Below are 144,179 nucleotides of genomic sequence, written 5' to 3' on the forward strand. Positions count from 1 at the left end.
GATTCAGCAGCATTACAGCGGCTTTCTGTCAAGGCAAATGACCAGAGAATATCGTGTCACAGAAACTTACACTATGCTAAGGGATGGTCACAGTAAAACAGTTTTGTTAGGGGACTGCTTTGCTCATGTGGATGATAAAGGTAATGACACACAGATTAATTGGAAGAGGGACTACATAATAATAAAACAAGCTTACAGAAGCTTACAAAATCATTATTTAGGACAGGTATTGTTAACACCTGGTTGACCAGAGTTACTTTTCGAGTTGTTTCCTGAACAGAAAGTGGAACAACCTGCAGTTCTACACTCAGCTTTTCAAAAGGTTGTCAGAGCCTGCTCCCTGGCAAGGCTGTCGGAGGCCTTAGTAGCATCTTTCCCTAGGTCCTATTTGCACATATCTGGAACTAGATCATTCCTTTGTTATCTTGAGGGCTGTCAAGGCTAGCTATCATATTAGTGCTTTTCAAAAATATGGTTAAAAACACCCACATAGAAGATAGTGACAGTCAATATATAACCTTTATTAAAAGGTATGAAAAATAAACACATAAGAACCAAAACTAACTCTGTGCTCACATTTCTATCAGGAACAAAGATCATTCAAATGTTTTATGCAGTTATAACATTAATCTATTAAGACAGGAGCTGAAGAAAGTGTCATGGAAGGGTTTACTAGGAGCAGACCTGCAGTTTCGTAATTCTCATCTTAGTGATACAACTTAAGGCTCCAGTATGCTTCTACGTATATGTTTCTCGGAGAGGGCTCCACAGAGGACGAAGAGTCTTTTTGATTTTTACATCTCCGACCACTGTACGTCGAAAAAAATTCACCGCCAAACCCATAGGTGGCGCAACGGAAGACGAGCTCAGAGAAGCCTACCCCATTTGGGAAGAAGAAGTCCACGTGTGTCTGTTTACCTCTGTTAGCTTGCCTCCCACACACTGAACCATGGCAACTAACAGAACTAAATAAAGTGACACCCAGCGGGTCAAAATGCTGATGTTATCATTTCTTAGCGCAGCGGTTCCCTGGTCTTGTTTCCGAACTGTGTTGCTGATTCCACAGCTTGAAGCTCCGTGTAGCTTGAAGCTAGCTCCCCTCCCAGCTAGCTTCCACACACAGTCAGCAGGGACTCCCGACACTAACTACTACTATCCAGTGTTTGCTTCTAACCTGGCGGTACTATAGAAACAGTGTCATGATAGAAGTGGAATTAAAGTCGTGACGGCGGGTTTTGGTCTGTCCGTGGGCTCTCCGACATAAACACGGACAGTTAGAAAAATCAGAGGTGTACGAAAACCTCTCCGAGGCGCTCGGAGAGGGCGTTCCACGACGGATAGGGCGGTCTTATCTGTCCGTAATAGAAAAGACGTAGAAGCATAAATTGGCCTTTAGTTCAGCTGAGTTGGCGACAAGTCATATTTTCTCTTGACCTCAAAGCTTGTCCTGCAACCGTTGGAGCCCTGAGGTGGAGTAAAGGTGGTAGAGCCTGTGGACAAGTGGATTTGGAAACATTATATTTTTTAAATGATCAGATAGAAATATTGCATACATGGTGTAAACAGTCCAGGGGGTCCTGTGTCTTCATAGTGGCCAACCGCTATTTTGAAAGCACACTCACTCACTCATGTGCATACTCTCATACAAATCTGTATATAGTAAGTACACCTTTAGTAGTTTGTGTTTTATACTTTATGATCTTCATAATAAGTGTTTTTCTTTAACAAATTTTCTTCATTAATGTTGCATAAGTATGAATTTTGCCAACTTCTACACTGTCAAGAACTTTATATCCATCAACTTTGCTAACTACCTATATGTTAATTTTGGTAATAGTTTTAATTGAATTGTTAATTAGAGTTCCAAAATTGTAGTTAGCACTTTCATGAGACTCAATCAACGAATTGGCTATGAAGGGTGGTACCCCGAGGTAACTTTACAGTTTTTCACAATTGTTAACACACGTTTTTCAAAACAATAACGGCTTTCTCAAAAATGCACATGGAAAACTGAAAACCTCACACACAAAATGCTAAACCTTGTGAACAGTTAACAGTTTGCAAGATGACTCTTTGCCATCAAATCTCTTATAGTTTTTCTCAGTTGTTAACACACAAAAAGCGAAAATTCGGCACAATTTGCACAACTTTCACTTCATGTACCAATAGCTTGACCCAATTTGGCACTACTTCACACTCCCTTATCTCATTAGACTCTCACTTTCCTTCTTTACACTCTGATGTAAATTACACATCACCTTGTTGTCAAAACACTACACACAATGTTCAGTTGTTGCACACACTTCTCAAGTAAAATCTCAAAGCATCAACCTACAACACACAAATACTCAAATCTCTAAACATTCAGGTCTGTTGAGCAATTTGCAATCAGGACTGCAGCATAAAAGTGCCTTGAGCCTCTGTTTTGTTTGATGAACAATGGAATACAATAGAATACAGTGTGCTCACAGTATTTATATTTTGCAGGACTGAAAGAGAACCAAACCGTGGAGGAAGAACACGCAATTTCACAGCCGAACAGGAGACTGAAATTGTAGATATGGTTTGTGAGAACAACTCTATCACACTCCGACAAATACAGTAAAAACAAGGATCCTGGCTGACCATGTCAGCCTCTCTACATTGGACTGTATTCTTCATAGGAATGCCATGCGGATGAAACCAGTGAACAGGGTCCCATTCCAACGGAACACAGACGCATCAAGGAGTTACGGCGAGAGTTTGTGCTTGTTAGTACCAAACATTCGGCATTGACACACATGCATGTATTGTACCTGTAAGCCAATATTGTTCCTTTTCTACAGTGTCTCACTGTAGCCCACTGTGTTGAACTTGCATTCTCATGCTGTCTGTGTCAGTACTGTACTGTTCTCTGTGTGTACCGAAATAAACCTTTTTTTGCTGCATATTTGTGTGCTGTTTTATGTTTGACTATGAAAAAAGTAGGTCTACACTGAGACAGTTTACAAAAGGAGAAATGGCTAACTCCAGAGTCATTGTCATTCATATGGTGTGTTCCATTTCGATGATTGTGTTTTCAATTTTGCACTTCAGTGTGCTGTAAATGCTTGGAAGTGTGCAAGCAAATGCTTAGTTGTGTGTACTCAATAAATGGTATGTGTGTGTCATTTGAAAATATGGCTGTGTGTACCAAATGAAAACACGAGTTCCATTTTGATGGCAAAGAGTCATCTTGCAAAGGGAGTGTCAGGTTTAGCATTTTGTGTGTGAGGTTTACAGTTGTCTGTGTGCAGTTTTGAGAAAGCCATTATTGTTTTGAAAAACGTGTGTTAACAATTGTGAAAAACTGTAACTGTTCACAAAATGGAACTCGTGTTTTCATTTGGTACACACAGCCATATTTTCAATTGACACACACATACCATTTATTGAGTACACACAACCAAGCATTTGCTTGCACACTTCCAAGCATTTACAGCACACTGAAGTGCACAATTGAAAACACAGTCATCGAAATGGAACACACCATAACGAATGACAATGACTCTGGAGTTAGCCATTTCTCCTTTTGTAAACTGTCTCAGTGTAGGCCTACTTTTTTCATAGTCAAACATAAAACAGCACACAAATATGCAGCAAAAAAAGGTTTATTTCGGTACACACAGAGAACAGTACAATACTGACACAGACAGCATGAGAATGCAAGTTACAGTATGGACACAAAGAGGTCAACACAGTGGGCTACAGTGAGACATGTAGAAAAGGAACAATATTGGATTACAGGTACAATACATGCATGTGTCAGTGCTGAATGTTTGGTACTTACAAGCACAAACTCTCGCCGTAACTCTTTGATGCGTCCGTGTTCCGTTCGAATGGGACCCTGTACACTTGTTTCATCCGCATTGGCATTCCTATGAAGAATACGGTCCAATGTAGAGAGGCTGACGGTCTGGACCAGGATCCTAGTTTTTATTTGTCTGAGTGTGATAGCGTAGTTCTGATGAACCATATCTACAATTTCAGTCTCCTGTTCGGCTGTAAAAATGCGTGTTCTTCCTCCACGGTGTGGTTCTCTTTCAGTCCTGCAAAATATAAATACTGTGAGCACCCTGTATTCTATTCTATTCCATTGTTCATCAAACAAAACAGAGGCTCAAGGCACTTTTATGCTGCAGTCCTGATTGCAAATTGCTCAACAGACCTGAATGTTTAGAGATTTGAGGATTTGTGTGTTGTAGGTTGATGCTTTGATATTTTACTTGAGAAGTGTGTGCAACAACTGAACATTGTGTGTAGTGTTTTGACAACAAGGTGATGTGTAATTGAAATCAGAGTGTAAAGAAGGAAAGTCAGAGTCTAATGCAGATAAGGAAGTGTGAAGTAGTGCCAAATTGGGTCAAGCGATTGGTACAGGAAGTGAATGTTGTGCAAATTGTGCCGAATTTTCGCTTTTTGTGTGTTAACAACTGAGAAAAACTGTAATTCTGTTTGAGCCAGTTACACACTGCTGATGCTAACCTAAAACACTTCTATCAATTCCTGTTGTCAGTAATTAGAGTCCTGTAAGTGAAATACACAGAGAAAGTGCAAATAGACAATAAATTCACCAAACTCTACACAACACCAATGCTGCAGACTTATGAAAATAGAATTTATTTCTCTCCGTATACCCAAATCTGTCTCCAGACATTTATCAAGGAAATGTCACCAACATTATTAATAATTAGAAACACAAAGGGAAATTAAAAGTAGAATGAAATGTTTCTAGAATATCTAAATAGTTGACAGGTAATTTTCTGTTGGTCGACTTATCAATTAATTTATTAAAAGCTCATTTTCCCCTGCTACTTAGTCTATAGGGTTTTTACATTCTGTTTTATTTACATTGTTTACATTGGTTTATTTTTGTTGTGCACTGGTTGCTGGTTGTACATCAAATTGCCCTTGAAGGATAATAAAGATTTTCTTTTATGGACAGTTTTATTACAGTTTTTCACAATTGTTAACACACGTTTTTCAAAACAATAACGGCTTTCTCAAAAATGCACACAGAAAACTCAAAACCTCACACACAAAATGTTAAACCTGACACTCCCTTTGCAAGATGGCTATTTGCCATCAAATCTCTTCACTGTTCACAAAATAGAACTCGTGTTTTCATTTGGTACACACAGCCATATTTTCAAATGACACACACATACCATTTATTGAGTACACACAACTAAGCATTTGCTTGCACACTTCCAAGCATTTACAGCACACTGAAGTGCAAAATTTAAAACACAATCATCGAAATGGAACACACCATATGAATGGCAATGACTCTGGATAATTAGCCATTTCTCCTTTTGTAAACTGTTTCGGTGTAGGCCTACTTTTTTCATAGTCAAACATAATACAGTTTAGTTTAAGAGACAGACGGACTTACTGAGGAACAGAGCCGTCTTATACTCTGTTAGCCGGTTGCTATAATTGAAGCTAGCAAAGTAGAATACAGGGACACAGATTGTGATGGATAGTAACAGTCACAATATACTTTGTAAATGGCTATTGGTGGAGGCATCGGGTATCCGGCAAATTAAATTGAAGAAAAGACCCGTTAACTCCTCTGGACCTTTCACCATTTCCTGTGCTCAACTTCTTGTTAGTTGTCGGAGGTTTAAACCCCTTAAGGACGTATGTCGCTAATTCGCATCAAACCCCTTCCGGTCTGAATGCCGCCGAGGTGATGATTGTATCCCACTTATGCCTGTTGGTGCAGATACTACACATCCCTAGGAAGGTAGCGGAAGCACTCTGCCGCTCTCTAGTGGTCGGAATGGATAATACATCCGGTGGAGGAAACCGGAAGTGAAGCTCCGGAGACTGTGTAGATTTAGCCTGCTACATGTGGGGATTTGAGCAATTTGAGTAAGTTGTGCTAAAATAAAAAATACATGCCAGCTCATTGGTTGCTTCTTATGCTAATATATATTGAAATAGACTTCATGTGATGAAAATTGATGATGTAATTAGCAGATTTCGGGGTTGAGTTTTTTTTTTAGGTGAAATATCGTATAAAATCGAATTCCTGTGCATATACTTCACATTTTTTGAAGAATATAAGTTTAAGTATCCTTATATGATTGTAAATCTGATGTTTGGTTCATCGAATATATAAAATATATATAATAATTGCATTGTCCTTATCAAACCAAAATAAATATAACTTTGCAGATATACAGACTTTCTACAACTGTTTGTGCAGAGTAAGTGTGCAACATTGAATTATGTGCAAAACAGAATACAAATATAATGCTAGGATATAAATGCAATTTCTGCCCTTTATTGTCGGCAGAACTAAATGGACGCATCAACGTTCTACGGGAAGCGAGGGTTAGGGTTATATGATGGAACAGCAATGATTGTACAGAAACATGTTGTTATTCAATTTCAAGCAAAAGCAGCATCAATTTAATAATCTACCGAATTTTATAACTATTGTATATGCTATATTGAAATTAACAATCTCCACTTAATTTAGCATCTCTATGACAGCCAAAAACACAAATAATAATTTTTTTATATAATTGGAAATTAATTCAGGCAATAAGGGGTTAAAGGTTTATACCGCCACCTAGCGTGTTGCTTAGTGTATAGTCATGACATTAGTTCATCTGAATTGATTGGTCTGGAAAAAGCACCCACAGCAGTGGACATTTACTATATTACCGTACTAAAGTACATTTTTCATCGGTCAGTTCTCTAACTAATTATATATTTTATACTACATATATCAGCCAATATCTGCAATCCCTTCTCCACTACATTTTCACAAGGCATTACTTTATACATATGTCAACATCATATTTAATTAATAATTAATGAGAGGGGACTACGCAGTGGGCAGGTAACATTAGACCCTGCCTCCTTCAATTAGCGCAAAGCTGCAGCACTCGCATTACTTGTCAAGAAACAGCTCAAATGGATTTGGAAGAGGCCACTGCGGAGACTCGGCCATTAATTAGTATGACAATGTAGGTGTATTCACTAGTAGGGATGGTTAAGCGCAAAGGCAGAACTGTTGGGTTATCAAGAGCTGCCTTACAAATCATCAGGGCTACACTCTACTGTTGATGACTAACAATCAAAGAGAAAACAAAAGAAGCAATGAATGCATTATCGTAAAATTTACAACGAGACAGAGATAAAAAATAAAATATTTTTATCCACAACAGGTTTTAAGTCAGACAAATGATATGAAAACATTTTATTAAAATCCAAAATGGATTACCAGCACATATAAACATGTAATAGACAAAACTATTTGAGTCAATATCCATGTAAATCAATGTTTAAATGAAAACCCTGAATGTATGTAATATAACATTAAATAGAAGGCGGTGTGATAATAAAGTCAGAGCTTGATTCACTGTTTCTGTATTGCCAGCACGCTTGAAATGATAATATATTTTTCAGGCACAATAGACATGCAGAGTATTTTGCAGTCATTGGGAGACAGAGGACAGTGTGTGGACAGAATGTGAAGCTGCAGAGCTGCCCTCTCTGACTCTGGTCGCAAGCTTCTGTCTCAGGTCTCTGATTTCCTTTAGCAGTTCTCTCTCACTGCTGTCCAACTGGGCCCGGCCTCTGTCCAAGGAAACTTACAGAGTAGAGAGAGAGATAAGGAAAAAACTGGAATATGATTAACTGTCAAAATAACAAGTCTTTTTTTCACATTCTGAATTAAACAAGCATTTTTTATGACATTTTTTTTATTTCACTTTCTCAAAAAGGTCAAAAGAGATATTTTTTGATGATTTCATCTATGGTGACTGATTAATATATCTTGCTACATTTCTTTTATTGTCTCTGAAACTGACCATTATCTTGCTGTGATTGCACCAGGAAAACACAATAATATGACAAAAATCACAATTATAAAATACATTACTGTAGCCTTTAAAAACAAGAACATATATATAGTTACTTACAGTTGGTAGAAGTGCTCTCTGAAGGTGAGTTGCTGTTCAGACACACCATGTCAGATCTTGCCTGTCTTGCAGTAGTGGCCGTGTTGAGTTTGAGGGCCTGACCAACTCCGTTGATTTCAACATGAACAGCAGCGGTGGTGCAGGTATTAAGTGGAAGTCCTCTGATAAAACCTTGTGACCTCGTCCTCGTATGTCTCTGGTCATCTGATACAAAGCAAACACTGTCATACTACGTCAACTCACCAGCCACAATCAACACATGTGTGTGCATATGTGTAATACCTGCGTCTGCTAAAGACCAGGCCTGTCGCTGCTCCTGTAACTGGGCTCTTGTACTCATCACTTCATCCCACTGCAAATGAACAAATACTGTCTAAATGAATTACAGTAGACAATTAACTTATGCCAGGGCTTTGGTTCTATTATCCCGCAGTTTGTCTTCAGTGACAATTCATAATTAACTATGGCAGTGCCTGTTCTAAACCTGTATGCTTAGAAAGTGCTGTTTGATTAGCCTGCTGTGATGTTGGTTGCAGCTTTCGTTCTGTAACTATGAGTGAGTGAGTGAGTTTCTGCCACTGTGCTCCTCTACCCAGTCAGTGTGCTGTGCAAGGGGGTGCAGAGTATTGTCCATAATGTTCGGCAGTCTGTTTCTGGTCTTCTTTCTGCCACTGATATGAGGGATTCCAGCTCCGTTACTACCTCAGAGCCAGCTATTCCCACCAGTCTGTCCAGCCTCGTAGTATTTCTATTCATCATCCTTCTATTCTTAAACCACAGCATAAAAGAAGGGGCTAGCAACAACTGACTGGTAAAACAAAGGATCCCAGCCTCCTCCTTGTTCCGTTACTGTGGAGGGTATCTGTGTTAACTGACGAGTCCAGTCCATCATCCAGCTGCAGTCCGACGTATTTACAAACTGGATGCAGATGTGGCCTCAGATGTGTCCACCAGACTCCCTGTCTGTCCCTGAGTCTCCTCTTGTCCAGGTGAGAGGAAGCCTTGTGTAGCAGAGAGAGGATGGCGTCTTCCTCAACCACTTTCTCCTGGTAGGCAAACTGCAGTGGGTCGAGTGTGTGGTGAGGTCTCCCCAAGTTCCAAAGTTAAAAGCGAATGCGTTTTTTCTAATTAGCATAGGTAAATGCCCTACCAATGCCCAGAAAAGGGTATGAGACCACAGTGCTGTGTGCACACACGGAAATCACAGAAACTGAAAAAAACATTTAAGAAGCCGAGGGTGATTTAATGAAAATCGAAAGACAGCGCTGCACCAGACTCAAACCGTTATCTTTTGTAACGTCAGAAGCGGAAATAAAATACCACAAACCAAAATCACACTCAGTAGAATAGACACCATTACCTCTTTGCCTTTTTAAACAAAACACTGTTCCATTTTAGAACATAGGACAAGATGGAGAATATCCCTTGTACCTTCTGCCGCACTTATTAATGCCTACTGCAAGTAGATGTTATCTGATGTGAGTGACCACCTGCGGATGGTAGGGACATGTCTTCAGTTGTGTACCATTGTGTCATCAGTTGTTTCGGCCATTAATTACAAGACCTCTTCTAAGGAAGGCCCACCACAGGTTCATCAGACCTGGGTGTATGTCCCTAGCCGAGTTAGGATCTGTCCTCCTGATCCAGAACCATTGGCTACAGTGTTCTGCAGTGTGTGATGTTTCTTTTATGGTCTGTTGCAGGACTTGTCCATATATCCCCAGATCTGTGAGCCACCTGGTGGTGGTTGATGCAATGAAACCCCTGCAGCCAATCTCCACAAGGCAAATTATTCCCCTTCAGCCATGTTGTTTTGCCTCAAATGCCATGTCTGCAAACAGCAGCCTTTTCTTCTCATTCGCTTCATCAACAGCATCCTCCCAGGGTACTGTCAATACTACAGAGTAAATGATACACAGGGTGTTGGACCAGGCCACCAGGTCTGGTCTCAGGGTGGTATTGACAATATGTGATGGGACTGTAAGCTGCTGGCCAACATCATCCAATCTTTCAGTCTCATGTCTGTAAACGTCTATACATACTTTTGTTGTTCTCACCTTCCTTCCTGCCACATCTCTCATGGTGTCAGCCAGTCTCTCCTCCTCTGCCAGGGTTTGTCTGTGAAGCTCTGTCAGCCTCTCCCTCTTCTTCTCTTTCTCAGCGTTGACCTGCTGCAGGCGGTCCACTATGTCTCTCTGCCAGTCTGACTCCAGGCCCAGCTGGCAGACCTCCGCTAGGGATTCCTCCAGGATCTCCAAGCATAGAGGAGGAGATCATGGATACTACAATATCATTGTGAGGCTTTTTGTAAAACCAGATGTGGTATTGAGATCCATATTATATATATATTTTTAAAACTGATTTCACAGGGTCCATACTGGAAAGTGTCATTCACCTGCATGTTTGACTCAGGGCCATGCAGCAGCTCTGCGAGGCTCTCCTCCTCTCTGTCGTCCTTCCTCATTCTTATCTGCACCTCCTCTTCTGCTTCCCGCCCCATGCGCACCTGCTCCTTCAGCAGGTGCTGAGGGCAAATGGTCATGGACATTTAAAAAAAAAAAAAACACGTCAACATTTTCACCTAAAAGTCACTGCAATACACTCAAAGTGCCTATTACATCAAGTTTACAGCCGCAACTTAACATCCTAAGCCTTACTGGTTGACAGGCTACTACTGTTACACTATTTAATTTCTTCTATATCTAGGAGAAAAACTTATTACATTTTATGGTATTACAATTGCAAATAAAGTTATTATTGAGGAACAAAAGTAAATACAAGCTACGAAATACAGAAGAGGTTAAAAACTAGGCATTCATCACCTGTTCAAGTCTTTTCCTCTGAGCCTCTAGCTCCATCTGTCTTATCTCCAGATCCTGGACTGCTGCAGCTGATTCTTGCTCTCGGAGACCCATCTGTGGCAGAACATGGACGCTAGTGTTTGTATCTTTAGTAGGAAACAGCTGATTATTAGCTGACATTTATTTTTTAATGTTATCACTTATTTATTGATAATTGAAGTTGAAATGAGGTAGCATCAAGTCACAGAGGGTGATCATAGACACAGGCATGGTAACAGTGTTCAACTTGGACCTCCAGTAAATAGCAGGATCCAGTGAGTAGTTTTTAGCAGAAACTTCCAAACTACAAAAACTATTTTGAGGTTAAAGAATAAACTGTTATTACAGTTATGATTCACTGGTGATTTTGGGAGATCATATAATGAAATGCTGTCAATTTTTTTAACCCTACAGTTTTGGTATGGTCACGGTGACCTTGACCTATGACCACCAAATTCCCAAAAGAAATAACCAGAGGACATATGGGCAGAAGGACAACCCAACAACACAATGCCTCTGGCTGCTGGCTAGTGTTGGCGCAGAGGCATATTAATATATAAAGTACATGTTGTTTTTTTGACCACTGAACACTGAATTCACCTTTCTTCTGATCTCCTGGTCTAGTCTTTGAATCTGTGAGGCTCTCAGGTCCTGCTGGTGGTTGAGGAAGCGTCTTCTAGATGTGTCCAGCAGCTGTAACTCCTTCACCTTCAGCTCTCTCTTCATGGCTGCCAACCTAAAGAGGACAGATCAGTTTCAACAACCAATTTCAACATCGTTTTGTTTCTCATAACTTAACTATAGAATTGTCTTGTGCTTTTACTTAGCCTTCTGCTGTGTTAGTTTTTCCTCTTCTTCTGCGAGGTTGTTTCTGCGCTGTTCCTCCGCCTTTTTTAGCAGCTCCTGTGTTTAAACCAATCACATACATTGATTCAGATTACCTCCTTTACGTGCAAAGCCTGTGTTTCATATACAAATACACTGTATGAGCAAGCCAACAACCTACACTACAGTTATATCCATTTTTTGTGAATTTTGAAAAGCTGCACAACCAATCAACCTGTTGAGTGTCATATGCCTCCTCTTCAGCCTGACGACGAACGAAATCTGCCCGAAGCGCTGACACCTCCTGCCTGTTTAAACCACACATATACACAAGCATGTGATGCATCTTTGCAAATCATTCACTTTAAATGTTATTATCCAACATGAGCTTAAGTTAAATAATAAAAATCATAAATTATCACCTCATCATCATTTATCTCACCTTTCACAGAGATACTCCATCTCCTGCAATCGTATTTTCTCCCTCTCCTGGCTCTGATATTCCACTACGAATTCTGGGTAGTGGTTGAATACAGGGTACTGGCCTTTGGTCAGTGGTGCGAAATCAGACAGCAGAGTCGTGGGATGGATGTCTGCAGGCGTGCTACTCAGCAGCCGGTAGGCTTCCCTTATCAAGGCTCCCACATTAAGATTGTTTCGATGGTGAAAAAAATACTGATAAAGTGGTAAACAGGAGAGATGAGGGAAACTTTAATGGAGGAGGAGAAACCAAATATTTTTTTGAGTGACCTTAGGAAAAGAAGACAGGAGTAGAAAAGAGAAATGGGAGAGTTGTTACCGAAAAATCCTGTTTCTGGGAGCAGAGAAGCAGTGGCTCACGGCAGCAGGTGATGTAGGCCACACAGGCCATGATCAGGAATGACGGATGGTTGGAGAAAACGTTGTCAAAGAGTCTGAGCCACTCCTCTCGAGTCAAAACCTCTGAGAACAGGGTCTCTAGCAGGGGCCAAACATAAAGCTGGAGGAGACACAAAGATGCAAAATAATGTGTTTAAAATGAACCAGTCAGAGATGTAGGAAACAAAGATGTCCATCTGACCTCTCGTCCATCTTTCTATTCCACCTGCATGTAGCTGTGTGTTTAAGATACCTGGGAGGTAATGCCACAGTCCACCAGGTGTTGTAGCAGCTCTTTGTCATGATGAGCCAGTACGTTCTCCGCCATGTTCAGGATGTTCAGAGGAGGGTTAGGAAAGTACTCAAACCAGTGCTGGCACCAGTTCACTGCAAAACATCGCTGAGTAAACAAAACTCCAACTAGCATGTTTAATAAACTGACAATAACTTGACATTGCCACATGACATTCGTTGACCTCATAAACAACAATGAAAACTGTAGTTCAGAATTTCAAAAAGCTCTAAAAATTCTGTTTAAAGCAACGGAATCTAAAATGACAAGTACCAATGACAGTTGCCAACACCTCGAAGCAGAGCATTGGGTTGTTCTGGAAGAGCTTCACAAAGGGGAATGCCACCAGGGGAAGGTACTCCACCTCTCCAAAGATGGCTGCCCAATGAGCTAAGGCAGACAAAACCCTGCGAAGTAGAGGCAAATTAGGTCTAAATAATATTGGAAAATCAAAATAGTGACCAACCTCTACAATTAAAGGTTCAACTCTCTCTACATATATAGCAGGTTAAGGTTAGAGTTATGCATGCAGGCATTTGGGAGTGATTGTTAAAATAAGTTTAATCTTTACTGTTCCTCTGTCCCTCTTTTACTGTGTGTTCCTGTACTTTGTGATGACCATTTGAAGCAAAGATCCTAGTACATTTTTGGAAAGTCAGGGCATTCTGACCATACTGTACTATGGTTTTAGGGTTAGGGTTAGGCATTTAGTTGTGATAGTTAAGGTTAGGGTAAGGGGCTGGGGAATATATTATGTCAATGAGTGTCTTCACTAAGAGGTACAAACATTTGTCTGTTTGTGAAGGAGAGAGAGACCGTACCTCTGAAGTCCTCTCTGTAACTTGTGACTTTTGATGGGGTATTTATCATGCAGGGTGAGGTAGGCTGAATGTAGGCCTTTATCAGTCAGACTGCTGTATGATGCATGGTTCTCTGGGAGACACAGCAAAGACCGCCACACAAACATCCTGCAACACACATGCACGAACACACGCCAGACACAAACAGACACACACAGATGCATCATAGAAATCTTTAAAATACATAAAGTATGCGAAAAACTCTTGAAAATGGACTGGTTTGCATTTTATGGTCATCAGACACATGTTAATCCTACATTTACCTGTATTTAGCTGGGTATTCTCCAAAGGCCTTGAGCAAAGCCACCAGTCTCCTCTTATTCAGACCAGCTGGTAGTTCATTCTGTTCAAAGAATGATACAGTCACTAATCAGAGAGGGGTTGCTTTGTTTGTTAAGTGAAGATCTTAATGTTGAAACAAAACATTGCCTTCCATAAAGAAAAATTTGAAAAGATGCAGTGAAAAAACCCACACTTCAAAATAAACAATACTTCCAAAAGAAAACCAATGTGTTGGGACACGTAAGTACATATCTGTATGATCTCCTACCTCTTTATCATCAGTTGTAGGCACAGCAAGAGGTCTAAGTATCGTCTGCCGTGTCCTACCTGAGCTCATGACTGGTCTTTGAACAACGTCTGACCTGACCGTGACCTTTGACAATTCCTGGTGAGCATCACCATCTGAAACTACTGCCACCCTGGAGGGAGGAGGCTGGGTGAGGGCCAGAGAAAAACGCACACACACACATCACACACAACATGGAAATATGAACAATTAATTATCAGCAACATATCAGAAATCTCTTATAGATCATTCCACTGTTGTCACAACTGCCTCTCACCTTGTTTAATTTCTGTGTGAGACTCTGGACATTGTAGATATTGATGCTGCCATTATCCATGATGGCCGCAACATGTCTTCCGTTGGGGCTGACTGCCACTGTGGTAATGGCATTATCACAGGAACCCATGTGGAAAAGCAGCTTGCAGGTGTGAATGTTGATGAAACGCATTACACCATCCTCGCTCAACACACCTATTGTCTACACAGATGGGGAAAAAGCAACAAACGCATGACACATATAAACAGACTACAGGTTCACCCACAGACACACAAACAGAATCTCTTGAGAACTGGAGAATAATGTCAAATATTTCTGAAACTGATAGAAATGTTTGAGACCCCATAGCAGAAGAACAGAGGAGATGAGAGAGGAAGTGAAGTTTACTGGTCGTGCTTTCTGTGTACCTGGCTGGCTCCTCTGTCAAAGCTGTCTGGAAGAAATTCCAGCTGTCTGACTGTTCGGACCTGCGTGGGCATCTGTATCACCCTGACCAGCTGTTTGCTGTCCAGACACCACAGATGCAGCAGGTTGGAGCGCCCACCTGCTACAAGTCTCTTTCCATCACTGTCAAAAAAGTCATTGTTTGGTGATCCCTACTGATCCCTATTTACACTAACTTTTAATTTGCTTATGAAGTGTAGTGTTATGTAGTCAGAAAAATACAGCAAAAAGCTCACTGGTTGTGAGGTTAGAGACCCACCGTGTGACAGCAAAAGCCTTGTAGGAGATTTGGGGGCCACAGTCAGGAACAGGGAGCTGGTATTTGCACAACAGTGTGTCACTCTCCCAAGCAAAGATGGAGTCATCACTGAAACAGCTGAGTATGGTGTTACTGTCAGGCAGAAAAAACACCTACAACACAAAGAACAGCGTCCCATTACCATAACAACAATGAAAAGAAAAATTCATTTAAACCATAAATTTACAAGGTTAATTTACTTTGACAGACTTCCTCACATGAATGACAACCTTCATCAATTGATCAAACTACTATTTTCATACGCAGAGTTTGAGGAAAGGCAAAAGGAGCATTGCACCATGTGATATTATGTTGTTATAGGCAACATTAGATGCTAGTTTACTTGTTTTTGTGCATTCAGTGATTTAGCTAGCTATCTTTCTGTTAGAAAATGAGCAATGATGGACATGTTGCAGTTACTAAAATGCAGAAATTTCAAGTAAAGGTTCAACAATTATTGAATGTGACTCAAGCTTTACTTGAAATTAACTTGAAAAAAGTTCACTTCATATCTCAGAGGCAGGTGTGTGCAGCAATGCGTGGGGATCAGTGCGTTTGTATCCACCCACCTTTTTCGACAATTTTGGGCCACAGAGAAAATGAGTGGCACACAAATGTCATAGAGTGAGACTTCTGGAGTTCAGCAGCCCATGCATGGGCATGTGAAGGAATGATTAGGTGTGACAAAAATGGAGTTGAATGCCTTACACAAAAATTGGTAACTAACTGAAAGTTCACCCTCTCCTTGTTGGAGCAGAGATTGATCTTGTTAAACGTGAGCATCTTCAAAAGACTGTTAAAATGACAGCTAACCAAATCTGTGATACAGTCAGCACTGACTGCCTGTTGGTTCTGCCACTTCTGAGAGAAGTTTATCTACAATGAGGAGAATTTGGAACTTGTTCCAACACTTGGGGTCCTTCACATTGAGGTTGACATAACAGCAAACTTATCACCTGAGATGAGAGTTCAATTCAATCCATTATAATTTTAGTTGTATAGCGTCAAATCTTGTTTACTTCTACACTAGGTAGGAAATCTTTTATTTATTGTATATATTTTACAAGCCTACTGTATCAGGCAACACTATTACTGAGCATATTTATATCTCACTTTTAACAGACTGTGATTCAGTTGTGTGCACTCCTACAGTTCAAAGTGGTCAGAACCCCCCCCCCCCCCCCCCGGCTAATGCTAATCACTGCCTCTGACTATTTGTAATATTATTGTTTTCACCTTCTGTATGCAAAAAGACTGTCTGATGTTCAGCTTCCTCTTCCTCTGGAAGGTGTCCAGGTCCCAGAGCTGTGCCGTGTCTGAGGACGTGGTGATGGCATATTGGCCTGAGCTGTGGACAGAGATGGATGAAACTGCTCCCTCGTGACCTCGCATCCAACTGACCAGCTGCTTTGTGTCTGTGCAAACATACAGAGGTAAATTGTATTGAACACGTTTATTTTCAGTTAATTGTGTTGGTGTGGAATGGATGAAGTGAATGCCTCATGAATGCTGATTCCCAATATAATTGGAAGGGGGGGTGGGGGGGGAGAGCAGCAGAGAACAAAGAATAGCAACTTTGATTTAAAATGAACCATAAAAGTTGTGACTTGAAAACCTTAAAGCAGAAAATATTCCTTATATCAAAATCAAAATAACGAAACAATGTGTTATGTTTATGTGTCCATCATACCCTTGTCAAAGCACTTGATAGTGTAGTCAGCCAGCGCCACAAGTAGCTCTGTGGTCCTGCGGAGGCTGAAAGCCAGAGCAGTGCAGGCCTGTCCTGTCTTCTGCACCAGACGAAATCTACCCCAAGAAGTAGCAATAGAAGAACAAAACAAAGGAGTGGATAAATGGGAAAGCATGCTGGGTTTTAGGGTAATGGCTGACCACTGATTGTGTCCTCTAAATCGTAAGAAAAACTATTTACACTGACATTTAATTATTTGGCTGATCCGTGAATCCACAGTTATTTACTACTGAAGGACAACACTTAAACACAGTAAGAACTAGTTTAGGATGTCAGAGGTGTTAGAAGAGTAGTTGCTGTCAGAGGAGATGAGTCCTTAAGGGGTTCTTGACAATAAACAAAAATGTCCCTGTTCTGATTGCAATAAGTACAATAGTTTGTTTCCACCATTGCTGAACCACCAACCAGAATAGTCTGGACTGTGAGTTGAGTGCAAGGATGGCAATAGCAAATAACGTTCTTTGAAGAAAGGCAGTTACTTTAATTTGGGTAGCCAGTGGAGGTCAATGACCAGCTTAGTGATGTGCAGCTGTTTTTTGGCTAATTGGAGACCAGCCACTACCCTGCATTCTGGACCATGAGGTTGCATTATGAATGAGGCAAGGCTGGTTTTTTTTGTGTGTTGTATAGTGCAAAGTTGCATTAATGGGAGAAAAATAAGAAATGTTCAGAAAAGGAAAGCTGGTCATCAAATATCGCACCAAGATTTCTCACAACCTTAGTAAGGGTGAGAGATGAATAGTTTTTTTAATGTTGAAAGGGTGCTGGAGAGAGCATGTAGAAGGGGCCTCTGCACTGAGCCTTGAGGGATCCCTGTGGCCATGACACATTGAGGGAATATCTGGTTGATATGAATCATTGTCATGTTCATATGGATGAAATGAAAGGGTGTTTTTAGCGTCATTAGCATGATTGTCAATCACCTGTTTCTGCTGATGTCAAAGACATAGATGTTTCCATGGTGATCTCCAGCCAGAAAGGAATCTCCTTTGGTGTCAAAGGTCACATGGAGGAAACGCACAGTCTTGCCCCTCTGAGTTGTGCGAGCAATTGTCACTAAAACACTGAGGAAGACAAACAGCACATGTTAAAAACAGAAAGGGAAATTCAGACATCACTGAAAATTGAACTCAGTGCTTTTCAGTTAACTCTAAACTCTAAGAAAAGTGGCAGAAACGCTTAAGCAGCTTGTCTCATGATCAAACTTACTTTGAGTGCAACTCAGCAGCATTTTGTTATTAAATATGGCCAAGACAATTCCTCCAATTGTCAAAAATTTTTACTATAAAATGTTCTCTTGCTATTGATTAACCAATAGCTGTACAACTGGAGAGTTACAGAATGGTTACAGCACAACAATAACTATCTGATTACGTACCCATGCAATTGTGAGACACAGCAAAGGGTAATTTGATATTAGACCATACAACAGATGAGATCTGATTTAATCAGGATTCTATCTAAACTCCACTATTTAGATTGGATGGCGTGGCTGAAGTCCTGCCCTTTTAATGTGTTGTAAATAAATCGGACTTGACTATATGACATTATAGCGTAGTAGTCTATCTATATTGAGTTTTAGCATGGTATATCTTTATTATAATTGTCACCATGAATGCACAAGCAGTGCCACAAGTGTGAGTGAACAAACTCTCCACACAGTGTGATCATATGATTTCCCAACACAGTCCAGACAGAGCTGTTCCGCCCTCGGCATCAGATAAAACAAGAGACCCATCTTGTGCAGTTCAGACGTTTCAAACCCACCTCTTTCCTGCTGTTGGTTTCCGATGCCACAGATTCCCCTCTTCTTTGTTTCCTATGTCCGTCACCTCCATTTTACAACGCTTTGTAGCAACCCAGTGCAAACTTTTGGAAAGCAGAACGGTTGGCACCTTGCTTTGTTTTTCCTCGACAGCCAAGAGCGGTGGGCTACCAGAGTATCAGGCGAATCTCTGTTCAGGCGGAGTAAACAGCGCTACATTTGAAAGAGCAGTATTTCGACATAAATGACGACCAGAGAAGCCGCAGTGGTTATCGATAAAAGCATATCGATTACATCATATAATATTATTCAGAGTTCTACATCAATCCACAACTTCAGGGGATATTGAACTGACAATTTTCTTCAACCACAGTTTTTTTTATGTTGATGGCGGTTATTGTGTCGCTTAAAGATGACGTAAGAGGTAAACAGAGCTGGGCATTATGGGAAACGAGGTTCTAAAAGCTCACGGAGTCTTTCATTGTAAATAGAATTCATTTCCCAACATTTAGGTATTTCTTAACGTAGCGAGATGTTTCATGTCAATCTTTGGTTTTATTATTACATTATTCTTATGATTTTATCATTAGATCTAAACATGCTTAAAATTTGCTGATGGCTATGGTTTAATAGGAAAATGCCAGCTGTCCCTAAAATATACGAGGGGATCAAGCTATGATTTTTTAAATCATAATTTAGCTTTCAGATGCCTAATAAAGTAAAAGTTGTGAGAGTATAGTATGTTAGGAGAGTATAAGTTGATTCAGATCACATATACAACAAATGCTATCATGTTGATGTTAAAAAGATAATGGAGTGTGCTGTAGATTGTTTGCTGCTCATTGAACTCCGACAGCGTGGTGACTCCTCTTCTACATGAACAGTATAGATGTTGTGATCTGCAGAGCATCATCAGGTCAGATATCAAGACAGTGGACACATACACACCTTTCATCAAATACAAGGCCACGTTTAAATGTGATGATTCCTTTATTCAGACTGCCTATGTTTATAACTAATGTTAATACATGAATTACTTATTTTATTGAAAGAATGCAAATTTGCATCAACTCATTCATCCATCACTGTTTTTGTTCAGATTACAAACAATACTAGCAATCAAATTTTGATTTGATCTGGAATTGACACCAAAACAAAAAATAAGCCTCACTTCCATCGAGAAGCAACGAGGCCATTGACCAGACAAACCTCAGAAAAAATAACTTTAAGCAGTCGCAGTCATGTGCTTTACACATTTAAAAAAGCCTGCTGTGTGTGGAGTCCACATCTTAAAGTATTGAGCCTATATTTTTGGAACCTGCGTGGTGCAAAATTAAGGAAATGTCTACCACAATGTGTCAGGGTGGAGACAACAATGCAGAAACGCTGGCTAAGATCAGTTACTTTTGACCTAACAAATATGATAAAGAAATGAGATTAGCCTCTGATATAAAAACTAATCATATACACAGTCACATCATCAAATGAGAGAAATGGAAAGTAGCTATTCATATCAGTAAACGTCTCTTTGTCTCCACTTGCAGTCAAAGTAAGTTATATTACTGTTCTTGTAAAACCTGATTGAAGATGTAGTCATTCTATACTTTCTTGCTTCATTGACACATTATATAAACTCAGTTGGTAAAGACAGAAACTGAATTGTAGCATTTTCTTTTCAACATTTCCCTCGTCTTCTCTGCTGATTTTTTGAAGCTTCATCAGATTAATACCAGTACGCATAGTTATGATTTTGTTTATGAACATTACAAATCTGAGTGCTTCAGAACACCTCGAATATTTGCCTATTTTGTATTAAATTACAAAATCTATATGAATTTCTTTCAACATTAACCATAAACATGAAATGTATCTATATCCCCTCAGATTTGGGGAGAAATACTTGATAACGTACAATATACACAATAAATTATTATCATCTCCCTTATAATGTTTTGTTTGTACTTCTATTCCGTCTATTAACTCTTTCTTTCGTATTTGATATGTTATTTCACAAAATGACAATGATACGTTTTCAGGAGAATGCCGTCTGTGTTCGTAAGTGCGTATACGTCAATAAAAAGGAAAAACCCCGTCAGGTTACGCCTCCTCCTGTCTGTGCCGCCTGTGTAGAAACATGATTAAACCAATCAGAAGGGAAACTTTTGTTTTGTTGTTTGCGCCGCTTGTTCGGGTCCCGGTGTTCCCTTCTCTTTAATTTAACAACTTTTTTTCATCCATGGTTCAGACTATATTTAGTAGCGTAATGATTTCACTTAATGATTTCATTGGCTGTTTGAACTGAGACGTTAAATACGACCCGCCTCCTTTGGGCCCTGTTTCCTCAGTGTCCCACACGAACTCACCTGCTCCAACTAGAAAGTCCAGTTTCTCCAGCGAGTCTCAGACAACAGCAGAGAGCGGGGAGGCAGCATGGACATGGACAGGTAAGACACAAACACTCAACAGTTGTTCCGTGAGAGATAAAATGCCCTAAATGCATCACAGAAACAGAGTTTACTTGATTAATATGATGGTGATGTTACAGGTACTAAGCTTTCACTTCACTCTGCATATTAAAAACGGTGCCTTTCTGGGACTGAGAGCTTGTCTCATCTGTGCCGACTAATGACTTATAAATGACTAATTTATCTTTTTTATTTTGATCATGAAACAGAAGCTTGACACTTTCAGCACTGACTCACTTTATTTTTTCTGTTATTTAAATGTGGTTAATGCAAATAGTTGTTATTCAGTGAACTTAAATAAACACACTTCACATGCAGCAGACAATTAGATGGAGGTTTGGTGAGAAACAGCCTGGGGCAGACTTGGTGGCTTGGCAGAAGAGGCTTCGGGGAATGAGTAATGACAACATGTCTTATTGTCTCTTCCCTTTGTTCTGCTGTCCTCTCAGTAAACGGCTGGTGGTGGTAGTACCAAACGAAGCGTCAACGACCTCGGGCAGGTTGTTTAGCGGTGATGATGAGGTGTGGAAGGGCTACCTGGAGAACCCTCTGTCTGCTGCCACTAAGGCCATGATGAGCATCAATGGAGACGAGGACAGCGCAGCTGCTCTGGGACTGCTCTATGACTACTACAAGGTGAGAAAAGTGTTACATTACATAAAATAATAGCAACTCAGTGCATAATGATTTGTTCATGATCCTATATTTTTGTATCTGCTATAACCTTATCAGGTTCCTAGGGAGAGGAGACTTGCAGCCAGTTGTGTAAAACCTGCAGACCCCTCTGCTCTTGGGCCCAATAACTGTGGTAACTTGGAAATACTAGATCAGCGTCTTCAGGCTCTTAGATGCATGCCTGTTAACCTCTCTCTAAACAACAGCACCAATATAGAACACCAGGGCTCCAAGTACGACTCTACTGGCCTTACAGGAGGCATCAGAGGAGGAGATGGTAAAAGTGAAGGTGGGGTATATTTTGCTCTTGTCAAGACAGAGGAACAGAGACCTATGGGAGAGTCCTCCTGTGGAGGTTCCTATCCAGCAGAGACCGGAGAGCAGAGAGAGGTGGTTTACAAACAGAGCTGTTATGATTTGTCCTTGTCTGGATACTTGAAAGATGAACAGAGAAGCACTCCAGACAGCACATATGAGGAAGCTGTGGAAGGAGAGGTGAGTGGAGGTGATATTATGTCTTGCTTTACATTATTTGTACTTTTTGCTTGATGTGTCGTCGTTTACTGTTTTCCTCTTGGAACACAGTGTATATCTTCTTCTCTTACAGATGTACCAGAGAAGTCCCTCCTCAGGACCTGATGAATTCCACTGTAGCCGATCTGGGTGAGTTAAAATTCAACATGGAGAAACTGGAAGTCCAAATATTTATCATTTTGTCTGTGGGCACACAGAATACTCTGATACGGAAGTATTAAAACTTGATAAGACGGTAATCCACTATAATCACTGTTTTTGTCAAGTCCCGTGAAAAGAAAAAAAACTGCGATAAATACGGCTTCCTCTGCCTGCCTTTATGCATAACACAGGAGCACTGGATAGGGGGGGACTCCCCCAGAACGCCACTGTGTATTTTGCACACTCATGCAAAGACCCCTGTCAGACTTGTTTACATTTGACCTGCATGTTCCAATCACAAGTAATTAGTTCAGGTCTCAAAGCGCCCAAATGCGTTTTGAGATCCGATCAATGAGTTGCCATTCGAACGTGGTCCAGGACACGTGTCCACATTCTTTTTACTGTGTGAATACAAATTGCCTTTTGGGCCACGTATATACTCTGACCCACTACAGTTTCATCTGCTGGTTGTCGGCAACTTATCATCAAACTAATGTGGAAGACCTTTAAATCTAAAAGGGATATTCACCATCTTGTCCTTTTCTTTAAAACAATGAACAAGAATAAAAAGTCCTTTGGGGACTAATAATGGACATGGATAGAACATGAACATGGACATGAATCAAACATGTTTTTACTTATCTCAGTGCCCATACATTATCAGTATCTACACTGACAGCCACATAATGATTTACATTTTTTTGAAATGGTTAATCTTTCTTCATAGTAGCTGTTACACTGGGGGTCAAAGGTCAAGGTCACGACTACGTCACGTTCCTTTGAATGTGCGATATCAGCATGGCCTGTAGGGAATTTCATTTAATTTCATCTGGCAAAATTTATTTGAACTCATGGATGATTTGATTAGAATTTGGTAGTCAAAGATCAATGTCACTGTTATCTGTGTTTTTCCTTTTGAAAGTGACATCTCAGGAATTCCTCAAATTTTTCACATGTGATCACTTCAGGCCCTTTTGGACTCACGGATTAACTGAGTAGATTTTGGTAGCCAAAGGTCATGGTGGCCTCACAAAACACGTTTTTGGCCTCTTGAATGTGATATCTCAAGACCGCCTTGAGGAAGTTTCCATATTTATCAGTTGTCACTTGAATTTAAACATTAACTAATTAGATGTCAAAGGTAAAGGTCACAGTGACCTTTATTTGAATCTGGACTTTTTTTTTAAATGTATATGGTAACTGCACTGGTTGGGGGACGTATCCAACCGCAGTGCAATATTTCTACCTATGTTAATGAGCTGTTCCAGGCTTTACCAAAAATAACAATTCTACCAGCTTGATTGTGTGGTCATTGAAAAATTATTCTGACATGATGATTTGCATATATGGTTGGTGAGTGAAATCTGATCTAGATACTCACAGCACTAATTTTTATGCCATATTGGAACAGACTAACATTACCCTGTCCACTTGTGATCAAACCTCCGATCTGTGTTTTAAGACTTATCAATTGTTTGACAATTAGAAAAATATAGAACCTTACTTGGGCTAAATCTTAAAAATATATTGGTGTTCTTTTTATTTTTTATGAAGGGCGATAACGTTTGTCCCCATTTTTATTTGCACTCATGTCAATTATTATTATTTTATTTATTATATTATCTATGGAGATGTTCCAGATGTGCATCTTAATAATGGGTTGTCAGATGGTTCCACACATGCTTGTGTTCTTACAGTGACAGTTTCCAGTACAATCTGGAGGCCAGCATGTCGCTGCGGCAGGGAGAAGGACCCATGGCTTACCTGAATCGGGGACAGTTCTATGCTCTGACGCTGTCTGAGATTGCCTTCAGTTCAACCCAACGTCAGCAGAGAGGCAAAGTGCGGGTGAGTCGACCTTCACCCTCACAGGGGCCTGATGGGAGCCCATGCAGTAGTGAGCAATGCACCATGGGAGGCTCTGAGCTACAGTGGGACAGTATTATACAGGTGAGGGAGGGGAGACAGTGTAGAGGTATATTTCTGTTAGCTTCTTGTTGGTTAGCATGAAACCTTGTCCTGCTTAGAAATGTTATATATCTTTTAGATTTTTGGCCTAATGATCCTTTATCCTGCACCACAGAGTGTTATCATGGTTGTCTTTGGGGAAGACAAGTGCAGAGACGAGCAGTTGAAGAATTGGAAATACTGGCATTCCCGTCAGCACACTGCCAAACAGAGGGTCCTGGACATTGGTAAGATGATTGCTGTTGTGCTGACAGTATAGTCTCCCATTGTCCGATCTGCAGCACTGTGTCTTTGCTGGAGAATGGTCTGGCTGCAGACATTTCATTCTGTTTAAGGAAAAAAATATATTTTTAGTTTCTTCAAACAAATCTGTCACAGTGCCACTGCAAAATTGTGTTTTTGGTGAGAGGGACTTGTTTCGGTGTAACATTTGCACTTGGAGAGGACTGTCATTAAAAAGGCAAATCGCAAAATGTAAACAGGCATAAACTTACCTTAAATATGTGCCCAGATATAGATTACTCAGACATAGATATTTTGACACCTAAACTGCACAGAACCAGGTGTGAAAAGAGACTATGCAGGTGGAAACTCCACAGGAAGGCTGCATGAGAATCCTGCCACATATACTGAAGTGCAACCATACATAATTTTAATAACTGTCAATACTCAATCCTCCCAGCTCAGTGTGAAGGGAGTCAGTAGGTCTGCATTTGCATAGATTTTAACTGGAGAAGTAGGCTGGGCCCTGGAGGAAGGCCATGTCCTCTCAGCAAGAGACAGGCCTCAACTTGTGGTTTCATACTCAGGAATGAACCACAGATTTCACATTGGTGACTTTGTCTTTGGCAAGTTCATGTCAACATGAACAGATGTTGAGAGGAAATGGCAAAGGCATTATGGGAATCTGTATCTAGCGTTAGAATGTCAATTTGTCGGCATAGTTATTCTGTGAGAAAATGGCAGATTATTATCTGAAATCAGTATTTCGAATTTATACTACTTTACACCTCCATCCCACTACATTTTGGAAGGAAATACTGCAACACAACATACATTTTAGAGCCATAGTTTCCTCACATATCATATCATACAATTCTAAAGATGGACCTTTTTGACCCTGCTATACTTAAAGAAATCATGTTTCAGATTCCTCTCTTGTAAAGTAATTTGGACTAACACAGTAGCCTGTATTAATATAGATGTATGTGTGTACTACTATATTTGTATGTAGTACTATATTTTACAAATACTTTCACAGTCATATATATTCTCAGCAGAATCAAAATGATTATTTTTGACAATTGAAGTATAGTTGCTTCAATATTTGAATACGTTTAGTTAAGTGGGATTTTGAATAAATTCCTTTAAAATTGTTTTTATCATTGCTTGTGTCCTGCTATGTCATAAGGTTTGACACCAAACTTTCCTGAACCCAAAAGTGTTTCCTCTGATTTTCACTTCTCATGCAGCTGACTACAAGGAGAGTTTCAGTACAATTGGGAATGTGGAGGAAATTGCCTACAATGCTGTCTCTTTCACATGGGACGTCAGTGACGAAGCCAAGGTAAATAACAAGCAAAATAAGAATTGTGAGATTGTACTGTGATTATAAAGCAGTTTTTTAATCTTCACTGGATAACCCATAATGACAAAGTTAAATGTATAAAACAAAAACTGAAATATATTATTTATCTATCTCTTCCTTATTTGCTGTGGCGCTCCAAATTATGGTCAGGTGCATCAGAAATTTGCGATAAAATAGTGGTAGCTATGAGGTATAAATCATTTCTAAGGCTCTGAGTGTTCTCGGAAGCACAATTATCATAATAATTGGTAAATTGAAGAAGTTTGGAAACACCAGGACTCTTCCTTGAGTTGGTCATCCAGCCTAAGTAAATGGTAAATGGTTTTATATAGCGCTGTTCTAGTCTTGATGACCACTCAAAGCGCTCTACAGTACAGTTTGACACTCACCCATTCACACACACATTCATACAGTGCATCTATTCACAGCACTTTGTTATTGTATGGGGGGCCATTCGGGGTTCAGCATCTTCCCCAAGAACACTTCGGCATGCAAATGGGTCAGACTGGGGATTGAACTGCCAACCTTCAGGTTGGAGGACGACCACTCTACCCCTCTAAGTGAGGACAATAGGGACCCAATGGTTAATTTATCGGAGCAGAGATAGAAGAACATGCTGAATGGATGAGCACCAAAGCGACACCTTTTCAGTCACACATTATATTGTATGCATTAAAGAACTCTGAGAATGTATGGAAAACATTCTCAGCTCTGATTAAACAAAATTTGAACCCCTTGGACAGAAATATGTGAACACCACGTACTGTTCATCCCCTGGCTGACATCTTTTAATTTTTATTTTAATAATGATTTGTATTTAGTTTCTGCACTACTCAACAATTTAGTACAAACCTTCAATTTCCCCTCAGGATGAATATTAGTGACTTTCCATTACATTTTCCAGTGCTACAGTATCTGCAAGATGTGTGTACCAATATCTGTAAAACATTCTCATTGTCATTAGCCTTAGCCTTTTTCTTGTTAACAAGTGACTGCATGCTCACACTCTAAGGTTAGGATGTAAACTTATGATTTGGTCTGTAACTGTACCAAATTAGAGTCTTTATCACAGTATTTACAACAGATGGTCAAGATGATCCTTATCAGGCCTCTCTTAGCCATACTGACTAACACAGGACTAGGGCTCACTCTAAACATGTCTGTTATTGTGAGGAGGTATGCAGGCTCACATGTCTCCACTATCACATCCCTTCTCGCTCTGTGCCACAGAGACATTTCGGTTTCCATTATTATTAAATCAGAATCCGATTGGTTGACATATTCATTTTTTATCCCAATCATTTGTTTTGGCATGGCTTTGCTGTTGCCAGGCAACAGTCATCACCCTCACTGTAAAATAGTGTGAGATGTATTGACAGGGGAGATGAGCCACTTCCTGCAGGACCACTCTGTTTTTTGTTTGTTTGTTTGTGCCTGGTTGAGCGGACAGCATAAAACAGCCACTTCACTCTGCCCTCATGAACTTGTACACGCACGCACGCACGCACGCACGCACGCACGCACGCACGCACGGACACACACACACACACTTGCAGCAATGCTTTTACCACTTGTTGAGATTTTTAAATGGCTTGGGTCTGTGGAGGTGTGGATTTGCGTAGGTGTGTAGGAGGCTTGTTTGTGCTACAGGCCTTTCCAGTGATCAGACCTCTCCACTGCAAGTTCCAACACGATGCTGTTGGTGCTTGCATAGTGGGAAAATCACTGTTGAGCCAAGGCGATGAATCTCTACCGTTATCTGTCTTCACCGACCTGTTGCTCAGGCTGTTGATCCTGTTTAACTGGAGGATTAATTTTGGTTTACATGATTTGGCTTAAAAAAAACATTGACATCACTCATTGGTAATCTTCTCCATTATGTATTTTAAAATGTTAGAATAACCATATGTCAAAAGGTGGTCCGAGGACCACTGCCAAGGTGCTTGTCAAAGGTTTCCAGATTCCTCCATTAAAATTATCATGATATATTGATAATTAGTGTTGACATGGTTGAAATATTTTTAATACATGTCTAACATGTTTCAAATATATTTAACCTGTGTTGTTCTTTGGGCTATGTCATTTTATTTCAAGGGTTGTTTGCCCTGGAAAACGGAAAACATCTGGTTCAATGTGTACACTTTACAGTGTGAAGTGGTTAAATATTTGTGTGTGTTTTTGAAATTCAATTGCTCAGCAGCTCCACTCTGCTTCATCAGGTCAGGAAGAATATTAAACCACTGGCATTTCAGTTGGTTCAGTAACACAGTTACACTTTCCTCTCAGTCGATATTTCTATATTTCCAAATTTCAAGCTCGTTTGTCGGCATGAAAAACATTTTTCATAAGTAATTTGTTGAGAAGTGGTGGAGTTGTCTCGGCTGAGTGTTGATTCGGGGGCGGCTGCTGTTGTGACTCAAGACTCTATGACCCTTTAACTTGTCACTGCACATTTTATGAGTCAGGACAAGGTTCACAACAACAGGTTTTAAAATCATACATCAGCTGATATGAGGTGAATAATTGGTTTTAGTTGTTAGAAAAAATAGTGATACCTTTTAAATATCAACTGTTATACACCACCTGCTAATGGGTGAAGATCCGTGCTCCCCCAATACACAATGTTTGACTACACATCTCATTCAGACAAGAATAAATGACTAACATCACTTTTTTATTTTTTACTTGTGACCGCTCAACTTGTTATGTAATTTAAGGTTTCAGATAAGATAGACAGAAGTGTAATGCAATAATATTTGGAGAAACCTGTGTAAATCAATGTATTATTAAAAAAAATTGTCAGATGTACCCAGACAGACAATCTCATGTATGTTCATGTTCCATTATGTTTAATTGTTTATTTAAACATTGATATGCCTCTCAATTTATGTCAGACACTGTCGTTTCTCATGAGTGTTTTATATATTGTTACTTTGTTGGTGTGCTCTGTTAAACGCAACATCTATTGCACTGCTGTCTATCCAGTGAGAGGGATCCCTCACTTGTGACCCCCTCAGAGGTTTCCTCTATGTTAAAAAGCTTTTTGTTTTTGGTAGTTTTCCAAACTCTAGTTGAGTGTTAAGGGCAGATGATATCCCACCTTATACAGATTGCTAAGCCCTATGAGGCAAATTGTGATTTGTGAATATGGCCTCAAAATTTTATGTGCTACATATGAACTTACTGTGCACTTTACTAGGAGCATGTGTCCACTCATGCATTCATGCAACTATCCAATAGGCCAATTGTGTGCCAACAGTGCAAAGCATAAAATCATGCAGATATGAGAGGTGCATTGATTCCCAACACTAATGCATGATCACCGTGTGATACACATCTCTTCCACTGCTTGTGTCAAAGACCTCCAGAAATGAAGCCTGCCCTCTTTCTTATGTTTGTTTCTCAGGTCTTTATCTCTGTGAACTGTCTGAGCACAGACTTCTCCTCTCAGAAGGGCGTGAAGGGGATGCCTCTGATAATCCAGATCGACACCTACAGCTACAACAGCTGCAGCAGCAGACCCCTCCAAAGGGCCTTCTCCGAGATCAAGGTTTTCTGTGACAAGGTGAGGAAGGCTGCCGGCACAGTCCACTGCCTGGTCTGGTCAATGATTAGAGAATGGTTAAATTCTTTACTTTAACTCTTTGTAAGCAGTCGGCACCTATGTCATTGTAATCCACTGTTTTTTTGCAGGGTGCTGAGAGGAAGCTTCGTGATGAGGAGAAGAAACATCTCAGAAAGAGGGTGAAAGGTAAACAATTTAGTTTTTCCTTCCTTCTTTATTTGCCAGATGATAAAATTACGATATTCCCAGCTTGATTTGAATTTTGCCGAAATGAGGTTGTAAAGCACTTTCTGGAAAATCATGAAATTTAATGGAATAGAGAGGACAGTCAGTGTAATCAAACCTGATGGTGCCTTTACTTGGACTCGTTGCCTGGCAACAGTTGCTGAATTCACACTCTCTGGGAATTAGGGAAAAATGGCAGCTCGGGGCCAACCTCTAACATTAAGAGGACTGACTGCACGCTATTCAAAGCCATGACCAACCTGGACTCCCAGCCTGTCCTCTTCATTCCTGACGTCCACTTTGGAAACCTGCAGAGAGCAGGGCAGGTGAGGTAACCCTTTCTGTGTCTCTCTCAGACAAATACACACACACCACAGAAAATGTTCTGGGGCAGTGTGATTCATAATGAGTTTTCCGCTATTTGCAGGTGTTTGCTTTTGACACAGAGGAAGTTGACAGAAATGGGTGAGTGTTATCAGTGCTGTTATTTACACTGGTTTTCTCTAAATGTTCATGTGTTGCACTTCATTGCCCCATGTGCACCTGTGTAACAATGTTTTATTTTTATGATCCTTCCCTGCAGTCTCTATTCTTTGCATGGTTTAAAAATTGTGATGGGGACAATTACTTTTCTCTATTTCACATCTGATGAACAGAGAAGGAGATCAACAGATACACATTGACCTGTAATGGGGCGAAAGGCTGTCCGCTAAACACCTGTTCTTACACCATGTAACTTGTGAGAAGTGAATCACACTTTACAACACTGTCAAATACAAGCACCTATGGGTCTTCAGACAGTTATCAGAAGAAGGTAGCTCTAAGGCAGGGGTCGGCAACCCGCGGCTCTGGAGCCCTTCTGCAGTGGCTCCTTGTACAGTGCGTGTTGCGCATAGTTTTCGCAAACGCTGAACTTAACGTGTGTGTGTGTGTGTGTGTGTGTGTGTGTGTGTGTGTGTGTGTGTGTGTGTGTGTGTGTGTGTGTGTGTGTGTGTGTGTGTGTGTGTGTGTGTGTGTGTGTGTGTGTGTGTGTGTGTGTGTGTGTGTGTGTGTGTGTGTGTGTGTGTGTTTGCGCGCAGAGAGACACAGTGAGATCAGAGCTCGTTCATGGGAAGCAGCCGGTCACTGACTTACCGGCTGCTTCTTAAATGTGGAAACAGTGAAAACAAAGAGTTTCTCTGGTCTCTGCTACTCAGAGATCAGCGCCGCAGCTTCTTGATCAGAGCAGAAGCTGCAGTTGGTTTGTACTGAGCTTCAGTTTCTGTGTCCGCCTCCAGTCTGACCTGCTCTCACGTTTTGTTTTAATATTTCGTCAACTAAAATATGCATCAAATCCTATTACATCTACGGCCCTGCGCTCTTCCCTGCAGGTCGCTAACCTAGAGTTTCCGACCACCAGCCTCGGGAAACTAACCATCCCCAAAAAGAAAAGTCTGGGAGGAAAATTCACTCACTCCCCAATGATGCTGGCTTACCTGTATGCTTGATATGTGGCTAGGAATTAGCAAACATGTAATGTTGAAAGACATTTACAGAGCAAGCACACAGCATTTGCTGAAAAGAACCAAGCTGCAGATGAGCGATAAACGCATAGTTCTGTGTTTCATTTATTTCAAGGTAGGCTTACACTGCCAATTGTCTGCGAGTTTGTTTATCCTAAATATGAGAAGATGAGCTGAACTCGGTTTTGTTCAATCAAGTATTTATTTAGAAAACAATGAAAGGTATGATTCAGCAAAACACAGGCATCCATCTCACTGCCCGAAACTTTAGCAGCCCGGACAGTCTCTAGTCGCACCAGAACGCAAGACCCATCAGAACGCATCAAACAGCCGGCGTCTGTAAGATTTTATAACAGTCCTTGGTTCCTCCTCGTGCGCAGGCGTAGTCCATCCTCTTGGCATTGAAATAAGGAAGTGAACAGGAGACACTCCCAAGGCCTTGACACAGCTGATGCCATGAGGGCCAAACTGATGTTGTTGGAGAAAAGATATTATGTTTCTGCTATATCGGCTGTATGTTCTGTTTGTACAGACATTCAAAACAACTAAACCGAAACAACAATGTGAGGCACATACATTCTAATTTCAAGATTAAACTCTAGGAAGGAAAAGGTTATTATTAAATCATTTGTGTGCAGGCCATTATCTGGCCCAAACTGTTCATGCCCCCCCCCTCCAAACTTTATTGCATAGAGTTCAGTCAGACCCACACTAGCTAAATTTTGAAATCCTGACATAATGCATTTTGTTCTCCTCTTCATAAGAGTTTTGTGTTTTCCTTTGTTGAAACAGGTAAAAATAGCAGTAAAATGTCAAGTTTTTTTTATTGTAGTTCTATAATTTAATAAATGCAACAAACTACAGTTTTTATATATATTGTATAACTATATATATAACTTTATAAGCTGTGTTATCAAATATGTTTTGCGACTCCAGACAGATTTAATTTGGGGGAAGAGGAGGCAAATTGGCTCTTTCGATAGTAAAGGTTGGCTACCCCTGCTCTAGGTCCATCAAGATAATTTGGCATCACTTTTGGGGAGTTGTCAAGTCGTCCATCTTTATCGATTGATCAATCAATCAAATTTTATTTGTACAGCCCGTTTTCACAAATCAAAAATTTGTCTCATAGGGCTTTAACAAGGTGTGTCATCCTCTGCCCTTAACCCTCAACAAGAGTAAGGAAAAACTACTAAGAAAAAACCTTTTAACTGGGTAAAAAGAACGTAGAAACCAGAGAGAGCCACGTGAGCCATGTGAGGGATCTCTCTTCCAGGACGGACAGAAGTGTAATAGATGTCAAGTGTAGAGGAGAACATCAGAAAGATAAGGGTATTTGCAGCATTGATTAGAATAAACACTTTGTCGCATCATGGAAGGTCAATGAATTGATGGCATATTGTCAGTAATGGTCGGGTATCTGAGGAGAAATCTTGTTTATCAAGCAGTCTTGTTGTAATCATAGTCCACCATCAGCTGCCACCTCGATTGTGGTCCACCACCACTATCACATGCCAACACGATACAGAATCCACCATTACTATCACAATCAGCCAGATTTATATCCATTTAATGATGCTGCTCAACAAACGTGAAATAGTTTGACTTTAAATGGTGTGTGGATGTGTATGTACACATCTCAGGAGTGTTGTGGTGAAGAGGATGTCCTGTGTTGCTGAGGAGGCCGTCTGTCCCCCTAAGAAGTCCAGAGTAGACCATGGAAGGAAAGGTTTGTCTTTTGCGTTCTCAAAGTTTTTGTTGCATTTGAGTGAAAGATAATACTGCATATAAATATTTTTTGTCTTGTTTACCCTATACCCTATTAGTCCTCCTGTATGTGAGGAAGGAGTGTGATGAAGTGTTTGATGCCTTAATGCTGCACACCCCAACACTCAATGCACTGATTGAGGCAGTGAGTATTAAGAGTTGTACTGTCATGAGATTTAACTGCAGCATAGAATGTTGTAAACATTAGATCTATTGTGTTTATTGGAAAACTAATATATTTTATTAAATAGTTCAACTTTGTTCCTTCACAGATTTCAGAGAAATATGCATTACCTGTTGACAAGATGGTCAAAGTTTACCAAAAAAGCAAGAAAGGGTGAGTCAAACTGCCCAGAAACACCACAAACAGTCTGCAGTGCTAACTTTCAGTCTGCTAACATGCTTGTTCATCCTCTTCGTTATCCTCTCAGACAATGATATAATGTTTGAACGATGAGGACTTTCACATTTCTGGTAGCAATACCATGATGATATCACAGGGCCAATGTAATTAAAGTAAACTGGCTATTCATTTTATCCATTCAAACACAAAACAAATTCAATTTCTATGCATTAATTAAAAAAAGTTAGCAAATATGATAATCAAATTGACAACATGTCAATGTAAGACACATGCATGTCTGCAAACCAATCCAAGTACAGGTAGGCACAGCTCACATAGGTTCTTATGTATGTATGTCATAATAACTTCGCAATGTTAAACCAAAACTTGCTGCATGGAATGTGATCGATGTCACAGAGACATGGTCCTTGGTTTGAACTTTCATGTGTGTAATGCCCTGGTGACTGGATATAAATGTCAATCATTGTTGAGACATTTCATTTTAAGCCACAAACTAGAGGTGGCGCAATAAAATAATCAAAGGATCACCAAAATGTCTACGGTACATCATCAAAGAACCATGAATGTGGAAATTTTTATGCCGATCCATCCAGTTGGTCTGTATTTATACAGCACTTTTCTAGTTATGGTGAACACTCAAATCACTTTACATTACAGTTTGCCATTCACACACACATTCATACAGTGCATCCATGTGCAACACTTTCTCTATCACTAACACACTGCCTGCACAGCCATCAGGGCCAGTTTGAGTCATACAATGGTTCAGTTTCTCCCGCATAATGGGGGGGTGGGGGGGGGGGGCAGGTATTGTATGACATGCTCTACCTCCTTAGCCACAGCCAATAATTTTGATTTTAATTGATAAATAGAATATCTGACAGCATCATCCCTGGTGTCCCCTTATCAATATGACTGACTCTGAGAATCAACCAAGTTATGTTAATGTGTGTGTTGTCTTCCTCAGGGTCCTAGTGAACATGGATGACAACATCATCCAACACTATTCCAACGAGGACACCTTTACCCTGGCTATCGAGAGCTCAGCAGACTCCTTGCGGGTGACTCTGTCAGAGATCTGACGGTTGCTTGTCACAGCTCTGTACTCACCAGTAGGACAGACGGTATCAGGGTTGGGTGAAGCCATGCCATGTGTAATAATTGTGAATAGTGATAAAAGTGTTAGATGAAAGCGCTCTCATCATGGTAACAAACATTTCTGTACTCTTCACCTGCTGGAGTGTGCGTCGACCAGAACTCATGGATCTGTTTTTAGGTGGGAAGAATCTTTTGATCTTTCCTTCACACGTGTTCACTATCTTCACTTCCTGACACTTCTTATCTGTCTGTGACTGAGATGAGATCACCATAAATCATCCATCCAGCCAATTTGCTGTGGTTTCACAGGAAGAGGACAGTTGTTTTTAAATTAACAGCAGGGATGCTGCTGTTTGTTTCCTCCGCTCTTCTTCCTCTCACATCTTTCAGCAGCAGGAAGCTTTTTAATGACTTGACCCAAGCAGGTTTGTTATTTGCTGAAAGTCAGTTGTTTAAGGTAACAGCTAATTGTTTTATATGTTCATAATTATTTCTCAACTTGTCTTGAAAGTGAAATATAATCTTTATTGGTTGTCAGTCTTTGTAATACATTTTTTTATATTCTTATATATATATTGATTAGTTTTCTTTCCATTTGCTGCCAGTGAAACAAGGGTTATCCCAGGTTGCGATTACATGCTGATCTCTCACAGTCCTTAAATTACATCAGGCATCATAATGGAACGAGGCTGTAGGTTTCCAGGATGATGTAAAATTGTTTAGCTCCCACTGTGTGTTATGTTCATTGCTTTTTCTCTCACTGAAGAGGCTGCAGACATGTTTATGAGATCAGTTTTGTAGATATACACAACCTTGTCCAAGGCGACTGAGAGACATCAGAGCTTCAGTCTTAACGGCTCTGTCCCTGTTTCCACCTGATCCACCCACAGCTTCTCCTTCCTCCACATGCGTCATGCACTGTCTTGTATTTTATATGAGCCAATAAATAGTTTTATGTGTAGTCAACTGTTTCTCTTTATTTTCTAACTATTATTTGCAGTTTTATTAAATAGATTCTGCATCTAAGTTCCACTTTGCAGCTAATGTTGTCTAATAAGACTCCCATCTATCAAGGTTTTTGTAAGTTGGAATGAATGGCTTTTATAAATAAACTAGAAATACTGCATCGAGGTTCTATGCCTCTACCAAGTTTGTGAGTTTCAGTCCACATACATTTTTTCCAGACTTCCACAAGGTCACTCTGACCTTTGACCACTGAACTCTAATCAGTTAATCCTGACAAGTGACACCTGGTACAAATTGGAAGACATCCACTAAAAGCAGAGATGAGATATACTCAAAAAGCCCAAACATGTTCTGTGAGGCCACCGTGACCTTTGACCATCCAAATCGAATCAGTTTTATCTGTGGATCTAAAAGAACATTTGTGCAAAATTTGAAAGGATTCATTGAGTCACCTTGATCTTTGACCTCCAATTTCTACTCAGGTCCTCAAAGCACCGATGGAGGCCCCTATGAGTGTTCATGATACACCAAAATATTAGGTCATTGACTTTGACCTTTAACCTTAGACCACCAAGATCTAACCAGGTCATCTTTGAGTCAAATTGAATATTTACACAAAATTTAAAGAAACTTCCTTAAAGTGTTTCTGAGCAGATGCATTTGTTACAGTGACCTTGACCTCCAAGATGCTTCAAGTATAAGTGCAGCAGTAATAGTGCAGTTATTTTGGTATCCAATTATATTTAAATAATTATAAATATATATATTTATAATCTATTCCCATTAGTAAAAAAAAAAGGGTTTTGTGCCCAGGCCCCATAAATGTTGGGGGTTAGTGGTTTAAATGGAACAGGTCCTGTGTGTACATCAAGCTGTGCAGAGACAAATTTAGTTCTGAAATGCTGAAAAATATAACACAATTTTGTACTTTTCCTCACAATTAGCACCATGTGTGACATTCCTCAAAGCCAGTCTTTGTCTTGTCATCTTCCAAATTATTCGAGGAGGGCACAGCAACTACAGACAATGTTGGAAATGTGTATTTGGTAAAGTGACATAGTCTGTCCCAAAACACAAACTCGTACAACATGAAAAAGTGACATGACGTGATGTGTTCAGAATACATACATCCACATTTGTGTTTGTGTGACCCATCCTGATGTTCACATTTACCTTCAGTATACTTACTGGAGCCTGCAGCTTATAGAAAGTATGTGGTAGAACAAAATGTTTCTCTCTGTGCCTTTTTGTGTTGGAGGATCACAGTTATGAAATCAGTGTGACAGAACACTTATCTATTGAAAGCAAAGTTTACATCTGAGAAAAATGGCTCTGAATCTAAGGAAGGGTTTGGATGGTTTGGGTTGATCAGGGCTGATGATGATAAGCCAAAATGCAGGGGTGTTGGCCAATCCACTACTTTGGTCCAGACATCTCAACAATTTTTGAATGGATTGTATATTTGTATGATTTTTTGTTTATGAGCCTACTAATTTGGTGATCCCCTGACATAACCACTAATGCCAGAATGAGTATGGCAGATGTATTAATTACACCTTTCATAATGTGAAAGCTTTGATTGTCCCAGAACTTCCAAACTCCAGTTCCTTTTTCATTTTCAGATGTTGACATATTTGGTCACAAGTGAAAAACTGTGGAAAAAAAACTTAATTTTTGTCTTGTGCTATTCTCAGGTTAGAATCTAATCCAGAATTTTCGATTTTGGACAAATACCTAAAAAGCTTATGATATTCTCATTAATTTGTTCTTGCAAAATGATGTGTTCATAGCAATCGAATGAATTGGTGGTATGTTTTCCACATGTTAGCAAGCTGACATGGATTATGATGGTGGATCGCGCATCAGAGATTGGGATCGTAATTGCGGATCCTGTATCGTGCTGGTTGATCATGATTCTAATTCCAGAATTTTATTTAAAGTAATAGATTCCACCCATCCATCTCCAAAATCCAACATTTCACTCCCATACTTGGAAAAAGTAACTCATGCACTAGTCTTCTCTGGACTGGACTCCTGTAACTCCTCCTCTATGGCATCAGCCAAAAGTAACTCTCCCGCCTCCAACTAGTTCAGAATGCAGCTGCCTTCTCACTGGTCTTAAAATGCAACCTCACATCACCCCGGTCCTTGCTTCTCTTCATTGGAATCTGTCCATTTTAGAATTGATTTTAAGATTTTACTGATCACTATTGAAGCATGCCAGGCTCTGGCCCCAAGCTACATCACAGAATTACTGACCCCTTATGTGCCTGCACGCAGCCTTAGATCCTCAGGTGAAGCCCTGCTCGTTGTTCCAAAGTCGAGGTTGAAAACCAAAGGTGACCGTGCTTTTGCCATCATGGCCCCTTGGCTTTGGCGCGGCCTACCTGAAGAGATAAGGCTCGAAGAGTCAGTGAATTCTTTTAAATCACTTCTTAAAACCCACTTTTATAGACTTGCTTTCATGTGCTAGTGATTTTATCATTTTCTTTTACTTGTTCACTTATTTTTACGGTCATTTTACTGCTTTTACGTGTTCAAGTTTGTTTTTACTTTTCTTGCTTTGTTGTCAAAGCACTTTGTAAACTCTGTTTATAAAAAGTCCTTTATAAATAATGTTTATTATTTGTTATATAATGTATCATACTGTATAATCTTTTGACTGTATATAATATAAAATATAATACAATTCATATACATCCATGTTATCAAATGATAGTGTTTTTCTTCTGTTGAGCTGTAATGCTCTAACACAAAAGCCTCTTCAACATTAGTAATACGAAAAAAATGTAACTACACTGAAGCTTGACCTGTGGTGGAAAGGAACTAAGAACACATATGACAGTACAAATCTTTGGTACTTCTGTACATTCATTACACACTGGAATACAGTGAAGATTTGTTCGCACCCCTGGTCAATGGATAATGCAAAGTTTAGGAAACTTAGAGATATGAGCTTTTACCAAGTAGCTTCTTAGGGCGAAGGCTATGGCTTGTTCATGTTCATCATGGTTAGAAAAGGCAACATGATTAAAAACTTGGGACTCTTAAAACCTTGTTCCAACATTCTGCAGCCATGAGCAACTGGAAGATGCCGTTTAGCACTCTGAAAATTAAATTAAATGACTCAAGAGTGTGAAGTGCATTGTTCTACACAAATATGATCTTCATGGAAGTGTCATCAGACCGAGCATTAACTGTGTTCTCCCCACATAGTTCAGCATTTGAGCTTTTCAAAGAAACGTCAAAACACACCTGATGCAGTCCTATGGACTGATGGAGTTATACTAAAGTTTTCTGGACAAAATGTGTAAATGCAACACTGTCCCTGATCAAAACTACCTTCAGCTATGGTCAAACATACACGTATAAACCAATATAATATCTGAATAATAACACTGGCCATGATTTATTCATCATGTTAGAAATGAAAACCACAATTACACAACTAAACAAACATCATTTGAATGGTGGCACACAATAATTTGTAAATTTAATTCTAGCCTTTTAAAGTTGACAAAAAACAGTATCCTTACCAAAAAACTGCAGTCACTAAAATACAGAATACCATACAAAACCTACAAAATGCGACAATTACAAACATTTTGTTCAACAGATAACATTGGTACAGTATAAATTTATACAATAGTTTTTTGTTTTTATTTGGCACAAGATGCTATTTTGTGTTTTAAAAGGAAACGTTTTACCTGACACTGCTTACAAAGGAACAAAATCATAAAAATACAGTAAAAGCAACACATTGTGACAGTGTCATTGCAGTAGATGTGATATCTGTGTGTTTGTCTGCATCTTTTTTTCTTCTTAACAAAAAAACAGCAGTTATGTAATAAAACATTCAAAGCTTTTCTAATCGGGAACCAATGTAAAAACTGGAACAGCTTTGTTCAGGTACGTTCCATGCTCCTGGCTGAAATTCCAAAAAGTATCTAAGGGGGGAGTAAGGGAGCTTCCTCCTCTTTTTATATGTTTCTAGTTGCAGCTGAGCTAAGAAGGACGGCATGAGGAAGTGAGAAAACCTAAAATCAATGATTTGTGGTAAGTGTTTTATTAAGTGGGACACCAGCACTTAAGTTACCATTAATTTTATGTAATACTATAAATTGTGTAGATGCCATTTAGTTGATAATATACTTAGTAATTATTGGTAAAATTGCCCAATTCTGAGCTCCACTGCAGCACAAAAAATATATCTTTGCTGAATAACCAGCATCTCTGCTGAACAGCATGTGTCATATTGTGTAGTCTGGTGTGCATGGCCTTTGTCCTCTTTGCTTCCCTCCATAAAGTTATGAACCTTCAGATGTGTCATCTTTAGCAGTCCGTGCACCAACAACACAGACAACTGGTCGTACTAATTATGACAATACCAACATACAGAGGTAACTACAGAGCTGGGTGGACGAATAGTCGCCGATAACCATAAACACACATTAGAAACACACGCATGCCCAAGAGCCACATGCATATGCTATTTAGTCTATGCACTGCTGTACCCAACTGTTCCAGCCACTGATTCAACATGCAGCATTTAAAGACACCTGAACGTGACTGTGAAGAAATGCGTGTCTGTTCTTCACATAGTGCATGTCTAAAATAAAGAAAGTGGTTTGCATGCTTGATATCCTGCAACAGCTTAAATACACAGACCGATTTTTAAAAATGATTATTTCACAACGTTTGTTATGAACTAATCATTCTGGACTATGTAAATTTGCTTTACAAATGTAGTTACAATTTAAAATATCTACCCTACTCATAATACTTTAATAACTAGTTTTCTATTTGCCTGAAGATAGAGCACAGTGACAGTGTAGCTCTATTATTGTCAAATTCTAACTGATATGAAAAAGCCATGGATTATGGGGATAGCTTTCATCCTTAATTACATCAGCGACACGTCACAAAATCAGACTTTTGATTAGGGTGTACTGTTTATGCATAGTAGCATAATATAACATGTTCTTGTTGTCCCAGAACAAAATATGAAACAAAATCTATCAAGTTTGCAAAAATACTCAAACATGCGTACACATTCTCACGGTAAAAAAGAGGAAACTAAAAGCAGTACTCATTCTGAGTAAAGGACAAACCGTCCACTGTGTGGATTCAATTATCTCACCTACGTTAGGTGCTGTTGTTCAACACCATCATCTCTCGTCTGTTGTCATATGCACAAAATCCATCTATGATATATGTTTGAGTGATGGAGGCTCTGTGTACTCTGGCTGGAAGCTCAAGGGGCACAGAGAGCCAAGCAAAGACACTGATACAGATACTCCAGTTTATACTGTATATATACAACCTACTTTAGACCGTCTTCACACTCTGACATGCCTGAAGGACAACTGAGTATTCCTGGTCAAATACAATCAACGGGGTTAGAAAACCTGATGAGGGTGTGGGAAAGTCTTCAGGTTCTTTGTTGGAGTTTGGAAGTTTTAGAAAAAAACATCTTTAGATGAAAAAACTGGAGGATGTGGCTCCTGTTTCTGTCTCTGAAGTCCTCAGTGCAAATTGATGGCCTCTCTGCATTGTCATCATCATCATCATAATCATCATCATCATCATCATCATCATCAGCTCATCTTCCTTCATCATCAGTCTGCTCCATGGTGGAGAGTCAAGGGCATTTTGAGTCACCTAAAATAGCAATGCGAAGAGAGAAGGTGAAAATGAACAGTCAGACCAGCACTGAGACACACAACACAACAGGTCAGTGGCTGCCAGGTCAACAAATGCTGTAGCCTGGCTCCGCCAAAAGATAATAATAGTGCACCAATCAAATTAATTACAAGAAAAACAAGCTGTGGATTTATGGAAACGCATGCATCAGATATTGTTCTATTACTGTTCCTTTAAATTATGAAATCAGTGTCTGGTTCCTTAAAATGTCTCTTTCTTTCCTTCATGTGTAAAAAGGCTACACACGCATGCATACATACACACATACACAAACACAGGACAAAATCATCATCCATTATAAAAAAAACACTAGAACTAAACAGAATTAAAATAAATACCTACTGTATCCTCCCCCAGGAGAGCGATATGGAGGACCATACATGACTTAAGTATAAATAAATAAATAAATGTATAAATAAATACAGAAATAAATAAATAAATTAAAAAGGAAATAAATAAATGAATACAGAAATAAATAAATAAAGACGTTAATAACAACAGCAATGTCTAAATAAATGTCTTAAATATATTTCCACATTAATTAATTAATTATTTTTTTGACTGCCTCATTTCTGTGTGCTTATGCTAATGAGAAAGGCAGGCCTAACCGCAGTCTCATGCAGGATAGGTCACAGGAGTGTGATGATCCAGTTGACCAATCCTGCTCGAGACTGAGTTTGGGACCTCCTACCTCATTTACATAAGGACACCTAAATGTTGAATTAAATAAATGTTTAAATAATTAAAAGTTGGAAAAAATGTGGCAATAAGTTTAACACATTGATTAATTTACTTCTGTGTTTATGTCCACATGTATTCATTTATTTCTTTATCTATTTCCACATTTATTTATTTATTTATTTATTTATTCATCTATTTATTTATTTATTGCTTCCCTCATTTCTGTGTGCTTATGCCAATGAGAAAGCCGGGCCTAACAGCAGTCTCGATCAGGATTGGTCAACTGAGCTATACACACACACTCACACACAGGCCCCGGAGCTCCGGCCCTCACAGCGAAACACACTCGCTGAGAGACAGAAGCAGTGACTTGAGCTCGTCACCGCGACGCAGCCGCTAAGTGCCTTTGTGAAAGCACAGAGTTTCTCTGGTCACATCTGCTCAGAGATGAGCTGCTTCATGGGCAGAGCAGAAGCTGCAGCTGGTTTGTACCGAGCTGGAGTTTCTGTTTCCTCCTCCTCTCTGCTCTCTCCTTGTGCTCAGTAGAACATGAGACTTGACACTCACAGTCAGGATAACTGACACCTTAATCATCCCAATAAAAAATAACCTGAACTAACCCAGTGAACTTGAACTAGTACATTTTAAGTGTGAACCGGCTCAACACTGCAAACAGATACTGGACACCAGTCAGCAGGGGCGTTTCTAGGATTGAAAGAAAGTGGGGGGCTTAGCCCCTAAGGATGCTAATGTTTGCGTGCATAGCACGCGCCAATTTTTTTTGGGCTCATTTGGGGCTGCGGATATCCATTGTTTCAGACAGTTCATAGATTGGTTCAATCAGAAGAGTGTGATTTTTCTCTGTATCTTTGCTTGCATTCATTCAGTATAAGATAACGGAAGTGACAGAATTTCAGGGTCATTTCAGGACATTTGACAACACAAATATGAACTTTTCTCAAATAGAGAGAAATAATTTTCCTGCTTGCAAAGGAAAGACGGATATACTAGTTTTCATATCCGATATATAACTCTTACTCACTGGAGACATTTTCTAACAAAATAGCTAGCTAGCTAGCTTAGTGTTAACATAGCTCATTACAATATTCCCTTTCATTTGCCTCAAGTAAACCTAAATTTAAGCAGGTAACAATGGTTAACAACTACAGATAGCCACATTCTGTCACTACCTGTACTTACAATTTCACTCCGTGCATCATTTACTATGAGCTAAACTCCTTGGCTGTAATCCTGCTGTCGTGATGAGAGACGTTACGTGAGAAAGCCAGCGCAGCAGCGATGCAGACTCCCCAAGGTCCTAGTACCCGGTCTTTTATTGTTAAGTATGATGAGAGGCTATTGGATTGTAATTTGAAAGGGGAGAAAACATACAAACCAGAAACACACTCACATATGTAGCATGTTAGAGTTATAAATAACTTGTCCATGTGTAAAACAATAGTTAAAATTAAAAAAAAAAAAAAAATCCCAATAATTATTTGGGGGGGCGGAAAAACATTTTAACAGGTCTAAAGACGCCCCTGCCAGTCAGCATTGAAAGGCAGAAGTAGTAGGACTGGCTCATCACACTCCTGTGACCAATCCTGCATGAGACTGCGGTTAGGCCCGCCTTTCTCATTAGCATAAGCACACAGAAATGAGGCAGTCAATAAATAAATAAATGTGGAAATATATTTTAGACATTTATTTAGACATTTCTGTTGTTATTAACGTATTTATTTTTTTCTGTATTAATTAATTAATTTCCTTTTTTATTTTCTGTATTTATTTATACATTTATTTATTTATACTTAAGTCATGTATGGTCCTCCATAGAGAGAGGGCTCTCACTGCTTCTTGTAGAAATAATAATCATCATCATTTTCCTCATCATCATTATTATCATCTTGACATTGAAACTCAGAGTTAAAGTAATCTCTCACTCAACAGAGCTCAGGGTTTTGGGAATACTGAGTTTTTTTTCCTTTTTACAAGAGGTGCCCACAAAGACAGTTCCTCAAAAATCCTACACATGGAGGCTTTACAAAGAAGTAACTTCTTAAGCAACTTCGGTTTATTTTTCAAAATACCTCCTACAAAGTCTCTCATATCGGTCCATGAGCTACAAATAGTCACGTAGCCAGTGATACTGTGGATGACCCATCCCACATCCTGCACAGTGCACGCAGCCTCTGAATAGCTTCCCTCCAGCAAGCCTCTTCACTGCCTGAGGCACAACTGTTTGTATGAGAAACACCTTCACTCCTGAAATCTGAACTTGCGCTTTCCAACGGGCATGTCCTGTTACAACACTTGTGCACTTTAAGTAACCATCACCTCTCTGAACCTGCTGAGCCGAATTTTTAACATATCATTTTAAGCTCAGGGTGAAAGTGACATATGCTCTATGATTTTGAGACTGAGTTGCTTACTGTGAGACCTAAAGGTTATGTCCGTGCCTCAGGGTTAGAACTGTCCTGCACTGCTGGGGTCACACTGCAACAGGCGGACGATGGAGGGGTCGCTCTTAGCTCCTTTGATGAACTCCTCCAAAGACAGTTTACCTACAACACAGACAAGACCAGTGTGCAATAATCATTTTGTTATTTTTGTCATTTAATATATCAATAAAACTTTGACGTCTTCATTAAAGCTAGGGCTGGATCCTGGAAAAGCTGGCAATTGCATGCTACACTGACTGACAACTGCTAGAAGCCGACTTTATCATGTCTTGCTCTTTATATTCTGGCTTTCATCTCTGCTTCAACGTTGAATGTTTCTCCGCCTTCCCAGCTGAAGACTCAGGTCATGTGCATTGAGAGCACTGGCAGAGTGTGCACAGACCGGCAGATCTGTTGGTGACAGGCGAATACACCGGCCAATAATTAAATTCAATCCAAATGTAATGACTGGTCATGTTTATCACGGTCCTCCGAAGGCCACAGACACAGGACATTATATTGCCAGGCTACCTCATGCAGTGAGGAAGTACATGTCCATGTCAGTGCAATTCTCTGGACTGTGGAGCAGAAAGACCTAAACAACTTAAGACCCGTTTTCTGGAGCGGCTGACGAAATCTGGGACAATTGAAAAGTAATTTAAATGTGAATCTTCTCTGTTCCCACAAAAGGTGGCAATGATGATGATGTTCTTCTTTCTCTTGACCACCCGCCATTGTAACAGAGACACTCGAACTTCCTCTCCCCCACATTTGGAGAGAGAGCGAGAGCAAGCTCCTTGCTAATGTTTTTATCAGAAAGAAAGATAAGACATTTCCTTGTCCAGACCAACACTGTCTTGCTCACTGTTGCACTTCTGCTTCCTCCCATTTCCTCTTTTTCTCTCTCCACTATCTTCCACTATGTCTCCTCCTCTAATTGTCCACCGCTCTTCCTATTTCTGTGTCTCCCTCTGTATGAAAGGGCTTTCTGGTACAAACACTACAATTGTGTGTGACTCAAATTTGTTGTATATATTTTTAATGTCTGTAATGTCTTAATTCACAAAATTCACTCTATCACTCAATCAATCAAAGATTTCTTCCAGAATTTGTTTAAAGGGATTTTCCGCATCCTGATAGATAAACAATAGCAATGTATAAGGAAAATATGGGCATGTCATACCAGTTCACACATCACAGAAATTCTCTAATACCTGATGATTTTCTTTTTTTTCAGCAGCAGAGTCAGTTTTAACCTGATGCAGAATGTTTTGGCTTTAAGCAGAGTGGTGACGCCAGTGGGTGTTTTTATGATCTTAATACAACATAGTCTCGTCATCAAAATGACCAACATGTTGTTTTACAGTTATCAATGTGAAACTACCTCACTTAAAACAAGATAATTAGTAGATGGAGGTCAGCCTACCATCCCTGTTGGTGTCCATCTGCCTGAAGATCTTCTCTGTCCTCTTCTCAGGTGTAGACTCATCCTCAGGCATCTTCATCACTGAGGAAACCATCTTATAGATTGCCTACATGGAGACACAAGTGATATAATTTAATCACAAGAACTTTAATAGGATATACAGTATACATATATATCTGTGTATCTGACTGTATCTGACAAGAGTTGTCAATTTAGGAATGCATTTACTCCTAAACACAACTCAAGTTTTTCCATAATGTTTCGAAATTAGAAGAAAATAACATTAATAAAAGGTAAAAAGTATGTTCCTCATGTCCTCATAGACAGGACAGGAGACTTTTCAGTTTGGAAAGAAGAAAACACATTTGAAGAGTTCTTTCATGACATTAACTCTCTGTGTCTTTAAATAAATATTATCAATAAAAACAATGCTAACCATGGTTCTTTATCAACTCCGTCTCTACATCTGCGCACTTAAAAGATCTCACTCTTTAAAATTAGAAAATGTAAAATCCGTCTCTGTAATCAGTCACTCAAATCCACTTGACATTTTAGGTTAAATAAACTTAAGATCAACTCATGTTAAGTTAACTCTAGTTTGACATTTTCAAAGCCCATAAAGGCATCAAGGGAACTTGAAACTATTGTTTGGGTTTTTCTGTAAAGATATCTAGTCCCAAAGATGCTCAACCACAATATGAATATTAACTTCTTTTCTTGTGCTGAATAGGAAACATTCACCATACTTTCCTTTTCATCTCGCACAGTTGCTGCTGGGCTACAGTTTGTTTACACTGACGAGTAATTCACTCTCACAAAAGGGGAGCAACATCGTTTTCATTTGTTTTTGAAAGAATTAAGAGAAAGTGTAACAAAGAGTGTAAAACAAACAGATGATAATTAATTTACTGAAACGAGTAACATTTACTATGCTCTTTCACAAAGACAAACACAGGTGCGTTATAATAGATTCTCAGAGTTTGCACCCACTGAGCACAGACAGGAATGTTTTCGTATATGTCAGCTCATAGCACAGTTCAAACATGTGCACATACACAATACCACACAGACTAATCATCAGTGTTGTGACTCTTCTGCTCTCTGTTGCATTACAGGCTGTTTGGCAGTAAACAGTGAAATCACAACCCTCTCTCTGTGTCTCTAATAAAGGGGCGGGCTTGAGGGGAATGGGAGCTGACATGTGAACAGAGGATGTTTGATTGTAATTACAGTACAGTGGGAGCTTTAAATAGGTGCTGGCTATGCCTCCTATTAGAGACAGGGCGGCTCAGCATCTGGGTCAAAGTGGAGCCGAGAGACAAGCAGCATCCGTGGTTAATATCAGCCTTCATTAGGGCCCGAGCACCAAGCGGTGGGAGGCCCTATTGAAATTGTTAGAATTTTAATTATTATTATTATTATTTCCCTTTGTTTTGTTTTTTTTCTATTTGGAGCTCGGTCAGTCATTATTCAAAATTCTTCAACCTGCTGGTGAGTGTTTAGTACATTTAGCCAATAAAACATCATGGGGATTTAGCTGGTTATCTAAAGCTATGCAGTGGAATGAGTTTAAAATTAAAAATTACAAAATTACAAGAAACAGATAAAAATTTTAATGATCTGCAGCTTATTGACACAATATTTCTGACTTTTTTGTCTCAACGCTATGTATTCTACACTGACATCTAATGAATGATTCAAATACACAACAAACAAGGAAAGCTTGATTAAAAGTACTGTCTGTTGCTGCCTTTATCTAATAATTTATTTTGTATGTCTCCTACATTACTTATTTTCTTTGACACTGAGTGCTACTGCCATTTAAAAACTATATAAACAGTGAGAAAAACACACACACTGTAGTTTTTTTAGACTCAATCCCACATGAATGACCTGGTGGCTAAAGGTGCCAAACAAGTCTGTATTAACCTGTGGCTGAAAGCAAAGTCTTGTAATTCACATTTAAAGATTTACATCTTTAACAGGAATAACTGTTCCAAGAAAGGGATGGAACTAGGGTTGGCTACCGAAGTCCGTACTTTTAAGGGTTCTGACAAAATCACGTTGGTACAACTAAGAAATGATAGATGTTAAATGAAATGGTTCCAAGTTTTGGTAGCTAAGATCAACTTCTGGGTAATGAGTGTAGAAAGAGAGAGCAAAATTAATTAAAATCCACACCTGAGGCGATAATGCACCTGAAAGCCGAAGACGACTAAAGTTATATGCAGTGATTCATCGTTACAAAAAATGCTTGCTACAATATTTGTTATGTAAGAGCTAAAGTGGCCAGAGCAACATTTATTTTTTATTGATATCATGTAATTTATTGACAGTTACAAAAATAGAAATAAATGCTGCAATATCATTTAGTCAGTTTTTTTAGATTGCATATTTAAGGCTGTTAAATTATCGTGCAGATTCATTCTCTTATATCTAAATATAAAAAGAGTGTAATTCAGGTTTCTTTTGATTCCACAGAACATAATCTGTGTTGAAACTGTTTGAAGCTTCCCATATTTTTTGCCTCTTAAGATGCCCTACCTGTGAGGCATCCTCCCATATCCCGACTCCCACCTTATTCTATTACATTATTATTTATTTCTCATAAATCTAACAACAACACCTCTACCTTTTTCCCTCTCTGTCAGCATCTTTCCTTTATTTTTTGGTAACAAAATGTACATTTTCAGACAGATTTCACCAAGCAGCATCCAATCTACAACTGACAAAGGTTCCGTCATTCCTTTCAGCAAGTGAGCGCAGAAAGAGAGAATATAGGGAAAATTCCAAGGGCCCAGCACAAACAGGGGCCCTCAGAGAACACTAGTATTGTTATTATTATTAGTAAGTTAATGCAATCAAAATTATATTTTTGTATATATATATATATTAGAGCTGTCAAACGATTAAAATATTTAATCGCGATTAATCGCATTTTGTCATAGTTAACTCGCGATTAATCGCAATTAATCGCAAATTTGTATCTATTCTGAATGTTCCTTCATTTATTATTTTTCTTTAATTTTACTTTCGTTTTAATGCTCTTATCAACATGGAAAAGTGGATTGGCTTGCTTTATGCAAATGTTTTATATTATTGAAAAACAACATTGCCAAACAGGGCGGTACAAAATAAAATTATAAAGTGCACATTTCAGGTAAACAAGGACTCAGCCTATAGTGCAGTTAAACCATGGCTTAATATTTTCTTTTTTTCAAGTTTCCTGTGAACATAGCAGTCAGTCCTCTTATTTCCGAAACAATGAACCATAACAGTTAGGTTACCAATAAAAGGTAAGCCTACTACTTCTTAGCTACTCAAACAGACAAGCAACAAATAACAAACAAACAAAATACACAGGCAGGTGTCGGCCTACTTTGAAATAAATGAAACACAGAACTTTGTAGGGCTATTTGAGTCCTCCCCATATTTGTGGAAAATGTATGAAATAAGAAGTACCCTATTTTTAAATAAATAAAAACATATAGCTGCAGCCTAATAGTGTAACGGACAGGGCCGGGTCTAGACAGGCATGTATGAGGGGGCAGCCACAAATCTTGAGGGGGCATTGTGCTTTATTATATTATTATTATTATAAATTGGGATTTAGTTTGAGGGGTCACAACATTTATTTGAGGGGGCCAGGCCCCCTCTTGCCCCTGCCTAGAACCGGCCCTGGTAACGGACTGGGTTTATGTTTATGTTTGGTTTTGACGTATGCTCAGTAAAACACTGTTGAATGAGCGCTCTGATGTCTGACGGTTACTGAAGGGGTCTGGGTGGGACATGTGACTGTTTGGATCAATAGGATGGGGGGATCGGGGATCAATGAGGAAGTGAAGTGTTGTTGATGTCTGCGAGTGACGGAGTACGAGCGAGAGGTGCACATGTTCGTGTAGAGGAAAATACCAGTTACTAAACCACGAAGAAGTTCCGTGTCCTGTGGGACGCTACAATAGCCTTAAAATATATATTTTAGGTGGCGAAATATTAAAACAAAAAGCGAGAGCAGGTCAGACTGGAGGCGAACACAGATACTGAAGCTGCAGCTGCATCTCTGCTTTAACTCGAGTTAAAAAAATTGACGGCGTTAAAATGGGTTTGCGTTAACGCCGTTAATAACGCGTTAAACTGACAGCCCTAATATATATATATTTTATACATGAAATAAATGGTGTGCCTGAGGCTCCATTAACGCACCTCGGAGGATACTATCAATGGACATTTAGGCTAAGAATATGGTGTAAATGACGCCTTTTCCAGTAGAATATGAATGTCGGGGCTTGCAGACACTGGGATGACACCGCACAATCAGTAAGGAGGCATGTTACGTTTTTCTTTTGTTTAATTAAGTCTGAAAAAGAGGGCACAATTAACTTAAATTGTATTGGATTCGGCTGCTATGCTGTTTGAGACTCCAGAAGTGTTTTGTGGACTGAAACACTTCACCCACCCCTCCATCGGCATAGTGGTGAGTAGATAATGAGGGAATTTTCATTTACACACACTCTGCATGAGAACATTTTCTACCCCCCAGTCACTACAGCAAATGGAGGTGAGTGAGAATAGAGAACATCGAGAGCACCGTGGGAGGCATGACCAGGCCCATCTGGTAAAGCATTGGAAAACTGCTGCCCACAAATACTGGTGTGACAGAGATAATAAACAAACAAAAAACTGGGCTACCTGCTTTAATTTGAGGATTCAAATAGTTATTTCTGTAATGGCCAACGATGCAACAGGCTGCACAAACAAGATTCAGTACAGGAATAACAGTCTACACTATCAAATGAACTGTATGTGCAAAGAATGCTCCTAAACCCAGAATAACATTAAAATAGCCCATATATCTTCATCAGAAAATGCTACACATTTTAAGTTTTATTTGTCTGTTAGTTATCAGGATTAGGCAAAAATTACTGAATGGATTACCCTGAAACTTGATGGTAGGATGTGGTATGATCGGGAAACAACCCATTAAATATTGTTACGGATACGGATCCAGGAATCTTTCACTTACTTTAACTTTGCGGGAATAGGCATTTTTCCACCATCAGGCATATTTAGAGGGAGACAATCTATGAGTATGTACGTATGTGTGTTAGAAGGACTAATGAAAGAAACTAAAATATTGGACAAATAAAAACTTTGATCTAAGTTCACACATTAACACTTGTTGGCTTTTAAGAACTGAAAAACTGTTGTTTTTGCTTCAAACATCGTTTCCAGAATTAGCTGGTTAGCATGGATGTAGCCAACAAACCCGCCAACAAGCTCGCTAACGTTTGCTCTCAGTAAATGCCTGCCCCTAAAACTGAAGAAGGTTATCCATTGTCAGCAGAAAGAGTTCATAAATAAAATGATGACAACTGATGGTCGAACATATTTAAATTAAACTTTTCAAGAGAGCAACAGCCTGGATGCTCCACTACACCAACATTTCTGATATTTGGAGTGACATTGTCATCCGTGGATTAAATTATTCCCACTGACAGAAACTAGTATAAAAGGATGTGGAGCAGGAAAGTTCATTCAAAACTACATTCTCACTTCCCCCAACCTAAACTGAATCACTGCAACATCAGTAACAACAATGCATGTAGTGCATCGAGACAGGTTGGTATGGCTTACTTTGGGTATCCTGCTTCAACCTCTGCAAGTGGCAGAAAATGGCTGGGATCAACTTTATGATCCTGATAATGTGCTCTAGTACAACTGACACCAGATACTGTTGTAAAAGTAAGCTTTACTCAGAGATGTAGAGCCTTTGTGCAGTTACTCGCACAAGTCAGTGCCTTCTGAAAACTTTTTTCTTAAACCTGCTTCCTCTCTGTTGAGGCTGGTTGCATTGAAACAAAGGAATCAGCAAGCCAAACAGAATGGGTGTAGAATTTAGCCCCTCTCTGTAGACTTACACAAGGATGGATGAATACTGTGTCTGTGTGTGTGTGTGTGTGTGTGTGTGTATGTGTGTGTGTGTGTGTTTGTGTGTGTGTGTGTGTTTGTGTGTGTGTGTGTGTGTGTGTGTGTGTGTGTGTGTGTGTGAATACATGCTTGTGTTTGTGTGAATCTGATATAAAGAAAGGAACTAAGATCACCCTGGGCTTTTTCCTAATTCTTTACTTCAACAGTGATAGCATGGCACCATCTAATCGGATGAGTAAAACACAGAGTTCCTGCCTCTAATATGCTCCAGCTACCATCACATTTGAGAGTTAACTACAATACTCAATATAGTCCAGGCAAAGTAGCGTTTGACGACCGACTAATTGTAAACTAATTTTTTCAGCATAGATCATTTCTATGAGGTGTCCAGAACAACATACTAAATTAAGTCCTAAGAAATCCTAGTTGAGGAAATATGTTTAATTCCAGGCAACAATACACCCCAAAGGGGCTATTTTTTTCCTTTACTCCTATCAAAATGAAACTTTACACAATGAAAGTAACCATGAAACGTAACATTTTTTGTATTACAAGTTTCTTTGAAAATGAATTTGAATATGCAAATGAGCTGTACACTAATCGAATATGCCCAAAATAAACCCAAATAGGCTTAATTTTTTCCTTTACTCCTACCACAATAAAACTACATGGTAAAAGTATACATGAAAAGTAACTTTTTTTGTATTACAAGTTTCTTTTGAAATGAATTTGAATATGCACATGAGCTCCACACTTATTGAATATGTCCTAATTTGCATAGGCAGAAACACCATTCATATGTATGACAAATACATCGGCCCAACCTTCATCCAATCATCCTACTGCCAATGGGTGATGGCAATGCTGCTTTAAGACTGTCCTCTAACCTGAAAACTGCCTGGCTTGGTACTACCTGCCAGGGGTATAGTCTTCAGGGTCACGGAGGCACACGAGCCTCCCCACCACGAAAGAATAAAGAATGACACTAGCTTTCTCGAACAAGCTAAGGTGTCCAGCCAGTCACAGGAAATTGTGGGAAAAGGCATCATCATTGCAGCAGGTGAAAAAGCTCTAGTATCACTGTACAGTATGGGGGCGAAAAAGATGAATCACTGGATATGCTGAGATAGAGGCGATTCTGTGATACAGTAACTCAGAACTCATCTCCAGTGGAACCTCAAACTCTCCCTCCAACGTCAACAGCTGCAAAGTTCCATAGTCTTCGGGTCTTTTACCAAATGATGGAGTGGAAAAGGGGAAGTGAACGTATGGACCCAAAAGACTGGGGGTGGCATGTTTTGGATGGGAGATTTATGCCGATAATGACCGATCAGCCTGCGGCATCACCAGAAATACTAGCTGTAGTCTACTGTAGTTGCAAGAAAGACTGCAGCACAAAGAGATGAAGATTGGGCCGATGTTTTTGTCATACATATGAATGGTGTTTCTGCCTATGCAAATTAGGACATATTCAATACGTGGAGCTCATGTACAAATTCAAATTAATTTCAAAAGAAACTTGTAATACAAAAAAAGTTACTTTTTATGTATACTTCTACCATGTAAAGTTTTATTGTGGTAGGAGTAAAGAAAAAAATTAAGCCTATTTGGGTGTATTTTGGGCATATTCGATTAGTGTATAGCTCACTTGCATATTAAAATTCATTTTCAAAGAAACTTGTAACACAAAAAATGTTACGTTTCATGGTTACTTTCATTGCGTAAAGTTTCATTTTCATAGGAGTAAAGGAAAAAATAGCCCCTTTGGGGTGTATTGTTGCCTGGCCTTATTGGCACACATTGATGAGAATTAAACATATTTCCTCAACTAGGATTTCTTAGGACTTTTAGTATGTTGTTCTGGACACCTCATATAAATAATCTATGCTGAAAAAAATTATTTTACAATGACTTCTATTTTTGGCTCCAAGCCAAGCCAGCATTTATACTCTAAATATATTAGGCATAATTTCTGGATAGTGGTAGGATATGGAAAAACATTGTCCATCTTCTGTATACACAGTCTATGGTTTACAGTAACTTCTTGCTGCGAGGTTAAAGACATTTAGCATGTTTATCATCCGAAGAACTGAGGAGCCGTGTCTCCAAACTTACAACACCAATAAAGTAATTAATAAGTAAGTATGCAACTCATTTCCTCACTTAGGCAAATACCATGTTAATAAAAGAACTCCCAGCAAAAAGACAAGGTGAGAAGAACTAAAAGCGAGGTGAATTTGGGTGATACTGAGAAGAGAGAAACCGCCTGCTGTTACACAAATGTCCAGGGAAAAAAAGAAAGAAAAAAAGATGAAAAGCAGGCTGACACACTCACACGTACACGCACACACTTAGACTAGACTAGATATACTGCATTTGGGTATGGTGTGTTTACTTGAGGTGCTCTTGTACAGGAAATGCCACTCTTACCACCCCCCCTTTCCCTTGCTGTTTTTTTATTTATTTTTAGATGTCAGTTTACACACAAAAATTATTTTTGTTAAATGCTCCAAGATGTATAAATCTTGGGTGATGTGTTTGACTCCACAAAACTCTTTTGGAGTTTCAGGGGTAAACAGCATTGCAGCCAAATCCAATACAATTCAATTAAATGGTGACCGCTTCCTGAAACGCATAAAAAAACAACAGTAAATGCCTCCATACTGCTCCTGTAGTGTCATCCAACTGTCTCTAAGCCCCGTCATTCAAATTTGATAGTCGTTTACACTGTGTTTTAAGCTTACATGTCCTATGATATCCTCACCCCAGAGCCGTGATCACAGAGGACATTTAGGCTAAAAACACGGTTTAGATGACACCATTTCGAGTCGAATTTGAATGCCTGGGCTTACAGACACTTGGATGACACCACTGGAGCAGTATGGAGGCATTTATATATGCAACGTTTTTATATGTTTAAAGAACTGCTCACCATTTACATGAATTGTATTGGATTTGGCTGCAACGCTGTTTACCCCGTAAACTCCAAAACTGATGATTAGATAATGAGTGAATTTTCTTTCTTTGTTGGGCTATCCCTTTAATGTAGACATGGATTAGGCTAAGATTTACTTCTGTTTGCTCCTGTTAATGGTGCGGAGCAGATGGAAAATCTATAATTTTCCTTTCTCTATAAAGCTACACATGTAAAAAGGAGTAAAGCTAATTAACGATGTTCTGAAACTGTATCCATGTACAGGACAAGGAACATTTCAAATCAGTCTAGCTAGACCTAATATGTCATTTTGAGAAAAACTGACATAAAGCAGAGCCGTACGTCCTCCTGTTTTTTAAATACCTGTACTGTCAGAAAGAGTGTGGATACACGGGCCGTACAGCAACGGTGGTTAAGAGTCACTGGCCTGGCTAATATCACAGTTGAGTGGATGTTTGAAAATCTGTGATTCACGTGACTGCAATTTTTTTCAGAATTGAATGATTCACAGTCAAAGGCCACCTGAGGCCTTTATGACATCAACACTTTCTTCTTGGTGCTACAATTGTTTTTTTTGCTTTTGCACTTTTCAGTATGTTAGACACTGAGAACTTTGGTTACTCATTATCTGTTTAATATGTACTATTTGTGTACACAGATAGCATGCACACTCACCTGTACTATCTCCAGCATCTCAGCTTTACTGATGTACCCGTTCCCATCCAGGTCATACATACTGAATGCCCATTTCAGCTTCTGCTCCAGCTTGCCGCGTGATGTCACACTTAGTGCAATGATAAACTCCCGGAAGTCTATTGTCCCATCACCGTTAGCATCAAATGTGCGAAACACATGCTCGGCGAACTTTGAAGCATCTCCATAGGGGAAGAAGTTACCATAGATCTTCTTGAACTCCTCCATGGACAAGTTCCCGCTGGGGCAGTCCCTTAGGAACCCCTTGTACCACTCCTGGATCTCATGCTCTGTGAAGTCGGTGCTCTCAAGCAGGTCCTGCATCACCTCAGGACGGAGCTTGCTATTCTGCTTTCCCATGTCTGTCAGTCCTTCTGATCTATCAGCTCACAGCTGGAGGGGACAGAGAACAGAGAAAGCGATGCATTTAGGATGAGATACATGCAGATATCAGTTCATATCCTGAGCAGCACTATGGCCTTTTGATTACTAAGTCCCAGCTGAGTGACATAGATAAAAAGAAAAACTGTTTACACATTTAATTAAACAAACAATATTAATTAAAAATAAACTTTTCTCTATAGGAGGCAACATCACAAAGGGAGGACAATAAACTTGAATGACTGAGACCTTATGAGCATATCCACATGATGAGTAGTTTTTGTGACCCAAACTGCATGAATTTCAAAAAGTAGTGGAAGTCTTCAATATTCCAATAAGTGCAAACTTGGTCTCCATGGGTCAAAGATGGCGCTCCCCTCCCAGGTCAGGAGAAGGCCCTGCTTTGCCCTGGTCCAGGTGAAGTGACACAAAAAAAAATCCAAAAGGGTTGTATGAATTGCTTTGAGTTTGACCCCTCCACGAGGACACATTTTCTTTGGAAGACTCTACCAGGGGCTGTTTACCCCGAAAGTGCAGCTCCTAGGACCAACAGGACACTACATTAATGTGCAGGTTTTCAGATGAGGGTCAGCACCTCTAAGTCTGAGGACCTGGTTCAGGTTTGGAAAATAGTTGGCTGCCTTTGGGTTGAGAGTCCGTTGATGCCTCAAGTGGGAAGTTTAAGTATTTCAGGGTCTTGTTCATAAGTGACTTTTGTGTAGTGACCGAAAGAACATAGCAAATACATGCTTATTTAGTAAATTGATGGGAGTAAAGTTCCCTCCTTGGATGGCTGGGTTCACCCTTGTAGATATAGGGGCTTAGAAATCTCAAGGGAGCCAGGAATAAAGCTGTGGGTCCTCAGGTGGTTCAGGGTAGATCACTATGGTTGGTTTGTAGGAACCATCCATTCTATTTTGGCACGGTCAACTGGTCGGAGGGCCTTGGGAACACCTTGGGGTCCACCAGCAGAAACTAGAAAACACTGCAAAGAAAAGACATCTGGACTACTCAACATGCTTCCACTGTGACCAGTCGCAAGCTAGACAGAAAATAGAGGGATAACATTTGGCAGTGTGTGGTTTTACCACACATCTAACTGGTGTAATTCTGAAACCCCTGAGCCCCAAAACAACTCATTACAGCCATTTCTTTCATAAACTACATCCCTGTTGAATTCTACTTTTCTTCAAAAGTGTAATTTAGCAATTGGTTCTACTGTAGGGTGTTGATTTTTAAGTGTGATTCTGATCCATGTATCAGCTACATAACCACCAGACTAAGCTGAGGAAGCAGCTGCTGCATCCTCAAGTGGTTTTGTATTAACCAAAATGTAAGCAACCGTTCTTACTAAACTGCACTGTGCCATATGCCTAACATGGATTTAATTAGTCTATAAAATCTCTTAACACACATTAAACTTGGAGGCAAAAAATATGTTGTCAAATGACATTTAAACTGAGCTGCTCGACAAACACAATTTAGATTCTCTTCCTGGAACTGGAGTATAAGTGTTTGTAGTGCCAATCTTTATGAACAGGATAAAGTTTATAATCCCTCTTCAGAGTCAATTCAAATGTTCATTTAAAATGAGACATAAAACATTGACTCTGACAATTAACAATGATAAGTCATCATCTATATGCAGTTGATCCAGCCACATTGTGTTACTTACTAACAATAAACTCATACTTATCAAGGGTGACTGTCATGCTAAGTGATTAACATGAGTACACACTATCCTGGTCAGATACTACCATGCATATTGATATTATTTATCATATCCATATTTTATGTCTGTGTGTATGTTTGTACCTCTGACATGGTGTGTATATGATGCTAGTCATGAATACATATTTTATCACTAAATTACTGCTACTGTTTTATTACTGATATTACTATTATTAAACTATTATGCTGTTCCGTTATTATTGTTATTATAATTTGTATAAATATGGAGCATGTATACTATTACTAATACAATTACTATTGTCATTTTTATCATTGCTATGATATCACTGTCCATTATGCAACATGTACACTATCATAATTTCATCAGCATGCTTTCACCACCATTTTTGCACAGCAGTAACAAAACTTCCTTTGCACCTTATTTATTTATCACCTTGTGTATTTTCATTTCCTTTTTGTTTATTCTTTACCTTGTTTCTTATTTAATTTTATATACGTGGCTACTGCTGTGAAAATCTAAAAATCGAATCCATCAATTTATCTATCCATCAATGGATGAATGGATCTATCTTTTTCATCTATATGAGACTATTTCTTATGTATCAATACATTAAACATTGACACACCTTTCCATTATGCTAAAATCTGTTTATTCTAATCAATGTTGTAAATATTGTCATTTCGTTAATGTATTCAGCGACATGTGGAATTTATTGCACTTCTGTTTGTCCTGGGAGAGGGATCCCTCACATGTGGTTCTCTCTGAGGGATAGAAGGGAGTTTTGGAGTAAGAGAAACAGTGACAGCGAGGAGAAACACAGTGAAAGAGTTCTGAGTCTGTTTTCTATCTGCCATTTTGTTAACACAAACAGGAAGTGCCTGCTCCATGGTCTCAGTGATAATGTGTTCTAAAGTAACCACCCTCTGTATTTTATGGAATAATACATTCTTATATTTTATCATGTGTGTTATAATAAGTGTTTATGTAAATAGAAGAATAATAAACATGTTTTAAATGACACATGCAGTAGTATAATGACACATGCAGTAGTATTATTAACATTCTTTTGTGTTTCTTGGGTCTGTTCAGGTTGTATCGACTTGTACTGTATGCATGTATGAGTTCAGCCCTGTGCATTGCCCTGTAAATTGCCCTGTTTGCGTTGCTCTGGCCTACAACTCTCAGAAAATGAGTCACTCGTGTACTCAAATGTAGCAAGGTCTTTTAATACTACTGCACTTACTGAAACCATAGGAAACGACAATAGCTTTACTGCTATAATCTCATATTGGGAGAGAGGAGAAAACTGAGCATTTCAATGTATCATCAGCTCAAGAGCAACTATGATAAATAGTTTAAACACTATTCTGCCCCTAAAGTTCAATCAAGGCTACCACTGAGTAGAAATCCCATACAGTAAGCAAGGATATTTGAGAAGTGATAACATATCAGAGACTCTCAAAGTCTAATGGAAAATCTCCAGCTCCTAGCCTTCTGTAAAACTCAGTAACAAATACCCAGTGAGGTGTTCGACAGCTTCTACCTGTTTTTAACAAACAGGATGATGAACACAGCTCTTATGTATGGGTGGGGCAGAATCATAATGAGAGTGATAAATCACTTGAGTGGCTCATGAATGAATGCAAGAATGGTTTTCACAGAGCATTATTTTTTGACACTCGCCTTTGTTTAACTCTATCACTGACTTATTTGTACAGTCACACTGAGCTCTGTAAAATCAACTGATTAACATCTAAACAGCAGCATATGGAAAATGTGTGAAGGGAGATAACATAGAAATAGTTAACATTTCAAAGGCTGCACATACAGTATATAAAAAAAACATGGAGACTGAAATTAACACAAGGGAAAACTCTTAATGCAATGTGGACGTTAGAAGCTAGAACCTGGATACTAATACACATGGCAAAGCATATATGAGTAAATGTTGACAAATTTAATAAGACTTAGAGTCTGTGAGCCTGTGCTCAGTTGTACACTGGTGCTTGGAGCTATATGCTAACAAAAGCATGCTCACAAAGACACTATGTTTAGCAGCTATGCTTATCATAGTTTATTGTATATGCATGCCAACATTTGCTAATTAACACTAAACACAAGAAACAGTTGAGGCTGATGGGAATGTATAAATTTATATTTTCACCTGATGAAAATTTAGAGGATCAACAAAGATTGTATGTACATATCATCTTGTGGGAAACATTAACCTGTCTACCACAGTTCATGGGAATAATGTAACTGTCAAGACATTTTACTCAAAACAAAGTCATTCGGATTCATTCTAGAGTGAATCATCAAAGTGGTGGACTGACCAACAGACCATCCAGCCATGCAACTTACCTGACTAAAAAGTAGAAACGAACTGCAAGACTAAATGTGGATACAATGCCATTTGACAATGATAAACGATAAGGTTGTAGTTTCTACACTCAATCCAGTGTTACAATTTAATAATACTGTTCAGACAAGAAACTTAATTACTTTTATACATGTTCGCAACAGTGATTTAAATTGATCTGCTTGTATTTTACTGAATCTAGTAAGCAAGGAAAGCGCAATGCCTTCTGACTGAAATAAAGGGGTACAAAAATTTTACACAATGCCTTTAAATAACATATTTTGATTAGATCGTTTTTGCTGTTTACTTACGTTTTATTCTCTGTTCTTTAATGGCATGTGAAACTGTAAAAAAAATAAAAATTTAATATTTTGCCAATTACTGTGCTCCTTATAATACTGCTACAGCAACTGACCCTCAGAGTGATTACAGTAATGGGATTACATACATGTGCACACGCATGCACTCACACATCATGCACGCACGTACGCACAGGTGTGCCGCACGCACACACGCAAGCACGCACACACATGCACACACAGACACACATACACACACACACATTTTAATTACTGATTACCACTCTGTTCTGTCACCTGTTATGAGGCACATTTCCAGTTCACACACAACTTTAGCTATACAACCTGACGACGCGCTCAGCAAACTCAGGATGCTGCTAGCAACAGGTGTGTGAGTGCAAACTCAGCAGAGGAGATGAGATGAGGAAGTGACATGACTCAATCAAACACAGACATGCAAACTGGAGCCTTGTGAACACTGAAATATTATTATTCTGTTGACTTGCTTTCCTACTAGGGATGGGCATAATTAATCGACGATCGAATAATTGATCATTAAGAATTTCGTCGATAACATTATTTTTTCATCGATAAAACAAATGTATATTCTGTTGCATAGTGTCAGTCTTGAAGGAATGTAAAGGATTTCTCTATGTGGCAGCAATTACACATTTTACCACGGGGGGGCAATGTTTAAAAAAAATGCCACAGGCCTACTCAGTTACCTGCGGGGTTTCCGTGTATTTCAAAAGTAAACATGAAGAGGTCACGGCAAAGTGTAGCGTTGGATCACTTTAATTGAAAAAAATTCTTAGTTCATTGCCAACACTGCGAAACTGTGTATAAGTACAACTCGGCCACGACTCAAATGATGTACCACTTGAACAACGCACATCCGACCCTGGTTAGTGGCGGTGCATCCTGCTCTCGGTCTCAACCTAGCATCAACTCGGTGTAAGCACGGAGGAGCTGCGATGCACAACGAGCAGAGAAAATTACCCAACGGATCTGCAAGTTCATCGAGATGGATATGCTACCCTTAAGTATTGTTGAGGGCGAAGGTTTTCAACAACTGATAAACTTATTGGAACCGGCATATCACATTCCGTCACGACGTACCATCACCAGACTGGTATAAACGCACTACGAAGAACGGAAGCAGGAGCTGTTAAAAGAATTGAGCACAGCTGAAAGAGTTGCTCTTACCACCGACTGTGACATCAGTGATGACTGGCAATTTAACTAAGCGGTCCTCCTCACAGAAAGCCTGTTAGGCGGGCATACAGCTGACCACCTCGCTGAGAAAATGAATGGAGCTGTAGAGCAATGGGGACTTGAAGAACGAGTTATTGCATGTGTTCATGAAAATGCGGACAATATTGTTGCTGCCAACAATCCCATAAGAGTGTTTTTTCTATTTTCACTCCATTTTAATATAGCCTATAAATAGTGAATTTTAATATAAAAATATTAATGATTAATCGAAAATCGATTGTTAATTCTCCCGACAATCGATTAAGACAATTTAATCGAATGCCCATCCCTATCTCCTTCACACAACATCTATTGCACTTCAGGACATCCTGGGACAGAGATCCCTCATATGTGGCTCTTTCTGAGTGTTCTAATGACAAATCTTGAACAGCAGATCACAAATCGAAGAAGCATGACAGGGACTGCTTTGTTGCACAGAGGCAACTCAATAAAGACATTAAAGTTAGTGTTATTTCCAAACTGCTGTTGCATCCAGTCAAATTTTGTCTCTTGAAGCAAACTACTGACTATCTCTATAGCCAACAACAGATTATTAAATATATATATCAAATAGAGGGTGCAGACAGTTATTCAGATTCTCACCGGGCTGAGACCCGCTGCTCATGCAGGCAGTGTGGACTCTCTCTCCTGTTAAGCTTCTGATATTTTCCAATCACTTCCTTTTTGGACAAAATAACTGGACTCAAGTATGAAAACACAAGCACCTAGGTGCATTCTGGTCTACTTACAATGTGCAAGACTGTTCAATTTTACACAATACAAGACACGCAGAAACTATACATAGAATATTGGTATGAGTATAAAATATATTTAGAATTAGTATTCAAATGGCTCAGGCCATAAGTGTACTAATAAATGTAGTAACTCAATATACAATAGCATTTTTTTAAAAGGTCACTAATTGAGTAAAGTAGAACACTTAATTTGGAAATCCTTTCCACTTACTGATACTGCTACTCTGCAAAAAAGGTGATGATCCACACTGTGACTTTTTTGCAGTCAGCAGGACTGACGTGAATGGGAATGGGGAAGAAAAAGACACACGAACACACCAATCAATCCACAGGGGTTAGCCGTCCAAGTGCATGTTATTACTCATTAAGCTATAGCCTTGGTTCCAAGGAGTCCTTCAAAAGGAGAAACATCTCCCCTCAATACTCTGGCTCTGGGAATTCAAATAGAAAAACAGGCACTGGCAGACAGCCAGGCAGTAGCTGGATAGAGAAGCTGGATAGAGGGTGAACCAAAAGGGGGGCAGATGAGTTTGTAGTACTTGGACTGAAGCCAACATTTCTAGGATCGGCTCCTTCATGCTTCCCTTTCCTTTTGCAATAAAACTGACCGTTGTGTAAGCTCTTTCCAATTAAATCAAATCTGAACCTGATACAGGACACAAACCGTGTGTGACTTGAGTCAGAGTGATTGGTGGCTGCTACCTGGTGAGTGTGATGCTGTCGTCTTCAGCCCTTATACTTTTAAATGGCCCTCTTATCCCTCATTAAGTTGCTATGGTAACAGACCTGAGAGGATGTTGTGGAGGAGGCAACCACACATTGTGCCTACTGATTCTGGAGAAAAAGACTGTACCAGTGAGAGGCAGATGACACACTTACTCAAGTAAATTTCAAAATCAACTTTAAGGGTTATGCAATTTAGCTGAGTCCCATTTAAAACTATTCTGGTGGACTGTTGTAAGAGTCACATCTGCTTGGGTCTCTGGGTGGACTCTCCTTCTTCGTCCAACATAAAATGAGTCCCCTGCCTTGTACACAGAGGTCATAACTACTTTCTTTGGCTCTTTGTCTGCAGTGCCTTGGTGGGAGCTCCCTGCCTGCCAGGCAATGGATCACTGGACCTGGTTAATTGGACGTCTAACTGCTGGGTCCCAACAGGGGTGAGACAGTATAGATATCCACCTGTGTCTTATAAATTATATTACAATTCTCTGCCGTTTTATCACAGCATATAAAGTTAGCAGTGCCTGATTGAGGTATAGATGGTGCCCATGCAGTAAATGCTTTTCATTAGTCCTATTATTCAAATGCAAAATGTAAACAAAGAATGTTAAATTCATTTCTTTCACTTCTCTTTTTGTAGTTTGGTTTTGGAGAGGGTAAACAATAACAATAACCACCATGAAAGCTGTGTATAAGCTAGCCATGCCTAGCTACACTTTGTAAGCTAGAATTGGCTTAGGGAACTGTCAGACAGTTAACCTTACATGTCCTCAGTTACATACCCATCCGTGTATTAAACACATCTGAATAAAATGCTCCTGGCAGACTAAAGATGACGGATAACTTTCTATAAAAACTTTCAAAAAAACTGATGGTGGATGATAACAAACGAACTGCCTCACACTTGCTGGACACACATCCATTAGTATTGTTAAAGTTGAAGTGGGTTGGCTGTAAAAGGAGACAAAGAACCTATACAGATAAGAGATGTTTGCAGAACAAGTATGAGAGCGGCTGGAGAATGAATGGCTGTTACAGGATGAGTGCAAGGTCTATCATGTCTTATAGTGTATGCTTAATAAGAGACAGAGTGTAAAAAGATTATGGGACAATAAAATAAGAAAGGGAAGGAGAAAACATGACTCAGGCAGGGCCTGAGCATGGAGATGGTTCTGATTGAAGACTGCCTCAGGGGATGCAACAAAGCCTGCTGTGTTTCCTGTGGTCAAAGAAAAATATAGAAACAGGATACAACATCATGGAAAATAACAGAACGGAAGTTACATCACAGAAGGGGTCATGGGTCACGATGAACATGGGGAACTGAGATATGCTGAGCAGTAAACATGTATTAAAACTTAAAGGTTACTGACAATTAAAATTAGTGGACAGTTAGACTGAGTCATTGTTGTGAAATCTAATAAAAAAATTGGAAACTGTTTAATGTGAATATGTGTAATTATAGTTTTGGGCAACCATCAAAGTAGCTATATGTCACACCGCGGGCACCGTTCGAATCAATGATAATCTTCAATTTTTTGCAATAATGGATTTACAGGATGTCTGTGTAAACAAAGTAAAGTAACTTGGATTGAATGTATAAACACATGTACAAAGTCACGAGTTGGGAGACAGAAGGAGCTAAGAGTAGGTCTGAAACTTCTACCACTGCTGTTGTCATTCAAACTCAGTCGTACACAAAGAAAAACACACTGACATAGTATGTAACCACAAAACTAATTCAGGATCTCCTTTCCATGATAGCATCTTTATTTCTGCTTCCTCACAAGTGGACAGCTTTCAGACTGTAGTTTCCAAGCACATATTGCATTCAAGTTACTTTTAAGTGAAGATTCAGACATGGCACTCTTCTCCTTTTGCCTCACAAATAAGATGTACATTCTGACAGCTAAAGATATCTGCAAGCACTGAGGAATTCCAAGTAGCTGTGTATTAGAGATTCATAACCTGGCCGATGCCATATAGTCATTTACTCTCATCCACAGTGGATGAGAGCTCCATCAAAATAATGTAGTGAATAAATGGATTTTTTTGTTTTTCCCCCAAAAAAGATGAAATTTGATTTTCAATTAGGTGATAAGGAGTGAATTATTAAATTATTTCATTCCTCATATCTAATGTGTTTTCAGTGACCCAGTACCAAATGCTCTTTAATTAAGTATTCTATATCATGCCTCAACAAACATGAAGCACATTCAGGTCATGTACGAAATTTAGCCTTCAAGAAATGCTTGAACTAATGGAGATTTGTGATCAGAACAATAAACTATGGTTCAAAAGAGCCATAAAACATGCAGATATCAGTATCTTGCTAGACAGTGGTTTATTTTATGTACCATGAATGACACAATTCAGCTCCTTACCTTATAACTCAGGTTAAAATGATTTTCTGCATGGTACCTGTCTAGAGCTGGAAGTTTCTTATTCTTTTGCTCTAAAATTAATTTTCCCTCTACTTTTTCTGCCAAATGCTTCAAAAAGATTTTGTTGAGGCTGGAGGTTGGGCTGGGATATGGCCCATGGAAGAACACATTTAATTTTGGAGTGGACCCATATAAATAGGCAGCTTCAGGAATTGCTTTCACCTGCACAAAACACCAGCTGAAACTATGAGGTCAGATTGTCTGTGTGGTAATAACTTAAAGGGACTCTTACCTTTGTTGCATTTTTACACTTTTTTTGGATAAGGTTAAATTGGTATTAATAAGGTAATGACACTCTAAAATGCAAGACAGACCCACCAGGAGTAAAAACAAACAATTATTTCACTCTCATAATATTTAGTGAAAACTTCAACCAATAAAATTCTTCGGACCGAGGGACCTTATTGGCCGACAGACCTGTCTGTTTGCTGCATGGACATGCAGGTTTTCCGTCTGCTTCTTGTGGCGCATTCGGGCCCGCGTCATCAATGTATATAACTTACCGGTGCTTCTGAATCCGAATCCATTGCTTTGGTAAACAAAAACTCACGTGCGTGCGCGGAGGCAGTAGTTTGTAAGTCTGCTTGTAAATAAAGTTTCTTCAAAAAAACACCGCGGATGGGAACGAGGGGGTGGGGCATTGGAGGAAGGCGGGATGATTTGAATGTGCTGTAATTCTCAAATGCAACAAAGGTAAGAGTCCCTTTAATGGATGTTAGCGTGTGGAAAATAGTGAACTATACAATGCAGTGGCAGATCGAAACATAAAGTTCAAGATCTTTTATGTTATTATAAGATGTGTCAAAAAAAATGTAAGGGCTCATTATTAAACTTTGGCAGGGTAAAAAAGAATATAGCAGGCAGACAGAGTCTAGAAGGAACACCTCTTTGACATGGTGAGAACGGGGAATTAGCCTTGGAAGAGGTATTCGCTCTTAGGGTTAGGGCTACTGTGTGGGACAGAATGAAACTGGTAATTTTGGTATTGATTGTTTTTCCTGCTAATAAAATAGTAAAGAAATGAAACTGAACTTACTTAACTGGACTTCTAAAATGTTCTCATAGTAGGTAAACAATCACCTAGTTGACTAAATCAAACCCTAACCCTTTTTATGACTGTTTTAGGACTGCATTCATTGATTGTTTTTTCTTAACAGATATTCTGCTGATTAAAGAAACTACAAAAACATGCCACCCACAATTTATATTGCTTGTAAAATTTAAAGACCAATACTCTAAAACCAAAAGATACTCAGTTAACTATAATATAAAAAAGCTAGTGTTCTGTTTAATTATTATGAAATCATTCAATGATCATCAAAAATAATCCAAACCATTACTGAAAACATAAATTATTTTTTGATTGACCAATTATGAATCTTTTGGACTCAATGACCAAAAAGCAGCCTTTCATAATTACTCTCAGATATAAATATACCAGTGCATTGGTTTTTATTCTGAACATTGATGATGTTTTAGGAATAGTAAAAATTACAAATTCAAAATAAAACTTGGATGAGAGTCATGTCTAGATGTCTAAATATCTGTACAGCACTATCACATGCTCCTTTGTACTGACAATGATGACACTGAAATCAGATGTCGTCTTCCCATACTTCCTTTTCAACATTTTGAAAATTGTTCCCCATTCCCACAACACATTATCTTTCCATCACAACAAGCAGATACATAGAAAGACATTCTTTTTATCTGTGTAGTATAGTACATTATTGCTTGTAAAAAGTCACTGCAGCACCAACTACCACAACTAAATACCTCATAACTAAACCTCATAGGGAATGTCCTACAACATTCTGACAGGGGACTAAAGGAACACATTTATCAAGTGCATGGCTGTTGCCTCAGTTAGTGCGCTGTGGCTTCAAAGATTACACAACAGTTTAGTTTGTGGCAAATCTTTTCTTTTTTCGATTGACAGAAGGTTAACTTTGAGTAGTAATTTCCAGTGTAGGGAAACTGACTCAAATTACTCCCCAGGTGCATTCTCAGTTATGGCAGCCAATACGATCTTGTTTGAGCATCAAACTAGATCGTTCTGTCTGTGTGAATTCTGTTTTGTCTGTGTGAATTCCTCTCTGTAACTAGAAATAGAACATCTGTTTCCCATAGTTTGCCTAACCAATGCCTTGCAGACTATAGACCTAGACTTTACCTTAAAAATGATATATGTCAGCAAGTGTCTGTCTGTGTGGCACCTTTTAACTGCAGGCAGCCTGAGAGAGCATTGTACAGCCTACTGAGGCTGGATATTTGGGTTAAACGACCTATGACCTCTTAAAATAAAAACCCATGGGAAAATGACAAAGAGCACGGATGACCAGCTGTCCCTTGAAACTAGCGCTAACATGTCTGTCCATAAGCAATTGCTCTTGCAAATCACAGAGATCAGGACATTCGCAGAAGATAGAGTGCAATTATTTCTACATGGCTGCTCTGAAGGAAATTTGTTTTATTAACTACTATTCCACTAATAAACTGATCACGAGGTCAAGCACAGCCCAGCAAAACTCAACTGAGAAGAACTACTCTTCCAAGATCCAGGCTTACAATGACCAACAATACAGAGCATTGCTGTTTGTCCAACGTGCAGTGAACACATGAATATTTCCATAAGTATGGCTGATGATATATTTCAAAATGTGTTTTCCTCTCCTTACAATCACTGATGAGTCCCAGGCCACAGCTGCTCACACAGGCAGATTAAAACATCACAATACCTTGGCAAAGAAATGTAATTGTACCCCAACTGTCCTGGTTGCCTTGTCCTGTTTGATTTGAACTGCATGAGGAGTGCATTCAACGGAGTGAAATATGTCACAGCCAACTCGGTGATGTGACCATGATGTCTGACATTTCCACAATTCAGTAAAATGGTTGAAAAAGTTCAATAAATGCCATTGTCAATCAATCAATCAATCAAGTTTTATTTGTATAGCCCACATTCACAAATCACAATTCGTCTCATAGGGCTTTATCATGGTGTGACATCCTCTGTCCTTAACCCTCAACAAGAGTAAGGAAAAACTACTTAAAACCTTTTTAACAGGTAAAAATATGTAGAAACCTCAGAGAGAGCCACATGTGAGGGATCCCTCTCCCAGGACGGACAGAAGTGCAATAGATGTCAAGTGTTAAGAAAACATCATCAGGATTAAAGTTTTTAGCAGCATCGATGAGGGTAAACATTTTTTCAATACTATATGTGAAGCAGTCCTGCTGCAGTCATAGTCTCTGGTCAGCAGCCAGCAAGATCACGATCCAGCATCAGGATGGGATCCACTATAGTCCACAGTTATTGTCCGCTGCCGCCAGTTAGAATCCATTATCAGCTGCCGCCTCGGTCGTGGTCCACCATCAGCCGATGCCAGCGCGACAATGGATCCTCCATTACCACTACGATCAGCAGGCACGATACAGAATCCACCGAACTGGATCCACCATTGCGACCTCTGACGCGCGATCCACAATCATATCCACGGTGCGGCCACAGCTGTGGCCCTGCATCCGCGGGCGCATTGTCATTGTTGAATGCCCTTTTAGTCACTCAGGTACACACAGAGACAACTATGAGTGGTGCTGTATAGCAGTGTCTTGATTTTGTATTTTGTATTTTGTGTCATGAATGTGCAAATGCATGACACAGTAAATAATTTGTTTAACCATTTTATGTGATGAAATAAATAATTTTATCAGACAGAAACAGAAACATTTCCTTTTATAATAAAGTAAATTTAATAACAGCCATTCCCTTCAAAGTCGCTCATTATCTACTCACCACGATTGAGGTAAATGGGACCCCTTCTTCAGATGTAATATAACAACAGAAAAAAACAACATCTCCATACTGCTTGTGTGGTTTCATCCAAGTGCCCATAAGCCACGGCATTCAAATTCAACTCAAAACAGTGTCATTTACACCATGTTTTAAACCTATATGTCCTCTGATATCTTCCTCTGAGGCACGTTTACGTTCTCATGGGCACACCGGAAAACTGCATAGACTGCACACAAGCTCTCGCCTAAGAACATGCACGGGGTGTGCATTAGCATTTCTATGTAGTCTAGCATCGCTACTTCTGATAGTGAACTTTTAAGTTTAAAACACAGTGTAAATTATCTTGTTACTAGTCGAATATGAATGTCAGGGTTTTTCAGACACTTGCAAACTTACAAATAAAAGCAGTGAATCCAGAGGATGCAGGTGATTTGTGTAGGCTTCTTGTGATAATAACTGTCAAGCATATAAAAACACTTGCAACTTTAGAGCTAGAAACAGCTGGGGACTGCTGTTGATTTATTATGTTATTCTAGAGCACCCTACCATGCTATTTTTTATTTTCAATCCACCTGAAATTCCCGGTCTAGTAGCATAGAAGACAATTCTTCTAAAAACACACCTTGGGTCTCATTTAAAACAGAGAAGGTATATTTCTGAAAGTTGCATACGCCACCATTTTGGAGACGGGCAAATGACAATGCTGATGTGAGGTAGTGAACTGAAGCAGATTATTGATCCAATTCATCATTTCCATTAAAACCAACAGTGTTATTGGTGCTTGCTTGAAACATCTTTTCCTACGAACAAGGAACAACTTTAGTTGAAAAAGATATATAACAACTTACAGAAAACTATGTTCCTATACCATTAAACAGCAGAGTTGCAGAGTCATTAATAGTTTTTAATAATATCTTCTAACACTGTGCGTGTATAATCAAGTACAAGTGTGTATAAAAACACGTGCGTAGTGCTGCGTGATGGTTGCACTGGCACTGATAGAGTACACGTACGGGAGGATTAGGAGGAAACAAGAGTTCAGTGATCACATATAATTGTTGTCCCATGATGCTGACTAATCAGGTGATAAAGATTCTATAAATCTTTGATCTTGGACCTTTGTGCTAAGTCCAGTATTACACAGATCGATCCGATGGAACTGAACCAACCCAGTACAAACACAAGCTTTCACCACTCTAGCTTATTAGCTGACAGGTATGTGTGTAGCATGATTAACACTGTATAATATTCACCTACCTTCCATGTAGAGCCTCTTTTAATCATTGAAATAATAATTCTGTAAAATTGTATAGATTGGGGAATTTTTTTGCCTCCACCATTGAATTAGATTTGTTTTATTTATTTCAGGCTCCATTCTCTCGACGTCACTCTCACTCACTGTATTATCCGCAGCAGCAGCAGTATATCAGTGTATTTCTTTATTAATGAACTCCCTGCTCTGGCGACCACACAATCTGTCTGTTTTCAACTGCAACTCACTAACAAATACCTCAATGGTGTTTTTAGTTCCTAAATTTGGATCATTATCTGTGGTTGATGATGATAATGATGAATTCTAGTTGTGTGATGTACTGATGGTGACAAAGTAGTCTTTGTATTCACTAAGTTCCTTATGGCAAAATAACTGCAGTGTTGAAATTTACCAGCATTTTGGTAAAGCAAGCAGTTTCAAACACTGTGAACCATGGCACAGGACGCTGTAGCTGATTCACATTTCCAGGTGGAAACCAATGGTTGGTTTGTGAAAGCTTCATCTCAGAACAAGTTGCAGGAAGTGTTAAGTGTTTAAACTGCAACTCTAAAAAGCAGTCAGTTCTAGCAAGTAAAATTGTTTCAACTCTGCATTATTATGCTATCCATTCTAGTTGGATGTAAAACACTGATGTTAAAGATATAAAGAAGTGCTTATTTATAATTTGGATGGAGAAAAATATACACAATATCAGTAAGAAGTGTTGTTGTCTTCACACAGAGGATCTGACCAAGAGAAAAGGACAGCCACAGAGAATAAAGTTGAAAAAAACCTGACGTGACACGGTGTGTGTTATGTGTTACCGAAGGGCTGAGAACAAAATGAGAAAATACCATGGTAACCATGGTCGCCAATGCTCAATAATCTCATTACCTCTCATCTAATATGTGTGTGTTGAGCTTTTGAAGGGAAATTTTACATGATAGATTTAAGTTAACTGTTCAATACGTAAATCTAACACTTGCATGAGTTTGTGTGTGTGTGATTCTGCCTCAGGGTTATCTGCTTAGTGTAAAGATGGTTTCACACAGTGGTTTTGGCATCACATACTGTATTCATTCTAAATAACAGCACATTCATATATTTTGAATTCATATTTTCAGACAGTGCTGCCAACATGCCACAGATTATAATCTGCACATGATATGCCAACACATAAAATTTAGATAACAGTATTTTTGTGCACAAACATACATGAAAACAAAATTGGGAAATGATACTCGTCTCCTAATTAAAAATGGCCTCTTGTGGTATTAATGCAGCTAATTTCAAATTCCAGTTTGTGTCCTTAAGTGATCTTCTACATGTTACTAATGACCATTCACATTTATTATAGTCAGTAGATGTGAGATGTGATAATTCAGGTACAGAGACAATGACCTGTTATACGCTCTTAACATGTTTGTTTGGTTCGAGGAAGGAGGCACTGCTGAAGAAGAGGAGATAAAGTCTCACAGCAAATGAAGAGCTATACTTCTAGAGAAGTAGGTAGAGAAGAAGGTGGAGTATTGAAGGGAAAATTTGTAATCCTTGTTTCCTTTCCACCCTATTTGGGCAAAATGGGGGCTGGCATGCTTTTGTTTGAGGCACGCAGGGAGTTGGGGGTGTGTATGAGAGGGGGGTCCGGGGGTGGGGGATGTCTCAAGCTTGACATTTCTCAAGAAAATAACTCGAAGAAAAAAAAAAAAGACCTGATCTCACCCCAGTGTCTAAACTGTCCTTGAGACTATGAGCATAACATTTTTGCAGCACATACCGCTGATGCTTTCCCATCCCCACTGAGGGAGGAGGCAGGTAGCAGCTGCGCTGCCCCCTCCCTGCCTCTGATTCTCTGGCAGAGAGAGCCAGCAGCTCCAGCCCACACTACTGCCTCTAACATTAGCAACACTTTGGGGGGGAAATGTAGAGCTGGCCATCTCATCCAGCTACATGCATATCACACTCAGCCCCCATGATGGTCAACCTCCCATCTCTATGCCTTCTCTCATCAGTCATTTCCTGCATGGTAGAGGGGGGGGGATCTCGCTACATTTGCCAGGAAATGAAGCAGCTAGTCCCCCCCCCCCCATTTTAAAGCATTGCAATACATGTGTGCACTAATTCGATGCTCAAGGTCATCTCAGCCTTTACAAAAAGAGTTCCTTCACTTTCACAGAGACTCATTCACTCGCTGTTCACTCGACTATTCATCTAAAAGACAATCTCCCCTCTGCACAAGTATGTGACTCAGAGGCAGGAGCTACAAGCTCTTCTGGAAGAAACCACTGGCTTCTAAAGCACACAAAGAGAAAACACAGCAAGCTTACCTCGCGTTGAAGCAATGTAGCTGCTCAGCAGTCCATCACCGAACACTTTCTCCCTAGACTAAGTTTGTGTCAGCAGCAGCTGCAGGACAAGCAACAGGCGAGGAAGCAGAATTGCACAAGAGAGAAACAAAGATGAAAGGAAAAGAAAGGGAGCTTGAACAACAGAGAAGGGGGGGGGGAAGAGCAATGAATGAATAACTGAGACAGAGCTAAAAGATACAAACAGAGAATCCAAGCTCGGGCAAGAGGTTTGTTAAAAGCCCACAAACTGACTAGCTCTTCTGCCTGCCTGCCTGCCTGCCTAGCTTGACGTCAGAGTGGTCACATGACCTCAGTCTAGTGCTGAGGGGAAATGAAAATGGAGGAGAGACAGAGGGAGAGAAGGACTGAGAGACTGAGAAGCCTGCGTTGCTGTGGTAACAGGCATACTGCACCGCAAAGATTTCAATAGGTCATTTGACACACGCGCACGCACGCACACACATAGATTGTAACACAGAGGAATGGGTAAAAGCCAAGACCTAGACAAGATGAACAGAGTGAAACAACTTGAGAGAAATAAAGAAGAAATTTAGAAACTGAGACAAAATGTTTCAAGTTTCCTATATATTGTTTTCAAATTTCTCGGGACACATGCAATCAAAAAAGGACTGTACACAAGACAAGCTGCACTTTTTAACCCGTGCATAGGCTCTTTGAACAATCTATGACCTGTTTGAGGCGCAAGTATGGATAGATTTTATTGTATCTGTGCAGGTTTTTAGCAGATTTGAGTGGTTAATAAAATGCCATATGTTTTTCCCTGATTTGTTGCAAAATATGAAAGGGGTGATGCGTAGTGACAAAATAAAAAAAATGGCTTTCGTTATTGTAAATTTAACTAACCTATATATGTTGCCACTCTAATCCAAAGAATCCTTTACTCCATAGGATTCCAATTATTCATTCAGCACATGACTAACAAAACAAATAAAAGAGTATGGAGAAAAGTAAATAAGCAACTAAATAAGTTTCATTACTTTAGGTAAGAGGGAAAAAAAGTAACTAATCGGCAATGACAATTAAATCAATAGTAACAATTAAGACTGGGGTATTGGTATGCTTACAATGTATTGTCTCATTAGAAGAGTGGATGTTATGTTGTCACTAAGGCACTTGCTTTATACAAATTGACAAAACCTGCACATTAAATTCTATTCACTGTGAAGACATCCAAAATCAATAAAGGGTGCAAAGTTAAAAAACCTGAGGGTCTGCTTGAAATGTCCAATTACAATTTGTCAAGTATTAAATCAGCAACTTTACAGATAACTGAAAAAAATTGGATAGTTCCATGGGTTCTCAAATGTGACACAGATCGGACTAAACTGGACTTGAATCAATTTAAAAGATTGGATAATCTGACAAAAAATACTTGCCTGCAAAACATTTCTCACCAGTTTTTGATGTTTTACAGTTTGGACAAATCAAGTAAATATTTTCTGTTGAATCAATAATTCAAACAATTGTTGGCCCCAGCCACTAGTGTGTGAAGCTCTATTCTGAGCATTTTAAGATTTTTAAAGGCTGGCGTATGTATCAGCCCCGCTCCAGTTTAAAACTTCCGAAATGTGCTGTTCATTGGGTCAATTTTGTCAGTGTGTGTGTGTGTGTTTGTGGAGACTAGACAAAGACCAGTTTGAAGAGAACAAAATTTCTAGGCCAACCAAAGACCCTCCTTATCCCACCCTCAACCATGCTGTGAGTATGAACAGCTTTGGTCTGATTACATTCATTTGGATAGCATCTGCTGGCCAGTTGAATGGAGTGCTGTGGGGCCCAGAGCAGGGTGGGGTCATGTGAAGGGTGGGGCTAAGGTCAACCAAGTGAAAACCACCCCCCTCTGGACAACTGTGAGTAAGGGTATGTATGACTGACTCAGAGCCACGTAAGCAGCGACACAAGATGAAATGCCACAAAGGGTAGAGAGAATTTGCAGATGACTGGGAAAAGTAATTTAATGAAGCCTGCTGCCTGGATAAACAACCTGAGGAGAAGCAAGAGGCAGGACTGAAAAGCCAAAGCACAGTGGCTTAGATGATGTAAGAAAGTGAAATAAGAGTCTGTGGCATAATTGACAGAGGGATGAATTATAGTTAGATTAAAGCCTTAGATTAAATGGTACTTGGATTAGTGGGCTGACTGGTGATGCCTTAATACATGGTATTTCCGAACAAGTTTTAAAGAAGCATTATCTACTATGTTAAAAAGCTAAACTGTGTAAACTGTTTTATAAGAAGTGCCTCTGAAGGCAGACCCTGCTCCTCATAATGAAGGGAGAGGGAATGATAAAGGCAAAGTATTAATTTGTATAGAAACAGGCTTTGGAAAATGGCAGAAACATTCAGTTACTGCACGACATTTTCACCTCCCATTGATAACTGAACCCATCATTGTGGAAAGTGGGAACAACTTTGTGGATGCACCACAGAGGATCAATCAGCGCAGGTGAGAGCTGTAAGCTGATTGGTCCTCACACTTAAAAGGCAGCGTCTTCGCTGCCACAGTGCCTCGGAAGCTCAGAGACTGGAGAAACCTGCGAGAAGCCGGACTAAGCTGGAAAGCTAGTCACTTTGTGTTTGTGTTAAGTTTTTTTTTTCACGTGTGTGGTGTACAATAAATCCTGTTAAAAAGCAATCATTCCGTCTCTGGCTGTGTGCGGGAGAGCCCCGTGGCAAGCACCACTGCCACAAACGTATAGATTTGTATTAACTGTAGACCACCTTTTGTGACTGTGGATCTGGAACGACCATCTCATGTGACTTTTTGAAAGGTGCTACACTACTTTCAGTCTCTTTTTGAGGAGCAATTCTGTAGAAGAATGCTAACAGCTTTCTCTATGTGTGAGTGCGTGTGTGTGTTTATGTAGCGTGGGTTAAAAGGCGCTAGAGGGAATTTCTTCCTCCAGAAGCTCAGGAAGCAACAGCATGAGAGGACGTGAATATAACTTCTCTTTCCAAGGCAAACCCTTTAGAAGTTGTTCCTTTGGAAAAGGAAACGCTCCCTGCGCTGTGACAGTGTTCTTACTTCTAAAGACCTCCAACATTGTCTGCAGCATGTAACTATAATTAGTAGTTACATATTAGTTAGACAGGTATGAAACACCAGGCTCAAACTCACACATTTCTAGTATCTTAAATGAACCAAAACAAACAGTTGTTTTTGTAAACATATGTTTCAAATTGTTAAGGGATTTTGTAAGAGTTAATTGTTATGCCATTGTGAGACCTTGAAGCTGAAGGTTAGACCTGTATCAGAGAACTGTCATGTTAATCTCAGTGGATTGGGGGTATCACAGATTATAAAAAAGATTAGATAAATAGAATAGAATCCCATCACTTCCCCTCTCGACTGGATTATGATGGATATTCTGATGGGCATCAGCCCGTCATCCTAATCCTGTTTGCAACTGATGCAGATAGTCTGGCTGGAATACTATCTTGTACCAAGAACCAACTGTACTTGCATCCCTACACTGGCCACTGGTCAAGTATAGTATTGAGTGTCAGTGTTCTTTCGTTGTTTCTAAAGTTCAACATGGTCTGTTTCCCCACAACATCTCTGTCCCCCTTCTATCCCCAGATATCTCAGATTCTCAGACCAATTGCTCCAGGTTGTCCCTTAGTTCATGTGAAGGGGTAAGGGCAATTGTGCGTTGTAGCTGCCCTCCACCTTTTGATATGTTAACAATTAGGTGTTCCTCCACCATAGACTTGTTTAAGACCAAACTGAAGGCCCCACATTATTTCTCAGGCTTATATTCTCTTCTCCGCTTTTCATCCATTTGTGCTTTACATTCTTTTTTTTTTACAACTTTATTTATCATTTTTCCATATTGAAAACAGTTACATCATTAGTTAAGAAGAAAGCAAATATAGACAAATACAAAAAAGAGACAGGCCAAAGAAAAAAAAAAAAAAGACTCAAACCAATCTGTGTTGATTATTATGGTCATAACACCAACATTCTGGACCTTTAACATAAGAAACAAGTCCCAACAGTCAGAATATAAGCATTGAGAAGACTAGGACGGCAGTCAGAGAAGGAAAGAGGGAAAAATAAATACATACTAAATAAGAACAAGGATTCAGGCAAAAGGCAAGCTCTTGATATGTGTCATGAACTGTGACCAGGTTCTGTCGTATTTAACCTCCGACCCGTGTACTGTATATCTAATTTTTTCCAGAGCCAATCCCAACATCACCTCTCTAATCCAATGAACATAGGCAGGAGGATTCTTCCCCTTCCAATTCAACAGAATCAGACGTCAGGCATGCAATGATGCAAAGGCAATTGCATTTTTGTGGAGACGGGACAGCTTTAGCTCATCCCTTACTACACCGAAGACAGCTATCAAAGGGTCAGGCTGCAGTGTTTTGCCAGGTATTGCTGAGAGTGATTGGAAGACTGAGGACCAGAAGCCATACAATGATGGACATGACCAAAACATGTGTCCCAAAGAAACAGGAGAATATTGACATCTAGGACAGTTTGGTGCAACATTAGGGTATAATTTAGACAGTCTGTCGTTAGAATAATGCAACCTGTGGACAACCTTAAACTGAATCAAGCCATGTCTGATACAGAAAGAAGATGTGTGTATACGCTGTATGGTAGTTTTCCAGGTGTCTTCTGGTATTACTTCTCCAACCTCTCCCTCCCATGCTGTCTTAATTTTGTCCCACGAATGAGGGCAGCCATCCAGAATTAAACCATATATTTTTGATATTGCTCCTTTATTGAGTGGATTAACATTAAGAACTGAATACAGTAAGTCTTAGGGGGTGGGGAAGGGTACCCTGGGAAAAATTTAGAGGCAAAACTTCGAACCTGAAGATATCTGAAGTAATGAGACTTTGGTAAATTATGATCTTCACATAAAAATTTAAATGATGGAAAGCCATCATCGGTAAAGAGATCTTGAAAGTAGACCAAGCCCCTTCTGAGCCAAACTGCAAATGCCTGATCTATTTGAGATGGTGCAGAAAGATAATTAAACATTATTGGGGAGAAGCTACATATATTTGTCAAATTAAAATGTTTTCTGAACTGACGCCAGATCTTAATCAAATTTTGGACCACCAAATTTGAGTTCAGTTCAGGCGCTTTGATATTTAGTGTGAGAGGGGGCAGTTAGGATCGAAATCGGGGAAACTGGGAGTGTAACTCTCAGCTCCATATCAGTCCAGACCGGACCCTCCTTATCTGCGAACATGGTGATCCAATATGTCAGCTTGACAATATTAGCTGCCCAATAGTAAAATAAAAAATTAGGTAAACCCAAGCCACCGTCAGATTTAACTCTCTCCAGGCTTGCCTTCTTTATACGTGCAGGTTTTTTATTCCATATGAACACAGAAATAAAGCGATCCAGCCGAGCTAAATAGGATTTTGGGAGAAAAATGGGAATCATTTGGAATAAATAAAGAAACCTGGGCATTACAGTCATCTTCACTACATTTATCTGCCCTGCCAATGAGAGTGGAAGATTTGACCACCTATCCAAATCAGTTTTGGTAAGGTCTAAAATCGACCTATAGTTATACTGAATTTACATGAACTGGCTATTTCTATTCCCAGATAAAAGGCAAATTTTCATAAGTGATCTGTTTTGCCAGATTATTCAGTGGAAATAATAAAGATTTTGACAAATTAACTTTATACCCTGATATGCTACTGAACTTTTGCAGCCAGTGGAGAAGGTAGGGTATGCTCTCAGTTGGGTCTAATATTTGCAAAAGCACATCATCAGCATAAAGCACAGTTTTATGGTTTGTTTCACCCCTGGATATACTTTTTATCCTGTCATCTGATCTAATAGCAATCGCCAGTGGTTCAATCGCAATGTCAAACAGGAAAGGCGACAGACAACAACCCTGTCTTGTACCTCTGTAGAGCGAAAAATATTCCGATATCAGGCCATTTGTCCTGACTGCCGCCATGGGTGTTGAATATAGGACTTTGATCCACTTACAAAAAGTGGGCCCCATTCCAAATGTTTCTAAAGCTGCGAAAAGATAGGTCCATTCAATTCTATCAAATGCCTTTTCAGCGTCAAGGCTTAGAATAACTTCAGGTTGTACTATTGAATGGGGGGAAAATAAAACATTAAATAATCTTCTCACATTAAAAAATGATTGCCGCCCAGGAATGAAGCCTGTTTGGTCCTCATTAATAATGGTAGGAATAACAGGGTCTAATCGTTATGCAAGGGTTTTAGTTAAAATTGTATAATCACAGCACAGAAGACTTATTGGCCTATATGAGCTACACTGTACAGGATCCTTATCTTTTTTTTCGTAAAACTGAAATTGTGGCCAGGGTAAGCGTTTGCGGCAATCTTCCATTGGCCAAAGATTCGTCATAGACTGATTTAAGGATAGGTGCGAGTTTTGAAGAAAATTCCTTGTAAAACTGTGGGGAATCCATCCGGACCTGGTGCCCTTCCTGTTCGAGATAATCTGATGGCACTCGCTATTTCCTCAAGCGACAATGGCTGCTCTAGAGATGACTGATCATCTGGAGAAAGCCTTGGGGTATCCAGAGTATCAAGAAACAAGTAAATCTCAGATGAGCTACTATCTACCTCTGACTGATATAGAGTAGAATACTTTTGCTTAAACAGGTCATTAATGACTCTGGGACTGCGAGATATCGAGTCAGCGCCTGTATTAATTCCTGGGATCATTTGTTCAGTTGACTGCTGTTTAAGTTGAAGTGCAAGGAGTCTCCCTGCTTTATCTCCATGCTCATAATATACCTGTCTGGATTTAAAAATATTTTTCTTGGCTTTCCATGTCATAAGCTTATTGAATTCAGTTTGCAACAGTAATTTCTCCATAAAAAGATCTGGTGGAGACTTCCGGTGTTGCAGCTAATGGAGTAGGACGTGTTTCTCAGAGCTCCTGCAACAAATTTTTAAAAAACTATTTTAGGTATACCTTTTCCATCTTTCTTCGGTGTGGGTTTTCCCCACCTCCATAATCTAAATTTAACGCCGTATTTTCGCCGACCAAAATGCCTCAAAAAGCCAAACCACATGTACAACCGCCGCGGCCTGCTTCGCACACTGCATCCCCGCCTCGTAGTGATCCCCCCTCCTGCCTGGTCGAGGCCACAGGTGGGGCTCCATCACACGACTTCAAGGCCAAGCTATCGTCACTCCGTGTTGAAATGGCAGCTATTTTCAGAGCTGAACTTCAGGCTGCCTTGACCGAGACCTTATCCAGCATCAAGACTGAACTACAGGCAGTGAAATCGGAGTTATCCAGCAGCATTGCAAACATCCAGTCTGAGGTGCGCACTCTGAAGAACACCATAGGTGAAATGGAAACATCGCTTTCCTGCTGCACCGATGACATTGTTACCATACAGGCTAAAGTGGAGCACCTGACAACTGAGCTGGCAAGACTGGACAATAAATGCGAAGATCTGGAGGCGAGATCGCGGCGCAATAACATGGTTAGTGGGAATTCCCGAAGATTTTTCCACTTTTTCTGCTGCTGCGGATGTTTCCTCTCTGCTCAAGGAGGCTTTTGAGCTGGAGAAAGAGCCACTCGTGGACCGCGCACATCGTACCCTCCAGCCGAAGCCGGGAGAGCGCCCTCGCCCCATAATCGCTCGTCTTCACTATCATGCAGACTGTGTGGACATATTGCGCCGAGCCAGAACCCAGCAACGGATCAAGGTTGGAGAGCTGAGTTTCTCAGTTTTTCCCGATCACACCCCGAAGACGGCTCGTGCCCGAGCCGCCTTTAATGATGTTCGTCGCCGGCTCCGGGAGATACCAGGGATCCGCTATGGTCTGCTTTACCCGGCGCGGCTCCGGATCACACACAACGGTGCGGAGAAGAGGTTTGACTCGGCGGAGGAGGCCAGCGCATTCATCAGGTCGCTCAACTTGTAAGAGATCCGTGAGGTGATACACACCGCTGAGGAAGCAGTGACAGTTAATATTGACATTTATTACTTTTTTCAGTTAATCTGTTTCCTCTTATTTTCATAAACACACAGTATGTGGTTTTTAGTTTAATTTGGTCTTGATTGGCTGTACCTTCTTGTCAAATGTTGCTAGACTTGCAGGAGCTTAACCCGAAGCTTGATAGTTATGCAAAAAGCCGAAAGTGTTCGCTTTAGGGATCTGACTCCTTGTGGAGTTAGCACTGGGTTCTCCATCGTTTGGGGATGGGGACGTTGTAAGTGCAGTTGGGGGGTGGTTCAATGTGTGTGTTATTGTTTTTTTTTGTGTTTTTGTGTATTTTTTCTTTCTTTTTTCTTTCTCTTCTTCTCCCTTTTTCTCCTTCTTCCTTCCTTGGGGATCCGCATTCAGTCTATTTCTATCTCTAGGGATTTAACATATGGCTACCAATACTAATACTTCTGATGTCCCACTCACTGGATCCTCTGTGAGACTCTTGAGCTGGAATATTAAAGGTATGGGGAGTCCAATTAAGAGATCAAAGATATTTGCTCATTTGAAACGTCTTAAAGCGGACTTAGTGTCTCTAACCTGTGGCACCAGACAGGGGTGTCCCCTATCTCCTCTATTGTTTGCGCTAGCTATAGAGCCCCTGTCGATCTTTCTGAGGTCCTGCTCCACTTTTACTGGGATCTCACGATTGGGCACAGAATTTAAATTGTCACTTTATGCTGATGACTTATTGTTGTATGTCTCAGATCCTGTCCTTTCGATTCCCACAATCTTATCTGATTTCCAGAGATTTGTTTCTTTCTCAGGCTATAAAGTGAATACTTCTAAAAGCGACTGCTATCCTGTCAATGCTTCAGCATCACAGCTCACACAATCAGATGTCCCTTTCAAAATGAGCCTTTCTGGCTTTAAGTATCTCGGGATCAACGTAACCAGAACGTTAAACTCTCTTTTTTCTGCTAATTTCTCACTTTTAATGTCTAAAATTAAGTCTGACCTCCAAAGATGGAAGAGCTTGCCTCTCTCGTTAATTGGAAGAATTAACGCGGTTAAAATGAACATTCTGCCCAAATTTCTTTTTTTGTTCCATTGTCTCCCACTTTTCCTGCCAAAGCAGTTTTTTAAAACAATCGATCAGACTATCTCTGACTTCCTGTGGTGTGGAAAAGCTCCTAGAATCTGCAAATCCACACTTCAGAGATGTAAATTCAATGGCGGATTAGCACTTCTGAATTTTCAACTGTATTATTGGGCGACACACATTCAAAAAATTTCATTTTGGTTCAAGTCAGTGAATCTGCCATGGTGCCACCTAGAGGCACAGTCATGTGTTTCATCCTCCTTACCTGCTCTACTTACCTCTTCTATTCCATCCAACCTCTCAGGCCTCACAAATAATCAAGTGGTTCACTCCACACTTAAAATTTGGTATCAGTTTAGGAAACACTTCAAATTTAAATCAACATCTACTTTAGCTCCTTTACTGAACAATCATTTATTTCGACCTCCACTTACAGATTCAACCTTTCTCACATGGCATTATAGAGGCCTGAAATGTTTTCAAGATCTTTACAAAGATGGTATTTTTCGCAGCTTTACAAATCTCTCAGGAGAATTTCATCTCCCAACTTCTCATCTTTTTCGTTACTTTCAAATTAGACACTGCGCTAAAGCTTTGTTTCCATTTTTTCCTTCCTCGCCGCCGACCCTACAATGGGAGGTGCTTTTAAACCACGATCCACTTCAAAAATCACTCATCTCTAAAGTTTATAATGAACTTCTGTCTTTTGATTGCTCTCCAGTTACTAAAGTTAGGGCTGCCTGGGAAGATGAACTGGATCTAAATTTGGAGGATGACTGGTGGGACACTGCTCTTAAGAAAATTCATACAAGTTCATCCTGCGCTCGTCTCACACTTATACAATTTAAAGTTCTGTTTAGAGTCCACTTTTCTAAAGCGCGACTGTCGCAAATCTACCCCAGTATCACTGACAAATGCGACAAATGTCATGCCTCATTCTGCAATTTAACCCATATGTTCTACTCTTGTCCGCTACTCTCTTGTTTTAGGCTGAACTATTTTGATACCATGTCAAAAATACTTTCAGTGATTATAAAAGTCTCCCCCCATGTTGCCATATTCGGGCTCCCAGAGAACCATAACCGGTTTACCTCTAATCAATTAGACATTTTAGCTTTCACTTCTTTACTGGCAAGACGCCACCTTCTTCTCAACTGGAAGTCAACTAAAGCTCCCTCTAGCACTCAGTGGCTCAACGACACCATGTCTTTCCTAAAGCTGGAAAAAATTAGATATTCGGTGAAAGGTAGCTCTAACAAATTTAATAGTAAGTGGATTCCCTTTCTTACATTCTTTCACTCTCTCCAGTCTCTGCCCCCTGATTGACAGACCCCCCCTCTCTCTCTCTCTCTTTTCTCTCTTTCTTCTTCCTTTTTATTCATTCATTTACTTATTCTATTTTTTTGTGTGTTTTCTTTTGTTTTTTGTTTTCCTTTTAATTTATTTATACTGTGCAGCTTTAATACTTAATTATTACTTAATAGAAGTTATCTATCTTTCATTATTATTATTATTTTCATTGAGTTGTGTAATGTATTGTTCGTATGACCACGTTCATGTGGTCCATAAAATAAGAAAAACATCCTAGGAGGAAGACTGTATACCTTACTCTTAATCCATCGTGATGCACAGTGTTTTTATGGTGTCAATGTCTCTATATATTGTTAATCGTCGGACTGTGATTTTGAGATACCCAATGTAAATTTGACATTGCTTCCTGTTCTACTGTGCCATACCTTCTAATAAAAATATAAAAAAAAAAAAAAAAGATCTGGTGTGGGCGAAAGAGCATAACGCCTATCAATATCTGCAATTTTGTCAGCAAGCTCTTTAAGTTGTTTGGAACGCTCCTTATTCCTATGTGCCACATAAGACAAAACTTGGCCCCTAATGTAGGCTTTCATAGACTCCCACAAAATTCCCCTTGAAACATCCTGAGTATCATTAATTTCCAAAAAGAAGTCAATCTGATTGTTGAAAAATGTTCTAAAATGTTTACATAAAAGTAGCTGGGGATCTAACTGCCAAGTTCGTTGGGGCGCTACATTGGCTGGAAAAACTAGATCCATCTGCACTGGGCTGGGATCTGATAGCGCTATACTGTGATATTTGCTGCTGGAAATTAAGGGGAGTAGCTGGTTATCGACAATAAAATAATCAATCCTGGAATAACTATGATGAACGGGGGAAAAGAAGGAGAATTGCTTCGTAGTTGGATTTTTTTGTCCGCCAGGGGTCTGATAAGCCATAAGAGCGGAGGAGGGAATTAATAACCACTGCGGCTGATGAGAGAGTATTATTTGCCCTTACACTTGACCTGTCTAGCTGGGTATGAAGGACGCAGTTGAAGTCTCCACCTAAAAAAATTAAGAAAGAACTGTGCATTGTCCCAGTTTGGTCCATAAATGCTAGCCAATATTAATGGTGTATTAAATAGCTTGCCCACTACAACAATATATCTGCCATTAGCATCTGATATTACTTCAGAGTGTTCAAATGGGATCCCCTTTCTAATCAGGATTGCTGTTCCCCTGGCTTTGTAATTAAAACGTGAATGATATATTTGTCCAATCCACTTATAACTTAAGGCCAATTTATGCCTCTACGTCTTTTCTAAAACGGATAGATAAGACCGCCCTATCCGTCATGGAACGCCCTCTCCGAGCGCCTCGGACAGTTTTTCGTGCACCTCTGATTTTTCTAACTGGCCGTGTTTATTTCGGAGACCCAACGGACAGACCTTGGCTGTGATTGGTCCGCGAACGACATCATGTCCGTATGACGTCATTTCCGTATTTCACATTTCCGGACCTCAAACTTCTGCTTCCTTCCCTGTGTCACAAAAACCCAAACACAACTATGATTCTACGATTAATGTGACGTGTGTGTTTAGCCAGCGGAGTTGTCCGGCTGACGGTGGCTCATTAGAACACTGACGGCATGTGTGCACGGTCACATACGGTTTTAACGAGCTTTCATAACGGCGCTAGCGTGCTAGGCTAGCCACCATGCTAACTGCGGTGGTAACGGTGCAAAAACCCGCCGTCACGACTTTAATTCCACTATAATACCGTCAGGTTAGAAGCAAACACTGGATAGTAGTAGTTAGTGTCGGGAGTCCGTGGAAGCTGGGGGGAGCTAGCTGGGAGGGGAGCTAGCTAGCTCCGTGTAGCCTCAAGCAGATTCAAGCTGTGGAATCAGCAACACAGTTCGGAAACAGGACCTGGGAACCGCTGCGCTAAGAAACGATAACATCAGCATTTTGACCCGCTGGGTGTCACTTTATTTAGTTCTGTTAGTTGCCATGGTTCAGTCTGTGGGAGGCCAGCCGACAGAGGTAAACAAACACACGTGGACTTCTTCTTCCGAGAAATGGGGTAGGCTTCTCTGAGCTCGTCTTCCTTTGCGCCACCTATGGGTTTGGCGGTGAATTGTTTTCAACGTACAGTCGTCGGAGACGTAAAAATCAAAAAGACTCTCCGCTCTCCGTGCAACCCTCTCCGAGAAACGGATTCGTAGAAGCATACTGGAGCCTTTGGTCTTTTTTGGGAATTAATATTTATCTCCTGTAGCAATATTACATCAGGTTTTAATGATTTCAGCTGACTAAATATTTTGCTCCGTTTAACCAAGTTATTCAGGCCTTTGACGTTCCAGCTAATGAACGAAATTGCTCCTTGTTGATTATTTGCATTATTCAGAATCATAGCGCAAGAGTTTGTAGTGAGTCGGTCCTGCATGTTGGCTATATGTGAGTACTTTAGTGCATGTTTGAGTCAAACCATAAACCAAAAATGAACCCAAAAGAAAACTGACAAAAACAAACAAATAGACATAGATAAACCCCTTACCATCCTGGACCCCTGGGCTGGTCTTCCTTAAACCTGAGACTGCCCTGAAAACTCTCCTCTCTCTCCTAAGCATATAACACGTCTACACTAACTTAAACTCTTACATGAACTCTGCAAAGGCAGAACAAAATGTAATAGGGCTTTCCTCTCAATACTATTCTTGCTGCATGTGTGCTGGCACCATTTGGTCACAGGCTGCTATGGTTCTTAACACTTACAGTTGGAAGATAACCCCACAAAAAAAAGAGTAAAATCAACTAGAATTAGTACTACTGGTGGTGATAAGGGGGTGAATTAAACAAAACATTTATATTCCTCAGATGACTGAAAAATGTCACTTAAACTTGTCCATAGTCCAAACATAAAATGCATCCAACTGCAGTGTGGTGACATCTATCAGTCAGCATGTGCAGACTAGTGCAATGTTAACACGCAGCATATATGATACCTGTTATGGCCCCGTGAATTAACTGTCACTCTCCCTCCGACTCCCGTGGGCGCAGATTGGTCTCGATGTAGTGCTTTGCCTTTATCGGGTCATCAAAAGATCCCTGCTCGCCAGCTGGGCTCGTGATCTTCAGTGTGGCTGGATACAGGAGACCATATTTCACGCCCGCACACCAGCACTGTAGCACTTGAAGCTTAAATAACTTTAGCTTCAAGTGCTACAACCCGGTTAGCCTGAACATTAGCTTCCTCCTCGAGATCACCAATGCGGGTTGAGAATGTGGCGTTTTCTTTCCGCATTTCTTCCTTCACCCTCGTAAACTCTGCGCGCACATTTGCTTTACATTCTTAAACTATTCCTTACTTATGTGTGCACCTATTATGGGGCTGGGCAATAAAAAGATATCAATAATTACCGCAACATAATTTCAATCAATAACATTTAAAAAAGGTTCAATATATATCACTATATTGCCTATTCATTGTGCGAGAATTCTACTTATGTTATATTACTAACACTTGGCTGTTATATGTCTATGATTTATCAGCTGCCAGCGAGGGACGGCCCAGAGATGTTAACAAGGTTTTAGTGCTTAATGTAATGAACCAACTAATGGATACAAGGAATAAGTGATTCCTCAACATGTTTGAGATGATGTAGAAGGTGATGTTGGTGTTTCACCATTTTGCTCAATGGTTTAAGAGCAACATGTGGGAAGCATGTTTGTGAATTCATCTACATCAATCAATCAATCAATACAATTTTATTTGTCTAGCCCATATTCACAAATCACAATTTGTCTCATAGGGCTGAACAAGGTGCAACATCCTGTGTACTAAACCCTCAACAAGAGTAAGGAAAAAATGACAAAAAAAACTTTTAACAGGGGAAAAAAAAACTTTAAACCTCAGAAAGAGCAACATGTGAGGGATCCCTCTCCCAGGACGGACTGACGTGCAATAGATGCCGCATGTAGCTGAACACATGAACAAAATAACAGTATTTAAAACATTGATTAGAAGAACAGTTTGTATGAATTGAAAGAGTTGTGAATTAATGTCAGTCATGATAAGTATGTGAGTAGGTGTATTGTATGTCAAGCAGTCTTGTTGCTGTCATATTCCATGATCAGATGCCACCACGATCCACCATCCATCTACATGCTAAGTTTTGTAGCTATGAAAGGAAGAAAAGGGATCAGAGCTCTACAAGTACACTTGTGGATTACATGTAAACTGAGTCTCAGGAACATTTGATTTAGATTAAATCTCTTAAATCAATGCTGGAGTTTTACACCTGCAGCCCCATGTACAGTGAGAAAATGTAACCAAAGTCTAGTTTTACTTGATATAGGCTCTTTCACCTCAGTAACTTAAGCTGTTAATATACTTTAACTACATGTTCACATGGCTTTCAAAAACTGCACAATTATCCTTAAATACTACAGTGATGATAAGAATGTGGGTTTGCACAATCAATAAGTGTACCCTCTCTATGTAGCTGCCAGTATCAACACATAAATCAGCAAAAAAAACTAGCCAGCACACAGGAAAGTGACTTCATGTTCCACACATCATATGGCTATGAGATGTAAATGTGCAGCCATGCATAACCTTAGAAAGCCTTTTTTTACAAAAGCTTCACTGTGTCACTCTATTATCACCAATAGAGAGAACCTCTGACAATACATACTCCTTTATACAACAGTTGTTCATCCCTGCAGAAGGACAAAAGACGAGAATTCTCTCCTTTCTGGCCCCAGCACTATTCCCGCTGCCACCGACCGAACCAGCTGATCGCCGCTCCCGAGGCCATGTACACAATTCACTTGTCTTCCTGGAATACGCCGCTCGTGCATGAATGAACCGTGGAACAGCAACAAGTAAGAGGCTTATGTCTGGGCAGAGAGTAGTTTAATAATTAGCGTGTCATTATTTGTGTATGAATTTATTATTTGTGTCTACTGTGTTCGGTGCCATTGCGCCGTGGCGAAGCGTTTCCGGCCGCACTCTTATTGTCCGACCAAGTTTGCAGAGATTTTTACCTCGTCCGCTTGGGTACCGAGTGGTTAAGTCACCGCAAAAGTAATTCTTTGCATTTTTCTCCATTGAGCGCTTCAAACCAAGAGATAGATCAGAGGACCCCTTTTGTTCTCAAATTTCCCTTTGTTCAAATCACGTGGTTCTTCCGCCATTTTGATTTCGGGCACATGACGTCATTAAAGCCATTTCGGCCCCCATTTTGATCCCGACATCCACGTCATTTTGTCTGCCATTTTGAATCCTGCCATACAAACCCACCGTAATCATTACGCCATTGTCAATCCCCCTTTCTCACACTCTCTCACACACACACACACACACACACACACACACACACACACACACACACACACACACACACACACACACACACACACACACACACACACACACACACACACACACACACACACACACACACACACACACAATTTTCATTAAATATATTATTCTTAATTGATAACCTTATCATTTTAAATTAATAATTGTATCATTCTTAATTGATAACTTTATCATTTTAATGAATAATTTAATTATTTTTAATAGATCTTTTTTATTATTCATATTTTATGATTATTAATAATTAGCCAACGTCATGTCTACTACTATTGCACAACAATGGTGAAGTGGACCCCGGAAGCAGAAGAAGCATTTGGCAATCTCAAAAGGGCCTTATGTTCAAAACCAGTCCTCATGGCTTCCAACTTCAGTAAGGACTTTGTGGTCCAGGCAGATGCCTCTGAGGTGGGGCCGTGTAATGTCCTGTCCCCAATCCATAAGAGTGAGTAACATCCATTTTTTTATTTGAGTCGTAAGTTGCTGCCAAGAGATAGGAACTATGCCACAGTTGAGAAAGAAGGTTTAGTGATAAAGTGGGTCCTAGAAACACTGAGCTTCACCATTTTCCCTACAGAACGATCCGACCAAAGAATATGGACCCAGCAGAGATTAATTTATTTTACCAAAAAGTTTTTTATTCTGACGCATTGGTGGACAAATGTGTTGTTCGGGCACCCAGCACCAGGCAGAGACCCTGGAGGAGATCTCAGTTGTTTAGGCATGGCTGAAAGATCGCCCTTGGGTGAGCTATTTCGTCCTGTACTTTGTGGAGGTGCGGGACAGACAAAAATAATTACTCAACCCTCCAGCCCCATCCACTGAACCTTAACTGGCAGGCTGTTGGGATAGTGGAGGACCCTGCAGCTTCCAAGGGGTTTCTGCTGGGGGTGGCGGAAATCGGAGGGGGGGCGTCAATAGCTGGTGCCTCTATCCTCTGCAGCGGGCTCACAGGCACCAGCCCCTAGTCCTGGCTGGACCCCAGTCCCCTCCTGTCCAGCGCCGGAGGATCCCAGCTGACGTTGCTCCAGTTCCGGCGTCGGGGGTCCTCGCAGCGCCTACTCCACTCCCTGTTCCGCGCCGGAGGATGCTGGCGCCACTCCTGTTCCGGCATCGGGGGTCCAGGCAGACGTCACACCGGTTCCGGCCTGTCCGGGGCTGAGGTCAATGCCCCTTCAGCTGCAGAGGCGGCTCTCATCTCCTGAGCCCCCGTGCTTCGTCCCTGACTGCCCCCCGGGCCGTCCACCTGAGCCCCCGTGCTTCATCCCTGATCGGCCTCCAAGCCGCCCACCTGATGAGCTCCCGTGCTTCGTCCCTGACCAGCCCCCGGTGCCGTCCACCTGAGCCCTTGTTCCCTGACAAGCCACGGTGCCGTCCGCCCGAGACTATGTACTCTGTCCCTGACCGGCCTCCGTGCCGCCCGCCCGAGACGCAGTACTCTGCCCCTGCTCCTAGTGTGTTCTTCACTTCCTGTCTCTGTGATTGTCTGCACCAGTACTCATGTGTTACACCTGTGTTCAATTGCCCCTGCCTTCCTTGTGTGTGTTTATAGGCCTCTGTGCTTCCCTTTGTCCTCGTCGGATCAATTGCCTAACCGTTGTGATGTTCTGTCCTGGTGTCTCATTTATAACCGTCGTGTATGTACAAAACTGGGCCTGAAACGCCAGATCTCACGCAAACATTGGGATTTATAAAAACAAACTTGACGGAAAAATGTACGTATTTCCATGCAAACTCTGACCCATGCGTCGAACGTTTTGGAGACGGGAAAGTGGCGATGCAGACATGAGGTGGTGAACTGAAGCAGATTATTGATCAAATTCATCATTTACATCAAAACCAACATCTCAGTTTTGCTTGCGCGACATATCTGCTCCACACAAACCTTTTAATTAAAAAATATATAAAACAACTTAAAGCAAATTACGTTCAGATTCGATTTAACAGCCGAGGTACAAAACTACGCAAATTAAACGCTGAGCAATTAAAACATCATTCAAAACTCTATTTTAAAGATGTATGGAATGCAGCACACGCTGGACGTTGAAATTCAACCCTCCACTGTGCATTCTTCCATCACATGCACAGATAATTCACAGCATCCTGCACACTACAGCAGGGCTATTGAGGCCTGCTGTAGTGTGCAGGACTAGTCAGGTAAGTTTCGATGATATTACTGGGGAATACATATTAGCATGCTGATTGAGGATTGTTCATCTGTTCATCTAGCCTATTTCCATTCATTTATCCATCAATTGTAAAATATTTTCACCGATGATTCCAATTGTTTGGCTAACTATTTATATCTCTGGCATTGCATTAGTGTTTTTTACAAACTTTTTTCTCATCTTATTCTACAAAACAATGCCACGTGCACTATCTCATGTGTGGAGGCATTTCACCCCATCCAATTCAGAAGGAAAGACTGTGTACATTTGCAAATACTGTGCAAAGACCTATGTTAAGAATGACACAAAGATGCAGAAGCATATAGTCAAGTGCCCAAAGTTTTCTCAGGGCTCAAATCAGCCTATAACGAAACAAAATGTTTATATTTATGTCTGTATATGACAAGGTAAATACAGTTAGTATAAATTATCCACACAATTTCCAGTTTATTCCCGTTAATTCCCATGGAAAGTTTCCAACTTTGAAAATTCCCGGAATTTTGCAACCCTATTTCCAAATAATATCCCAGAGGAGGTGAGCATCCACTGATGTGAGGGAATCGGTCCGATGCTCTAAATAAATAAATACTGCCGTGACAGTGGAGCGGGGATCTGCTCGATGTGTGCATGCGAATGAAAGGACGATGAGGAAACGTGGTATAGCGATTTCTGATCTCACACATTGTGTTATCCACAGCAGCGGCAGAGTGTCAGTGTATTTTCTTTATTATAAACATCACTGCTGTCCCATAAAGTTGCTCTCCACCTCGACCTCAGTAACAAACACCTCGATGTCAGTGTCAGAAAGTCTCGCTTCCTCTTCAAATCGCTTGATACCGTGACTACGTCAGGACTCACGTGGAAACCCATTGGTCAGCAGCATCACTTGATATTCACGACGTGCTTTGCATTGACCATTTATGGTGAAAAGTGGGCGTGTGGAGGGCAGATTTGGAGGCAGATCCACGTACGAACGTTTCCAGGTGGACTGTGATTTATAAAGTGAACATTGCAATCAGGTGTTTGCAATCGGTTTTATAAATCTACGTAGGGTTGCAAAATTCCGGGAATATTCAAAGTTGGAAACTTTCCATGAGAAAACTTTGGGCACTTGACTATATGCTTCTGCATCGTTGTGTCATTCTTAACATAGGTCTTTCCACAGTATTTGCAAATGTACACAGCCTTTCCTTCTACATTGGATGGGGTGAAATGTCTCCACACATGAGATAGTGCACGAAGCATTGTTTTGTAGAATAAGATGAGAAAAAAGTTTGTAAAAAACACTAATGCAATGCCAGAGATATAAATAGTTAGCCAAACAATTGGAATCATCTGTAGAAATATTTTACAATTGATGGATAAATGAATGGAAATAGGCTAGATGAACAGATGAACAATCCTCAATCAGCATGCTAATATATTTTCCCTAGTAATATCATCGAAACTTACCTGACTAGTCCTGCACACTACAGCAGGCCTCAATAGCACTGCTGTAGTGTGCAGGATGCTGGGAATTATCTGTGCATGTGATGGAAGAATGCACAGTGGAGGGTTGAAATTCAACGTCCATCGTGTGCTGCATTCCATACATCTTTAAAATAGAGTTTTGAATGATGTTTTAATTGCTCAGCGTTTAATTTGCGTAGTTTTCTTTTTTCAAAATTCCCGAGCTTAACTTCCCATGGAAAGTTTCCGGAAATTTACCGGAACTTTTCCGCCCCTTTGCAACCCTAATCCTACGCACTCTTTTATAAATGAGACTCATGCTGTCCTGTCCTGATCTGATCTCCATGTTCCTGTAACTGATCTCCCTGCTCCTGTATCCTGTGGATTCATATTTTTAGAGCGTAGCTTAGATGAGAGGGCTGCTGGGAGGGATGGGATGTATTGTGGTATTTAATGTGTAAAAAAGTGAATATGATGTACATTTGCCTATTTATCAAAATCATTGAATATTCGAAATGAAATTTATTTACTCAATCTGTAACAATAAAATAGGTGCACACTCTAAAGAGATGCACTGAATCAACATTAGTAGAGGTATTTAAATAATTGCTGATGGGTAATTGCAAAATATGCATTTATGCTAATGCTGCTGTATTAAAACTGTGAATAAATTTAGAAAAACTTAAATTAAGAGTGCATCTTTACGTATATTTTTCGGCTTTCTCACTCAGATATTATGTGAATTAGTCTTCTGATCCAAATCTAGGAAGAGAACTGTAACTGCAGTCATCAGCCAAAATAATGTTTGCCCAGAGAGAGGAAAATTATCTTTATTCTGATCAGTAGAGGATATGTTATCTTTAATAACACACTGAGATAATACCATGAGGGGAAAAGATGAAGAAAATCATTCATAATTCAAACACTTTTGTTTACTTAAATGCCCAGCTTTTACACCCTTACATAACCTGCTTTGGCCAATATAAACTTAAACTTAGAAATAAAAGAGTTTTTTTAATTCAGAAAGAAACACATCGCCCGCCATTCTCCTCCGTCTCTTGCTTCATACTTGCTTTCCATCACCCTTGCTCAACCACGCTGACTAGACGCACTGAAAAACTTAAAGTTGTCAGAGCCCTGGGAAGTTACAAATATTTTTTCTTTCATTCTGAAAGTGATGACCGTAACATTTTGTATCAAGGATTTTTATGGAGTTAATAGTTTGGGTGCTCTGACAGAGTAGTATTAAAGGAGGCGAAATAGACAAGGATACCATTATGAATTCTCATTTCAGCAGAAGAAATATAGTACTATAAACAGGTGGAGATAGAACTCCAAACAAGACACCGCAAGAACCCACTGTGGTCAGTTTGCGAAATTGAGGATGAAATCTATCTTTGAAAAGCTGTAAACAATTACTCTCAGTGGAAAGGGTTGGGGGATCGTTGAGCCCACACAATGATGCCCAAGCCCTCTCGTTCGACACTGACAGAGGGTTGCAGTCTTCCACGCGCAGACTTCAATTTCAGTGTCTACTATATCGTAGAAATATGTATTTATTACTTGTTTCTGGGATTTCCCCACAGATCAACTTGAACTGATGAATATGTAGGCTAAGCTACTGGCTGCAGTTTCACCATTGAATGGCTATGCCACAGTTCTTCTGCATATCTTGGTTTTATGTTGTTCACACTGGCACTGCTAGTATAATGACTCTATTTCCTCGAATAAAAGTCGGGTTATGTATTAAACGCGACAACAGAACAGTATGAAACCATGTATCTTCCGGCCTTGTAATAAGAACCAAAGCCCTGGTAAAACGATGAATGGATGCAGTGAAAAGAAAGGGCTTTTTTTTTTAACGGGTACAGGAAGTGTTGCAAACAAGCATGTTTGTGAAATATTCAACAGATAAATACTGAAACTGTGCTGAAAAAACATTTTCACAGCCAACTCTGCTGTGAACCTTGCATGGTAAGCAGAGACCTCAAATCTCTAGAAGAGCAGCGTTGCTTCTGCGGCTGAACCACAGCTGAACTGTGGCAGAACCACAAGCAGTGTAGTCACTCTGTTAATATGGACGGGAAATGAAAAGCAAGGTGTCACGTGGCGATTCCGTGGCCGTCCTGCAGCCAATGTGGCCTGAGTGTGAGAGCTTGGTTATGAGAGATCTGTAAATTCTAATTATTAGCCCACAGTAGCTACCTACACCTGATTTTAACATAAGAAATCATTTTAAAATCCTGCTGGTTTGCGTCTATCTCTTAGGGTTGAGTCTTTGTATTGCACAACTGATGATTAGAACATACCTACAGAAGGAAGTGAGTGAACTACAGTATTAAACAAATGGTCTTCCAATCGTTATATTGTTGTTATTAATGCCATAATTAGTTAATTAGCATATTTATGATAACATTGTATTGTATTGTCATGCAGCTAGTTTTTACCCTTTATCTGTTTGTTTCTCCCCTCTCTATGCTCATTCATACAGTTGTATTCATAATGGAGCTGCTCTCATTTATATATGTATATATGCAACTGAGGGAAACACATTTAAGATAGGATATAACTACCTATAACTTCCATCCAAGCTTCTGATTGCGCCAGATACAATTTCTGAGATAATAACCAATGTGTGTTCTGAGAAAATCAGAATAGCTGTTGTCTGGGCTACATTTATGTCTACAATGTTCAACCAGAAAGAAAGTTAGAGGCTCATTTAAATCTATTTGCTCCATTACAAACAATGGTGCAACTTTACTCTGTCACATGGCTTTCAGCTGGACAATGGTGTAAAACTCAGTCAGTCGGTCAGTCACCGATATTCACATTTCTAGGGCTAACGTCACTCCTGCCATCTTGGCAACAACACTTAAGCTTAGTGCTTGCTTACCGTTCCTGTCCTTGCGCACAGAGTCAGTTGCCAAAAATGCACCTCTCAAAGTTTTAAAACAAGCCACACAAGCCCAAAGCAAATACTCCTGGAGGAAACAGGCCGGTGCCAAAACCGTGTAGTGTTTCTTCTTCTTCTTTGCCTCACTTAGCCAGGCAAAGTAGCGTTTTACGACCGACTAATTGTAAAATCATTTTTTAAAGCATAGATCATCTCTATGAGGTGTCCAGAACAACATACTAAAAAACCTAAGAAATCCTAATTGAGGAAATATGTTAAATTATCATAAATCCAAGCCAATAAGGCCAGGCAACAATACACCCCAATGGGGCTATTTTTTTTCCTTTACTCCCATCAAAATGAAACTTTACACAATGGAAGTACCCATGAAAAGTAACTTTTTTTGTATTACAAGTTGTTTTTTTTTTTTGAATGAATTTGAATATGCACATGAGCTCTCCACTTATTGAATATGTCCAAATTTGCATAGGCAGAAACATCATTCATATGTATGACAAATACATCATCCCAATCTTCATCCAATCATCCTACTGCCAATAGGTGATGGCAATGCTGCTTTAAGACTGGCCTCTAACCTGAAAATGGCCTGGGTTGGTAGTACCTGCCAGGGGTATAGCCCCCGCCGGTATAGTCTTCAGGGTCACGGAGGCACACAAGCCTCCCCACCACGAAAGAATAAAGAGTGACACTAGCTTTCTCGAACAAGCTAAGGTGTTCAGCCAGTCACAGGAAAATGTGGGAAAAGGCATCATCATTGCAGCAGGTGAAAAAGCTCTAGTATCACTGTACAGTATTGGGGCGAAAAAGATGAATCACTGGATATGGCGTTTCTGTGATAAAGTAACTCAGAACTCATCTCCAGTGGAACCTCGAACTCTCCCTCCAACGTCAACAGCTGCAAAGTTCCATAATCTTCGGGTCTTTTACCAAATGATGGAGTGGAAAGGGGGAAGTGAACGTATGGACCCAAAAAATTGGGGGTGGCATGTTTTGGATGGGAGATTTATGCCAATAATGACCGATCAGCCTGCGGCATCACCGGAAGTACTAGATGTAGTCTGCTGTAGTAGCAAGAAAGACTGCAGCACAAAGAGATGAAGATTGAGCCGATGTATTTGTCATACAAATGAATGGTGTTTCTGCCTATGCAAATTAGGACATATTCAATGCAATAGTGCATATTCAAATTCATTTCAAAAGAAACTTGTAATACAAAAAAAGTTACTTTTCATATATACTTTTACTATGTAAAGTTTTATTGTGGTAGGAGTCAAGGAAAAAATTTAGCCTATTTGGGTATATTTTGGGAATAATCGATTAGTGTATATCTCTTTTGCATTTTAAATTAATTTTCAAAGAAACTTGTAATACTAAACAAAACTAAACAAATAAAATAAATCTTAATGGGCTCTTGAACAATCAGCAAAGTCTTTCTTCTCAGGAGTGTCTACGCACCAGGACGACTCTTCTCTCCTGGTACTCCTTGTAATTACATAAGTGTGTATGACTCAACCTCTGATGTGGCTATGTTTCTTGACAATCCAGAGGGGAGAAGACAATTATTTACAGAAAGTTTTATTCAATCCAATTTGTAGCTGGGGAGGTTGGCTGTGAAGAAAAAAAATTGTTATACAATCTATCGTTTCTCAACAGCATTGCAACCCATTCCATCCTTGGTGATTCAGGAGCTATAAACAGAAGCCAGAAGAATAGCCTGATGACCAGTCTGTCCCATCTATTGTCTTTCATGGCAAACAGCAGGCTGGATGCAGGGCGAGGATTAGCCAGAGCCCACTGTCTCAGTCTCTCTCTTATCAGAGAGCAGCAGGTTGAGAATCAGGAGCGGGAAAAAGACACATCACCTCCTTCCTGAGTCATGCTTACTATACTGATACACGCATTTACTCCGCACAGATATCTGTAATATTTACACAGAAACAGAGCAGATGTCCCTGCATACTAATGACTGTCTCCTGGCATGGAAAGAATGGACAGATGCAGCCAGCCTATCAAATGTCAGATATTACCAGATTCATGGAGTAAGCAGCAGTCAGGCACTTCATGTGAGTCAAAGCTATTTCTCACTTTGGACAACTGGAGATTTGAATCAGGAAGAGTAACTTAACTCTTCTCCATTCCACTCTCTTTCTCTGTTAAACCAATCAGATGATGACCTGCATTCACAAGTCCATCTACTGACCTCATCAAAGATCCTGCTCAAAATTAAGCCCGCCCAAGTGGCAACCTACCGTGACGTCACATATTGGTTTGTGAATTGCCGTTTTGAAGCCAAGAGTTTTTAATTTGATCAGCACCATCGTGGCAGTTTGAAGCCGAAATTACCATATTTGGTTAAAATGGAGGAGCTGGAGAGGTCGGTCTAAACACTGACCTCTCAACCACAGGAGTTTAAACACGCCCAATTACACCAGATACTGACAACATCGAGCTCCTGACTGCGTTGTGAGAACTAGCTACTAATCAAGTTAGCTTCCACCATCCGAGTTAAGTTCATAGCTGAATGTTAAAATAATATGAGAAATACATTTCAGAGCAGTAATAAATTGTAGCTGAAGTATGCTAAGGTTAATTAGTGCTGTGTAAAATATTTTTAACATGTGTTTTATTCTGCAGATCATGGAGAGACTTCAGATAAGATGAGGGGCATGCCTTCTGATCATTGAGCAGCTGTTGATCATAGAGGAAACTCTGTGTTTTCGCTCCAAGCACACACGCACGCACACAGTGCCCACTTTCGCTGGAGTGAACGCCGCTCGTGTTCATCATTTGTATGGAACAATATTTAATTTAAAAGTTGCCAGCTAATTATAACCCCTGTTCTAGAGTTTAAGTATCAAATTGAATGAAATAGCTTAATTTCAATGAGACTCTTTGTGGTTCTGAGGTTTCACTGACAGCAAGCGACCTGACACGTGCAATCGGCCCTTGTTGAAAAGCAGTGGGCCTCTTAACTGGAAAAGCTTAGTTTGAGAGCTCCCTCAGGCCAGTCTCTGTGTGTGTGTGTGTGTGTGTGTGTTTGTGTGTGTGTGTGTGTGTGTGTGTGTGTTTGTGGTTGGCAAGTTAAAGTTAGCATATCAGACCAAAGTGTGTGTGTGAATGTGTGACTTTGTGTAATGGCCTGTGTTTGGAGGCATTTGAGGGCCTGGGAACTGTTTGGAAATCACACTGGGCTTCGTCTGGCTCATCTCAGAGTCATGGGAAACAACAGCACCAGAAACAAGAGGATCTATGCATGATGCAGCTACACCATCAAACATTTTGCTGTTTAGCCTAAACAAAATACACAAGGACTATGACAGGGGAGAGCAGTTTTGATTATGATTATGATACTATAATTTCATCACTAACAAGTTAGTAAAATATATTCAACATGCCACATTTAAACTTATGGGATACTTATTATTCTGAAATTTAAAAAAAATAGAGAACTATGTTTTGAAGACTTGCATAATGTTTTAAAATGCTGAAAAAAAATAATCGCTGCATTGAGTTTTTCGTTTACAATAAATTGTTTTAAATGTGTCACTGTTCACCTATAGTGCCAGTAACTTTGTGGACGTATGACATATTTACCCCTTTGAATTCATGCTTTTGCCCATTTAGTCAATTTCTTTTCCCTAACCAGAACAAAATCTCATTATCTAAACATACGTATTTATACATGTATTTACATATTTGATCTTGTTTTAACTTTGCAAAGCCCTTTTTGAATTTGTTTTGAAAACTGCTTAGTTTATTATTATTATGTCTGTGGTCTCCCACTTTTTGAAATATCTGTGTGCAGCAGCCCTAAGCAGCAGCCCTAAGCAGATCCCCATATTGATCTGGGGTAAGAAAATAATAAGTCTCAATTTCATTCAATATACTCTTCTAATGCTGTCATATGTCAAAATGTCCTTCATGTCATACAAAAATCTTTGAACCAACACAACCAATGAGCAGTGTGTCCCTCCTTACTGCCCCAATGATTTCTGCATTCACAAAATAAAAAAACAACACAATAATGCCGTCTATCCAGGATGATTCCCTGAAGATCAAATTACAGATTAATGTTAAAATCTGATTTAAATCTTTTTTGTGCAAACCTTTAGCGTCTTGGTCTCTCACAGTATAATTTCTGCCGATCAGACAGCAGTCGGATCTGTGGAAAACGAGGGAAAATGTTCCAATTAGTTAAACAAGAGCTTACAACCATGCTAATACTATGGCATCTAGGAATAAAGTCTGATGAAAGCATTCTCTCTTTCTGTCTTTCATTGTTTTTCCAAGACAGCGTCTTCTTGGCGTTGCTTGGAGTTTTGCAAATTAAATCCTGATTAACACATTGTTATTTTCTTATTAACTAAAATTGCCATTCATGCAGCCATCATGCTGATATGGCAAAAAATACACAAAACTCAACTTTTTGTGATTTGTTTCAACTAAATGCAACCAAACCATCAAATATGTGACTCCTAACAATCAGTAGACATAAAATAAATTAGACCTAGCAGTCTCCATTGGGTTGGGTGACTTCAAAAATGTAAAATCTGGTTTTCGCAGGTAGTCTGTCCTTCCTGCTTCAAAAATACTGGACAGATTCTGGAATGTTATTGATTTAGTGCTTTTCTATTAAGGAGAGTAACATTGGCGACTGTCTGAAGAATGAACATTTATAATAATACCAATTCATATTGACCAATGAACTGAGCAGTAAACTAGATAGAACGTGTGGAGTATATGAAGCTTTTTTTACGGCATGTCCTGCGGAGGATGTCCAGAGAACTGTGTCAAGACTCTTACCACAGTTTGCCTATCAATACACACAAAACGCTGCAGGGGGTACTATGCTCAGAAGAGTTCACAACAGCAACAAATTCTACGCCTGTGTCGGTTATTATAACCACATACTATCTTAACATCTTTGTTGGTGTTTTCTACATGTGTGACACCACTTCAATCTGAGTTATTTATATTGTATATTATACAATAATATGAGATATATTATATTGTATCGGAGAATCTGCAGAGTTCAGCACATATCTGACAATGGTTAATCTTTTCCAGAATGGAGGACTTCAGTTCATTATTGTGCTTTTGAGTCATTTCATAATAATTAAACATACAAAGCTAAATGCGTTTCTCTCAGCTATGACAATACAATGCCATTTAAGCCATTTCCTGTTGGTTGCCTGGGAAAAATATAAGGAAAGCTAGCTTCCATTTTGCAGCGGATGGGGAACACAACCCCCAGGGTCCTGTCCATTAACATCCCTCATGCTCTCTCTAATAACACCACACATTATTACTGGGAGCAGAGTTATCCACAGAGTTCTTCACCTCTTCAGAACAAACAAACCATCAAAACTGGTACAAACACCGAATAAAACATTTTTTGTACATTTTTGTACAATGTACATTTTTTATGTATTACTGGCTGCAACACAAACCTAAAAGCATGATTGATCCAGCCCCGTGCATAAAAGCTTGAGAGGTTTTCTTTAATTAAATGCAACCTTTTTTCTCCAAGCACACTTATAGCTAAAAATCTTTCACTTCATCAGTGCTAAGGAAAGCAAAATTCATCAAGCTAGTTTTGATGTTACTTTGCAAACTTACCACAGTACAAAACGAGACGTGACGCACACTCAGGACTGTGTTGTGAGCGGAGCGACATGCAGACATGATCCGACACCATTGATAAATAACTAAACACATGATCGTAACTTTGTGATCTTTGTGATAAAAAATAGAACAAATGAACGTGAACCAGTTTATTTTTGGAATCTGGAACTTAGTTGAAAAATAAACTATGAACCTGATCTAGTCTGCATTAACTGAACTTTGAACTAGTTAATTTTAAGTGTGACCTGGCACAACACTGAGTATAACTATATATAAAACCTTATAAGCTGTGTTATCAAATACGTTATGCGGTTCAAGCCAAATTTTATTTGGTGGAAGAGAGGGCAAAATGGCTCTTTGATGGTTAAGGTTGCCGACCCCTGCCCTAGCCTTTTGTAAAGATGATTGTGTACAAGCCATAGCCCTAATAAACTACTTAAAGGGATGGTTTACCCATAAATGAAGGTTCACTCATTATCGACTCACCACTGTGCTGATGGCGGGTTGGGGTATGTGTTTGATTCCACAGAAGACTTGTGGAGTCTCAGGTGTAAACAGTGTTGCAACCAAATCCAATGACAAACACAAAATGACTGATGATAATACAGACACAATGTACAGCATGAGCCCATATACAACAATCACTAAGCCAAGCAGGATAACATCACACTGTGCTACTTTTAGACAATATATTTATAAATAATATGGAAAAAAATATAGTAACCGTGCTATTTATAAATGACATAGTGACCATTTGCCAGTGTTTACAATTCATGACTGTGATATTGAGAAGGAAATGAAAGATAATAAAATTAAATATAAGAGAGTGAGCACTGGATTGTTTTGGCCATGTGATCAACGATACAAGCCGAACTTGAGGGTACACTGAGGCTAAAGGTAAATCGGACTGGCTAATGGCTTGTATGGCAGTACTATGAAAGCCATGTGGCCCGCTCAGTAGGTCAGTCATCATTACCTCTATGCCTATTTAAACCACACACTGAATATCCCCTGTATGTTCTAACACACTAATTAATGCCTACCGCCAGTTGATGTTATCAGGTGTTAGTGACCACCAGCGGATGTCAGGGACATGTTTAATCACACCCTCTTCTAAGGCAGGCCCACCATAGGTTGATCAAACCTGGGTGCATCTTAGGGCCCATTTGGGATCTTTCATACTGATCAAGAGCCATTAACTGCAGCGTTCTGCAGGAAAGCCTTTTCTGCAGGATGTGCCCAAGAGTAGGTGGAGTTGAGAATAGTAGGCAGGATGGATCTTCGTTCAACCACTAGTGAAGGTTTTTGGGTGAGGGAAGGACGTCATAGGTTGCTCTAAACAGAAGGCTAATCCTGTTTGCTTCCATTCCCCACAGGTCCTTCCAGCTGATCTTTGTTTTCTCTATGACGTCCCATTTCATGCACTGCCCCTGTTTTGCTTGAGTGACAGCCTTTGCACATCTTGCTGCTTCTTCCTGATGCTGGATTTCCAGGACTACCAATTTTCGCCACTCTGAAGGAGTTGCCTTGTTCCAAAGGGTTCTACCCTGCCCTACTTCAGTTTCTGGACCTGCTCCCAGATCTTTGAAGTGGGCTTTAATCAAATTCATGAGGGCTCTGTTACTTTAAAGAAGGCGAAAGCAGGCCAGGCGACACTATGTGGTACTGACCCAAATACATTAGTGTGATCAAGAAAGATGACATGTAGATCTCTCTTGTCACTCCTGGCTGATACGATTTTGTGCCTGATCATGCTAGTGTGTTTTAAACATCCAGAGAACCCGAGAATTCCAGCTTTTTGGAACGTTGTATCCACCACTTAGTGTTCTTTACAAGATAGCTTGTCAGTCTTTGGGCTATGTCACTAAAGAAGAACATTGAGAAGACTGATGGGTCAAAATTGGCTGATGTTTGATGGGTCAAAATTGGCTGATGTTTGATGTTCCTCCTCTTTTGGTATCAGTACTCCGCCAGCTCTGCCCTAAGCTTTGGGTATGATTTGTTTCACCCATGCAACTCTCATTCATTTCCAAAAGAAGCGTAGAACATCAGGAGCTTTCTTATGTTCCCTAATACGGGACACCGTTCGGGGGGCTCACATCCAATTGGTTTTCTGGCTGCTCGATAGGTGGGATATCAGATAGAAAAGCTATCGGACAAAACATTACAAAATAACAAAAGTAATATTAATGGCATATGGAATTTATTAAACAGTATTAAAAGAAAAGGATATTTAGTTTATCACTGATTATTATTGATAATGGAAAAGAAAAATGTCTACTGACTAATGAAAATGATCCAACTCTAGTAAAGAAAATCATTGATGTAATTGTAAACCCACTAACCTATTTCTGCAATCACAACTGAAAAAGCGGTATTTATTCCTTTGTATAAATCTGGTGGGCTAGGGTTAGGGTTAAACCTAAGCCCTAACCCAAACATTACTTCACCAATTATTATATTGCTACTTCCACAGTTCTCTAAACTATTGAAGGTTTTATTGAAAGGTTGGATTATTTTAACACAAACTGTTGTTGGACAGTCAATATGGTTTTAGAACAAACAGATCACATCTATTGCACTAATGGAACTAACCAATGGAAATATACCAATGGTATGGATAATAAAAAATATGCACTGAGAATATTTATTGATTTTAAAAAAGCATTTGACACCATAGATCATGCCATATTAAAACAAATACAAATATTTTCTGCTCCGAAGAAACTTTATAGCACATCAGAAAAGGGTAAACTATCAAACAAATTGTCATTAAATTTGAACAAAACCAAACTTATGATGTTTGGAAATCGTAAAACAATTCAAGAAGTTCAAATAATTAAAGATAATGTCATCATTGAAAGAGTGACTAAAAATATATTTCAGGATATGATGATAACCACATATCAAATACAAGCAAAGTTGGCAAGGAGCATTGGAGTTCAAAGCCAGACACATACTGGACCACAAAACATTGTATACTCTGCACTGTTCTCTTGTATTACCATATTTTAATTATTTTGTAGAGGTATGAGGAAACACCTACAAATGCACCATGCAACCATTATTCATACTTCAAAAAAGAGTCATGAGGATTGTACACAACGTTGGAAATCGAGAACACACTAACAACCTATTTTCACATGCATTGAAATTCAGGGATCTTGTCGAACTTAATACAGCACTTATCATTTACAATGCAAGAAATTATTTACTTACTGGCAACATACAAATCATGTTTATGGACAGATAGTTAAAGTTTAAACTTAAGAGGGAAATTTAACTTTAAACAACTATGTTTTCACACCACTCTTAAAGCATGTGCATACCAATTTGTGGGGTGATTTTGTGGAATGCACTAGTTGATGAAATCCAACATAGTTAAAACATCACACTTCAAAATGATTTACCAAGAAATTATTTTTGCGAGGTAAAGTTACGTGGAAGGCAAATGTAAAGCACGGTAAGGGTGATACTGTTGCTAATGGTTTCTTATTTTTCACACTGTATAGGGGGCAATGTAGTTGGTACATGCAGCCCAATGGTGTAATCTGGGAAGGATCACTGAGGAGGAGGGTGCATTTATGTTCTGAATTGAATTATTGATGTATTGATATTAATTAGGAGTAGGGCTGTTTATTATTCATTGGTGTTTTGTCTACATATATTTACTTTTTAAATGTTCGAAATAAATAAACAAATCCAATAAAGAATTATTTACAAAAGGTTGTAGGAGCAGTAGGTGCAGTTTTGGCTGATCCGCTAGTGCTCTTGAGGAAGGTAGAAGAAGCCGACATTCTGCTCAACAGCTGAAGCAGCACATAAAAGGGCAATAAATCACAAACATTGCTGGAACTTAATTTCATTGTCCTTTTTTAATACTTTACACATTTATTTATTATTATTATTTTAAATATGTATTTGTTGACAGTATCAGGATTTATTATATTTTGATTCAATATGGTAAATGGATTTGTATTTATATAGCGCTTTTCTAGTCTGATGATGACCACTCAAAGCGCTTTACAGTACAGTTACACATTCACCCATTCACACACACATTCATACAGTGCATCTACTTGCAGCACTTTGTTATTCTATGGGGGGCTATTGAGGGTTCAGCATCTTGCCCAAGGACACTTCGGCATGCAGATGGTTCAGACTGGGGATCGAACCGCCGACCTTCAGGTTGGAGGACGACCACTCTACCCCTCAGCCACAGCCGCCCTTTATAAGAATATAAAGTTCTTATTTCTATTCAACAAATTGGAAGACAATTGGGATCCTGTTTCTTGTAATAAAAGCAATATTTTAACCACCACACCAGTGGGGGTGTGTGTGTTTTTTTTAAAGACGATGTGGTTTTTGACTCAGAGGGAGTGGTCAGCTCCCCTGCGAAGACACATGGTCTCTGGGTAGAGGAGAAATAAATAAATGGAAATAAAAGTACAGAGAGATAGAGAGACACAGAGGGTTTGGAAATATAAGGTTGTCTTTGAACAAATTGTGACAAGAAAGAGACCTCAGCCTTTTCACTGGTGCCATGGCAACATGTTCCACGGATAGAGTAGGTAGAAAAAAGCAGCTAGAATCTGGTGTAAAAACAAGAACACTTAACTCCAAGAGAGCAAAAGCCCCTAGTGTGTGTGCAAAACATCAAAAACATTGGCAGCAATGTCAAATGAGCAGGAAGAAGCAATAAATCAAGGGATTACCATTTTATTAGATGCAAACCTTTGGGCTCCATTTCCATTATTCAAAAAGATAAATATCCTTATGAATGACCAAACCCCACAGCTCAACAAGCTAATTACGAAATCCAAAAGCTTAGACATGATTTAGCAATTGTCAGCTTCCATCAAGCTATGCTCGTGGTCAGTGTGAGTATTTCTTATTGACAAAGAGGTTTCCATTGTGCATCCGCGTCTCTTTCGAAAAAAATGCCAAATAATCGTTTCAACTCGATTATAGTAGTTTGGAGATCGTCTGACCCCATAATCGTAATCACGATTAAATTTCGATTAATCAGGCAGCCCTAATGTGCTATTCATATTGAATAGAATACCATTTGTCATTCCACCATCATATTGTGGTGCGGCACCAATTGAATGAAAATTACGAATAATTAAAAATGTATATGAGTTAGCCCAAAAGCAAATCACCAGTGCAGCTTATAGCAGCACTCACTGTTGACTAGGGCTGCACCTATTAATTATTTTTTTTATCGATTAAACTTACAATAATTTTTTGGCATAATGAAACGATTGTTTTTTATTACTCGATTAATATATTAATGAATTTATCAAAAATATTTTTGTATAAAACTCATTTTTATTTATTTAAGGATCTTCTCTTGAATAGACAAATGTCTTTCTTGAAGAAAATTTAACTTTCTTGATTCTTGTTGTTCCTTGTTCCATGGTTGAATGCATTTGTTGTAAGTCGCTTTGGATAACAGCGTCAGTTAAATGAAATGTAAATACAAACAAATCTGATAAAAAACTAAGTATGCACTGCAAGGCATTACTATTCAGCAAAAAAAATAAAATAAGTGCCATAGCTTGCTCCGATCAAATAAAGGAATATATCAATCTACATTTAGCTGTCCAACAACAAAATAAATGCAAACCAACTTTTTAGGGGTATGTCAATACACTGTGCAAATTCAATAATAATACATTTAACTAATAAATAAATAAACCGCTTTTAAAAAAGGTATCTTAAAATAAAGTTCTTGATTTTACATCGAGACTGGACTATTGTAATTCATTATTATCAGGCTCCAGCAGTAAGTCGTTAAAGACTCTGCAGCTTGTCCAAAATGCCGCAGCACGTGTCCTGACGAGAACCAAGAAAAGAGATCACATTTCTCCAGTATTAGCATCGCTACACTGGCTTCCTGTTAAATCAAGAATAGAATTTAAAATTCTCCTCCTCACCTTCAAGGCCCTTAATAATATGGCACCTTTTTACCTTAAAGAGATGTTAGTACCATATCAACCTACTAGACCACACCGATCCCAGAACTCAGGTTTACTTGTCGTCCCTGAAGTCTCTAAAAGTAGTAGGAGCCAGAGCTTTTAGCCATCAAGCCCCACTCCTGTGGAATAATCTCTCACTGTCAGTTCGGGAAGCAGACACGCTCTGTTTGTTTGAGAATAGGCTTAAAACCTTCCTTTATGATAAAGCTTATAGTTAGAGCTAATTAGTGCGGCAGAAAGTAACTCGTCCTATGTTCCAAAATAGGAAGCGTTTAGTTTAAAAAGGCATAGAGGTATTGATGTCTGATCTACTGAGTGGGCCACATGGTTTTCATCGTACTACCATACAAACCAGTAGCCAGTCAGATTTACCTTGAGCCTCAGTGTAGCCTCAAGTTCGGCCTGTATCATTGTATCATTGATTAAAAGGCAAAAACCCCTGACGACGCTAAGACGCACAGGGAATTTATGACCCAAGACACACGGAGCTTCTCTTTCCTGCTTCTCCTTCCTCTTCTCCATACTTATCACATCAAAGTTATTCTTATCTCATCAGTACATGTTACTAACTAGACCCCTTTCCCGGAGTTTCTGTGCCTTATCGCCCGCAGATGCAGGGCCACAGCTGTGGCCGCACCATGGATTATGATTGTGGATCGCGTGTCAGAGGTCGCAATGGTGGATCCAGTTTGGTGGATTCTGTATCGTGACAACTGATCGTAGTGGTAATGGAGGATCCTTTGTCGCGTTGGCATCGGATGATGGTGGACCACGACGGAGGCGGCGGCTGATGATGGATCCTAACTGGCGACAGTGGACAATGACTGTCGACTATAGTGGATCTCATCCTGATGCTGGATCGTGATCTCGCTGGCTGCTGACCAGAGACTATGACTGCAGCAGGACTGCTTGACATATAGTATTGAAGTTATCCTTCAAAAATGTTTACCCTCATCGATGCTGCTAAAAAACTTAAATCCCGATGATGTTTTCCTACACTTGACATCTATTGCACTTCTGTCCGTCCTGGGAGAGGGATCCCTCACATGTGGCTCTCTCTGAGGTTTCTACATATTTTTACCTAAAAGGGTTTTTAGTAGTTTTTCCTTACTCTTGTTGAGGGTTAAGGGCAGAGGATGTTACACAATGTTAAAGCCCTATGAGACGAATTGTGATTTGTGAATGTGGGCTATACAAATAAAGTTTGAAAGATTGATTGATTTTAGAAAGTATAAATAAAAAGATTTGGTTTTGGTTTGAGTTTCCCCTTTTCTTCTATTATCTTAATCTATAACTACCTTTAACATATAAACAATCTTAACAAACATTAAACTAAAAAACACTTTCTCTGTGTTCAATGAGATAAGTGAACTCTACCGTGTGCTTACAGGATTTAATACCTCAAAGACGGAAAAAGCTGCGCAGGTTGAAATAAATCGTAAATGCGAGAAATAGAAACGCTCCATCATAATCTAATAACAGTGTCTGGGTCCGAAGAGAACAGCTCTGCGTCCGGTCAGGACTATTGGCGACCTATGCGAGATGACCGTGGGCGTTTTTTTTTTCCCATTTCAGCTTGCTCTGAATTTAGAAATTTAAAAAATGAAGAAAAAAAGAAAACATTAAATTTTAAATTTTAAAAATTTTAAAAAAGTCAAACAGCCATCTCACTCTATGCCAGTGATTCTCAAACTGGTGGGGCCCGCAACCGGGAGGGGGAAATGTGAGGCGGAACTAATGTTTTGACATCGGTATCTCTTTAACAGTCGAACAGTAAACAAATTGTTCTTTCGCCTTAGCCAGAGGTCGGCAACCCGCGGCTCCCTGTACAGTGTTGTGCATGTCGCGCATCTGAAAACTCTGAAAGCACAGCCAGCTTTCATACAACGCCTAGACGCACTTTTTGCCAATATAGGTATTTACATAATCTATGACCTTGATATGACGCCCTACTGTTAATTAGGGACGGGAATCGGCAGGGATCTCCCGATACGATACTATCACGATACTTAGGTGGCGATACGATATGTATTGCGATTTCTGTGGGTATTGCGATTCTGTAAGTATTGCGATTCGGTATTGCAATTTCCTGGGATTTCTTTTGGTTATTTTTTTTTTTTTAAATACTGGACCATGGAAAAATGTTGAATCATTCCTTCAAATACAACACAGTCAAATTCACTTAGAGCTTTACCAGTTTTATTTCAAATATTAACATTAACTTAATGACTGCCGGGCAGCCAATAGAGAAAATAAATAAAAATGTGCCTTATTATTGTATAGCCCCTGTCAACTGCACACAAACTGACAGATTAAGAAATGTATGCCACTTAGGCTACATTTAAACAATAAATAAAAGGTAAATTAAATAGAATGAATAAAAGTTTACTTAAAATATAAACTTTGAAATAAACAAGAAGTAGGCTATTGTTGTTTGCATGTAGCCGATGCAAAGCTAGTGCTTGGGTATGTTTAGATTCTTGTGCAAAAACAAGAGCTGGTCAACATGCTCCGGGGTGATGTTGATTTTAAAAATCGATTTGGGAGGCAGCATATCGTTTTAAAATCGTCATTCACAAGAATCGCGATTTGTAACTGAATCGATTTTACCCCCATCCCTACTGTTAATGCTGTTATTGACAGATATTTCACATTTAATATGAGACAGTCTGACCCACATATTTCTAAAATTCTTCAGGTGTTGCACTTATTGCTATTCTTGTAATCAGCTTAACTTTGGTATTTGTTTTCTTAAAAAATGATATACTGACAGAATTTAAATGCAGATTTTCAAATTAGAAAATTTACAGCACATTTAATTTTCCAAGAACAAATCTACCGACAAAACTTGCCAAGGAAGTTGACATAAGGAGCACATATACATATTTCTGTTTGAATCTGTTCAAGCCCAAGATAAAACTAAGCAAGTCCAATGTTTTCCCCGATTACAGCAACGTGAATCAAGTAGACGGGACCGAACTCCAATATTATCACATCTCAGGGATTTAGTACAGGCAGCTAAACAACATTGGGTGTCAGTAGTCCGATTTTCACAAACCAGTGTGAATTTTGTGTTGCTTGGTGACATGTGGTTGGTGGACATGCAGATGATTCCTACTAGTGCTGCCAAACACTTGGAAACTCTTTTGATGGCTGACAGCTGACTGATAGATATTCAGTTTTGCAGACACTGCTCTGGTTGACGTTCTAGCAATCAGCACACTGGCTGCATGCTCCCTTATTACTAACGGTGTTTGTGGTCTTTTGACGTTCAAGACGATCTGACTTTTAGATCAATAATCAAGTGAGCAATAATCATCTTAAGTAATTAGCATCTTAATATTCCACGCAGGTCAGGTCTTGACAAAAAAAGGAAAGCTCACCAACATTGATTCTTTTTAAAAGATTGGAAAAAATTTGAGAGGAATAAATCTTTTGATGTGTGTGTGCTGAGTTAAAATGTTTAATTTCAACTTGAAAACAGGAGCAGGCACAGAATATTTTCTTCATTACCAGTGTCTGTGATTATCCTTGAAGAACAGGTGACACACACTACATGGCCCTGCTTTCCAGGATGTGCGGAATACACTACATTTATCTAGGGTAAAATGTATAAATTATCATATTAACTGTATGGTAATGGTCTTCTTGTCACTTAGGAATGGCCGGTAAAGTCTTTCACTTCTCAAATATAAAAAGCTCAGGGATGGATACAGAAATGGCAGCAGGTATTAAAAACAAAATAACACAGGGAGAAAAACAGAGAAAGACATAACAATGCATTGTCAATCTCATAGGGCTGCAGTCCAGGTAGTGTAGGTGTCTGGACAAGACACGCTTCATCATTGATTCGCTCATCTGCTCAATAAAACTGGGCTGTGGCTCCAGCGAGCTGTCGTCCTACCATGTTCGCTGAGGTATACTCCCACATGTAACCTCCTTTTATTTACAGCTTCTCTTGCGCTCCCCTACTTGATGCAGACCAGCTGTCACTGTTTCAAGCCCACTCATTACCATTACTCTCTCATGTAACTGTCGCTCTGCGAAGCTTTCATCCCACCTCTCCTCTACTGTACACAGGGTGGAAAACTGGAACATTATATAAAGAGAATGTGGGCTCAAATTGTGTGTGAATGTGTATGAACGTGTGCATTTACATATGTATATTCACCTGCATTGACAGGTTTATGGATGTAATATGTTAATTATGGTCATAAATGTGGCTTTAACATAACAAACTGTACAAACGTAAGTAAAAACAGAAAGGCCTAATTCTGTAGGGGGAGTTTAATATCCATGATATTGTGTTCTGGCAGAATTTCATTAGTTCTGTTTTATGACAGAGGGCAGAAGATTTCCAGAAGTGTTATTATAGCAACCTCTGTGATATAAACCCCACTTCCAAATAATAAGTCTCTCAAGGGGTTTAGAACAAAACTAATTCATTAATGAGTGAATGCAGTCTGCACAAGCCTATTTTTCTAAAATATTTGATTATTTTATGGTGTTAAATTAGCATTTGCAATTGCATATTTCCTGACCCACAATTTATTTAGAAATTCTAACCATTATAATAAAATTCACAGATTTATTCACAAATGATCATTAAAACCAGTTATTATAGTTTTCATTTGCAGATCACAAAACACACACTCATCACAACTTCCGAAAGCATTTTGTTACTATTAATGCCTGCTTTTCCAAAATGAACGCACGCATTGAAAGTGAAAGGTGAGGGCCGGCGCGCGCAAGGTGGGATTCCAGCCCCCCGGGGCTCCGTACACACCACTGCGTACCCCCTGAACCACTTCGCTTACCCCGAACTCCAATTTGGGAACCGATGGTCTATGGCAGGGGTCACCCACCTTTTTGAAACTGAGACCTACTTCAAAGGTACTGAGTAGTACGAAGGGCTACTTGTTTGATACAAACTTCCTGAATAACAAAGTTGCAAAGATCACCTTTTAATAATAATACTTTATGTGAAGAAACTGATCACATTAATTTAATTATTTCTCACAATAATTATTAACAATGATTTCCACAACAATGATGGTAGGAAACAGATATATTAAAACATGCAATATTTATTTCTGTTAATCTGTTTCAACTTTGCTTATTTCAACTTAATTGAAGTACGTTTGGTGACATTTATCACTACATTCCTCCATCAGTGTGTACTTTTTCAAAAATAGAGTAAAAATAAATAAATTATAATCACTTTGTCAAAGATGATAAAGCTCAATCAAAAAGAACACATGTATGTGACTGGGGTGTCTTTTTAATTTGTTGGGTCTCATACTGTCAGCTGCCAGAGTTTTCAGACCTAAAATACACACTAGTCTCTCCTCATGTCCTCCTTCATTCACTGTGAACAAAAGATAACAAAAGATCACCAGATAAGTGATCGGATTTGGCTGTATATCGGACAACGCGCGCATGTAACTCTGGAAGCTAGACAACAACTGGAGATGACGTCTTTGCGCATGCTTGAGATCCTGCCTCCCCCCTCCCTCCCCCGCTGTATCACCACTAGCTGTAATGAAAACAGCGCCACCTATCGTAGCGGGGTGCCATGTACCCTGAGATAGAGCAGTTAACCCCCCATGGATAGAGAAACCGGGCTTCAGCCGAAATCGGGTTTATGCCATCATGTAAACGTAGTGACTGTGTGCGTCTCTGAGCGAGTGAGTGGGGGCAGAGCCCCGGGGCCTGTGTGTGTGTGTGCTGTCTGGACACACACACACACACATTTCCCCCTCCTGGGGTCTCATTTATAACCGTGCGTACGCCACTTCTCACGCAAACGTTGGGATTTATAAAAACAAACTTGACGGGAGAATTTGCGTTGTTACGCGCAAACTCTGACCCATGCGTACGAATGTTTTGGAGACAGGAAAGTGGCGATGCAGATGTGAGGTGGTGAACTGAAGCAGATTATTGATCCAATTCATCGTTTACATTAAAACGAACAGCTTAGTTTTGCACACGCGATATATCTGCTCCACATGAGCCTTTTAATTAAAAAATATATTAAAAAACTCACAGCAAATTACATTTAGATTCCATTTCACTGGGGAGTTATAGATTTAAGAAATCACGGCATGAATAATAATTAATTATTCATGCCGTGCTTTTCATTGACCATTTATGGTTGAAAGTGGTGGGTGGGGGGCGGATTTGAAGGCAGATCCACGTACAAATGTTTACAGGTGGACTGGGATCTATAAAGCGAACATTGCGTTCCGGTGGGCATGCGCCCAGTTTTATAAATCGGAATTATCTTTTGCGTACGCCATTTCCGGGTATTGTAAGTACGTACACTTTCAGTATGAATCCTACACACTCTTTTATAAATGAGACCCCTGGTATTTCATGCTGGGTTGATACGATGATGATTTAACAAATTAACGTGAATGTGAGATATGCTCGACATGCACAACACTGTACAGGGAGCCGCTGCAGAGCCGCGGGTTGCCAACCCCTGGCTAAGGCGAAAGAACGATTTGTTTACTGTTCGACTGTTAAAGAGATGCCGATGTCAAAACATTAGTTCCGCCTCATACAGGGCCTTATGTTTGACACCCCTGGGCTAGACTGTTTGCTGTCCTGGCTCCTAAATAGTGGAACAAGCTCCCCATTGACATCAGGATAGCAGAAAGGCTACACATCTTCCACCGCAGAAGAAAAAAAACACATCTCTTCCGACTACACCTTGGTTAAGAAAATTATGTCTTGTAACCACCGTCAACTCTGGTGTTTATATGAAAAGCATTAAGTTTAGTTTTAATAGCACTTTGTATTACACTTACATGTGGCACTTGTTGTTTGGCTTTTTTGAAGTGAATGTACTTACATGGTTTTTGCTGTTCTTGGTTTGTCCCCTCATGGTTGAATGCACTTGTGAGTTAATGTAATGTAATGTACTGTACTGTAATGGGTGAACCCCGGCCCCCCCCCCGATCCAATATTGGGATTGAGGCTATTAAACATTGACCAATCAGACTTCATTCTGACAATGATATTGATAATTAAAAAAAAATATGGAAGCAAATTATAGAGGAGGATTTTTTCAAGTCAAGTTACTGGGAACAAATCCACATAACATTACACAACAACTCAGACAGGGAGATGAGTGGGGTTCTTACTCCCACTGAGGATACAAACAACTGTAACTGTACATAATCCCAGTTGAGTTTTTAATGGGAAGCCCACACTGCGCTGTGCTGGAAGTGAGTTTGAAGCCACATAAAGAGCAGGCAGAATGACATACAAAGAGAGATGACTGTGAAATGCCACAGCTGCAACCCATTAAGACAGTTCGTATGGCTGCACTATGATACATGTGTCCCCAGTGGATCCGTTGTTCCACACTTACTGAGAGCACCTGGGTGATGTTGAAAGAGGTGTTTGCCAAAACTACTTTCAGTGGGATTACTTACATTGGGGAATTGAGTCATTTACTTTGCCTCTGAGCAGATGCATGGTATATATCTAGGATAATGGGGCCTGTTTCAAAATGGTCACTTCCTCTAATGGTGCTAGTGTACTGTCTCACGACTGACGTTGCTTGTGATGTGCAAATAAATATAAAACAGGGTCCCATATTTGTCTCTAGTGACCAAGCGGGTCACCAGTACATTGCTCCTTTGGATTGGGTAAATTTGTCGACGAAACTTCTCTCATGTTACAAGTTGCATATGTCTAGTATGTCTCTGTTTTGCACATATTCCACAAATACCTTACGGGGAGACATCTGTCTCATTGGCTATTATATGCTCGACAATTTTCACCAACCTGTTGCTAACTGTGCCTGTCTGTTGTTTTATGCTGAGCTAATAGGGTATATTGGGTTTGATAACTGACAACACACAGCCTGCTGTGCATGAACATAATGTGGATGAGCGCGAAATTGAACCGAAAACTGTTGCAGGCTCCACAAAGCTAATCAGTCTTCTTCAGATTTTGGCTGATCCATACACTTTTCAGTCGACCAACAGTCAAATGCAGCACTGACTCCACTCAAATCATTTGCTGCACTTTTATGATGAAACAGAAATATTCTGCTTTATTTAGCATCAGGCCCTGAAGCCCATCATCAGATTGTTAGACATCGGCAGTTGGTCTCTGCATTTCTATCTGATCCTAATGAAGGAAAGTCATTCCAGACAAACAGATGGACAGAAAGAGATGTACAGACACACATACAGAGTTGAGTGTAACTGCCAGCTGGTGTGTACAGCTGACATGTGTTCGAATGTAAGAAGTAAAGATGTGTAAAACTTAAAGATCTACCACCACTGGGAACCACAGGAGAGCCTTCTACTGGCAACAGGACAGGAACTGTTAGGTCGCATCCAAAGACAAACAGACTAGTTGTAACACTCACACTCAGTGCCTGACTTCTCCCTGTAATAATACAATAAGAACATTTGTATATCCTTTAAAGGTTATTCCCAAATAAGTATGTTTGTGAGCAAAGTCTGCTTAAGCCAGTTCATATTATAATACGTTAATAATAGAAGATGAAAAAGGCTAGTATTGGACTCTTACCCAAAATAATGCAAATGGAGTGCATGGTATTAGCCATCAGAGTTTGTTAGCAAATAAAAAAATACTGCAGAGTACAAGGTCTGTCATCACATCTAATGACACTTTGTCCTATGATCTAACATATCAGACAGGCCTGCACTGTATAGGTGTGATGAGTCATAGGTTAAAAAAATGGCATCTGACATAGCCAGGTGTCAACATTCAAACATCTATGGACTGCAGACTCACACTGACATCCTCCTCTGGGGCCACATTTACTTTCCCACGCACACACCGCACAAGCTCCTGCCCAAGGGCATGCAAGGGGTGTGCGGTAGCACCGCTACTTCCGCTAGCATTGCTATTTCCGGGAAAGGAAATTTAAAATATTGCGTAAATACGCTGTTTGGAGTTGAATTTGAATGTCTGGGCTTAAGGACACAACCTCACTATGCTTTGATTGACTGCCTCAGCCTTACTACTATGCACCTTGAATGAAGGATGCTACAAGATATACTGTATAAGGACAAGAATTCAGACCACAATTGAGCATTAGATAAAAGAAAAAAGATTGTGTTTACTAATTAGGCTATTGATGTCACTTTGATTACAAAATCAATGCTGTAGTACACTATCACACCAGTGATGATTTTGACACTGGTGTACCACCCATAATGCCATAGGTAAAAAATTACAATAAACCTACAAAAAGTCTGAGGTCTGATGTCAACCTTGGACAGAAGTAGGCAGGCACACTTAACAATAACAACATTTGGATTGTCAGCTAGTGTGGGAGCAGCAATAGATCCAACACGAGTTGTGGGGGGGGGGGGGGGGGGGGGGGGGGGGGGGGAAACAACTCACCAAGTAGGGTGTATGGAGATATATCCTCTCATCAGGAATAACTAATAGCCACAAACCAGTATGCAACGGTGCCACAGAGAATTTCAAACAAAAGAAGGAAACACAGGCAAGCCTATCCTGAAATGTTAACGTTACAGTGGCAGATGGTGGCTGTTGTAGCAACGCTCAACAAAGTGTTTACAAAGGCAAACATCACCTTGTTAAGGCTAATGTAGTGACAGCACATGATGATATCTGGCTGCTCACAATGATAGGTTACTGAAATCACGGTTCAGTCTGTTCCTTTATTATCCCCAGTGGCATAATGATATTTTAAATGAATATATTCACACCATTGGTCAGTTTAAACTACCGCTTGTACACAAACTGGAGGAGTGGGGATGTGTTTGCATGCTTGCACATTTGTCTGTGCAGAACCCTCTGCTTCCTATTTTTTGCTGTAGTTTTGAATTTGGTACAGATAATTGTGGAATTGATACTGAATATTAAATCTCTGGAAAAATAAAAAAAATTTATGGGCAGCTGTGGCTGAGGAGGTAGAGTCAGTCGCCATCTAAACAGAATGTCTCCGCCCCACCCACCCCTCTCTTTCTCTCTCTGTCTATCTGCTTGTGTTCTTGTAGTGAATGGGCAGAGGGGGACATTTAATTATGTGATTGGGAAAACTGGGCAAATTAAAACTCCAGGACAACAGAAGGGGAATATAATGTATGGGATGCATATTTGATAAGTTATCATATAAAGTATATGTAATTTATATCATTTAAAATCATTTTTCAGTGTGTTTCCTGGTGCGATACACCAGCGGAAAAAATAGACTCAACGGCGAAACCATCGGTGCAGGGCCTGTGAACAGCACAATTGTGTAACAGGGGGGCAGAAAGGAGGCGCCTGCCTTTCCTTGGCCCGGCGTAAGACTAAGACTAAATCCCAAAATATACTTGCTGATAACTACACGTACATGTATGTAAGATGGTTGCTTCACTTATCCTGCGTCCGTTTGGTGCGTAGGTTGTGCATATCCTCAGAAATTAATGCAACGTGTCAAAACCACATAAAGGTCAGGACAGTTATGAGTACTTGACAGGGTAAATGGGCACATTATTAGGGACATGTCATCAGTGTCAGAAAACGCAGAGTTTTGAAGACAAGCTGTATGACCAGTTCTGGAATTAAGCACATTTCCACATTTCTGTTTTGATCTTAACATTAGCCAAATGTTAATCTCCTTGAGTGCCGTCATCTTAGTTTATGTTTACTGCACACAAATCAGGAAGTGACAGAAGAGAGCAGTGCACTCTACAAACAGTCTGAGTTCTGTGGTGTGCCCTCTACTGGTTGCCTATGCATGCGCATGGTTTAACAGCGAGTATATCACGCCCACATTTTTTCATGATTGGGTCTTATCAGTCCTGACTTGACTAACAGCTGGATGCAAAATGTTGCTAACAATTAATGTCAGTAGCAATTCCACCTGATATTAGTTCCAAGAAAATAAATCCCTGTTCTTATTTTTTGTTCATTGCTATTTCTCATTTGAAGTATTTTAAGTAACTAAGCAACCAACTGCAGAGTAGACGGTCTGCTTCATGTTTACACTGGCACACCCATGACCAATGTTAGTGAATGGCCTGGATGTATTTTCAAGTATGTTGGTATAGACGGAGATTTCTTCCAACACAGATCCAAAATGTTTGTCTAGACAGAGATTGTATTTGTGTGGATGTAGCCTTCATGTAGTCCTTAACAATTAATTTGGTTTCTGGAGCTGTGTCATTCAACAGATGGAGATGTGTAGATGCCTTCAGCTAGGGCTGCTTGATTATGGAAAAAATCATAATCACGATTATTTTGGACAATATCGAAATCACGAATATTCAAACGATTATTAATATGTGCCCTTATTCTGAAGTCTATGCTTTATTCTTTAAATGACTGTAACCGGAAGTACCAGTCACTTCCAGTTCCGGTAAATGTAAATGTCCACATCTGCCCCCCCATTACAAGCACACAGACAGAGAGAGAAAGAGAGGGGTGGGGGGTGGCTATGAGGACCATCATCATTTACCCCCGAACACCTACGTTGAACGGGTTACATACAACAACAAGCGGAGAATCGCAGGTCCGGTGTGAACAGCCAGGCGGTAGCGTGCTGGAGAATGGACGCTGCGCCGTACGGAACACTTCCACTCGCGCTGTTTTTAAAAAAATGCCGGTCACCACACACACAACTCGTCTCCTTCACGTTACGGCTGCTTGAGAGTGAGTGCCAGTCAGCTGGGCCGCGTTCAAAACTTTGGGGGAAGCACTGAATTGCACATGCTCTTTCGAAAAAAATGCCAAATAATCTTTTCAACTCGATTATAGTAGTTTGGAGATCGTCTGACCCCATAATCGTAATCACGATTAAATTTCGATTAATCGAGCAGCCCTACCTTCAGCCCTGGGAAGAGATGCCACAGTGCTGGCTCACTCCCTATCTCGGTTTACAGTGTCCTTCCTTATTCCCCACTGACCTTCACTGCAACTTAACAGCACCTGAGGAGGAATGTAAAGAAACTAACCTCTCAGTGTTTAATCCTGTTAACTAACTAACAGACAGACAGACAAACAAACGCAGATGAAACCATAACGTCCTTGGCAGAGGAAATAAAGAAAAAGAGACACAACTAGGCATCATTCACCTGCAGCTCTGTTAAATAAACAGGTTAGCTTGAATGAAAACATGTCACCAAATTCCTCATCAAGCCTTTAAGGAGACATATAATGCCCATTTTACCACAGTTGACATGGTTCCTTGGGGTCTTAATGAAATGTCTGTAACATATTTTGGTCAAAATACCACAAGGATCATTTAAAACAGCACCCTTTTTACCCTGTCTAAAGCGGCCTCCTCAGATTGACCTGTTTTGAGTGCAGATGTGCGACGTGCCCCAGATGTTGGCTCATCTGTCTCTCTGTGCATGTTATGAACAGAAGAGATGAGTGGACAAATCTACTTTGCACATCCAGACACTTTCCACACTCTGACACTGCTGTAATATGTTTTACTCTCCTCATCACAAGACAAAAACAAATCCTAATCACACTGACTGAGAGTGGAGTTGTTTTTTTAGTGCAATGTCATACCAGAAGTTATCTCAGGGAACATTTCCTAAAGAGATGTGCTCAATACATGTTTTTCACTATTAAGGGAGAGTGATCTTGGACTTGCTCCAACTTTAAATTGGAATAAACAGCTGACTAAATGATAAGTTGATTTTACAGCTAAATTAATCTGAAATGCTTTTAAAAATCTGTTTATCTTTTATGTCGCTTTTCTAAGTAAGAAAATTTCCAACAAAAATGTTCTGGTTCAAGCTTTTCAAGTGTGAAGGTTTACTGCACTGCCTTTTCTTTTATTACAGTGCTTAGAATAGTTTTGTCATGAATGGGCTCAAGGTAACAGACACTTCTCACAGCAAACATTAAAATATGTCATTATACATGTGCAAAGAAGAGCATGGGGATTACAACACTAAATAAGCATGGAAAATACCAGGACCCTGAAACTGAAGCAGCAAATAGAATTTAGCCATCACTCATTTTTGTATTATTGTGACTTGGCAAAATGTCTGCTGGGAAAAGGGCCATCTGTGATGAACATTTTTTGGATGGTTTATAGCCAAATAATTCATCAATAATTTGAGAGATTAGTTGTAAGATTGAGCGATGTTAAAAAAAAAAGATTCTTCCTGCCATTAATCTAAATATACTTTATCAATATAAAAATATTTTTTTTCCCAGTATTGCCTAATATTACACCGATAAGTCAAAGCAGGTGTCTCGTGTATACATGTATGTCCATTACTAATATATATAAGAACTGATGTAGATATTTGTAAGTTTAAAAAAAAGATCTGATGACAGTGTACTAGCTAACTTTAAAAAATAACAACACATATTTGTATTTTAAAAGAATTGTGACTAAGATGCACAATGTGGGCTGGACATTTTTCTATGTAAAATAAATAGGCCTATGACCAATCTCTGTTGAACTAACTATATAACAAAGATAATATTTCTGATTTAGTTGCATTTCACATTATTCTGTTCAACAAATATATGTCTGCAAAAAGTTAATATGGCTTGATCAATGATTTAGCTCAAGCTTCTCACTCATCTTAACCTGATTTAGGTCTGGGCGATAAAAAAATATCAAAAATCATCACAATACAACAAAAGTCCAGGATATATTGATATAATGCTTGTGCATTGTGCAAGCACAGTGAGGCCGTATAATAAATTACCAACAACCTCAGATTTGTCAAATGTTAAGCTGTTTATCAAGTGTTGCCCTTCTCTGCTCAAAAAGAATAGTTTTAAACCACAGCCTTAATTCAGGAGTAATAATCCCTCCTAAATAATAATGTGACATTTAAAGTGACAATTATTGAAATTACCTGAGGTTATTTTCCACCCCGTCTTTATATGGTTTTGGCCATATTACCCATGCTTTGGTTCACAGAATATATTCAATGATGAAAGTCGTGGATATTGATAAAATCTTTGTTTTACAGAGAGACTACACACATGGTCAAAGACTGACACACACACACAAATACACGTACGCACACACGCACACACCCCTTCACTTTAGCACCTACAACACAATCTGAGGAAACCTTGTGGCTCAGGTAATACACAACAGTGAGACACAACACCGCGGACATATGTAAGTTTGGGAGACAAGCCGGCGGAGCATTGAAACCCTGCAGGGTTGGTTTGTATCCTATGCAGCTCTTACTAGCATAACAAGCTAAATGCTACTGTAGATGCTTCCACAGCTGCACACGGTTAAACGCAGCACAAACCCTGGGAACAGCAGCTAGCTACCTATCTGATAAACCACAGTGCAGGGACGGAAATGTTAACCGGACTGTTTACTTGTTCGAGGAGGACACGGTGCTGAGTTTACCACAGTAACTGTGTGTTGAGTCTCCATGGAGGTCTCCAGAGGAATGAAAGTGAAACATGCTGTAGACACCTGAGATCAAACTAAAGACTCACCGCCCAGGTTCAATGTGTCACCAGTCGTAACTCCTTCATCTGCCGTGAAATCTGTACACAGCAGCACAAAGCGACACTAACACATGAAACCGCAACAAGTGTCAGTGTGGCTACATCAAAGATCGCATTCAATGAAGATGTGCTATTGGAGGAAGATCTGGCTCATCTTCCGGCCTGTGTCCAGCATGACGCATGCGCCCTCTGGAAAGCACTGATGTTTTGTTTCTATGAAACGACGGTGTAGTTATTTTACTATATATTTCTATAGTTATATATCAATATATCTATAGATATATATATCTGTGTTTACATTTGTGGTATTTTGTTAAAGAGCAGAGTAAGACTTCTGTCTTCTCCATTCTATCTATTTGCCCCCCACAACTATAGCGCGATACAATCATTTTAAAAATCAAACTGTGGCGTCATCTAGTGGGCAACAAGGGAAGCTAGACATTTTCCTCGGGATTTACTAGGGCACAATACAGTTTTTCTCGATTGCTTAAGCACGATTTTCAAAACAGGGCCCGGTGTTTCAAAACACTACCCAATCAGCAGAACACTCAGATCCTTTGCAAAATGAAACACTCTCGTAAAAACTATACACTTATTTATCAAAACCATATATTTTTTTACCATATGAAACACACACACTTCATATGACTTAATTCTGTTTGAGCCAGTTACACACTGCTTTTGCTAACCTAAAACACTTTTAGCAATTCCAGTTGTCAGTAATTAGAGTCCTGTAAGTGAAATACACAGAGAAAGTGCAAATAGACAATAAATTCACAAAACTCTACACAACACCAATGCTGCAGTCTCATGAAAATAGAATTTAATTCTCTCCATATTCCCAAATCAGTCAACATTTGTTACGACCCTGTGTGTATGTGTGACACTGTCTGTTCCTCCTCCTGGTATGTGAGCATTCTTCCTTGAGTGTGTGTGTGTGGCCTGATTGATAGCAGGTCGGACCTGCTGATTGCTGCTCCGGGATTGGCCAGAGTGAGGAGAGGAGCCTACTTGAGGAGCTGACTGACTGCACTCTCCCTCTCTCCACTGAATCTCCCACATCCAACCAGGACCAGTGTCTGTATGCTGTATTGTTTTGTTGTGTATATATGTGAGTAAATGAGTGTGGGTGGTAGCCCTGTAGGAGGTAGAAGCCTTTTCTTTTACCCCTGTTTTCTCCTGTGTTTTCCTGAGTTAGGAGTTAGATAAGCTTTTGTCTTTTTGTTAACAGTTTTTTTCATAGCAGGAAAGTAGGGAATAAGATTGTTTTGTTTGTTGTGTTTGCCTTTCTCCCTTTGAAGTGGAAATAGTTTAGAAACAGAGAGTATGGTGGAAAGTATAGTACTGTAAACTGTTGATGGTGTTGAAACCAGTTCTGGATCAGAGCAGAGCGGTGGAATGACACATCGTCCAAGAAGACAATGTATTGCATCTGGTGCCTGTGGTTTACTGCTGTGACGATGTTGTGCAATCGGCACAAACATGTGAGGTGTGTTGTAAGGGCCCATACTGGCATGACGGAGGAGCACCCCATTCTGTGTAATGTCAGCTCAAAGGGTGATGTTACCCCCACGTTGCCCTGGGACATTGATTATAGCCCCATGGCCAATGATATTTCTGCCTCTCCTTCTTGCTTTTGTCAGGTTGAACCCTGTCTCATCTATGTATATGAATTCATGCGGGATTTCCTCAGCATCCATCTGTAAAACTCTCTGAAATACAGTGAAAGACAAGATTGTGTAGTTCATCATAGGTCTGGAATACAGTGCATTTACATTTTAAAGGTTACGTGTGCAGTATGCAACATCACAGTGCTTAAGTGAACAATATATACCTCCACATACACATGCTGCAGCCGCAGCCTTCTCCTCCTCCGTGGATTCCCCCTCTCACCCTTACTCTTCTTCTTTTTTGAGCACAAGCTCCATTTTGGTTGAAGTCAGGTGAACTCAGCTGCTGCTTTTGCATAGTGCTTAAACCTGATTGGTGTGTCTACAATTAAGCAATAAGCAGTTATCAAAACTAAGGAAATCATATTTTTCCAGAATGTAAGACTGATAACAACAACAAAAAATATTTAATAAAAAATAAAATAAAAAATAAATTTTATATAAATTAAATAGCAACAATACTAAATGGCCTCAAAATATAAATTCTGAATTCAAATGCATGAGGTGAATTGATTGAGATAGCTCCTTGTCTGCCTGTGTGTTAACTGTTGCTTGTGATTCATAGACATACTCAAGAGTATATATGATTTACACTATATATATATATATGATTAGTATAGTTGGTTGACGGTTTTCCTTTCTTCAGTCTCTTTTGACCCTATAGCAGAGGTCTTCAACAGGGGGTCCGCGACCCCTAGGGGGTCCGCAGAGGTACTGCAGGGGGGTCGCGAAATCTTTGGTTGATTAGACAATTTTTTATTTTTTTTTTACGAATTTAAATGTCTTTCAATACACATTAACATGCATCCAACATATTGTGAGGCTGATTTGACCCTCTGTCTGACAACTCCATCCATCCAAGATTAGATAAGTTTTGTGATACCCATCAGGGTCAGACATCTCACTAATGTGGGAGTATGTGTGCCATCCACAGATAGCTTGAGGATTCACTGTCTCGTCTACATGTATGTTAAAAATAAAAAAATGAATCTGTGAATTACTTTAATAGCTCAGTGTTGTATGCAAGATGTACAGTGGGTACGGAAAGTATTCAGACCCCTTTAAATATTTCACTCTTTGTTTCATTGCAGCAATTAGCAAAAATCAAAAAAGTTCATTTTATTTCTCATTAATGTACACTCGGCATCCCATCTTGACAGAAATAAAACAGAAAAGTAGAAGTTTTTGCAAACTTATTAAAAAAGAAAAACTGGGTGACTTCCGGTTATGGCGTGTCGTTGGTGAGACGCATCTCAGCGAGGCTCCGAGGCTAGCTTACTGGTTATTATGTTAAACAGACCACAAACAGCTTAAACCGTACAGACTCTAACAGCATACTTTCTAACAGCATACTTCCAGCCAGCATTATGGTCAACACCAAAGCCCAGAAAGCAGCTCAGCAAACCTCAACAACATCGAAACTACCATGGTCTACTCCACAAGCTAAAGCTAGCTCAGCTGCGGCTAGCATGGAAGCTGCGTCGGCGGATGCAGAGGAAAGGTCAAGTACTGAAGTCATCAGCGCCATACGCACGATGCAAAGCGACTTCTCGAAAAAGTTTGATAATGTGTTGAGCGGCATAAGTGGGATAAAGAGCGAGTTACAAAGGCAAGCCAATAGGATTACGGAAGCAGAGGACAGAATTGGACAGGCGGAGGACAGTCTGGACGTCGTGCACAATACTGTTAAGGTGTTACAGGAGAAATGCGCCATGCTGGAAAACCGAGTCGAAGATCAGGAGAACAGACCGCGTCGCAACAACTTAAGACTCATCGGCCTTCCAGAAAAAGCTGAGGGCAACGACATGTGTGCTTTCCTGGAAAAATGGCTTATAACAGCGCTCGGCACGGACACTTTCCCCACTCCTCCCAGCATCGAGAGAGCACACCGGATAGGACGACTTAATGCCGGCCAGGACCCAAAATCAAGAGCGGAGATTATCCGATTCCTGAACTACAGAGAAAAGGAAAGCACTGTGCGAGCAGCCTGGAGACAGAGTACAGTGAAGTTTGAGAACCACAGCGTGTGATTCTACCCAGATCACTCAGTTGAAACTCACCGACAGCAGAGGCTCTTCAACCCGGTGAAAAGGCAGCTACAGTCCCTGGGGCTCCGATACGGCATGTTCTACCCGGCTATTCTGGTGGTCACCCACAACGGGCAGCGGCACTCCTTCACGACGGTCCACGACGCAGAGAAGTTTGTTCAAAGAGTCCAAGGCGACACCAGCAGCGTGTCCGCGCCAAAGGATAAGTCGGACAAAAGTAGGACGCTGCACTGTGATGCTACTGACCGGCGCTGTTTCACGCGGACAGAGGTAAACAAACACATGCTGTAATGAGGCAACGCTGGCCACAACGACTGACAGTTCAATGCAGCGTTCAATAACGTTAACACCTGTGAGATAATGTTGAATTTCTTGTTTAGTTGAAACGGGCTGTTCCTTAAGGGGAGTTTATAAGGTGTTGTGTTACTCCAATATACAAATAGTAACTAATTTTGTTATAAATATATTCACAATGGGACCATAGGCTGTTGGAGCTTGTATATGTATATATATATATATATATATATATTTTTTCTCACTATACAACACGGAGAGGCTGTTTTAAATTTTGTATTTCTTGTGATCCTTCCACAACAGCTCCCTTATTTTTCGATAGCCTCCTAAAGCAATGCCTATTTGGTAGGACAATATATATTTCTGTTCTTAAGAAAATCATTTAAATGGTCTGAATGATTAATAATTAGCCGGAGCATGCAGGAGAATAGGACTCTTCATGCTATCACGCCACACTGCTCCTCACTACGAGGATCAGATGTGTAAAATAACCGAAGCGCATAGTTACTTAAGGGGTTATATCAATGTATTTCGTTTGGGGAAACACATAAGGGACTTCAGGGTATCTCTATTATATAGGTGTTTTTTTTTTTTTTTTTTGTGTCTTTCTGTTGTTTTTGTTTTGTTTTTTTTCTCTTTTTCTTCCCATTACTGTTATTGCTACTTGCCTGGGTAGAATGTGTAGTATTTCTATCTCCCATAGGGTGCTCTGCTTCATAATTGATTTGATACTGAATGGTAGGTAAATCAGATATTAAGATCACATCCTGGAATGTCAGAGGATTGAATAAGCTAGTGAAATTAAAACAGGTACTAGGCAGGATTAGACTACTTAAATCTCAAATTATTTTTCTGCAGGAATCACATCTGACTGATATTAACAAAGTTAAAAAAAGATGGCATGGACACATTTTTGCTGCCCCATTTAACTCCCAAGCCAGAGGCGTCATAATTTTGATCCACAAATCAATCCCATTCAGGATCAACCAGGAAATAATTGATCCAGCTGGCATATATATTATTTTGCAGGGAACAATATTACTTTTTTTAGGAGTCTCTTTCTTACTATATCATCTATGCCTGGAAAATATGTAATTGGTGGGGACTATAAGTGTGTGCTAGATCCCGTTAACGATCGCTCTTCAGGCATTGACACCTCTCATCCTCATACTAGAAAGCTCTTGCTACAGTCTATAGATGATCTTAACTTAATTGAGGTCTGGAGTATTGACTATTCTTTGATCTCCATGAGTTTACTCCCCCAGGTAAACGAGTGTGGTTATGATTGTATAGTTCTATCCGACCATGCTCCCATTTCTCTAACCCTTTATATACCAAGGCTTGCTCGATGTCCCCCTAGATGGCGCTTTGAAACCAAATGGCTGCAAGACCCCAAATTTGTTAAATTTCTTGGTGAGAACATTGACATCTACTTCCAGTTGAATACAGATCAAACAAGTGCAAGTGTTAAATGGGAAGCATTTAAAGCTTACATTAGAGGCATGATAATTAACTATACAAGCTTTAAATCTAAGTCCCATTTTGTAGAACTAATCAATCTTGAGACACAGATTAAAATTTTGGAGTTAGATTTATATAAAAACGATAGCCCAGAGAAACATAAAGAGCTTCTACTTATGAGAGCTAGATACAAAGAACTTTCCACTAACAAAATTGCCGCAAATCTTCTTTGGTTGAAACAATCCTACTATGACCAAGGTGACAAAGCGGGTAAGCTCCTTGCATGGAGAATTAAAAGAATGCAAACAGATAGAGCTATAAATTCAATTAGATTGGAGGATGGAAATATGGCAATAGACCCAGCTGCAATAAACTCCTCCTTTAGAACATTTTATGAATCCCTTTATCAATCAGAATATCCAGAGAACACGCAGTCACAGATTGAATTCTTAGACCAATTAGATATCCCGACTATAACAGATCTGGATAAGACTGAACTGGATAAACTATTTACGGTTAAGGAAATGTTAGAAGCTGTGCAGAACATGAGAAGTGGAAAAACCCCAGGGCCGGATGGGATTCCTATTGAGATTTATAAATTGTTTCCAGAAAAATTGCTCCCTCCACTGCTAGAAATGTTCGAAGAGGCATATGAATCAGGAATCCTGCCCCCATCCTTACGGTCTGCACTTAATACCTTGGTACCAAAGCCTGGCAAGTCACCAACAGAAAGGGGATCCTATCGCCCCCTATCTTTAATGTGCTGCGACACAAAAACCAAGGACAGGCAAAGTGCTAATAAAAAATATTAATTTAAATTTAAGTTTCCCTTTTTACTGTGAACCAAGAACAGGCCAAGTGCTGGTACTAAAAATAAATTAAAATTCAAGTATCCATTTTTCGTGTTAACAAAAAATGACAGGGAAAATAACATTAATAAAAACATCAACAAACAAAACTACAGTCTTCTTCGGACTAAATCATTTTGATTAAAACAAGACGTTTGTCAGGCAATAGGATAATATTTCGCTTTTAAACTCGTTAAAAAAAAGTTTAAACCATATTTTTGTAATGGATGCTAGAATCCTGCGGGCAGGTATATATAACATCTGACAGAGGCGAGTCCGCATCGTCTCCGTTACGATGTCACACGTGCCTCCTCCTCACATGCGCGTGTCCTGCTTCCATGGAGAGCAGGTCCGCTGTACAGATATTGCAGGTAGTTTTTCGGGCTGTTACGGGTGAAGTTCTCCCGAACTTTTTACTTCCTGGTGCGCGACTGCGCGACGGTCCATGTTTTGTCGCTATTGCACATGCGCGACTTTCAGAGATAGGAAGGGAGCGAGATGGCTCACTCCTCAGCTACTTCCATCAGCACCTCCGGTAAAACGACGTTTAGTTCCGCTGTGCGGCACGAGAAACACGCGCTATGACGTCACCAACGAATCATCGACGAGTAAATTCGTCAGCGACTATTTTGGTCATCGATTTTTGTCGACGACGTCGACTAATCGTTGCACCCCTAATGCAAGGCCTTAGCTAGGAGACTAGAGATATGTGTTCCATCCCTAATTTCTAATGATCAGAATGGTTTTGTTCTTGGGCGCCAGGCATTTCATAATATACGTAGAGTATTGAATATATTACATGAAAGGCGTGATGCTAAAGATAATGCAATCCTGTCGTTGGATGCCGAAAAGGCCTTCGAAAGGATTGAATGGAAATATTTGATGGAGGTCTTGGCAAGGTTTGGGATGGGAGAAAAGTACCTTAAATGGATGAAACTTTTATATACAGAACCAACGGCAGAAATAATAACAAACAACCTCATATCACAAACCTTTAGTCTTCACCGAGGCACGCGACAAGGTTGTCCTTTGTCGCCTCTTTTGTTTTTGTTTGCTATTGAACCCCTGGCCTTGGCCATCCGGCAACATCCAAAAATCTCCAGTATTAAAATAGGAGAACTGGAGCATATTATTTCGCTTTTTGCGGATGATGTTGTTATCTATTTGTCCAACTTGAATACATCTATTCCAACACTCGCTGACCTAATCAAATCGTTTGGAGAATTCTCTGGCTACAAAGTTAATAGTTCAAAGTCAGCCATACTATTTCTGAATGAGCATGAAAGACAAAACCCAAAAGTAGCTACCCCCTTTTCAGCTACCCAGGAGGGATTTACATATTTAGGAATCAAAATAGTCCCTGAAATTGAGAATATAGTCTCTCTCAACTATGATCCCATAGTACAATCCACAAGCAAATCTTTGAGTAGGTGGATGTCAATACCGATCTCTATGTTAGGCCGTATTAATATAATTAAAATGTCAATCCTCCCTAAATTCCTTTATTTATTTCAATCGATCCCTCTGCCACTTTCACAAACTTTTTTCTGTAAACTTAGGAAATTGATCTCAAATTTTGTGTGGAATGACAGGCGTCCAAGACTGCGGCTCTCCTTACTGTACCTTCCCTACGACAGAGGGGGGCTTCAGCTACCTAACCTACAATGGTACTATTGGGCAGCACAGCTGCGCACAGCTATGTTTTATTTCTCCTCTGACCCCCCAGCATGGATAGCTATTGAACGCACTGCAACATACGGTTTACCTCTTCAATCATATATGTATTCTGCTCCTATTAAGACACTTAAGAAACAGACGAAAAATCCATTTGTTAAGAATACTCTCTGTGTGGCATGAAGTGCATGCTTATATAGGGGATGCACCCAAACTCTCCCAATACTCCCCGATATGGGGCAATGACAGCTTTGTTCCTGGTAGGAGCTGATGGTGGATTCAAACAATGGGCGAATAAAGGTTTGAGCAAAATAGCTGATTTATATGTAGAAGGAAAACTAATGACTTTTGATCAGCTGGTTCATAGATATGGCATCCCTAGGAAACATTACTTTAAATATTTACAGTTAAGAAGCTTCATAACATCACAGACCCACAGCTAAGAGGAGCCCCCCCTCTCAGATACAGAGAGTATTACTGTAAATAGTGGAAATCGTCGAAAACAAATGGCATTATTGTATACTATGCTGAGATCCAAATCCAAAGACACCTCGCACTCCAGACTTAATGCCTGGAGGGACGATCTACGAGTAGATATCACTGAGGATGAGTGGGAAAATACTTGCTTTAAAGCACAAACGCAGACAATTAACACTGCATTGAAACTGTTACAGTATAAATGGCTGTTCAGGACATATATCACCCCTGTGAAACTCAATAAGTTTAACCCTGACATTCCTGATAATTGTCCTAAATGCAATGTTTATGTTGGCACACTGTTGCACTGTATGTGGGAATGCCCAAAAATTCGGTTGTTTTGGAAGAATATAGTTAACCTGGTCTCACGTATAGCTGCCATAGAGGTCCCTCTTGAGGCAAAGTTCTGTATATTAGCTATCTATCCTAATCACTTTGTACCAAGCCGAAAGACAGCACCTTTGATTAACTTGTGTATGCTTCAAGCCAGGAGAGTGATCGCTTTGAGATGGAAGAGTGTGGACTATCCTACAACTGCAATGTGGCTAAAGGAAATGGCTTCGTGCCTTGCCTTGGAGAAATTAGCAAATGTGGTCAGAGGGAAAAACAGTAAATTCAAGGAAATATGGGACACCTTCATGCAATTTTTGGAAAGCGACCAAGTGGAAATTAATGAGTGAAACAGAATAAAATAGCAGCACCTAATGGGACATATATTATTTGTAACTAACTAATATTATGAATAAGAGAGCGTTATTTTATCTAGGCTTTTGATTTGATTGATTGGAATTTTATTTTATCTATTTGTATTTGTATAACTGTCTTTATTTACTTCAATTTATTCTTATATTTTATTATATATATGTATTTTTTTTAATATATTTTTGTATTATTATTTTATTTAATCTTATTTTAAGTTATTTGATTTCTGCCTCTTTTTCTTTACCCTGAGTGTTTGATTGTGGGTTGGGGGGTGTTCATTAACGTTTGTATGTTTATAAATGTTTGAATGTATGTTTCTTATATGTAAAACTTAATAAATATATTGTTAAAAAAAAAAAAAACTGAAATATCACATGGTCATAAGTATTCAGACCCTTTGCTGTGACACTCATATTTAACTCACATACTGTCCATTTCTTCTGATCCTCTTTGAGATGGTTCTACTCCTTCATTGGAGTCCAGCTGTGTTTAATTAAACTGATTGGACTTGATTAGGAAAGGCACACACCTGTCTATATAAGACCTTACAGCTCACTGTGCATGTCAGAGCAAATGGGAATCATGAGGTCGAAGGAACTGCCCAAGGAGCTCAGAGACAGAATTGTGGCAAGGCACAGATCTGGCCAAGGTTACAAAATAATTTCTGCAGCACTCAAGGTTCCTAAGAGCACAGTGGCCTCCATAAGCCTTAAATGGAAGAAGTTTGGGACGACCAGAACTCTTCCTAGACCTGGCTGTCCAGCCAAACTGAGCAATCGTGGGAGAAGAGCCTTGGTGAGAGAGGTAAAGAAGAACCCAAAGATCACTGTGGCTGAGCTCCAGAGATGCAGTAGGGAGATGGGAGAAAGTTCCACAAAGTCAACTATCACTGCAGCCCTCCACCAGTCTGGGCTTTATGGCAGAATGGCCCGACGGAAGCCTCTCCTCAGTGCGAGACATATGAAAGCCCGCATAGAGTTTGCCAAAAAACCCATGGACTCCCTGACTATGAGAAATAAGATTCTCTGGTCTGATGAGACCAAGATTGAACTAGCGTTAATTCTATGCAGTAAGTGTGGAGAAAACCAGGCACTGCTCATCACCTTGCCCAATACAATCCCAACAGTGAAACATGATGGTGGCAGCATCATGCTATGGGGGTGTTTTTCAGCTGCAGGGACAGGACGACTGGTTGCAATTGAAGGAAAGATGAATACGGCCAAGTACAGAGATATCCTGGAAGAAAACCTCTTCCAGAGTGCTCTGGACCTCAGACTGGGCCGAAGGTTCACCTTCCAACAAGGCAATGACCCTAAGCAGACAGCTAAAATAACAAAGGAGTGGCTTCGGAACAACTCTGTGACCATTCTTGACTGGTCCAGCCAGAGCCCTGACCTAAACCCAATGGAGCATCTCTGGAGAGACCTGAAAATGGCTGTCCACCAATGTTCACCATCCCACCTGACGGAGGATCTGAAAGGAAGAATGGCCAAGGATCCCCAAATCCAGGTGTGAAAAACTTGTATAAACTCAATACTGGGCAAAGGTTCTGAATACTTATGACCATGTGATATTTCAGTTTTTCTTTTTTAATAAATTTGCAAAAATTTCTATATTTCTGTTTTTCTGTCAAGATGGGGTGCTGAGTGTTCATTGATGAGAAATAAAATGAACTTTTTTGATTTTAGCAAATGGCTTGAAATGAAACAGAGTGAAAAATTTAAAGGGGTCTGAATACTTTCCGTACCCTATGTATGTTTATAAATGGCAGTGGCATGGCCACCCTGTACCTTACACATGTTTAAATTAAAAACATGAATATATGAACCCGTGTTATATTTGAATAGCTTAGTATTGAATGCACAATATCAGGGTAGTTATGTTTATAAATTGCACTAGGCCCAGTTAAATATAAAACACAATTTTATACAATATATATAGTAGGGGTCCCTCCTCCATCTCTCCACCTGTTTGGGGGTCCTTGGCCTGAAAAACGTTGAAGACCCCTGCCCTATAGCATTTTCCATTGTTTTACAGAGACTTTGTATTCTAGAAAAAAAGCCTGTTTTAATAAGCTTTGGATTAACCGCAAGCACTGGTGTAACAATTTTCAGAAATCATAAGTAAGTATGGAAAATGCCACCACAAATTGAAGAGCAGTTACAGGGAGACCATCATTAACACTCACAGAGCACATACTTGTGACCGGAGGGTTGAATTGACTCACCAGAATCTTTCTAAATGGAAACATGAATTTCTCAGTCACTTCTGTACCTGGAGACCCCTGCTCTCTTTGGTGCTGGTGCCTGTCTGGGTTTAGTTATCCATCCGGTGTTTTACGGATGACAATTTTTTCGATACAAGAACGTATATATCATATCACAACTGTGAAGAATGGCACCCACATCTCTGAGTTTATATCATTTAATACTTATTATAGTATGCTGGAGGACTTGTTATTATATCTGTGCAGAGAAAACAGCGTGAATGAATGAATTAATCAATCAATCAATCACTTAATGTTTAAAGCAAGAAATTAAAAGGAAAAGGCAGGGAGTTGTGTATAGAGAATACCAGCAGGTGGTGATCAAGTTCTGTGCTCAACAGTTAATTCCCATCTTTGATCTCAATTCATCTCATACAAGTTTGGGTGCAGAAAAAAACATTAATTCAATCAATCAATCAATCACTCAATTACTTTATTGTCAGTCTTTGAAAAATAAAGTCTGAAATATGTGTGGGTTTGTGTGTGTCTGCGAGTGTTGGGATGAGAGGCATTGTCTCTCTCAGCCAATTGTTTTGGTAAAGCAGGTTTCCTCTGTTTAGAATCTAAATAATTATCCTCCCCACTTCATCTCAGGCACTTTTTAAAAGACACACACACAAACACACACACACAAACACACACACACACACACAGATCTGTCGGATCTGTCTATGAATCTACTCTCACTTTAATGGGTAGAGACATAACAAACAAGAAGTGATGCCAGGCGTGGTAATAAATTCAGCAGGAATACTAATTAGGGTTTTGAAGGGTCAGAGGACTGTTCCCATAACAAAAATTACTCTGTCACTTGCTTCTGACATTGTGGTTCTCACATTATGCTCCTATGTCTGTTCTGAGAAAACACTGGATTACTTCAAACAATATTTTTAGTATAAAACATATACATTTGACATAATGTAAACCATTAGCAACCATAGACACCATAGAAACCATAACAACTAGTTATCATGGATCATATCTATGCTGCTTATTGTTAGACTTACAGTTTTTCTCGATTGCTTAAGCACGATTTTTAAAACAGGGCCCAGTGTTTCAAAACACTACACACAATTAGCACAACCACACACCCAATCAGCAGAACACCTCAGATCCTTTTGCAAAATGAAACACTCTTGTAAAAACTATACACTAATTTATCAAAACCATATTTTGTTACCATATGAAACACACACATTTCATATGACTTAATACAGTTTGAACCAGTTACACACTGCTGTTGCTAACCTTAAACACTTTTAGCAATTCTACTTCTCAGTGTTTAGAGTACTGTAAGTGAAGTATACAGAGAAAGTGCAAATATACAAGATATTCACCAAACACTACACAAGACCGCAGACTGATGAAAATATAATGTATTTCTCTCTTTATTCCCAAATCAGTCAACATGTCAACATGGAGAATCACACAAAACATGTCCCAGTTTTCATGCTACTACAGTATTGTGCATACCACTGTAAGCTCAGCAAATATAATACAAACAGAATATTCTTATCCAGTATAGGTTACTATGACCGATTTCACTGTATTTCTGTTAAGATCTGAACTCTTAGTCCAGCCTCCCTCAGCGTCAATCCTTGGTTCACGACATGGTCAACTAGTGTTGCGCGAATTTCATTTGATAAATTTGGTCCTCTTCTTCTTTGAGCACGGTCTCCTCCTACTTCAGGTCCTTATCCTCTTCCTCTTCCTCTTCCTCTTCCTCTTCCTCTTCCTCTTCCTCTTCCTCTTCCTCTTCCTCTTCCTCTACCTCTCCCTCGGCCTCTACCTCTGGCACAGCCTCCGCCTCTTCCTTCTTCTCCTCCTCTGTGGATTCCCCTCTCACCCTCACTCTTCTTCTTCTTCTGACTCCTTCCATTTTGGTTGAAGTCAGGTGAACTCACCTGCTGCATTTTTATAGTGCTTAAATTGGATTGGTGTGTCTACAATTAAGCAATCATGTGTTTGTGCACCCGTTGGCTGTGTTGAACCAATTGGCTCATAGGAGTGATCATTTGACAGTCAGTGCTTTGGAATTGCAAGGAAGTGACATCTTGATATACTTCTGTGTCTAATGTATACAAGTGTGTTTAATGTTTTGAAAATCACTGTGTGTATTGTTTTGCAAAAAGTGTAAAAGCTAATATTGTGCTTATAGTGGTGCAGATCTGGGCCAATGTTTTGCTATTTGAGTGTAAGGTTTTGATAATTGTGTAATAATTTTGATTTTAGTGTTTATGCAATCGAAAAAATCTTTAATTGAAATATTGTTTCTGGAGCAAATCTTGATGTGGGTGTGGTAGAAAGAAATCAAACTGAAGGAGTTCATCATTCATAGGGACTATTGTCCTGGAAGCAAAACAAATATATGCTTTGTTTGGCTGCATCTTAATTAATGTTAATCACAGTTAACTGGCCAATAAAGTAGATAGAATTAATGGACAGTTGCGGCCCAAATGACCAAATCTCTCCTCTTAAACAAAACCCACTGAACGACGGCAAAACATTCTATAATAGGCAAAGCCTGGCGATCAGAGGGGAGTGTAGAAATGGCCTAAAACAAAGGAATCTGTCCAGAGGGGAGAATTACATTTATCAGGACTGCCGAGCTGCCATGCAGACAGGATCAGAGGTGGATAACTCGCAGAAAGCAGGCTTAGTGAAAAGGGAAAGAAAAGCATGAGGAGTCTGAATAATAAAACACTGCATGTATGAAATAGGACAAAAAGGTTTTTAATTATTTCACTTGCATTTTGGAACATGAAATTGCTAATTATGTCAACAATGATTTTGTAAAATTGTTATCTCCAGAAAAGATTTGCTCTTGCCTTTTACGCCGTGCAGCATTTTTAAATGAATTAATTAGGCGATCACAGTAATTACTGTTTATATTGTTGTTAATGAGCCCAAAGGCAAGCGGGCTGCACTCATCCAAATTACAGTCATGAGGCACAGAGCCAAGAAACAGTGCAAACCAGAGTACTGCATGTTAAACATTCCCCAAGTCTTCCTGGTTAACAAGCAACCAAGAACATGGTTGGGTATTCTTTGATGTTTGATATATTTTTGACCACCCATTTTACATATTATTACATGCCAATACAGAATACTGTTTTTAACCTGTTAATGTCATCAGCCCAAAATGGCACTTTTAATCAGATAGCAACTGCAGTTAAATATACATGTAAAACAGACATATCTGATCACAATCACTGTGTCATCTTCCACATTTCTCTCATTTCATTTGTCAGACTTGGTCTCACATTTACTGACAGCATCTTGCTCATATTGTATTCATCAAGCTCTGCAGCTATTTGAAACACAATAGCTGAGCATTGCAGTGGAAAGGTCTTATTATAAATAATCCGTGCCGACACATGCATACACACACACACACAGATCCATGTGAAAAATCTGTGTTCCCTTGTTTTTTATTTGCAAAAAAAGTCAATACAAATTGTCTTTCTTTCTGTCATTCAGGAACTGCAAAAGATTGTTCTTTTTAGATTTTGATAGTAATATGTTAATAGAGTAAAAATGTTAAAGAACATTTTATTTATCATAGGATAACTATACCACATAATTAAGTTTTTTTTATGCACAAGAGGTGAAAGTGAAAGTAAATATTGTGGAACAGTAACAATTTATCATTAATGTCTAATAAGATCAGGTTAGTGTACTCCATGATACACACATTCTTTGCAGCTACTATTTAACAATCATGGGCTACAAGAAACAAAACTTTGCATAGGGCAAAGTGCACACACTAAAGTTATTTTTTTTATTATATATCGTGATTGTAAACATATTTCCTTTTTTCCCCCTGAACCAACCCTCAATTCACGATTAGAATTGAAAATATACCAGATACTAAAGACTGACCACATACAGGTGCATCTTAATAAATTAGAATATAATTCAAAAAGTGAAACTCACATATTTTATAGATTCATCATTACACACAGAGTGAAATATTTCAAGCGTTTATTTCTTTTAATTTTGATGATTATGGCTTACAGCTAAAAATTCAGTATCTCACAAAATTAGAATATTGTGAAAAAGTTCAATATTGTCGACTCACGATGTCCCACTCTAATCAGCTAATTAACTCAAAACCATGCAAAGGTTTCCTGAGCCTTTAAATGGTCTCTATGGCTGGTTCAGTTGGCTTCACAATCATGGTGAAGACTGCTGACTTGACAGTTGTCCAGAAGACAGTCATTCACACCCTCCACAAGGAGGGTAGGCCACAAAAGGTCATTGCTAAAGACGCTGGCTGTTCACAAAGTGCTGTATCCAAGCATATTCATAGAAAGTTGAGTGGAAGGAAAAAGTGTGGTAGAAAAAGGTGCACAAGCAACAGGGATAACCACAGCCTTGAGAGGATTGTGAAGCAACGGCTATCAAGAATTTGGGGGAGATTCATAAGGAGTGGACTGAGGCTGCAGTCAGTGCATCAAGGCCCACCACGCACAGATGTATCCAGGACATGGGCTACAACTGTCTCATTCCTCGTGTCAAGCCACTCCTGAACCAGAGACAACGTCCCAGGAGTGGACTGTTGCTCAGTGGTCCAAAGTCCACTTTTCAGATGAAAGTAAATTTTGCATTTCATTTGGAAATCAAAGTCCCAGAGTCTGGAGGAAGAGTGGAGAGGCGCAGAATCCAAGTTGTTTGAAGTCCAGTATGAAGTTTCCACAGTCAGTGCTGATTTGGGGAGCCATGCCGTCTGCTGGTGTTGGTCCACTGTGTTTATCAAGTCCAAAGTCAACGCAGCCGTCTACCAGGACATTTTAGAGCACTTCATTCTTCCTTCCGCTGACAAGGTTTATGGAGATGCTGATTTCATTTTCCAGCAGGACTTGGCACTGGTCCACACTGCCAAAAGTACCAATACCTGGTTTAATGACCATGGTATCACTGTGCTTGATTGGCCAGCCAACTCGCCTGACCTGAACCCCATAGAGAATCTATGGGGTATTGTCAAGAGGAAGATGAGAGACACCAGACCCAACAATGCAGACGAGCTGAAGGCTGCTATCAAAGCAACCTGGGCTTCCATAACACCTCAGCAGTGCCACAGGCTGATCGCCTCCATGCCACACCCGGTGATGCAGTAATTCATGCAAAAGGAGCACAGACCAAGTATTGAGTGCATATATATATATATGAACATACTTTTCAGTAGGCTGACATTTCTGTATTAAAAATCATTTGTTTTATTGGTCTTGTGTAATATTCTAATTTTCTGAGATACTGAATTTTGGGTTTTCATTAACTGTAAGCCATAATCATCAAAATTAAAAGAAATAAACGCTTAAAACATTTCAATCTATGTGTAATGAATTTATATAATGTGTGAGTTTCACTTTTTGCACCAGATTATTCATACAGACTGCAGTTGTGGTTATATAATTTATGAGTTTCACTTTTTGGATTTGAAATATCGAAATGAATCAACTTTTCCATGATATTCGAATTTATTGAGATGCACCTGTATGTAGGCCTTGTATAAAACTGTGTGTGTGGTGTGCTTTTATTTGAATAACATACGCTGTGAGAAAGAGAAAGAAAAGCAAGATGTTGCACCTGCATTTGGGTCCATCCAGAGTTGATAAAGTCGTCCTTCTATAAAAGAAGAATGAAAAGATATTTTTGTCGCCTTGGTTACCGTCTGCACTAAAGCATTGATTAGGAAACAGTGTGCATTCAGAGAGCGCTGAGGCTTTGTGTATGAGATCATACTCCTTTGACCTGTCGCACAGCCAACACATGACTGATAAAGGACCTGCCATAGTTTACCCTTAAATTCAGTGGTGCTTGATACAATGCATTTTTTTGTGTCATCAGCACATGAAGCACGTCAAGAATTAACCAAGACCAGAAGAAATTAAATGTGAGTGTGTTAAGTAGCTTTGAAGTTTTACAGTGAAATAGAGTATTTGTCCCTCTATTTGTACAGAAACTCAACACTGACCGCAGGGGATTATTATTCAAACATGAAACAACTGGACACATGAAGCGGAGGCAAAATGACACATGTTGTTATCTGCAGGTGGCTGTGTGGCTAAAAGTTGTAAGCAGAGCTGATCCCAGTCTGTGTGCTCAGGCTGAGCGACAGGCATCTGCAGCACATGAGGACAACAGCAGTCAGTAGCGAGTAGGAGGCTGCCACAAACTGTTCTGACTGAGGACAGACAGAGAACGGAACCTTTATCCAGAGGGTCTCTCACAAACACACACACACACACACACACACACACACACACACACACACACACACACACTTATTTGTACAGTTGCACCCAAACATGAGTAACATATTCATATTTGTGAGAGTTTGTGTGAGCTTGATACAGACCTTTGGCCTCCTTTACCATACCTCATTATTGTGTCTGTTGTTGCAGGGGGCGCACACACTGTCAACAAACCAGTGCAACTGGCGCTGGTTAATATTGTGGGTTGCCAGTCAGATTCTGACAAATAATAAGGCTACATAAATAGATTGGTCAATCCATATAAAATTAGAGCACATAAACAGTAATTCAATATTTTAAGAAAAAACAGCAATGCAACAGCAACAGACCACAACTGAAATAAGAATTCAAAAATATATCTGTGTGTGTGTGTGTGTGTGTGTGTGTGTGTGTGTGTGTGTGTGTGTGTGTGTGTGTGTGTGTGTGTGTGTGTGTGTGTGTGTGTGTGTGTGTGTGTGTGTGTGTGTGTGTGTGTGTGTGTGTGTGTGTGTGTGTGTGTGACTTTACAGTGCAATCCTCTACTCTCTTCTACTGTCCAACCACAGTCATTGAGGTTGGGATTGGATTATTGAATGATTGTGGGTGTGAATGTGGAAAACATGAATGAATGAACTGTCTGATAGGTGGGTGGTGACGTGATCCATAATGTTCACCATTCTATCCTTGATAAAACCTCTGTGTGTTTGAAATTCTGGTGAAAGCACAGTGTTTCACATTTATTAAGGTACTGACAGAAAAATATGTATGAACTGGATTTTTAAATTACAGGAAATGTTGCAGTTCCATCATTGACATAACCAAATATAAATATGCATGGCTATAGTCAAAATAAACCAAGGTAATACAAGGAAAAACATAACCTTTCAATGTTTTATTCACAAAACAAATGTCTATAAAAAGATTGCATCAGATAAATAAAATGCAGAGGTGTTATTTCTAGATATTAATAAAAAATCTTGTGTAATTATTCATACTGTGTACATCAATAACTTGCCTTGCAGTCCCTCATTCTCTGTCTCGCCCTTAGATGTTTATCTAAATAGATGCTCTCTAATTAATGTGTCTGGAGGCAGTATTATTCTTTGAGGATGATATTTTGCTGTGATGAAAGGCAGAGAAGGTCAATTTTTACAGAGACCCATGGGAGTGTACAGGACGTGCAGAGACTGTGTGTGTGTCTACCTGTGTGCATGTGCACTATTCTACACTGATTGGTTTTAATGTGTGACAAATTAATCGTGATGTTTTTGTGTGTGTGTGTGTGTGTGTGGTGCAGGTGTCACTCATATTGAGGGCTTAAAAATAGTAATGTAATAGGGACTTGTCTTCCTTATTGGGACAAAAAAGTACATTTTAGGGTGAGAACATTTTTAAAGGTTTGGGTAAAGTCAGGTTTTTGTGTGTGTGTGTGTGTGTGTGTGTGCGTGTGTGTGCGTGTGTGCACATTTAACATCTACACTTGTGACATACTAACGTTTTTATTGCCATTCCTAATGCTTATTCTGAAAACATTATACATTTACATAAGGCAAGATGGTCTGATTTAATTGAGGAAAATTCACAGTTAAACTGAAAAGATTTAATAGAGTTCAAAATGATAGAGTACAGTGTTCTCCAGAACTGCTTGTGATTGACTGTTTGACTTCTTTGAATTTAGGGAAATTGTGTGAATAGCCTGAAATCTTTTTTCAAAACGTGACATGGGAACTCATGGAAAATAAATGAAGCACTTACATGTTGCATTAACTTCAGTGTTAGTATTCTGAAATGGCAGAGAAAGACAAATCATACAAGTTCCAGGAAAATTATTCTCCCTTCGAAGGAATTGTAGTTGGTTTGTGTTTGGAACAAAACATTTTCCTCAGGTTTGTTCTAGGATATCATCTCTCATTCTTAGTGGTGCTTAAATGATTGGATACTATATTTTTTTGATCTGTATATTCTCATCACCATTGATCATCTTGACTTTTCATTACAGCCTCAAGGTAGTTAGAGATGATACATCATACCTTATTTACATCATACTAAAAGGTGATCTGCATTAGAAATTAGAATAAAGACTGCCTTGGAATAAATATGAATGGAATTGCTGCAGTTTAGGTTCTGCAGAACATCTTGTTCGTCCAAACCTCTCTCCTATATTACATTCATATACTACTACACAGATTTTTACAAAGGCAGCCTTTTTTTCAATTAATGAAAGCGATTAATTATTTATAATATAATTATAAACGGCAGCACAGTTGTCAGGAGTTGGTTTGGTTAGATGGCAGACATACAAAGTGCATCAGTGTATTATCCTCATCAGTGGCTCATGCCTTATTATAAGGAGCATATATCTACTGTTGTGCTGTCAATGTTTAAAGGTCCAGAATGCTATGAAGCTAACCAAAAAACATCACTGCTGCCATTTTACAAGCAATACAAATATTCAGAAATATCAAGGTTACCACCTACAAAATATAAAGTATTTTAGTGTGAGAACCAAATCTTTTATGCTTGTATCATGTAAACAAACTCATCAATTGTTACAAACCGAATCCTGTTGTATTGCAGGTAGCACTGTTGCTTGTCCAAAACAATTATATATCTGGGGCTGTAATCAGCAAAAGTGCTTTCAATGCATGTTATTATATTATTCAAAATAGGTCATGGGTCAATAGACTTATGTTTACGTTGCTATAATGAAGTCAAGATTAAGATCAAGATCTACATAGCTACAGACAATTGTTTGCATTGCTGGATAAACAAAATATCATCCACTATGGGATGTGGCTCTATTCACAGATTTTTCACTAACAATCTCTTGAGAAGCACATGCAGATTTGTCATCCATGTACTACACAGGACCCTCCTCCACTTATCTAGAGCATTGGGGAACTCTCCCATGAGGTTAAAAGTTTGAATAATTCATCTCAATATCATTATCTAGATTCAGATAAACTGGTATAGCTAGACTTTAGCCGACTTATCCCCACATCACCTTTGTGCACTGTCATTTATGCTATAGTGTATATGCTCTTCAGTTCCTCCTCATAGTTAGCCTCTGAACCTAGCTGCTGTGATTGCAACTGGCTGAAACCTGCTATAATGAGACCTGCAATTAGCACTGGCCAATCAATGGGGTAATTGCAGAGCAAGACTGATGGACTATGAGGGAAGAGGAGGGGTTTGCTGCCGGCACCATATCGATTTCCCTAAAACCAATTAGTTGGTTTCTACCACTTTGGAGTGTTTGTCCCCAGCCATCTGCTTCTTTGATACAGAGCAGAAAACATAATGTTGCATAGATTGTATGCTGCACTGATCCACGTCCTATCTGTTTGTGGCTGATGAGGATTTTTGTCCATAAAGACAATTATATTTAGTTTGTGAAAAGCACAAGCCTTATGCCACAGACACAAACCCATCTTTTAGATGAATGTTTATTATTTTCCTTCATCATGGACTGTAATGGGCTAACAGTGTTTTAATATTGGTTTCCATGTGAAAAGGTAAACTAACAGTTAAATTGCTAAGCCCTGCCCACATAGACTGCCTTTACACTTGGCAATGAAATATGTCTTATATCCAATTTATCTGTGTATAATGTAAACCTGATAACATTTACTCATGGTATTAATGTGACTCCAGTGTCCACACGGAAATCGATCTGTCCAGCTCACACTGGCATCTGCATTAGTCTTGTCTTAACTCCATCCACGAGTGTCTGGAATACCAAGAGAACTGAGGAGAGGACTGATTTGTGTGTGTCATGGCTCATGGCTGCTAGCTTAAATGACATATGAAGAATTTATTTTTTCAGACAGTCTTCACTCCACGAACTTCCACTCCCAATGAAGTCCTCAATACAGGCCTGGTATTGATTTGGATCTCAAGGATGATATTTTTTCCATTCATGCACTAGTAATGTGCAAAAGGCCAGTCAGTCAACTGCCCTCACCCCCACCCCCCAAAGTGAAGCCATTATTGCATGCGACTTGTCCACCCAACCATAATAAAAGAGCCACTTGAGATCGATATTGCAGTTTTTTCCTCTCCGTCTTCCTCCTCTTCTTCTTCAGGAACCACAATCAGAAAAAAAAATATTTTGTGCTTTTCACGGAAAAGCTAAATGGGTCTCTAATTATAATGACCTTCTCTAAAAAGGTTGAGCAGTAATTGGAAACAGCCCTAGAGTACAGGCCATCTTCTGTAGAAGTGGTGAGCATGTGTAGAGAGAGAGAGAGAGAGAGAGAGAGAGAGAGAGAGAGAGAGAGAGAGAGAGAGAGAGAGAGAGAGAGAGAGAGAGAGAGAGAGAGAGAGAGAGAGAGAGAGAGAGAGAGAGAGAGAGAGAGAGAGAGAGAGAGAGAGAGAGAGAGAGAGAGAGAGAGAGAGAGAGATGGTAGGTAGGGGGAGAGGCAGAGATATGAGGGATGTGTGAGGCGGATCAATTCAGGCATCAGAATGGCAAAATGTTAGATCTTTCCTTCCTTCCTTCCATCCGTGTCCATCTCTCAAACCCCTGTGTCATTGTAAAAACAAGTTGTTGTTTCAGACACACAGAGGTAAACTGGCAAAGGGCTATGAAATGATAATGATCAATGATTGATTTAACGTTACATTTCTCACCAGGATTTTGCTCATTCGATGATTTACCTTATCAGAAGTGCAAAAGCACGTTATTCACCTTTGAGATAGTATGGGTAACTTTGCCCACATCTGATGTGCCGTCCTATGACTCTGCTGTCTTTTCTGATTAATTGAATTTAAAGTGTGACTCCCGAACCATTATGCAGAGAAACCTAGCTAGAATGATCTTCAAGGAAAGATATATGAAGAAGGTTGAGGATGGTAATTGCTGCAGTAAATTAAAAAGTTCTTTCCAATCAGTGAGGCAGCAATTTTATCAACAAATTCTTCTTCACATATTGGATTTACATATATTTCTGCAGCTATATTAACATAGGGTGGTTATGTCCTTGATTTTCATTACCAAACAAATAGATTTTAATCTATTTCTCATTTTCCTCAGTCATCTGAAAGTGACTACCACACACACACACACACAACCACACACAAACACACAAGTGCACGCACACTGCGCTGTCTATCTGTAGCATGTGCTACCCGTCTTTCTGTCTTCTCTGCTGTCAGAATGGAGCTGAAGGCAGGAAGAGAAAACTGCCTCATCAAGCATACTCTCTCCTTCCCCTTTATTGTCTTGAACAAAGCCACTTTATTAATCCAAAGGGGACAGAGAGAAGAGAAGGAAAGGGAAGAGAACGAAAAAAAAGGTGGGGGAGATGGAGAAAATAAGAGAGAGAGAGGGAGAGAGAGCGGGGCGAACAGAAAAGCAAGTCAAAGCAGTTTTGAGCTTCATCTCATTTTTCTTTGAGAACTGAGGAGTGAGAGAAAAAAAGAAATCAATTATGGAGCACACCTGAATAATATTTCAAGCACCCAGCCACCCACTCTCTAACCGTCCCCTAGAAAACC

The 144,179-nt window shown here is 39.7% G+C and overlaps 3 protein-coding genes across 6 annotated transcripts; 1 reads left to right on the top strand and 2 right to left on the bottom strand.

Annotated features, from left to right (window-relative positions):
- Window positions 1–7,174: 7,174 nt before the first annotated feature.
- tbc1d31 (TBC1 domain family, member 31) lies at window positions 7,175–19,129 on the bottom strand. Of its 2 annotated transcripts, XM_061081099.1 has the most exons (23): window positions 18,738–19,129; window positions 17,894–18,034; window positions 16,911–17,026; window positions 16,457–16,635; window positions 15,182–15,333; window positions 14,886–15,045; window positions 14,479–14,679; window positions 14,184–14,348; window positions 13,897–13,976; window positions 13,595–13,741; window positions 13,047–13,180; window positions 12,735–12,868; window positions 12,423–12,602; window positions 12,066–12,298; window positions 11,859–11,931; window positions 11,622–11,701; window positions 11,399–11,534; window positions 10,781–10,873; window positions 10,354–10,482; window positions 10,016–10,210; window positions 8,241–8,310; window positions 7,959–8,162; window positions 7,175–7,627 (listed from the first exon to the last, which is right to left on the bottom strand). In XM_061081099.1, exons 1-23 carry the CDS (start codon window positions 18,806–18,808, stop codon window positions 7,473–7,475), a joined length of 3,228 nt encoding a protein of 1,075 aa, XP_060937082.1. In that variant the 5' UTR covers window positions 18,809–19,129; the 3' UTR covers window positions 7,175–7,472. The 2 variants fall into 2 exon arrangements, with proteins under 2 accessions (XP_060937082.1, XP_060937084.1); XM_061081101.1 differs by lacking the exons at window positions 7,175–7,627; window positions 7,959–8,162; window positions 8,241–8,310 and having other exon boundaries at window positions 10,171–10,240.
- Window positions 19,130–21,165: 2,036 nt separating this feature from the next.
- LOC133014472 (grainyhead-like protein 2 homolog) lies at window positions 21,166–34,611 on the top strand. Its single transcript, XM_061081718.1, has 15 exons — window positions 21,166–21,179; window positions 21,650–21,836; window positions 21,933–22,370; window positions 22,483–22,538; window positions 24,248–24,500; window positions 24,634–24,745; window positions 25,991–26,085; window positions 29,513–29,671; window positions 29,800–29,857; window positions 30,083–30,222; window positions 30,324–30,361; window positions 33,042–33,127; window positions 33,225–33,310; window positions 33,438–33,502; window positions 34,497–34,611. Exons 1-15 carry the CDS (start codon window positions 21,166–21,168, stop codon window positions 34,609–34,611), a joined length of 1,902 nt encoding a protein of 633 aa, XP_060937701.1.
- A 4,386-nt stretch (window positions 34,612–38,997) lies between these two features.
- LOC133014233 (neurocalcin-delta A) lies at window positions 38,998–121,144 on the bottom strand. 3 transcript variants are annotated; one of them, XM_061081421.1, is made up of 6 exons: window positions 120,993–121,144; window positions 99,048–99,103; window positions 55,383–55,793; window positions 45,845–45,950; window positions 44,410–44,541; window positions 38,998–41,254 (listed from the first exon to the last, which is right to left on the bottom strand). In XM_061081421.1, the coding sequence occupies exons 3-5, from the start codon at window positions 55,758–55,760 to the stop codon at window positions 44,444–44,446; spliced, it is 582 nt and encodes a 193-aa protein (XP_060937404.1). In that variant the 5' UTR covers window positions 55,761–55,793; window positions 99,048–99,103; window positions 120,993–121,144; the 3' UTR covers window positions 38,998–41,254; window positions 44,410–44,443. The 3 variants fall into 3 exon arrangements, with proteins under 3 accessions (XP_060937404.1, XP_060937406.1, XP_060937405.1); XM_061081423.1 differs by lacking the exon at window positions 99,048–99,103; XM_061081422.1 differs by lacking the exons at window positions 99,048–99,103; window positions 120,993–121,144 and adding an exon at window positions 72,684–72,967.
- Between the last annotated feature and the right edge of the window lie 23,035 nt (window positions 121,145–144,179).

Source organism: Limanda limanda, chromosome 11 (assembly GCF_963576545.1).
Source record: "Limanda limanda chromosome 11, fLimLim1.1, whole genome shotgun sequence".
In the NCBI taxonomy this organism is placed as follows: domain Eukaryota; kingdom Metazoa; phylum Chordata; class Actinopteri; order Pleuronectiformes; family Pleuronectidae; genus Limanda; species Limanda limanda.

What these genes read in the sequence shown, in the direction of transcription:
- tbc1d31 (XM_061081099.1), bottom strand. Translation starts at nt 18,808, where the DNA reads ATGGAGGTGACGGACATAGGAAACAAAGAAGAGGGGAATCTGTGGCAT. An exon ending in AGTCTTTTTGCATACAGAAG is followed by an intron (nt 15,334 to 16,456) that starts GTGAAAACAATA and finishes TTTGTGTTGTAG; the next exon opens with GTGTTTTTTCTGCCTGACAG. An exon ending in AAGGCTTTTGCTGTCACACG is followed by an intron (nt 15,046 to 15,181) that starts GTGGGTCTCTAA and finishes CTTTTTTGACAG; the next exon opens with TGATGGAAAGAGACTTGTAG.
- LOC133014472 (XM_061081718.1), top strand. An exon ending in TCAAGGTTTTCTGTGACAAG is followed by an intron (nt 29,672 to 29,799) that starts GTGAGGAAGGCT and finishes GTTTTTTTGCAG; the next exon opens with GGTGCTGAGAGGAAGCTTCG. An exon ending in GAGGAAGTTGACAGAAATGG is followed by an intron (nt 30,362 to 33,041) that starts GTGAGTGTTATC and finishes TACACATCTCAG; the next exon opens with GAGTGTTGTGGTGAAGAGGA.
- LOC133014233 (XM_061081423.1), bottom strand. Translation starts at nt 55,760, where the DNA reads ATGGGAAAGCAGAATAGCAAGCTCCGTCCTGAGGTGATGCAGGACCTG. An exon ending in AGATGCTGGAGATAGTACAG is followed by an intron (nt 45,951 to 55,382) that starts GTGAGTGTGCAT and finishes GTCTCCATGTAG; the next exon opens with GCAATCTATAAGATGGTTTC. An exon ending in GATGGACACCAACAGGGATG is followed by an intron (nt 44,542 to 45,844) that starts GTAGGCTGACCT and finishes TCTGTGTTGTAG; the next exon opens with GTAAACTGTCTTTGGAGGAG.